Source organism: Arvicanthis niloticus, chromosome 8 (assembly GCF_011762505.2).
Source record: "Arvicanthis niloticus isolate mArvNil1 chromosome 8, mArvNil1.pat.X, whole genome shotgun sequence".
Classification (NCBI taxonomy): Eukaryota; Metazoa; Chordata; class Mammalia; order Rodentia; family Muridae; genus Arvicanthis; species Arvicanthis niloticus.
In genome coordinates this window covers 62,013,291-62,157,469 of record NC_047665.1, presented here as the reverse complement: position 1 = coordinate 62,157,469, position 144,179 = coordinate 62,013,291, and the positions used below count along the sequence as shown (strand labels likewise).

The window sequence follows — 144,179 nt, the reverse complement described above, 5'->3', positions numbered from 1 at the left end:
AGCACTGTCATCTTACCTCCACATATGTGTCCTGACACATGTGCCCACACTGGCATCATGCACTCACACAATAATGTTAAATATGTCAGGGAGAGGGGGCGTTATATGTACATTTTCCCTGCATGTAGGTCTGGTGCCCAAAGAGGCCAGAAGAGGGCACTGGATCCCTGAAACTGGAGTTCCAGGCAGTTGGGAGCCACCACCATGTGTGTGCTGGGAATCCAACTCCAGGCCTCTTGAAAAGCGGCCACTGCTCTAAAGCTGTAGCTCCTGCTTTTGTTGTTGTTGTTTGAAGTAAGAATACTATCATGGGGAAAAAAAGTCTGACCACATAAGATTTTTAAGTCAAATCATTTCATTTCAGAAAGTTATACAAGTCCAGTGTAAATTTTTCTTTCTAACTACAAAATAAACAGAACCTTACCTCTTGCCTAGAAAGAGTCATAGGAAGCTTTTCCTCTGCTAGTTCAAGTTCCAGCACTGGATTTGACGATGTTAGTGGTTTCTGGTCATCTTCTTTTGGCTGTATCTATATTAATAGGCCAAAGAAATAAAATTCAAACTTACCAACATATATTTCTATTCACCATCTAGTCACCTTAGCCAGCGCATACAAGAGTGTTCCAGCTGAAACATAAGCACCTGTCCCCTGAGCAAAGGCTACAGAGTAACTGTGCATGCTTCCAAGAGCTGAGCAAACATCCATTCAGGAGCAAGACACACGAAGAGCATGCACACGGCAGGGCGAATTCTTGCTATAAAGAGTCGCATAACTACAATGTTTCCAAAATAAAGAAACTCCATAGTGCTTAAAGATGAAGTTAACTTCTTCCCAGACACTAAAACAGCCCACTTTCTCTCTTAAGACAATCAATTTGCCTCTGTGAGAAAACTGTCTTCAAGGACTACCCAACAGCTGCTCACCTCTACAGACTAAAGAACTGCTTCCCGTTTTGCTTCTTCAGACACAGTATTCCAGCCTTGGATAAACCACTATGAGGCATGTAGAAGAATGCTCAGAGCTGTGCACAACTGGACTACAAAATAAGCTACGGACCTTGAAGAGTGGGAATGAAGGCTGACTGCCCCCGGGGAGTGTGGACTCTCACTCATGACCCTGCACGGGAAAATACCTTCAGCTCTTTCTTCAGATCTGGGCAGAATCTGTCACAGACTGAGAACTCTGAGTGCAGCACTTTAAAGCCTCACTGTGTAGTCTGGAAATATACTGATGTATATTTCCATCCACCCACAAGGTAAGCTTAAAGTTCAGAAGTAGAAATAAATTCAAAGAAACAGAAAGAACTGCTTTAAGAAACTACTGTCCCATTAAGAAAATTTGCACAATAAAAATTATGCAATTCATGATTCCATAGTTTCTGGTTAAAGGTAAAATAAAATAGAGATAAAAACCTAGTGTTTTGAATACTTATACAGGTAAACCCAGCACCAAGCTTTAAAACTGGGGGCTAGCTCCAACAAAGGAGTAAAAGCAACTGTATTATACAGTCACTACTCCAAGGAGGGAAGGTTGTTAAAGAGCAACAGAAGACAGGTATTTCTTCCATCTAAGTTCTGATGTACTTTTACATCATATATGCGAATACATACATAGACAGCTGACAGCTCTGGGACAAAGATCTAAGCCATTCTGTCAGTTGATTTGAAGATTGTGGCACTATCTCCATAGAGTCAGCACTGCTCACATCAACAAAAGGATCCACATAAAGCAAAAGGCACACACATTTGATTACTTTCCTACCTTCTCAAAGGGTAGCAAAGGTTCACACTTAAAAAGACCGAGTCAGCAGAGAGAGTACATGATAAAGGATTCTGACTCCAGGTCAAGCCTGGCCATGATGCTGGGCAAGCAAGGCATGAGAACTCTTCTGTCTACATAGCTACTCAATGGTTATTTATATAATAAAATGTCTTTTAGTTTTCTAAACTAGAAGTAAATGAAGTTGGTATCTTTACAGAAACCTATTAAAATATAATGATAAACTTTAAAGCATCTATCTTTAAAATATTCCTTCCATACTTGCCTTTTCAAACAGTAAAAGAATAAAGTCAAATGCACACACATGAGCACTTACATTCTTAATGCTTTCCTCTAGAAATGCTATACCATACAAATTAACTTCCAGAACTTTCTCCAGTCCATGCACAGGAGTATTATCAAATGTATGATCCAGCATGTTTTGGTGGAACCTGTGTTGAGCTGAGTAGTAAACTATGTCTGCTTTGAAAACAACTGAAACAGCTTCTCCACCTTCTAAGCTTCAACCCCTCCCAAGCATCACCAACAAGACAATGTGAAAGGTCATCTGAGTCATGCAGCTAAAGCACACAAGTGAGGCCTTTCAGGAAGTTCATGGACTTAACAATTCTTCTAACCAGACTATACAAATGCTGCCCCATGATTAAAGCAAGCAAAGGCAGACAGGCTATGTCTCTATTTCAAGCAGGAGTACTAGGCCCAAAAGAAATTATGAGCAATATTAACATAAAACTAACTTCTTAAAGTAGGCAGAAGGAAGCAGAGACAATACCACTTGCTGCTGAAACAATCAAGGCTGAATGAATAAAGTGTTTTGAGCTCTTTCAAAACACACTTTTATTGAGAGAGATAGGAGAGAGAATAGTGGGAGAGATGAAGATAAGAAATATCAGAACGGGGACTTAATTTAAAAAAAAAATTCAAGCTTTGATCTCAAGCCAGTTCATGCTGTCCACAGAAAGCCAAACCATTCCAAGCAAAAGTCATGCATGTATTTTCCTGAATTCAAGATCTGTTGTTGTTGTTTTTTTTTTTTTTTTAAAGCCAAATCAAAACCAAAAACTCCTACCTCTCCAGAAGGCTTCTCACTTATAGGCTAATGTATAACATTGATAAATTGAACAGAGATCAATAATTTTGTTATTTAACAACAGCTGTAAAAAAATTTAAACTCAGAAATATCTGACAACATAAAAGCTAGAACTTTCCTACCTTGTAGCCACATCTTTCAAAATATGCTTCCTCTTCTTTTTTGGCAAGTTCACTCCGCTTGAAGTACTTTTTATTTTCCTAGCAAAGACAAAACAGTGCATTACTAACATGCCCTTGGCAGAAGTTCATGCCTAATAGCTATCAAGCAGGCCTAGAAACCTTTCAAATAAAAACACTTCTCAGTTTTTCAAGAATTTAGTATTTTCAGTCCTGAAGATAATCCCTCCAAGTCCCCGTATGGTGGTCCCCTCCTCCAGAGAAGACCTGTGTTCTGATATGTGATAAACTCAAGTATTTTACTTGACTGAAGTAGGAGTTCTCACAGCAAAGAGAATATACCAACAGCATTTTCAAAATGTTTTTTTATTCAGTTTCCTAACTTACAGACATTGACTCTGAACCACAGAGAGAGATTCTTTTGTTATTTTCTCCAAATCAAAACAGAAATTGTGGCATACAGAGCCAGTTCTGGAGATCTCACCAACAGGAACACTCCAGAGGAATGTGTGAGGTCTCATCATCTGGAATCTTAGCCATCTTAGCATACCAATTCTGAGTTTTGTTACTTTATAACTCCTCCTTTGCATCAAATGAAAATCTGATTCAAAATGTTCTTAAAATGACCAGTATTTCATAAACATCTGTAAACTTGTAGAAAAGATAGCCGCCTATATAATTTACTCAAATGTATCCAACAGTAAGAATGGCGGGCTCACAGGCCAAATGTCCACTTAATTTTAAGAAACTGCCCAACTATTTTCCAACTGGATACACTGTCTTAATCTCCCAAAGAGACACAGAAAAAAAAAAATGATACCATTAAAAACTCCCCATACTGAAGCTAGATACACCACTGTAGTCCTAGCTTTTGGGAGGCTGAAGCAGCAATTCAAGCCAACCTGGATGATACAGCAAGACTATATAGAAGAACTGAAAGAAAGGGAAAGGGTGGAAGCAGGGTGAGGAAAAAAACAAACTGTGCTCTATCAAAATAAAAAGCCAGTGGTGGCCAGGCAGTGGTGGCACATGCCTTTAATCCCAGCACTTGGGAGGCAGAGGAGGCAGGCGGATTTCTGAGTTCGAGGCCAGCCTGGTCTACCGAGTGAGTTCCAGGACAGCCAGGGCTACACAGAGAAACCCTGTCTCGAAAGAAAAAAAAAAAAAAAAGGAAATAGCCTAATCTGGAAGAAAATATGCAGAAAACATATACTTATCAAAAAAAAAAAAAAAAGTGGTGGGATACATAGAGTCGTCTTGGGAATTCATAACTAACCTAATTTAAAGTCCAGAGAATTAAAGACTAACCTAATTTAAATTTGAAAGCAGTTTTCACACTTCGAAAATACGTATCTTAAAAGAAAACAAAAAAAAAATCACACAAAAAGTACTTATAAATTATCAAGAAGATGAAAATTAGAATCATACAGATCCCTCTCCACCGAAAAGGCAGACAACGTAAACAGCGGGCACGAGTGCAGACTAGCCAGCCTCTGACACTGCTCACGGATGTGTAACATGGTAGAGCTATGTTTAAAAAGACCCAGTGGCATTTTCTACGACTCAAGCATACGTGTACTCTGTAACCCAGGGAGCTATGACAACAAAGCTTCTCGAGGACTCAGAATCTGCTCAACCAATTCTGAGAAACAGCTCAAATAAATCAAGTGGACGTTGCTATTTTAATCTCCTCGTGGAGACTGGTGTTTGCATTTGTCAAAAAAAAAAAAAAAAAAAAATCACTGAATAGTTAACAAGACCCAAGCAGTCCTTCGCACATAAATTTTTACACACTCGCACACAAAGAGGAACAAACACTGAACTCTAGGACGTGTTGCCAGATCGCTTAGGGGCAAAGCTTACTAACTCCTCGCAACATGATTTGGGATACAGAATGACTAGTAAGTTGTTTTAGCACTCGGCCTGCAGCTGATACAGGTTAGGACAGCAAGCGCCGCCGAAGTAAGCCAGACTAGGGTTCAAATCAACACTCTAGCCCTTACCTCCTCTGCCAGCAACTTGCCTAGCACCGTGGCTGATCTGTCAGCCCCGTGGCTGCCCCAAACCCTCTCAGTGCCGACACCGCACAGTAACAACATCCTCAAGCCCAAACTTCACCGCCACAGGACTCACCACCAGCAGGTTCCTGTCCTCCACCAGCTGCCGCTTCCGCAGAATCTCTGACTTCAGGATGTCCATCTCGCTCCCAGTGTCTAAGCTCCACTTTGACTCTCCAGCTCCTCCGCGGTAACCCCACCGGCCGAAGGAGGGGAAAGAAGACGAACCACCACACGACGAGAGCCCAATTATCAGAAAACAACAACTGCCGGAGCCGCTTCCGGCGGAAGTCAGGATGAACGAAAGGAAGGTAGGGAGCGCCCCTCGATGCTAACGCTGGCAAAGCCGCTGAGTATTGTTGCCCCCTAGCGGTACCCTCCAGCTGCACACTTGTGATTTTAGTAGACAGGTAGAAAAGAACAAAAGGCAGGCGTCCATGTGGGTGGGTTTGTCTCTTTAAATCGTTATTCTGCCCGTTTGAACCAGCTTGTTTGCTCCTAAATCCTCCTTGTAGGGCATCTCAATTGTATTAAAGCAAGAGCTTTACTGGTTTGCTTCATAGTCCCTCAATTTACTTGCTTGCCAAGAGGGCTAACATACTAGAGAATGAGAAATAAATGAATAAATCAAGTTTAAAGTGGCAGTATTTAATAATTGCCTGTTCAATGCCCCGTAAATTTATTGTGTTTCCTGGTTATGCATTCAGCAATGAAGATTTTCAATGATGATTGGAGATTATAGTCATTCTTTCTTATAACCTAGTCCAAGAAAAAATGTTGAAATTTTATTTTTATTTGTTTTTATTGTCATGCAGGGACTCACTGTGTTGCCTGGGCAGGTCTCAAACTCTTGATATCAGAGTAATCCTCCTGCTCCAACCTCAGAGTGTACCACCATACTTGGTAGAATTTTGGTTTTGATTATTTTTTTCTGATCTTAGAGCCTCTTGGTTCCATGTCATGAAAGCATTTTTATTTTTAGTTGTCATAATTCAACGATATTTTATATTACTTTTTTCTATTCTAAAAAAAATGAAATAGCATTCAGTTCAAACTCAACTATAGGTAAGATGGTTTATCAAAATAAAAACTGAAAGGGTTACTCATTAGAAAGTTTTATACTGTGTGAGTGTGTGTGTCTATGTGTGTAATAGGATATTTCACCTAAAGGATATCTGGGGACCAGAAAGATGGCCAAATAGCTAAAAGCAGTTGCTGATGACCTGAGTTCAATCCCTGGGAACCCACAAGGTGGAAGGAAAGAGCAGATTCTCAAAGTTGTCCTCTAACCACGACCATACCACAACATACACACACATATACACACACATTCACGAATGCAAGTGAATAATAAGTGACTAAATGTAATAACTTTTTTTAAAAGTAAAAGATGTATGTGTAACTTCTGTTCTTAGATGAAACATGCTGACATTCTTTTTTTTTTTTTTTTTTTTTTTTTTTTTTTTTTTTTTTTTTTTTTTTTTTTTTCCAAGACAGGGTTTCTCTGTGTAGTCCTGGCTGTCCTGGGACTCACTCTGTAGACCAGGCTGGCCTTGAACTCAGAAATCCGCCTGCCTCTGCCTCCGAAGTGCTGGGATTAAAGGTGTGCGCCACCACCACCGGCCACATGCTGACATTCTTAAATGAATATCTGTTGCCAAGGTGAAACTATATACCAGCATCCTTCTGATTTAGGAACTAGAGATTGTGACCCCCAAACCTGAAGTGTTGGCATGGCTCCTAATAACAGTGTGAGGGTTCACAGACAACAAAGGCTTCACTGCCAGATGGGACACTCTCAGTGTAAACTCAGAAGGGGCTAGCTCTTCTTCAATTCCCAACTTTGATTTCTATGTTTATGCAAATGTACATTAAATCATGATGAGCATCTCAAATCAAAGACCCTCACCCTAGCTGCCTGGAAGTCAGTATTCTGCTAGCAGCCTTCAAATAAAGATGTAGAACTCTCAGCTCCTCCTGCACCATGCCTGCCTGGATGCTGCCATGCTCCTGCCTTGATGATAATGGACTGAACCTCTGAACCTGTAAGCCAGCCCTAATTAAATGTTGTCCTTTATAAGACTTGCCTTGGTCATGGTGTCTGTTCACGGCAGTAAAAACCTTAACTAAGACAACAAGAAATCGAGGGGTTAAGGGAAGTACTATTTCAAAGTACTCATGATCATTCAGTGTCTGACACAACCTCTTCATTCCTTTAAATGCTATAGCCCAAACCAAGCCCCAAAGCACAGTTCCTACCCATGAAGAAGGAATCAGTGAGCTTGGGAAGAACAGGAATTGGGCCCCGAGAGCTTAAATAGTATTAGATTATATGATGATTTGCTGGTGTATATGGGCCACAGTATTCACAGAAGTTAAAAACGGCCATCTTTGGAAAGATGAAGTAATATAAATCAATACACAGTTGATGAGATTATCCCGGTGGAGGAGCAATGCATCCTAAAAACTTATCTGTCAGATTTGGAGACTGGAGGGTAATACGAAATGTTATCAAGATAACCTAAATTTATCTTGTTGTAATCCTAATGGATAAAATAGAACTTTTAAAAAAGAAAGAGAAATAATCGTAATAGTGGGTCTCAATCTTTAGCCTCAGAAGAGCCTGTTCGTTGTTTTTTAATGACAAAGCTGCTGGTTCCCACATCCTAGAGTTTCCGAGTGAGGCAGCTGCTGCTGCTCCATCGAGCACTTTGAGAATTGATGGTATATTATTGCAGAATCTCACTGTAGAAAGGGGGTACGTCAGAAACAGTCTGAGAGACAGAGGACAAGAGGAGGTCCGTGTCTATGTGTCTATGTATTTGCAACATTCTCATAGGTGTCATGTTATGGTGCCTATCTCTTCTCTAATGAGATTTCTGAGGTCTGATGGGTCCAGCCACATTTACATGAATGTTTTGTTAAATGTAACTCTGGGCACATACAAAATCCAATCCAGGTCAGAGACCTTCCTCCCTTCGTTGGGAAACAGGAACTGGAATTGTATGTCTCCACGAGACTCAGGAAATAAACATCTGAATTTGAGAATGGTAGGTAGCCATTTCACTGGCAGGTTAAAACCAGACTGGTGGACTCCAACCCACAGGAGATTGTTAAAGGATTTTGTGAATCAGTGGCTTACTTATGGTTTTACTCTTTGTGCTGTTGGGTTTGTGACATCTGCATCTTTGAGGTGAGATGTCACTCAATAGCATGGAACATCTCTGACCAACTCCTCACTTGTCCATTATGTTACTAGTTTGAAATCAATGATAATGACTGTGCCTCCAGAAGAACAGAACCACCAGGATTTGTGTAGAAGATATATTAATTTTCTTCTGATTATAAGAAGATTGTATCCCAATAAACCCCCTGTGTTTGATGTTTTTCTTGTTTCTATAACCATCAATCTGACAAGAAGCAATTTATGGAAGATAGATTTTATTTTGCCTCACACTTTGAAGAGATACATCCCACCATGGTGTGGAGAGCATACCAGTAAAAGCATGGTGACACGGTATCTGCAGTTAAAAAGTAAAGTTAGTGCCCTGCAGAGAATGGCTCTGATGCTAAAGTTCTGTTCCACAATCGATTTTTGATCTATCAATGTGGGGAGCTGACAGAAGGCGGCTATCACCCTTGCAGCCATCTTGAGCCATATACCCTGAGAAGAGACTTGATTACAATAGCCTAAAACAGCTGAGCACACTCTAATACCATCTTGTTTTAGATACCCAGGATTTTCCCTTGGGTGTGTGAGACTTAAAGGTGTGATTTAGAGCCCAGACTTAAGGGTGTGACTTAAGGTGTGATTTAGAGATAAGACCTAAGGGCGTGACTTAAGGGTGTGACTTAGAAGCGTGGCTTAGAAGTGAGACATATAAAAGGTGAGAGGCAGACAGAAGAAATCAGTAGGAATTAGGCATTGAGGAAGAAGACACTTGGACTAGAGAACTCGGAAGAAGGATTATTAGGTATTAGGCACTTGGCAGTTGGAGGAAGAACTTGGAATTAGACATTAGGCACTTAGCACTTGGAAGAAGTAACTTGGAACTTGGAGGCACTAGGGACTAGGAACTTGGGACTTGGACTAGGAAGAGAGACTGTAGAATAAACGGGATTGAATCACCTCTGTCTGGTCTCCATTCTTCGAGTCTGTCCTCTCCCTCTTTCTGAACCCCAACTCGCAGACCAGAGCTGCTTGGGACAGTGCGGGCTCTAACAGTTTAGCCCCCAAAGCTTTTGGCAGTGTGGGTTCCAACATTGATAGAGCGGTCCCCAACATTTTTGGCCCCCAAGTGTGGGGCAGCTCCGGCAGCAACATACCAATAAAGATGCTAGCGACTAATGAGCTGGGAGAAATAGGTGGGATTTCCGAGTCCCTGCAGGCAAGCTAGAATACTCAGTGGAGAGAGAAAAGGAGTGTTCGCCATGCTTCAGAGGGAGAAAAGCAAACCAGCCGTGAGATCTCAGGCAGAGCGGCCACAGGATACTTCTCCAGGAAGGAGTTTGGTGTTAGAGCTGGGACTGGAGGTGGTTGAGCAATGGGCATTGAGGGCAGGTTGAGAGGTGCTGAGCTAAGAGTATTGGGAAGAACAAGCTAGCCATGTGAGATTGGAGATGCCCAGCAGTTGAGCCAATAAGGCTGGTTGAAAACTAATTAAGTGTTTGTGTGTGTGTGTGTGTGTTTCATCCTCAGATCCAAGGGAATCTGGGTAAGCTGGTAGTGTGGCTGTTCCAGAGCTTAGGGGAGGTAGCAAGAGCTACATGCCACAGTGCCCAGCTCATTTTCTCCTTACCTTCAGTACCCCAGCCACATCTTATGCCTGTTCATTTAACCCTTTGTGGATGCACCCGGAGATGTGTTTCCATGGTGATTTTGAATCCAATAAAGTAGACAATGAAGACTAAGAATCACAGTCATCAAGTGTGGAGAGCCAACAGAAGGCAGCTATCATCCTTGCAGCCATATACCTTGACAAGAGACTTGTTTTCAACAGCCTACAACAGCTGAGCACACTCTGATAACAATCTTGTTTTATATACCCAGGATTTTCCCTTGGGTGTGTGACTTAAAGGTGTGACTTAAGAAGTGGGATTTATAAAAGGCAAGAGGCAGATAGAAGAAGGGCTGGAAACTTGGAACTTGGAGGCACTAGGGACTAGGAACTCGAGACTTAGGAACAAGAAACTTGGACTAGGAAAAGAGACTTGAGAATAAACGGGACTGAATCACACTCTGTCTGGTCTCCATTCTTCATGTCTGCCCTCACACTCTCTCTTTTGCTGAACCCTGACCTAAGGACCAGAGCAGCAGTATGAGCCAGAACAATTTAGCCCCCAAAGCTTGGGGCAGTGCGGGCTCTAACAATTTTGGACCCCAAGCTTTTGGCAGTGCGGGTTCCAACATTTGGTAGAGCGGTCTCCAACAATCAAGAATATCATAATTTGAAAATATATTTACTACACCTAACCTCACAAACACCTGCCTAGACACACACACACACACACACACACACACACACACACACACAAAGTACACTGTAGAAAACTGACTGCTACCCAAAAGCTCAAGATAATATCTTACCAGGTATCACCAACCTGGGGAGAAGACCAAAATCCCAAGTATGACTTCTACTGTGTGTGTATTGCTTTAACATTACTATCCAAAATGACTACGTGTAACCACAGATGCTACAAGAGGAGATTCATGTGCAAATTGATTTATAATTATGGCAGCCTGAAAGTCTCACTTGCATCTGCAAGCTGAAAACTAGGGAAGCTAGTGTTGGAACTCAGTCTGGATTTTTGATAATTTGGGTGGAGCAATAAGATGGTGTGCTGGTTAAGCCCTGAAGTCTCAAAACGGAAGAGCCAGGAACTCTGGTGTCCAAGGGTGTAAGATGTTCATGAAGAACCCACAGACATCGCTACAAATAATCTTTTACAGGCTTTTTGGTCATCTCATAGGTCAGACACGATGCAAGTACACTCAATCTAACATTTTGTTGTTGGTATTATATAAACTATGGATATGTCTCAAAAAATAAGGTGGAGAGTGAGAGAAAAATACCTGACATTGACCTCTAGTCTCTAAACACAGGATGCCCTCTGACACCATGTATGCAAAAATACAGTTATAGTATTAATAATACAGGTTAGGATTCCTCGACCTTGGGCAACTTTAAAAAGTAAAGTGTTAGTGCCCTGTAGGGGATGGGCCTGATGTTAAAGTTCTGTTCCCCAACTGGTTCTCGATCTAACAGTAAAGATGATAGTGGCTAACGAGCTGGGAGGAATAGGAAGGACTTCTAGGTTCCCGCAGGCAAGCTAGCAGATGAAGGGGAAAGAGAAAAGGAAGGGTCTTTACTCAGCAGATCAGTAGCAACCCCTTTTCTATTTGTGACAAACAGGAATGTCCTGGTCATGGCTAACCATTGCCTAGGGAGCCAATCTTTCTGTAGTGGAGAACTATCAATACAAAATAAGTTAAAACCCACAAAGTCTGTAGCCATCACTTATAAATGGGACAAAATCCTTAAAGAAACATTCTTCAGGACATTTTAAGACCTCTGTCTGTTGCAATGGCCTCTCACATCATTGACAAATAAGTGTAGCTCTGACATACATCTTCATTGTTTTGTTTCTGTCTCATTCATTAATCTAAACAAAAATATCGCCCAGCATTTGTGTGAGAGATGGCCTTGTTCATCAACTACAATCATATGTCAGCTTGGGACACAGGAGTTCTGTGAAAAATCAATGGAAACATTGAGAATCAGTTGGATGTATGGAATTTACAATAAAGAGTACCGTGTGCTTTATGGCTATTTATAAATTGTGTCCTCTACACACTTTGCTTTAGTAAACATGTATGCACACATGTGCACACTTCTGCACACACATGTGCATAAAGAACAGGTACTAAGCATTTACCAGCACAGCACTGGCTACTACCCTCTTCTCCTAAGGGTGTAGTTACTGGAAAACTGTAAACAGTTTGTTAAGGCAAAGTCAGAATGCCAAGGAGAAGATGGATTTGCAAGAAGAAATTTGAATGGCAGGCAGTGAAAAGCAAGCCCCAGGCCTCCAGACTGCTAATTTTCTATTCTGGACTTTCTAGACTGTGGCTTGCTCTGGTTTTCTAAAACCACAAATACGTCTTCATGCTGCAGTGTTTCTGATACCAGGGTGCATCCTATAACTGATGTGGTTGCCATAAGTCTTGTGGTATTTTGCTCAAATTCTCTCTTCAGATCAAAGCATCCCTTGTCCATCTACTGGGAATAGGTAGCACAAGGCAGCAACCCTCCCAGGGTGTGGCCCTGGCCCTCAGACACCCACTTCATCACACAGCCCATCCTAGCCAATATTTCATGTGGAAATTTAGAGGTCTCATTTCACTGCCTCAACCTCAGGATCACAAGTCTCATTACAACCTCGTTCCTCTGCCAAATCCTGCAGATTTGGAAATTCTTCATCTCCTTACTGAGGTACTCCAAGAGCACTTCCAAAGAAAGGACAGCGATTTACAAGCAACGTGTAGAAACACTTTGACCCAGAGATGCAGGAAATTAATAAACAGACATTCTAGTTTTTAGATCAGTCATGTCTGTAAGGGTTGTTAGAATGAGTCTAGAGCCTGATCCAAGGTTGGTAACAGAATTAAATTTACGATTGTTTAAGATTGCTGGAAGTTGAGAAGCAAATCTTGGCCAAGAGGGGCTGGAAAAATCTACAAATATCAGTCTTCCTTTGGAAACCCACACTGAGACACCTGTTAAGAACCCAACTGCCATGTTTTTCTTGACTTTCAAAAGATCAGATGAGAGGCCATCCATAGGTCACTCAGCATCCTTTCCTTCCTTGACAGTTCTTGTCCACTACTGTCTCCTATAGTCTTTACCCAAAGCTTTTACAATGTTTTCTAGCAGCATGTCTGCAATTAAGTAGGAAGTTCCAGAGAGAAAAATTCAAGGTCAAGAAGAAGAAAGAAGCAATAGCCAGAACTTGGAACAGACTGGAAGGAATCTCCTGAAGCCTACTGACCATGAACTTGAAAATCTCAAAGAGGTGGGTGATTTGCTGTGAAAAATTTATGAAAGTGACCAAACAACTCCAACATAAGAGTGATGGAGGGGACCCCATTTACAAAGGTATCATGTTCGAATCTCTCACTATTGAGAATGACATGATCTTCAAAAGGTCACCTTAACTTTATGTAAGCCATAATTCATTTATAAAATACCATGACAAACATATTACATGTCATGGTTTGAATATGCTTGGCCCAAGGAGTGGAACGATTTGGAGGTTCGGCCTTGGTGGAATAGGTATCTCACTGTGAGCATGGGCTTTAAGACCCTCATTCTAGCTGCCTAGAAGTCACTATTCTGCTAGCAGCCTGCAGATGAAGGTGTAGAACTCTCAGCTCCTCCTGCACCAAGCCTGCCTGGATGCTGCCATGTTCCCACCTTGATGATAGTGGACTGAACCTCTGAACCTGTAAGCCAGTCACAATTAAATGTTGTCCTTATAAGAGTTTCCTTGGTCATGGTGTCTGTTCACAGCAGTAAAACCCTAACTAAGATACTACATAGTATAAATGTGCTTTTTAAGAAATAACATTTTCAAAGACTCAAATGAACATAGTGGCATTATTTTATATTGTTTAAAATTTGTTTAACATCTAATACAAAAATATTTTTCATGTCTATTTCTGCATTCAGTTGAATGCAATATCTTATTTTGGCTAAGTAGCTCAAGAAAATCCAACCTCATAGAAATATGTAGTTGGAAAAAGGGAAGAGTATCTCTAGTAGGTCCTTGTGATCTCTCTCTCTCTCTCTCTCTCTCTCTCTCTCTCTCTCTCTCTCTCTCTGGCTGTGGAGATAGTTCAGTCTTTAAAGTGCTTGGCATGCAAGAAAGAGGACCTGAATTCAAACCCTTGAGCACCATCCCTGCCCTTTTTAAAGCTGGGCATGGTGGTACACGTTGTACTCTCAGTGTTGGGGAGGCAGAGACAGGCAGATCCCTGTGTAGGCTTAGATTTTTCAAAACCTACTTTTTGATACGAGTTCTCAAAAGCTTCAACCTCCCCGCTTCTAGCTTACCATCCAAAGATAGGGGAGGGAAAAAATGGTAAATAGGACAAGGGGCTATAGACCTGTTTAGAAGTAATTCTTTGAGGGTGATTCCAATCTCTGTCAGGATACCAGCAGCCCAGTTCAGGATAGCAAACACAAATCAGCAGCTGTAGCACAATCCAACAGAAACATCCACTGAATCTGGGCTGAATCTGCACGAGTTAACAGGAACAACCAGAACCAGCAGGGATACCAAGAGTTCTCTGCCATGCCTCTCTCAAGGGAGTGAAGATCAGTGAAGACATGAGACCAGCAAAACATTGCAAAGCTAGTTATGCAAGCATGCCTGTCACTGTCTGTTGACTCCTGGTTATTCTCTCTCCAAACATAACGTGTCCTCCCTTGGGTGTTGCCTCATCAAAACACCATATGAGCCTGCATCACATGACCCAGCCAGAAACTTCCACTTCATCCCTGAAGTTCACAGGCCAGCCAACTGAGTTTCTCTGGAGACTTCCATGTCAATCAGAGACCCTATCTTAAAAGGAAAGGTGGATGGCACCTAAAGAACATCACTCAGTGTTGCCTGCTGGCCTCCCCCCCCCCACACACACCCTTCTACTCAGTCGCAGTATGGAATCTGAAACTATACTGATGAACTGTTCATTCTCTTACATTAAAAGCCCGATGGTTCATCTTGAGCTTGGAATAAAATTTTTTCTTCTCATTCATAATTTTGTGACATCATACATTAGTCATTTGGAAAATATTGGTTCGTTGATATATGTAGATCTCACAAATTTTGTCACTTTTATTAAGCAATATTTTAAAACCCCACTCATATCACCATTTCTCATCAGTGAATCCAGCCACCCCACACACACACCCCCCCACACCCCGCCCCAGACGCGGTCCGATGTGGCTGGCTATGAACTCATTGAGTACCTAAGGCTGAGCTGGAGCTCCTGAGCTTTCTATTTCCACCTCCCGAGAGCTGGGATTGCACAGTCGTGCCAAGTTTCACACATTGCAGGACATGGAACCCAACTCTGCCAACTGAGCCACACCCCCAACCCCAGGAAAGCCCTTTGATGACTAGGAAGAGATCAAGCTTGTGAGGACAGATAGAATTTTCACCGCTGGCTCACATTCCAATACGAGTCACAAACACTGGCAGATGCATAAGGATCAAGCTGATTCGTTCTTTACAAGAAGACATTTGCCAACTATCCAAGCCTGGGAGCTAGAGTTCTCTACTGGTCCTTTCAGCATGCACCTCAATCTCGCGATGCGTTCGTTCCCTAAGGGCTCCCATCATGTTCTGTGTAGACACTTCACGTTTCATCACACAGAATATTGAAAACCATATCTACTCGAGTGTCAAGATTTGATAAAATGAATAAATCTTGCTGCTTTCCTACAGCGTCTTAAGTGCAGCTAGATTTTATCTTCCTTTCACACTCGTCAGTGAAGAGTGAGAGGATTGGAGAATCCTATGATGGGGTGATTGCCTTCCATGTGGACGGCAACAGAAAGGGTACACGGTGTTCCATTATTGTAAAAATAGCGCTGACTTCAGCTGTCCTCTAAGTTGGTCACACTTTGAAAATCACTGGTCTGAGAAATCTCCACAGACTATAAGAAAAAAATTTTTTTGGCAAGTTCTCTATTGCACTTTATGAAACAATTATAAACTTATCACTGAAACTTGATATGTGACCAAGAAGAATGATGCACTTATAAATGTAGCGTAGAAAGTAGCTTCTGAAATATTAGCATAGAAAATTTAGCAGTATATAAAAGCACACCAAGTAGAATTTATTATAGAATATCTAGCTAAAAAATGAATCACATGAACAAATTAAAAGAGAAATAACAAGTAATTAAATATATTTAAAGCCCTGAGAAGGTACCTAATACAATTCAGTGGCTGTTGTTAATAAAAACTCGGAGTGAAATAAATAGAAGGGAGATCATGTAAGCACGATAAAGATTTAACATCAGACATAATTGTAGGTGTGAAATATTCAGATGGCAAGGCACACATCATCACTGTCATAATTCAACAGTTTTGCTGCTGTATGAAAGAAATAAAACAAATGACTGGTGTTGTGGCGTCAGCTTCTATACCTAAGGCTCAAGGAACATTACTGAAATGGGGCAGGGAGGTTGTAGAAGCAGAAGACCAGGATATCTGCTATGAGATAGTCTATATATGACAAGGAGCTGCATGCATGAAATAGTAACAGCATGGCCACCTAAACAAGACCTGCACAGTGATGCAGTTGATATTCCAAAGTGGATGGGGACAATCTCACAAAGCACCACCCATGGATCAAAGGCTATAGGCAACTAATTGTTCATGTGAGGGATAGAACTGGTCTTTTCTAGGGATGAGCCCCATGAAAAGCTATCCAATCCAAGAGGTCAGGTCCTAAACAGATAAGCAACACTAAAACTAAATGAAAAAAAAAAATATATATATATATAATATATAAATATATATATCCATCCCGTGGGTGTGGGTGTGTCTGTGTGCCTGTGTGTCTCTCTCTGTGTGTACATATATATGGAGTGGGTATATAACAATGTTAATTAAAGGGCTGTGATGAAGTTGAGATGCAGGGGGCACAGGGACAGTTGGAAGAGAAAAGTATGGAGTACAGGTTACATAAATGTAGTACTCATGTATGAAATTCTCAAAAAATAAAATAAATGTATGTCGGAAAAGAAGGGATCAAGTTATTACCTTCTTTACATAACTATTTTCCTAGAAAACCCTAAACTCATTGGCTTTCAACACAGGAGAAGTAACAAAAAAAAACAGTAGTAATGGGCTGTAGAGATGGCTCAGTGGTTAAGAGCACTGACTGCTCTTCCAGAGGTCCTGAATTCAATTCCCAGCAACCACATGGTGGCTCCCGACCATCTGTAATGAGATCTGATGCTTTCTTCTAGTATGAACAAAGACAGCTACAGTGTACTCCTATACATAAAATAAATAAATAAATCTTAAACAAATTTTGGTAAGATAGGCATTCTCATGGCAAGGTTAAAATTAATGTTTTCATATACAAAAAGATAGGATAAAGATGGAGGTGGGAAAATGCTTCATTCAAAGGTACAAACATCTTAGAAGTAACTTAAATAAAAATATCCAGAAAGTATGAGTAAAGACTTACTAGAGGTTGATGAAGACTAGAGAATAAGACCCAGAAAAGAAAATAGCACAAGGCATTCTCAGTGAAGAGAGCAAAGTGACATGAAGTCAGTTTCAGAGACAGTAATTGTCTTAGTTAGGCTTTTACTGCCATGAACAGACACCATGACTCTTTAAAACTCATACATAAATATAAATTCTTGAATAATATTTCAAAAGATTATGAGAAAGCATGACTCTTTTTCTTAATACTGGGACTTGAACCCAGGGGCTCGGATGTGCTAGACAAGAGCCCCATCACTGAACTGTGCCTCCAGCCCTTCTCTTATAGTTTATTTTGAGACAGGGTCTCACTGAGTTGTCTAAGTTGGCCTCAAATTTTTAATCTTCCTGCCTCATCCTCCCATGTAGCTGGGCCACTGGGCATGGCAACATAGTGGATTTTTAATACACGGTGTACTACCAACTACAAGAACCCACCATAAATAAAAGTATGAGAGGAATGAGAGAAAGGCAGGTGGGTGGATGGACATAACATAAAAAGACATGAAACAAGTATTTCCACACTCTGTGACAAGCAGCAAGGCTAGAGATCCCTAAGAGAAGCGCTATGGTGGGATGAGGCCTCGCCCCGGATTACCACCAAGGTGATTGGCAGAATCCAATACATGTAGAGGAAACTGAGTCCAGTTGTGATTAATCTTAAGGGGGCTGCATTTTGAGGAAAAGAGAGGGTGAGATCTCCGAATTATTTAAACAATTGGCCGAGTTTTTGTCTGTATATTTGGGTATAGCCCCTACCCCCACCCCACCATACAGCAGTAATGCAAACAAAACCCAGAACTTACACATGGCGGATAAGCACCAGGAAAGAGTCCTCAAGAGGAAATTACCCAAGCAGCGGGGCTAAATTATCCTGACACTATGGGTTGTTCTTGCTCACCCTACTCAAGCTTAAAAGCAAGCTTCAAATAGTCAAACTGACTGTACGTGACTTGACCACCTGTTAATGAAGAGCCAGTGTTTTACTATTATTTTTTATTTGTATGAGATTTTTGAGGACATGTATGTTTGTACACTGCATGCATGGCTGGTGCCCATGGAGGCCAGAGGAGGACATCAGATCCCAGAGCAGGACTTACTGATAATTGCTATAAGCCAACCATGTGGGTTCTGGAAATCAAACCTGGGTCCTCTGGACAAGGAGCCAGTATTCCTAACTGCTGAGCTATCTCTCCTGCCCCAAAGGCCAGTGTTTTTAAGTGGATACAACACAAACCACTATTTAACGATGTAAAAAAAAATCTGTGATGTCCGGAGATACAAACAAAATTATCAGGCGGGCAAGAAAATATAGACTATAAAGAGAAATGAAAAAAAATCAAATAATAGAAACAAACTTGGAAATGACAAAGATGGTAAACGGGCTGCCTCTGAAGTGGCCGGTACACGCGTGTTTCCGGTGTTCGAGATGTAGAGAATGCAGTCTAGCTAATGAATGCGAAACATAAGTACCAGGAAAGAGACCCTGAAAACAGGTCCAATTATTGTATGGTAATTAAAAATTTTTAAATATTAAAAAGAATCTTCAAAACCATGATGCATAGAAAAATGGAAGAAAAACCAATATAACACAGATTTACAAAATCATCTAAGAGGTAAAAATGACCTTGGGTATGCTAGTAACAACACATAAAACGTAGAAGAGAGAAATACTAATGAATTTAAAGACAGGGTGGTTGTTTCAAATGATCGTAAACAAGAGTAGAGGGGGAAAGGCTGCAACCAGTAAATCCGAGGGCATCGTTGACAGTTGGACAGGATCAAGTGTCTGGCTTATCTGTTATAGGAGCTCCTTAGGGACATAGGTGGCTTATCTGTAATGGGAGCCCCCTTAGGGACTTAGGCACTGGGAGGTTTTAAGAAATATGGACATTTTTTTCCCAAAAAGTGATGAAAAGAAACACGAATCTACAAAACTTATGAACCCCAGTAGGAAAAGCATTAAGGCACATCATAATTAACTTTCTGAGAAGCCGTGGATAAAGAGAGAGGTTCAGCGGTGCCTTCTAGAAGTTATCATATGAGCATGAACAAAGAACAGCTGTGGACTTCCTCTCAGTATGCAAGACACAAGACAAAGGAGTGACATTGTGAAGGTGTTAAAGAAAAAGACCCTGTCATCCTACAATTCTATTCTCAGCAAAATATCTATCAAAAGGAAGGTGAACCAAAGAGTTCTTCCCTCAGACAACAGTTAAAGGTACTCATTACCATCAAAGCTGCACTGTAAGAAATGTTAAAAATGGTTCTCTGAACAGAAGAGAAATCATGAAAAAGCAAGAGTACCAAAAAAAAAAATGCTAAAGATACAGATAAACAAAAATTAAGCTTTATGGTGTTTTGATTTCTCGAACAGCTAATTAGCTACTTTCATCAATAAGTATGTTGAATGAACATTCCCAGCAGGTGCTATGGTGGATTCTTATAACCCCTGCACACAGAAGCGGGAAGGATCTTGAGTTCAACCTAGTATATAAATAGATAGATAGATAGATAGATAGATAGATAGATAGATAGATAGATCTGCTCAAAAATGCAAAATGCCTAAATAGAGCATCAAAGTGAGTCTATGACAGGAGAGCTATCCAACAGTCTACAAGAACACCATCTAGAATATAAAGAAACATATTGTGAATTAAAGGTAAATTAGATCAAAGTCTAAGACTTCCTCGTGAAGCCACTAATGCAGATTTAGAATGATTATATTAATTTGAACAAAGTGGCAAATGCCACTGTCCCCTGGAAGAGTGTGCTGTCAGCCATGGTTAACCTAACCATTTTCTTTAAAAGCACTATTGATCAGCCCTTGAGCTGTGTCTCCTTTGAACTGTTTGCAGACAAATGTACAAACACTGCAGAAAACTTCCATGCTATGTATGGTGGTTTGAATAGGTTGAGCCCCCAGAGACTCATGTGTTTGGATCTTGGCCCACAGGAAGTGGCACTATTAGGAGGTGTGGCCTTGTTGGGGGTAGGTGTGGCCTTTTTGAAGGAAGTATATCTCTGCGTAGTTGAGCTTTGAGGTCTCCTATGCCTAAGCTCTGCCCAGTGTGGAATCAGAGCCTCCTCCTGGTTACCTGCAGAAGACAGTCTACTCCTTGCTGCTGATCAAGATGTAGAATTCTTGGTTCCTCCAGCACCATGTTTGTCTGAATGCTGCCATGCTTCCTGCCATGATGATAATGGACTGGACCTCTGAAATTGTAAGCTGGCCCCAATTAAATGTTTTCCTTTATAAGAGTTGCCTTGGTCATAGAGTCTCTTCATGGCAATAAAACCCTAACTAAAATACCATGAGTACCAGACTGGGCAAGAGGATTTTGTTACAAGGATTTCTGTTTTCATACACTCATTCACAATAATTTTCACAATAATTATATTGTGATAAATATTCACATCACAGGATTCATATGCAAGGGTAGTGACTTCACACACCATAAACAGCACTAGCAGGAAGTCCATCTCTGGGGGAAATCTGAGGATGAGAACTTTTTTTTTTTTTTTTTTTTTTTTTGTTTTTCAAGACAGGGTTTCTCTGTGTAGCCCTGGCTGTCCCGGAACTCACTCGGTAGACCAGGCTGGCCTCGAACTCAGAAACCCACCTGCCTCTGCCTCCCAAGTGCTGGGATTAAAGGCATGCACCACCACGCAAAAACTTCATGTTGAAGTTCTTGCCAGGCAGTGGTTCTATGACAAATACAGGACAAAACAGAAATTGTTCCCAGTCTTTCAGCTTACTGATTTCATCTCACTGAGCAGTTCAAGGACAAGCCTGTGTTCTCTGGGAGGGTAAAGGATGGTGCTAGCATTCTGGAAGCCAGGAAGAACTTTGGGTCCAAGAAGTGCAAGGCCAGCAAGACCATCACTATTGTCAATGATGGACAGCTCAGATACTTTTGACTTGTATACGTCTTCACCACCAGACCATCCCATCCGTAGCTCAGGAGCATGCACTAAGGCATGTTTTAGGGGGAATATTAAAAATATTAATAATGGAAGGAGAGACGGATCACCCATTAAAGGCTAGGCTCACACCAAAAATACAAAAATACTAATAAATCTAAACAAATTAAAATTATTCAATGTATGTTGTCTAACAATAAGAAATTAATATACAAGTCACAGTAAAACATTTGTAAAAGTATGCAAATATTTGAAAATTTAAGCAATAGCCTTCTTAAAATCCCAGAGAGAGAAGAAATCACAACAGGGTTCACTTATACACATGCAGTCCCAGCACTTGGAGGTAGGCTGAGGCAGGAGGATCTCAAGTTCAAGGCTACATCTGAGTTGCACAGCCTGTGGTCCTAAGTAGACAAACTGGAAAGAAGAGAGGGAGGGCAAAAGAGCGGGAGAAGGGACGGGGAAAGGGATTGATGGTTTCAAATGGGAAAAAAATCAGGAAACAAACTCTGTAGGATGGAAGCAGAAATTTCCAGGCCCCAAGAAATGACCCAGCGTTCACAGTATTGACGCTGATTCTGTAGTTTCTTCCAGGAAGCTGAAGAGAGGGACACTCCCCAGCTCATTGTTTGAAGCAAGTATCCCCCTGATACATAACAGACAAGGGCAGTATAGAAAAAAGAAATCTGCGATCAACATCTCCTGCACTTATCCATAAACTCTCAACTGCACACTGTGTAGAGAGCACACAGGAGCTGCTTTGGTTTGCAACGGTCAGTCAGTGGAGACGAGTCAAGGCTAAATCCAAAATCCTCAAATCCATGCTCCAGGTCAGAGTCTCAATGTTATGATTGAAATGATGAGGCAGGAGCCACCTGATACCTTTAGATGAGTCTGAGGAAGCGCAGAAGTTATAAACAGAAGAGTTAGAAAAGTGGTTAGATCAGGTCCCACCACCAGCAGGTGGCACCAAAATCAGAGACTGCAACCAGGTGGCCTTGCCCTTGGCTGGCACAGGAAGTGTGGCTGACTCATTAAGGGCTTGAAATTAGGTGACCGGCCACGACGATGTTATGAAATCCCGGACTGCTGCAGTATCGCCATCAGGCAGGCCCAGCACTGAAATGACTGTCTTTCAGTTCCTTCATCTGTAGAACGGGGAACCCTAGTACCCGTGGGATGGAATTAGTGTGCTGATTTAAGAAACTGCCGGGTAGTGGTGGCGCACGCCTTTAATCCCAGCACTTGGGAGGCGGAGGCAGGCCGATTTCTGAGTTCGAGGCCAGTGTGAGTTCCAGGATAGCCAGGGCTACACAGAGAAACCCTGTCTCAAAAAAAAAACCTAAAAAAAAAAAAGAAAGAAAGAAAAGAAAAGAAACTGCCAGGTATAAAGAGAAATATAGAGAGAAATCATGCTTTAATCTCAGCGCCTCGGAGGCAGAGGCAGGCTGATCTCTATGAATGTCAGGCCAGCCAGAGCGAGCTCCAGGCTAGCTAGAGTGAGACCCTGTCTTGTAAAACAAAACAAAAACAACACAAATAAATTCTGCATATAAATGAATAAAACAGGGCCAGTTTTACATGTCAGGACAGCTCTTTTCCTGTTTCTAATTCAACCATTCATTCTTCTTCCAACAAACATTTCTTTAGCAGTTCTGCCAGCAGCTGAGTTGACAGCGTATTGTTATTATTACCTTTATCTTTTTAATTCCCTTGGAAATGCCCGGTGCCAACCCCCCAATCACTCTTACTTGTCCCTTTCTTCTGTTTTATTTTTATTCCATAAGCATTCCAGTCAACCAATGAGTTCAAAGTAGGGCCAGAGACTTACCACTTACATCAAAGAAATGACACTGACCTGTCATGTAATTTACCAAACTTTGGCCTGCCAACAGTGATCTAGAAAAATACAGAAGACTAGATAAAAGAGAAATGCGAGATGGCATTTTCACTTATGAAGGCACAAGTCCCGAAATTTGTAAAAGACGTATTTAAGGTAGCAATTTTGAAAGAAACTTATGAGACAGAAATGTGTCAAAATGCATAAATGGGTTCTAAACTGTAAATCACAGCATGGTATCAAAAATAACGTGCTTCTTCCTTGGATTACTGAAGATTTTCATGATTAAATATATTTGCAGGGCTGGGGAGATGGCTCGGCGGATAAAGATGCTGGCTGCACATGCTGACAACATGGCTTGAATCCTTGGTACCCACAAAAAGTCACATATGTGGTAAGTTGTGTCTACAATCCCACCTTTCTACAGTGAGATGGGAGGCAGAAACAGGAGAACCGACAAGAAGCTGGAAGGCCAGCCAGCCTAAACTTCAGAATGTCAGAAACAATAAGATTCCTGACTCAGTATGGTAGAAGGACTCCAGAAGTTGTCCTCTGACCTCCATATGTGTGTCTCAGCAACACACATGGGTAGGAATACACTCACATGAACACCACACAAATGAGAAATAAAGTAATTTTGTACATTTTTACATAAAAAACTTCTTACTTATGAACCCCTAAATTTTAGTCTCAAGACTTTTGAACGTTCTGAAGGGCAGAAATTATGTATTGTTTCAAGTCTAAATTCCATTTTTAATTCCACTGGATTGGAGAATTATCTAAGATTTATTAATAGGTATAGCAGTTGGTAGGCTTAGACTTGCATTTTTCTCTTTGATTTCTAAGCCCCTTCATCTTTCACAGGGGAAAACATTCATAAAGACCAGAGGTTCTCAGGCCTAGCTGTTCACTAATGTTAACTGGGAATGTCTGAAAACTGATCATTCCTAGGCCTAACCTTCAGCCTCTGGAGGAAGAGGCCAGGCATCAATAGCTTGAAAGGCTTCCAGAAGATTCAGGGATACATTCAGGTGTTGCGAATCACTTGTAGAAAATGAAAGGCTGGCCATGTTGAGCGTCACACAGGTACTCTGTGTACTGTGTATGCTCAACCTCCGTCCTGCCGGGCCTGAGTGCCTGCTCCGTGGAACACCCAGTACTAAATGTCAAGTGTCATGCTGCCCCTCGAGAGCACCACTCTGATCAAGCATGTAGCTTGTTTTAGAGCTATTTCTGTTTGTTTGGGTTTTTCATTTTTGAGATTTGGACTTGCTAGTATAGTTAGTTTCAGCCTTGAAATCCTCTTCTCTCCCCCTAAGTCCGGGAATTACAGGCTTGTGACACTGTTGTAGTAATTATTTGATCTCAATGGGGAGTGTGTGTGTGTGTGTGTGTGTTCCTACCCCACCTCTTATAGTTCAGTTTCCAGATAAAAGACACAAAACCTTTATATTTATAATAAGTCTCTAAAGCACTAGAGTTGGACAGATATCTACCCTCTATGTTTTTAAAATCTACTTCCCCATCGATAACCCCGAGTTATGACTTGCCATGTTTCCTCTGGGCTGCTCTTAACTCCAACTGGTCAGCCCTGGTGGCCGTGTTTTCATGACTCACCTGCCCCTCGTGTCTTCTCTTGTATCTTCTCCTCTCTCTACCTTCTTCTCGCCTTAATGGTCTCTCCTCAGACCCCAAGCTGGGAACTGAAATCCACCTACCTCTCTTCCACCCAGCTATAAGCTGTAGGCATCTTTACTCAACCAAAGTCTTAAATTAAGGAGCAAGGTTAAATAGTATCTCTTTCTCATCCCTGGGGGCAACCAGACCTTACCGCCAGTATTTAGCATTATAATACATAGCTACCTTTCTTGGGGCTGGAGAGAAGGCTCAGCAGTGAAAAGCACTTGCTACTCAATTATAAGGGCCAGAGTTCAGACCCCAGGCCCACAATCAGACTGCCCACAAATGCTCCAGCTCCAAGAGACTGGATATCCTTGTCTAGCCTCTGTGGGAAATACATGTGCCCATATATGCACACAGACACATAAACATGCATAAATAAATACTTTTTAAGTCATTTTTTTCTTGAATGCAAAAGAAACATCTACTTGGGCAATCTCCAATGGCACTCATTTGCTGCCTCTTTAATAGCCTCCTGGAGCGGCAATTTTGGAATTTTGGTTTCTTTAAAATATTACAAGAACGTGCTTTCACTTTAACCCCAGGTGTGGATCTGGTGCTGCTTCAGACTGATCATGGCAGCTGACTACGATGTACCTTCTGTCTAGCAGAGGCTTGGTTTTGCCAGCTGCAGACAGTTTCTTCGATTGTGTGACATTTGGAATTCTGGGAACTTTTCTGAGGGTGTATAAATGTGAGAGCCCCAGGAGTCGGGGTTGGTGGTTGGTGATGGGTCAGGGGTTAGTCAAGGTTTGTTAGTAGCCGTGCTCAAAGAAGAAAAGAAAGGAAAGAAATTAGATTTGGGAACCTCTCTCTCTTTCTCTCTGTCTCCCCCACACACACACTACCCCCATTCTTCTTTCTCAATTATCTAGTGATTCGGGGGTGAAACTGGGGAGATAAAGGGTGGGAAAAGGAATGCACAAACAGGCAAAGACCAGCTCCAGCCTCCCTCACAATTCTGCCTTGGTATGACCCTGTATCTCGCTGCCATGCCTGCTGAACAATTGTCTATCACATCCATTCTTTCTCCTTCTCCTCATCCCTCACACAAACACTTTCTTTTCTTTGTGGAACTCCATTTACCAACTATGCTCATTTCCAGGGTTCTGTTCCCCCACTCGTTACTTGAACAACTTTCATCCCTGAATTTTCACCCTGTCCACGTTCACCTCCTCACCCTTCATCGTACTGCCTTTCCGGAGAAGGGAATGGCTTTCTTGAAAAGACTCCATTGCCCATTGTTCAAGACTGTTGTTGCTGTTATAAAACACCAAGGCCGAAAGTGACTTGTGGAGAACAGAGGTTATTTTAGCTCACAGTTCCAGAAAGGAGAGGACACGATACAAGGGAGACGTGGCAGCAGACAGCTGGATCAGAAACCGGAAGATCACATCTTCAACTACAAACAGAAAGCAGAAAGCACGAACTGGAAGCAGAGTGAGGCTAGTATCCTCAAAAATCCTGCACCCAGTGATGTACTACCTCCAGCAAGGGTGTACCCCACCTCTCCAAACAGAACCACCAACTGGGGACCGAGTGTTCAATACTTGACCCAATGGGGGACATTTCTTACCCAAACCATCACAGCCACGAAAACAGCTAAGCTATTGCATGTAGTTTTCCCTACCTCTGGGAGGTACCGCACTCAGCCCCCACGAGACTTCCCTTTAATCTGTGGATAAAAAAACACACACAGTTTGTTCCTTTTCAACTTGCCTTAGGACACAATTGCTGGGCATTACTATCTCCCGCCTGGAAAACGTGCCCTTAATAGTATATTTATCTCTGCTCCTCCCTACCCTAAACTTCTGTGGCTAATCCCACCTAGGCCCTGCCAAACATCCACAACTGTCCACCTGTAGCAGTGGCCACAGGCCCCAGCTCCTCCTGAGACCTCAATGGCTGCTCTCTTCTTCTGCCTCCAAAGCATGGCAAAAATCCAGGCAAGTGGAAAAGGAACAAACGTGTGTGTGTGTGTGTGTGTGTGTGTGTGTGTGTGTGTGTCTTTTATCCTTGGATTAAAGAGAAGCCCAGTGGAGGCTGGCAGCTCGGACACCTCCCAGAATAAAGGCAGCAGCAGAAAACAACACACACTAGGCCATTAAGGAGCACAGTTTCCAACCAGTGTCAGGTAAAGTGGTTGAGAGAGACATGGGTCATTTGTGGGAAGAAGACTTAATTGTTCCGAAATTGCAAGCAGGGTGACAGATTAATATACTAAAGACAGTAAGAGCCACTGTCCAAATACCAAGGAGAAGAGTTAGGTCAAGAATATCCATAAGTTCCTGAATCCATCAAGAAGAAAAAGCTTAGAGTCAAGGACAGACAAATACAAACACAGAAAACACAATGCAGAGATCAGGTCCATGAGTGACATAGACATGCATATTATTCACAGCTAGCTGGCTTTATCAGCACACCACACCGCTTTTTTTGTTTTGTTTTTATTTTGTTTGGGTTTTTGTTGTTGTTGTTATTGCTTTGTTTTTGTTTTTTCTAATTGGGGGGGGTGGTGTTTGTTTAAATTTGTTTTTTTTTTCTTTTCTCAAGATAAGAGTTTCTTTGTGTAGCCCTGGACATCCTGGAACTCTGTAGATCAGGCTGGCCTCAAACTCAAGAGGTCCATCTGCCTCTGCCTTCCCAGTACAGGGATTAAAGGCATTCACCACCACCACCACCGCCTGGCTCAAGAGACCTCTTTCATGATGTCACTGGATCACAGCTTTTTGAGGCAGAAGAGGTAAACTTGCTATGTTGCTACTATCCTGATAGTACTGTGGACTTACAATTTTTTTTTAATATGTGATGCTGATTAACATGGCCAGAGTGAAAGTTCATGCCATAGAAGGTAATGCCAAATTTCACAATGGATGGGATGTACCCGAAAGAAATATTGACTCAGAAAGCTGGAACAAGAGGTAACCTGAAAATCACATCAAGATGCTATGAACAGACATCAGAATCTGTCCCTAAAGGACAGCAATTGGAAGGATGAAGTAAGCACAGAGCCACAGAAAAGAGGTCAATAGGTCAAAAGGTCAATAGAGGTCAAAAGAGGCCAAAGTAAATAGGACCAGAAATCTTTCATGAGACAAAGTGAAATCATAAAGTAAACATTTGATATTGTAGGCTGCACACTAAACATCAGAGGAAGAGTCTATTTACAATGACCCTTGAGTGTATGTTCTAGGAGTAAATGGCCAGTTTAGAGATAGAGGGTCAGATAATCTTCCATACATCCCTTCTGTCAGACAGGATAAGTCCAGGGTCCCATCTGGATTTTCTTATAAAAAAGACAGTTACTCTCCAAGGAGTAGGCCAGTTACGCTAAGACAGATGTTCTCAACCTGTGGGTGTCAATCCCTTTGGGGGCATCAAAGGACTACTTACTTCATAGGAGTCACATATTAGATATCCTGCATATCAGATATTTATATTACGATTCACTAACAGTAGCAAAGCTACAGTTATGAAGTAGCAACAAAATAATTTTATGGTTGGGGTCACCACAACATGAGGAACTGTTAAAGGGTTGCAGCATGAGGAAGGTTGAGAACCACTACCCTAAGAGCATCCTTCAGTCTATGCTTGTCCTGCCAGGCTGCACTAGATCTTGTGGTTGTGAGCAACTTCGACTTGTTTACATGAAGACACACTTGAGATTGCTGGAGTGACAGAGGACAGGTGCTAAAATTTGGGGGTGGAATAACATATACAGAAGATGACTCTGAGAAACAATGAGAACTGTGAACTTTGTAGATTACTCTCTGGCACAGACAGCTACAAAACAGGAGAGAGGGCATCAGATGAGATCCCTCTCACCTTCCTGGGGGGCTCTTACTGACCAAGACCTTTTATTAAAGTTTCTTTTATGTGGCCAGAGGGCGTCCTGCATGTGATCCCGGGAAAGCTGGTCTCCTCCACATTTTTTTTTGTTTTGTTTAATGCAACATACAAACTTTATTTAACACAAGTAACAGGTAAAATAAAACAAGCATTTGTATTAGGAAAAAAACTGCAAGAAAACTTATCTTTAACAACTTAAAATAACCTACTTGCAGTTGCATTTAACTGAGCTCTGATGCTGTGAAGAACACAGCTCAGACACGGGTATGGATGAAAAGTTTGTACATTTTTTTCAAGTATTTACTGAATACTGCCTTATACACACATATACATTAAATTTGAAAAAGATTAGATGATCCCAGCTGTACTTCAATTTTCTTATTCTTTTGGAGTAGGTCGTCTAAAGAGAAGAATATGCAGTTCTGGCTCATGCATCCTGTAACAAACCCATCCTAGACTCTTTGAACAGCAAGTCTTCTCCACTCCTCTTCGAACATCAGATGAGTTTTAGGGACTTGTTTAGAGAGTTCTCTGGGTAACATGACATGCTGGTACTTGGAGTGCTTGCTTGTGGAATTACTTGTCCGAGTAGTAGATTTGCTTGTGAACCATCTTGCTGTTACGCAGCGGTGAAAAAACGGGAGCAGGAAACCCAGTGCAAGGGCTCCACATCCGCCTAGGGCTGGCGCAAAGACTCGAATCTCCTTCACGTTCTTATAGCTGGGTTCACAGAAGTTCTGGATAACATCAGGAAGATGGGATAGAAACGTCACCAATACCACAAAATGGAATAGTCAGGAGAAATGGATTCAGAGAGCTAGTCTGTGTGGATACAGTGCTCAGTGCAGTGTTACCCTATTGCTTTTGTGCCAGAGCATCTTCAGAAATTGTTCTGCCTTCAAATTCTGTTGCAGAATATTTACATTCTGGGTGACAGTAACTTCCAAAATGTTACAGAAAAGCCAGCCACTAAGACAGGCTGAGTAGCAAGAAAATAAATACTTTAACATAACCTTGCTCTGGTCTTGCTGAGTAAGGCATACAGAATCTACTCAGGCCAGCATCCTTCTACTAGTGTAGCAGGAGGTATTAGAGAAGAGGCGTCCAGGGGGCTCCCGGCTTAGCCGCCATGTTCCTGCACTAATGCTAGCACCAGCTGTGGTCTCAGTAGCACAGGCGGGGCCAGAAATGTTGGTGTGGCTGCTGCCTCTGCCCGCCACCCATGGCCTCCACCGCTCTAGGCCTGGCCCCTAGGCCAACCCTGCCGCCTCCAGGGCGCTAGGCTAGCCCCATGAATAACCGCCATCCTTGAGGTTAGATGTCAAAATACCCATTAACCTGGTAAATCAAACTCTTAATGCTTTTAGTTAACCAATAGATTTTTATATATCAATAAAATCTCAATACACAAGATGCCCTCACAATTTAAACAATTATTCTAACCTTTAGATTTCATATCTACCTATGCTACTGAAAGCCACATGGATCCACTTCCGATGCCATTTTCCCCGCTGCCTTTCTCACCCCTTGTCTCCCTCCACGTCTCCACCTCTGCCATCTTTAGCTCTGCCTCCCTTTTCCCTGTCCAATCACAAACTGCAAATAGATTGGACATGGAAATTTCTGCCACAACCAGTAGCTGTTTAAATTCAAGGGACACAAGCAGTCTATCGGCACGGCATCCTTGGCCTTGATAGAACCAGCTGCTAATACTACATAGTAAGTAACTTCAACCGCGAGCGAGCAGAGACAGGGTAACCAAACAACCTGCCCAGTCACACAGATGTGGGTAGACGACCCAGAATTCGAACTCTGATCAATCTTTTTCCATAGCTATGATTTTATTAACTGAGTTAATACCACTTCAAAGCACAGATAAAGAACAGTGTTGGGAGGGCAAAAATTGTCATGTCCACTGGACAATAGTTGAGGCTTACTGACTTAACATTAATTCCCGTCACAGCCAACTCGAAAAGAGAAGATGAATTCAAATTAGGAGCACATGGTGGACTGGAAGGGTCAGGGACCCAGCTCTGCTTAAAAACTCAGTATAGCCCAGCAGTGGTGGCGCACGCCTTTAATCCCAGCACTTGGGAGGCAGAGGCAGGCCGATTTCTGAGTTCGAGGCCAGCCTGGTCTACAGAGTGAGTTCCAGGACAGCCAGGGCTACACAGAGGAAACACTGTCTCGAAAAACCAAAAAAAAAAAAAAAAAAAAAAAAAAAAAAAAAAAGAAAGAAAGAAAAACCAAACAAACACAACCCCCCCAACAACAACAACAACAAAACCCTCAGAATAAAGCCATGGTACATTTTGAGTATTCAGATGTCCTGTAGGATGTGTGGTGGTTTGAATGAGAAATGTCCCCCATAGGCTCAAGAATTTGAACATTTTGTTCCCAGTAGATTGTGTACTGTTTCTAATTTCCTTTCTCTACTTCCTAGTTGTGGTTCAGATGTGAGCTCTTGACTTCCAGCTCCTGATGCCACGCCTCCTGTCACGACGGACTCCTCCCCTCTGGAACTGTAAAACCCAATACTTTCTTCCATAGGTCACTTTGGTCGTGCTGCCCTATTACAGCAACAGACACGTGACTAACATGGATGCCTTAAAAAGCAATGCTCTATCTTTTTTTCCAAGGACCAAACCTGCTTTGGGGCAATTAAATGATGATTTTCTCCAAATGCTTAAGTTTAAACTCTCATCCCAGGAGAGGGAGCTATCAGTGCTCCAGCAGATTTATCAAAATGATTATTTAAATCAGAGGTAAATGGGAAGAGTTACAGAATCCTTAAAGCAAGATATAGCCATTTATGGTTTGAATCTGAAATGTCCTGATGGGGTCATCTACTGGAGGCTTGGTTCCTAATGTTAGTGGCTCTAATTCAGGAAGTTACAGAAACTTTAGGAACAGTGGCCTAGCTGGACGAAGGTTGTCACTGGTTCATGAGGATACATTGTCACTGGCTCCGGTTCTCCATAAGGTTCTGCCCTGGCACATGAGGTCAAGAGAACATGGAATGAGCTCTTTGAAACTGTGAGGTAAAATAAGTTGTTCTTCCTCTTAGTTGTTCCCTCAGGAATTTTGATTATAACTATGTAATGCAAACTACTACAACCAAATTTGATTCCAGTTGTTGCCACAGTTTGGGAAGACTTGGGGGGGGGGTGGCCTTGATGAAGGAAGTACATCACTTGGGGGTGGGATTTGAGATTATACAACCTCACCTTATTTCCAGTTCTCTTGTCCAGCTTCATGTTTGTGGTGAAAAGTAAGCTTTCTCAGCTTCCTGGTCCAGCTGCCTGCTGCCATGTTGTTTCTGCCATGTGTATGCTAATTCTCTGGACCATAAGCCAAAATAAACTCTTTTATTATCCTATATGTTGTCTCGATCATGGTTATCAGAGCAACAGAAAAGTAACTAATAAATTTACATATGTAAAATGTATTAAGTGTACAAATGAGTTTTGGTGAATATATGTGTATGTTCACTAACTTACTATACAAATTCATATTACTTATGTAGTCAAGACATGTAGTCTACTGCCTGGTCCTCATAGCATTTATTTTTATATTTCTTCTTAGTTAAAATTTTAGTTTAAAAGTCTACATTTAGAGCAACTTTGGGTTCTATGTATCCCTTTCACCCTTTCTCCATCTTCCCTTTAACTTACATCTCTCATTGATGTAGTTAATTTGTTATTAGTGATAACTTGATATACATACATTGTAACTATGCTGATGGTTTCCATTGAATGTTACTTAGTGGATTTTGGCAAATGTATCACACATACCCAAAGCTACATACAAAATAGTTCCACTGCCTGACCATTCTCCAACCCTCACCTATTCATCCCTTTTTCCTTCTCCCCTGATCTTACTGTGCTCAGATTTTGCCTTTTGTGGTATGTTGCATAATTAGAATCACACAGTATGTGGCCTTTACAGATTGAACTTGTCAATACACAGTTAAGGTGATTGCATGTGGGTTTCTTTCTCTTTTTTTGTGGCTTGAAATCACATTTCTTTCGATTACTAAAAATCCTGTTGTGTGGCTACACCACAGTGAGAGTGTATACATTCATCTATTGAAGGACATCTTGTTACTTCCAAGTTGCAACAATTATGAAGAAAGCTACCAAAAACATTGTTTGTGGGTTTTCTGTCTTTTTCCCCCTTGATATTTTTGCAGTACTGAGGATTGAACTGTGGGTCTCTTGAATGTTAGGCAAGTAAGTATCTACCACTGAATCACATCTCCAGGGACAAGTGCAAGCTTCTGCATGGACATAAGTTTTCAACTATGTTTAGTTTTGTAAGGAACAATCCAACTGTCTTTTAAGTCAGCTTGTTATTCTGTATTCTAAGGATCAATGGATGGGCATTCCCATTTCTCCACATCCTCATTAGCATTTGTTCATTAGCATTAACATTACTTGTCTGTGCTTTGGATTTTAGTCATTCAAACAGACAGTGAGAAATAACTTAGTGTTGTCTTAACCCATAATTCATCAATGGTATGCTTTAAGCATCTCTTCATATGCTTATATGCCATTTTTGTTTGCTTTGGCAAAGTGTGTTCGCTCAATCCTTCCCTTCTTTTACTTGGGCTGTTTTCTTGTTAGGTTTTCACATTTTACATACCAGACTTTTCATAAGATTTCATAAGATTTCATAAAGATTTTTCTCTGGGTATTTATTTACACTACTGTTTTATCTTAGAAAATTGTGTTTTTCATAGAGCACAAAGCACCCATCAACTTGGCAGAATTTGCTTTGGTGATATATCTGAAAAGTTATCACCAAACCTGGAGTCTTCTCAATTTTCTCGTATGTTGTCTTCTGGAAATCATACAGTGGGGCATTTTCTATTTAAGCCTAAGGTTTGAGTAGACCAGTATGAAATGTATTTAGAATGACATTTTTATATTAATGTCTAGCTGTTCCAATACCATCTGCAGAAAAAGCTATTTTTTTCTGTCTGTCTTTGTTCTTTTGACAAAGATCAATATAGCTATCATGTGTGAATTCCATTCTGCACTTTTTGTATTCTTTGGAAATGCACTGAGTCTATAGAGTAAGACAGAAAGAAATAGATATTTGACCGTAGTAGGTCTTCCTATTTATGTGCACAGAAATTTCACTTTAGGATACTAACGTAGGTTCTCTGTATTTGACAAATCTCACTTGTTTGGCGACTAATTATGTCATCTGTACAAGGGCACAGTTACACTACTTTTCCTATCTGCCTTCATTTCACTGTCATACAGATTGTGAGAGACTTCATATTGAATAGGAAGGAATAAAAGTCAGATATTTCTGTCCTCTTGATTTCTGTGGGGAAACATTAGGTATTTAAGAACTATAGATGTCTTTTATCAAATGGAAGAAACACTTTTGTTTTCCTACTTTGGTGAAATTTAAAAAAAAATAATGTCTTGTATGTGTTTGAGTGTTTTGCCAAGGGCAGTGTTGGCTCACACCTTTAATCCCAGCCCTCAAGAGGCAGTGGCAGGTCTATATCTCTGTGAGTTTAAGGCTATCCTGGTCTACATCAAGTTCTAGGGTTAACTCTGTCTGAAAAAAACAATAAATAGACCCCCACACCACTCACACCCAGAGACAGCTTGACCCCCAGTAGTTCTGACACCCCCAGGCTCACAGGAAAGTTCCCCACCCCAGCTCCAATACCTGGCCTAACTGGGACTACCACTACCCCTGGGGCCCAGAGGATTCAGGACCTTCTGCTCTGCCAGAGACACGCATTCCTTCCAGTTCTTATCTATGTCTAGGAGCAGATTCTGTGCTCCAGCCTCCATCCCCACCCTGTCCACCCTGACCCTGTCCCAGAGTCAGCTTGACCTCAAGGAGTTCTGATACAGCCAGCCTGGCAAATCATGCTCTCCAGACCCCCTCCCATACTCAGAGGCAGCCTGACCAAGGAGGCCCAACATAACTAGGCTCACAGGAGAAACAGGCTCCAGTCAGAGACAACAATGCCAGTTAATGCCAGAGATAACCAGATGGTGAGAGGCAAGCACAAGAACATAAGCAACAGAAACCAATGCTACTTGGCATCATCAGAACCCAGTTCTCCCACCACAGTGAGCCCTGGATACCCCAACAAACCAGAAAAGCAATATTCAGATCTAAAATCCCATCTCATGAAGATGATAGAGGACTTTAAGGAGGTCATAAGTAACTCCCTTAAAGAAATACAGGAGCACACACATAAACAGATAGAAGCCCTTAAAGAGGAAACATATAAATTCCTTAAAGAAATACAGGAAAACAAAATCAAACAGGTGAAGGAATGGAACAAAACCGTCTATGATTTAAAAATGGAAATAGAAACAATAAAAAAAATCCCAAAGGGAAACTACCCTAGAGATGAAAAACATAGGAAAAAGATCAGGAGTTATAAATGCAAACATCACCAACAGAATATAAGAGATATAAGAGAGAAACTCAGGCATAGAAGATACCATAGAAGACATTGACACAATAGCCCTGAGAGAGGCTCTGCCAGCACCTGGCTAAGACAGATGCAGATACTCACAGTCAACCATTAGACTGAGCCTGGGGACCCCAATGGAGAAGTTAGGGGGAGGACTGAAGGAGCTGAAAGAGATTGAAACACCATAGGAAGAGCAACAATATCAACCAACCAGATCCCCCCCTCCCCCCAGAGCTCCCAGGGACTAAACCACCAACTAACAAGTACACATGGAAGGACCCATGGCTCCAGCTGCATATGTAGCTGAGGATTGCCTTATCTGGCATCCATGGGAGGGGAAGCCCTTAGTCCTGTGGAGACTCCATGCCCCAGTGTACAGGGATGCTAGAGTGGTGAGGTGGGGGTGGACAGGTGGAGAAACACCCTCATAGAGGTAGGGGGAGAGAGAATAGGGTGGGAGATTTGCAGAGGGGAGACCAGGAGTGGGACAACAATTGAAATGGAATAAAATAAAATAACCAATAAAAAATAAAATTAAAATAAGCCAAAAAAGGAGAAAAAAACAATCAATCAATAAATCAAACAAACAAAAATAAATAAAAAGACTGAGGGATTTGCCGGCATATATGTATGCACCACACGCGTCTGGTGCCCATGGCAGTCAGAACAGGACATCAAATCCAGTCACACTGGAGTTATGGATGGCTGCGAACCACTCACTATGTGGGTGCTGGGACTGAACCTGGGTCGTCTGCAAAAACCTTAAGCCATAGCTTCAGATTCTATTAAGACTTTTTTAATCCTGAAACTTTCTCAAGATTATATCTTTTGATATGATCATGTTTTTCAAATTAATATGCTTACATTGATTTTACAGTTGCATTTCTAGGCAACACCTCATGTGTCATGATCCACACTACACTTAATGTTTGATAATAATTTTCATGCTTATTTTATGACAGCAATTTTTGTTATACTTGCTTTGGTATTGGTATTAGAATTATACTGGTCCCATAAAACAAATGTTTCTTTCTAATATCTGAAAGATTTCCGTGTATACTTGGTATCACTCCTTCCTTAAATATTTGCTAAGGAATTCACTATTGAGATTTTCTGGATTCAAATTTTTCCTTCTAGAAAGATCATTTATTTTTTTACTTTACATCCTGATCACAACCTCCCCTCTCCTGTCCTCCCAATCCCAACCTCACCCCCTCCCCGGCCCCCATCCTTTGGTCTCTCTACATGCAGACATCCTGTTAGACCAGCACCATTTGTTGAAGATGCTTTATTTTTTTCCATTGTATGGTTTCATTTTTTTTGTCAAAAATCAAATGTCCATAGGTGTGTGGGTTTATTTCTGGGTCTTCAATTGTATTCCATTGATCAATCTGTCTGTTTTTACACCAATACGATGGAGTTTTTATTACTATTGCTCTGTAGTACAGCTTGAGATCAAAGAGGATGCTTGATCTAAGAAGTTCTTTTACTGTACAGGATTGTTTTGGCTATCCTGGTTTTTTTTTTTTTTTCCATATAAAGTTGAGACTTGCTCTTTCAAGGTCTGTAAAGAATTGTGTTGTAATTTTGGTGGGAATTACATTGCATCTGTAGATTGCTTTTGGTAAGTTGGCCATTTTTACTATGTAAATCCTACTGATCCACGAGCACGGGAGACCTTTTCATCTTCCATAATTTCTTTCTTCAGAGACTTGAAGTTCTTGTCATGCAGATATTTTACTTGCTTGATTAGAGCTACACCAACATATTATATATTATTTGTGGCTATTGTGAAGTATATTGTTTCCTTAATATTTTTCTCAGCCTGTTTATTATATGTATAAAAGAGGGATGCTAATTTTGTTATTTTGGGTTTTTTTTGTTTTGTTTTTTTGTCTTTGGTTTTTTTGTTTGTTTGTTTGTTTTTTGTTTTGAATCCAGCCACTTTACTGAGGGTGGTTATCAGCTGAAGGAGTTCTCTGGTAGAATTTTTGGGGTCACTGTGTTTACCATCATATCATCTGTGGATGGCAATACTTTGACTTCTTCCTTCCCAAACTGTATCGCCTTTAGTTGTCTTACTGCTGTAACTAGAACTTTAAGTACTATATTGATTAGGTACGAAGAGTGTGGGCAGCCTTGTCTTGTCTCTGCTTTTAGTGGAATTGCTTTAAGTTTTTCTCCAATTATTTGATGTTGGCTAATTGGCTTGCTGTGTATTGCCTTTACTGTGTTTAGGTATACATTGTATATCCCTGATCTCTCCAGAAATTTTAACTAGAAGGGGTGTTGGATTTTTGTCAAAGGCTTTTTCAGTATCTAATAAGATGATCATGGTTTTTTTCTTTCAGTTTGTTTATATGGTTTATTTATTTGATTACATTAATGGATTTTCATATATTGAGTCATCCCTGCATCCCTGGGATGAAGCCTACTTGATCATGGTAGATGATGTTTTTGATGTGTTTTTTGATTCGGTTTACAAGTATTGTATTTTTGCATCAATGTTCATAAGATAATTGATCTAAAATTCTCTTTCATTGTTGAGTTCTTATGTGGTTTAGGTATCATGTGATGGTGGTCTCAGAGAATAAGGTTGGCAATGTTCCTTGTGTTTCTTTTTTGTGGAATGTTTTGAGGAGTATTGGTATTAGCTCTTCTTTAAATGTCTAGTAGAATTCTGCACTAAAGCCATCTGGACCTGGGCTTTTTTGCCTTGGGAGACTTTTAATAACTGCTTCTATTTCTTAAAGGGCTACTAAAATCGTTTACTTTGGTAAACATTTGGTAAATAATATTTATCAAGAAACCATCCATTTCATTTAGATTTTCCAATTTTGTGGAGTACAGGCTTTTGAAGTAAGACCTAATGATTCTTTGAATTTCCTCAGTTTCTGTTGTTACATTTTTCTTTTCATTTCTGATTTTGTTAATTTGGATACTGTCCCTCTGCCTTTTAGTTAGTTTGGCTAAGGGTTTGTCTGTCTTGTGGATTTTCTCAAAGATCCAGCTCTTGGTTTCATTGATTCTTTGAACTGTTCTCTTTATTTCTAACTGACTGATTTCAACCCTGAGTTTGATTATTTCCTGCCATCTACTCGTCCTGGGTGTGTTTGCTTTCTTTGTTCTATAGCTTTCAGATGTATGTTAAGGTGCTAGTATGAGATCTCTGCAATCCCTTATGAAGGACCTTAGTGCTGTGAACTTTCCTCTTAGCTTTTATTGTGTCCCATGAGTGTGCATATGTTGTTCCTTCATTTTCATTGAATTCTAGAAAATCTTTAATTTCTTTCTTTATTTCTTCCCTGACGTAGTGGTAATTGAGTAGAGAGCTGTTCTGTCTCCATGAGTGTGCAGGCTTCCTGGTCTCCCTGTTGTTGTAGTCCAGCTTTAATCCACAGTGGTCTGATAAGTGGTTATTTCAATTTGCTTGTATCTGTTGAGGCTTGCTTTGTGATCAATATGGTCAATTTTTGAGAAGGTTCTGTGAGGTGTTGAGAAGAAGGTATATTCTTTTGTGTTTAGATGAAATATTGTGTAGATATCTGTTAGGTCCGTTTGATTCAAATGTCTGCTTGTTTCATTATTTCTCCTTTTTAGTTTCTGTCTTGATGACCTGTCCATTGGTGAGAGTGGGATGTCAGCTGTATTAGGATATCCAGGATATGTGGTAGAATAGCTGGGCTCGGATGATGCCCTGCCTCTTTCTTGTTGACTGTGTTCTTAAGTTGGCCTTTAGCCATCTGTTTGTCCCTAGTGTTGGATGGATGTTTCTGATGCAGGCAGAACTCCCTGGAGAGTCAGGCAGAACTGTACATCTGACAATGGAGCCCAGGGAACAGCATGCTGTTCAATTCTGCTGGCTGTGCTCCAGGAGGACCTGAATGTTCCTGAGCCCCTGCAGGCCTCCTCAGGGAAGGCAGGCACAGCCATAGGCCCGAGGATGGATCTCAGGGGACAGCATTCAGCTCACCTTTGCTCCTAGAAAGATTTTAAATAGCAAATTCATCTTGTTTAATATAGCATTGTTTAGTAACTTTTCTTATTTTTTTTTCCAATTTTGGAAAATTTTGTTTTTTAAAGAACTTATATAGTCTACCCCCACATAATCAATATATTGGTTTAAAATAGTTCCTTTAAAATTATTTATTAGATTTATACACTTTGTGTGTTTTCCATGAATGTCTGTATGTGTACCACATGAACGCTTGGTGCCCTAAGAGGTTAGCAGAGGGCATCAGATCCCCTGTAGCTGGAGTTAGGATGATTGTAAACACCTTGTGGGTGCTAGAAATCAATCCTGCAAGAGTAACTAGTGTTCTGAACCTCTGAGCCATCTTTCTAGCCCTAAAGTAGTTCTTAACATTCTTTTGTTTGATGCCTGTAAGATTTACAGTAGTAACTCTTCTCTCACCCCCTGATATTGGTAATTATTATATTTTCTCCCCTTTGATCAAATAGTTCTAGACTTCAAACTACCTTTGTCTTTGTTGCAACATTCTCTTCTGCTGCTTGTCTTTTTTTTCTTTTTTCTCTTTTCTTTTTTCATTTCTCTCTTTTTTTAAGACAGAAGCTCACCATGTAGCCCAGGCTAGACTACACCTCTTAATTGCTAGGATTATAGGGATATGCCACCACATCCTACTTAATATCCTCCACTTTTATCATTTTCTTAATTGTTCTGAGTTTGTCTTTTGTAGCTTAATATAATAAATTAGACTTTTAGATAACTTATTTTAAGCTTTACTTCTTCCCTAAAATAAATATCTTGATATAAATTTCCATTAAGATTGTTATATTTTTCTAACTTCCTTCTTCATGCTTTTTTTTTTTTTTTTTGCTTCATGTGTCATTTTGTCTTGATTGATTCCAAATACATAGGATTTTTTCTACTTGTCCGCGAAAGATTGAAATTTCCAGTTATTAAAGTGTTCCAAAAATACTATTTAGGTTAATTTTATTAATGATATCTTTAAGAATTTACTCAGCTCTGATTCTACTAGTTACCAGGAGACATGTTAAAATCCCCAGTGATTCTGAATTTTCTCTGGCTTGCTCTCTGACAGCATTCCTGCTTACAGTCTGAAGCTTCTAGGCAGCACACAGTCCCTTTTCACTCTGTGTCATCACAACATGTCTCTTCTGCTGATGAGTCTTCTCTTCAGCTCAGTTCTGTTAAGCAGTTACTGTCCATTCTGTATGCTTTTGTTCTTCATGGTGTATTTTTTTCCACGTCCTACTTTCAATTATTGGTGCATTTGAACTAATATTGTGAAAATGTGATTCTTGTGGAAAGCACGTAATTAAGACATGCTTTGTAATCCCGCTTGACAATTTTCCCCCTTTAACTGGAGTTTTTAGTTAATGTTCATGTAATATAATTATTTCTTAGGTTGGTTTGGTTATACGTTTTGCTATTTGTTTTGGCTCATCCAGCTCACTTGTTCTTCCCTTTTTGCCACCTTTTGGATTTCTAAGAACTATTTTTGTAAATATGTTTAATTCTGTAATGGCTTTTTAGCTATCTGTCCCGGTGGTATTTTGATTGTGTTGTGTTGGCATGTGTGGTGTCTGTATATGTATGCAAATGTGGGCGTGAACACACCTGAGTCAATATCAGGTGCCTTCCTTCCTCGATCTCTCTGTCTTTTCTTTTTTTCGTTTTCTTTTTCTTTTTTTCTTTTTTTGAGACGGAGTCTCTCATTGAACTAGGCTAGGTGCTCACTGATTGCTTAGACTGTCTGGCCAGCAAGCCCCAGAGGCTCTCTGTCCTACAAGTGCTAGGATTACAAACATATTTACATGGGTGCTAGGGACTGAAACTTAGAACTTTGCTTACTGAACCATTTCCCCAGTCATCTTATCTTATTTTTTTTAGTAGTTGCTTTAAGGATCTCAATATGCATCATATGACTATCTATGAATTTATCTTGTATTAGCTCACATAAAACACAGGAATCTTATTTATTATCTCCTTTATATTTTATAAAATTTCTATTATATTTACAACTATTTGCTATAACTGCACAATAAAGAGTTATAAGTTACATTATATAATGCTATCATTTTTCAAGACATTAAGCAAAAAGCAAAAGTATATAGTCTTACATTTATCCAATATTTATTACTTTCTTTGTTCTGTGTCCTTCTATTGGATCCCCATGATCATATAGTACGAGTTTCCTTCAACTTCTAGAATTCCATTTGGCTATTCATAGAGCGCAAATCTGCTGGTGACTCGTGCTCTCAGCTTTTTTTTTTTTTTTTATCTGAAAATACCTATTTTCTTTTCTTTTCTGAGAGACAATTTTGCTGCACATAGAATTCTGCCCTTCGTGTTGTATCAGATCAGGCTTTCCGAGTACCCGCTGGTCACAGGCTGCAGTTAACCTCACGAAGGTGTACGACTGGAATGAGGTAGCTCTCCACAGCTGAGGTCATCTCTGAAGAGACTGATCACTGAAGCTCTTCGCTAACAGCACCTCCCACTGCTGGGACAGTTCTTCCTGGAGGGCTTTACCTGGGTGTACAGCACAGTACTGTTGATGAGAATTCTACCATTATTTACATAGCTCTCTGTGTGGCGTGTATAGTGTTTAATATACTATCCCCCACCTGGCATGACTTCTTAGCTTTGCTGTAGACATCACCATGCACTTACGTGTACATTTCTTAGCATTTGTTCTGTGTTGTTCATTAGTCTGTGATCTCCTGAGTTTGCTTGGGAGAGTCTGATGCTATTACTCAAATGTTTTTCTTTCCCCATTCATTTCTCTCCTTCTGGATAATCCAATTACATGCTTGGTGTTTTGTAATAAATATTACCATTTTCTGAGAATTTCTTCATATTTATTTTTTCCTCTTTTCTTGAATATAAATAGTCCCCCATATATTTTTATATTATGTTCATGTGTTCTATAATTCAATATTAAAATTAAGTTTATCAGTAGAATTTACATTTTGATTAGAGTATTTTTCATCTAAAATCTTGCTCTTTTTATTTCACTGCAACTGATTTCCACATATTATATTTTCCAATTTAAAAAAAAAAAAAACAGAACTCTAATGACTAGAGTCTCTGTTGCTCAGAATTACCTAAGGTTTGGTGTCCATTATTTTTGTTGTTGTTGTCCCATGAGTTTATTTTACTATTTGTATAATTGACCATTTTCTTATTGTAGACTTTATAAATGCTTATTATAGAGAGTTTGGATCTGCCATATTGCTTAGCTTTTACATGGTTAAACTCAACTCCTGAGGAGGTCCTCCTCCCCATTTTTGAACAATAGCTGAAATCTCTGATTAATTCGTTCAATTTCTTAGGTTTTCTGATGATGCTTATTCCAAATGCAGATAATGTGAGTGTTTAAGTGTGTAATTTAGAACTCTTTACCCCTATGCTGTCCCTGCTTTCAGGACTCCTATCTCCCCAGCTGCTCTTCAGTCCTCAATACTGTACTCCCACACCGCAATTTACTGTGGTAAATGGGACGATGTCCCAGGCATCCGTGGTCAAAGAATGAAGCCTTGTAGTCACACTGATAGAGCACTAGCCTTTTAAAAGTATACTTCTGTCTAGGCTTTGCTTACTTATGGTTTCTTTCTGGTGTCTTCAAATTGTCTATGTTTTATATTTTGAGATGTTATAATTGTTACCTGTAGAACCAGTTAATTTATCCCACATATACCAGAAGCCAGATTTCCTAAGGTTACTGTTGTGCCACTAGAAGCACACCTCTAGCCTAAGATGTCTCTGTTAGTTAATAGTAAATGCGTTCTCTTGCTACATCTGAATGCTAATTAGTCTGTGAGCTATAACTCATTATCATACATCAAAGATGTGAGTAGGAAGAGCCATATATCAGGAAAACAGAAATTATTCTGTGTAGTCTAAATATAAAGGGTATGGATATGAAGACGTGATCACCACCCCCATAGAGGAAAAACAGACATACAAAGCATGTCAGAAAATCTACCACCGACCCCCAACCCAAAGCACTCAACCAGATGGTTCTCAAAACCCATCTAGAAGATTCCAGGAGCCTCACAACCATTTATATTCTGACTCCAGCCGACTGAAGAATGAGTCCTCTATTACAGATGGGCTCAGAGGTTCCTTTTGTGGGCAGACTATATAGCACTGGTACAAGGTGACAAGAGAGACCACAGTAAGTAGTCACAGATTTTCCTCTTCAGAGCAGAGGAGAACTGGGAGGAGGTTTGTGGTTACGTTGGGTAGACAAGAGGTGATCCAGCACAAATGTCCCAAAGTAACCAAAGGGTAATGAAGAGAAGGAAGCTAGAGAGCTTCAAGGTTAGCCAAAAAAACCATCAAAAAAGACTCAGGAACGGTCACTTTCCATGCTTATTTTCATATGACTCTCGAAACTGAAGTATAACCTTGTGAGCACGAGAGAAGCTGCCAAACCCAGTGTCTGTCCAAGCTGTAGCTCTGCCACGAGAATATCAATTCCTTTTCAATGAGCTTTTCTCTCACCTATTTCACATTAAATGAATTAGTTTTGTTACAGAAATATTGGTGTTATATCAGGGAGTGAGTCTTTACTGACGGCATATGATGTGAAGACCATACCCTTATGATTCCTTTTCCAAAAACTCTGTGGTAGTCTTCAGCCCATATATTCTTCCAGAATTTTCACATCTCATCAACTAGTGAGATTTCTTCCCTCTCCTTCTTAAATCTAAGAGTGACTTTTAGTGACTGCCTTGATGAATAAAAAAACAGAAGTGGCAGTATCTGACTTCCAAGACTAAGTTGTTAAAGGTCCCATAGACTCTGCCTATTTCCTTTTAAGCTGCTTACCTTAGCAACCTAGCCATCGTAAGGAATCCCAGACTCTATTAACATCATGTAGAGATGTTCAAATCTACAGGTCCTGCTAAGGTCTCAACTATTGTCTAGCATCAACCGTCTGACACATCAGAGAGTAATCCTCAGGGGATCCTCCTCTTGGCCTTTGAGTATCCCATATGTTGGCCCAGTGGAGTAGCTGGTAGGGTCCAAGGATCGCTAAAATACAAATTAACAAGAAAATGTTTGGGTTTTAAAGCCACGACTACATTTGGGGATAAGTGTTACATAGCTCTAGTAACTAGAATACCATCCTATTACCTTGCTTAGATGTGAAAGTTCCAAATTCCAAAACCCAACCAAGGTTTCAGATATAATGTAGGTGCAATAATCTTGTGTTTTATTTAATACATAGTTTTTAGGGCTGGAGAAATGGCTCAGTGGTTTAGAGTACCGACTGCTCTTCCGGAGGTCCTGATTTCAATTCCCACCAACCACATGGTGGCTCACAACCATCTGTAATGGGATCTGATGCCCTCTTCTGGTGTGTCTGAAGATAGCTACAGTGTACTCATACATATAAATAAATACATGGTTTTGGTGAAATAAGAGATCTTTTGTGGGCAAGAAGTAAGTCTTTCTGTGCTGACACTCTTAGGAACAGCATCTAAGATTTGTTAGGTCCTAAAGACATGCTGTTAATGTTAGGTGAATGGAAAGACCAATATGGTTCTACGCAAATTCTTATTTAGAAAGTTTTTAGAAGTAGTTGACTATGCTTTTACTCAACAAAATTTGCTGCCTAGAAATAATTTTGATGTCTTGTTATAGTTGTTTTCAGTTTATGAGCTACAAAACTCATTAATTTTTCTCTCTTGCTCTTATAAAAAAGTGTCACAATTACATGCATTACCTATCAAACTATGCCCCGAATCATCCTTGACTGATTCCAAAACTCAATGTATCTTTAAGGATGAACGGTTTTTTTTTTTTTCCATTACTGAGAATAACTGAATTAACAAGATAATTTCAAAACAAGAGATTCCCGTGTTTTTAAACAATACAGTCTTCAAAGGCAACGGAATGAAATGATGCAGACACTTTTAGCATCCATGGTAACATCTCTGAACAAGGAAAATTCTTACCAAATTTGGAGTCTATGCTCTATTTGTAGGAAAAAAAATGTAAGTTTATTTTTTCTCATGGCCATACCTCATGTCACACATATATTTAAATATATGAAGAAAAGAGAAATCCATAATGTCATGAAGGCATGAGCAAATAATACCTATTTATTTATTTATTTAAGTGTTCCTACTGGAAATAAGGATTTTCATTCTTCCCAGGGAATGCTATGAAGATGGGATGGATGAGACCGCTCGCTTTCCGGCTTTACTGCCGGACATGTGTTTGGTCAGAATTTAATAGGTCCTTCCTGCCTTGTCCTCCTCCAGCCTCATTTCATGTCAACTCCATAGAGGTGAATTGTGTATAGAAGAATCTCAGTATAAGTCAAGCTCAGAGGAAACATCAGTGTGACAGCAAAGTCCTTGCAACAAATATAAATACTGATACAGCCAACAAATTCAAGTGGGGACAACTCTGACAGCCCATAGCAAAACTTTACTTCTCTTCCTATATATGTCAGAGAGCCCAGTGGGAGCACTGCCTGAGATCCCTTCCTTTCTGCTCTCCATAACTATCATCACCTGTATCCTACACACACACCACCAAGTTCTGCTTTCTACCTCAGTTCATATACAGAATCTGTTCTTTCCTCATGGGTGTTCTCTTGCCACCTCTTCTTGATCAACTAGACTGGCCCGGGACCAATTTTGTCTATTTCCTTCTTTCTTTAACTTGGTTCTATAATGGAATTCTCCCTCTCAAGGCAAGGAGGGAAAAGAAGCTATGAGTCACAAGTGTTGTCATACCAACATCCTCCACGAGGAACTTTGGGTTTGCTCAAGTGGTAGTAGAATATAGGTATCCTCTCATAGAAGCAGGAGGAGGGGGGGATGGGATAAGGGGTTGCTGGGTGGTTGGGGGAATGGGGTAAGGGGATAAAATCTGAAATGTAAATATAATATCCAATAAAAAAAAGAAAGTACTGACACTAGTTGTAATAGCTGAACAACAACAACAAAAAAGAATATAGGTATCCTAATTATACATGTATACAGTTGGAACATCGAAGTATACAAGACCTGGCTACAGATTCAGGTGAAGAAGCCAGAGGATACATTTACACTAATATATAATTTCAGCTCTGCTGTGGTCTGAATAAATTTTATTTATGATTTAAATGTGTGAGTAGTCTGAGGTAGAGCTACCTCACTCCTGAGGCCACCCCATTTTTACCTGATATCTAAACATCACATTTTTAGACCAAAGTGGGAGTTTAGAGCCTTAGAAACTGCCAAGGGCCTGGCAGTCAGGCAGGGTCAAGTACCCTCTCATATTTGTTCATCTTGCTCCACCTCTGCACTTGGAGTGTGTTTATTGGGTTTTCTCCTCAGATATCTGATAGCCCTAATAAGAGGTTTATCAAGAAAGGCAAGTAAATTAAGAATGGAAATTCTTAACTACAGACTGCATCTAGACACACACATACACACACACACACAGAGAGAGAGAGAGAGAGAGAGAGAGAGAGAGAGAGAGAGAGAGACAAAGACAGAAACAGAGAGAGGACACACATACATGTGGGAAAACATCAAGTTTTTTTTTTTTTTAAATCTGTGGCAATAGCAGGGTCGGACAAGGCAGTCTAGAGCATGAAGAAGCTTAAGTGACTGAAAATGTTTTATTGGTACAGAACAGACAGGAACGGAATCAATGTGTCTAAGAGTACACGAAGTTGTAGCCATGTAAAAATTTACTTGCCAACAAACAGATACAAATAAGCTCAATTCCAAAGTCCTTGTAAGAATGTCTGAAAATCGGAGGAAACTCGACACTGCCAAACTGAGAAAACAAGTAGATTAAAGTAACAATAAAATGCTCACTAGCCAGGAAAACAAAGTGGGAGGGAGGGGCTCCAGAGGGGAGGGGAACGCTCTTTCTAAGTTGAACAACACTAGTAGAGGTTGACTAGAAGAGTGAGTGTCAGAAGTGACAAGTAGGGCCCAACTGCTCTCGAGTCCCAATTCTCAATCTGGACGGTTTTCATGAGAAAAGGAAAAGGTTTCTCATCCCAATCCTCTGCAGAGGTGACCACCATGACAGAGTCACTTCGGGATCCTTAGTCATCACTTAAATGCCAACACGAAACATATTTCTATTTCACTTGCTCTAAAATTATAAATGGAAATTAAACAGGTGAAATTACAAGAGCTATATATCCATGTATATAATAGCTTTCAGAACATCGAATGATGAAGTCAGAAAAATCACCCGGGCCCCTGCCACATGTCCTATTTTTGTCACTTCCCTGTTTTTCAAAACTAAATTAACCACACAAGATTTAGCTCTCATGAAGTGTTTCTGAGCAGCTTCAACTGTAAATGGTTCTGTAGATAAAAGAATCATCTCTGGTCCCTGCAGCCAGGACGTCAAAGGATAGCTTCCACAGCAGACCAGTGGCTCTCTATCCTCAGCTACAGCCCCAGTGAGGACTGAGTTTATTCTGTGCCTCCAGGAGACTTTTCTAGAACTTTGGTCCATTTCTAATAGACTTTCTCTGGGCATTCTAAATTCCTTCCTGGGGTGCTTTCTCCAGTAAGGCACGTCTTGGATATCTGATAGTTTTCTGGAAACTCTGGCCTATTTGTCACATTCAAATCTTGCCCCATTTTTTCCAGCCCACTGCACTGGGGTGCATAAGGATGTGGTAAGATCTGTGTGCGCAAAGGCAGAGCTTCCCTTGGGACAGAGCAGGGAGTGGGAGAGGCTCTCAAGGAAGGCAATGGAAAAGACAGGGGTTCCCGTGGGTCTTGAACAAAGCTCAAGTGGGAGATGAGGTTGCTTTACTGCTGCTCCGAAGAACTCCAGAAATTGGTTCACAGCTTCAGTTCTCCCTTCCGAAGGGATGCTCTTTTGCTTACCTAAAGTGCAGAATAAATCAAACCCACAAAGCACGAGAGAGGAAATTAGCCTCTGCTTACCCGATCTCTTCTCCCTGGCGATTCCCTCTGCTACTCTCTGTGCACCCTCAATCACTGACCTGAATGAACGGTCTCTTCATTGAGGAAAAGAACAAAATGAAATCATATTGACAAACTATGACCCCGTTTTCTAGAGGACTGTTTACTTGCTCTTCGTGTGAAACCTTTGTTGACATGGTTAACTGACCAAGCCCGCTCAGTCAGTCAACAGGCTCTCCAGCACAGGAGTGAGGATTAAAAGAGTCGATCAGACAGAGTTGCCGCATGACCCCAGCCAGTTCTGAGGCTGAAGGCAGGTTTGTTTATTCCAACTTTCTTTTTAAACCCTTTTAATTACGTGCAAGTATTTAGGTCAGTTGTAGGTTGAGGAACCAACAATACAATAGATACAAACAGTCAAGGAACAAACAAGGCAATATACAAAGATTTGTGCCTGAACTTACTTCCTTGTCATGGCCCAATGTCAGATTCCTGCCAAGCAGCCCCAAAAGCTCTCCACAATTAACCAAAGGCTGAAAAGTGAAGACATAAAACATGAAAGGCTATTCGATTGTTTGGCCCACTTGTATATCTATACATTCCCAATAGGTCTTTTTCCTAAATACAGTGGAAACTTCTAAAAGTTTCTCTGGAAAGTCAGTTATGTCAAATGACGCTGGCCGAGGCACACAGGTGAAAGGATGTTTTGATATAGCAAACATGTGAAAGGACCCATGATGGAGGAGTATAAATATGACCCCCACAGACAGTAAGGGATAAGCACTGAGCATTGGTTTGGTTTGTTCCACCTCACTATTCTTCGCTAATGACACACATGTATTGGTTTGCCTTACACAGCATTGTTGATCTCCACTAGTGGTGACACCAGAGAAACTCACCAAAGAACTGCTCATGAGGTTCTGAGCTGCTTGTGAGGTTCCTGAGGCACCTTGCAGTATCTTTGGGATTGAATTACAGCTGCTGTTTCATGCCTGGAGTCTGCCTGCCAAAAGGACTGGACTGTAACTGCTGGTTCGTGCCTGGTGTCTGCCTGCCAAAAGGACTGGTCTACAGCTGCTGAATCATATTTGGTGTTTGCTACGAGACTGAACTGTGTTGGGAGCCGACTTTAGTAGAAAGCGGCTAGATCAACTTTGCAGCCATCTGGAACCATATACCCTGATGAAAGACTTGGTTGTCAAAAGCCTATAACAGCTGAAGCACACTCTGATAAATATCTTGTTTATCCCACATAGCTTGTTTTGCTGTTTAGTGACCCCAGCTGTATGGTGCACGTGGTAAAGTGTTTTCACCTGTGTTCTCCTGCTTGTGTATATAAATACCTCAGCATTCCCTTCAAAAAAAAAAAAAGAGACTTGATCACACCCTGTCTTGTCTCTATTCTTCGAGTCTCCTGCCCCTGCAGCCCCACTCTCTCTCTTGACCAGAGCACTTAGCCCCAAAGCGTTGAGGCAAAGCGTTGAAGAAGAGTAAAGTTACCAACACTGCTGGGTGGTGGGCTAGGAGAGAGGTTGAACCCTTATTAAATTGTGGCCTTTGGGGAGGAGCTTATTATAGTTGGTCATTTCTCATGTACTTAATAGTCTTTCTGAAACTTTGATTCCAACTTGTTTTATTTAAAATTTGCTTCTTTATGTTGTCAGACCCTCTTCCCAGACCACCTCATAGATGGTTTTCGTATTTCCTTTTGGGAATATTTAACCACATTTCTCACACGGTAACTGGTGTAGAGAGTATCTGGTATAAACTACAGAAAACTACGATGTGTGAAGACATTCTGTAGTGAATAAATTAAAGCAATAATTTCATATGTATCAAACTAACACTTTTTATATTTGTGGTTCCCCTAGTTTTTGAGGCCTGGATCTGAAGTCTTTGGTACGGGGAAATTAAATGGAAGAGATTAGACTGTGTTTGACAGGCTGGAATCAGCCAGCCACTCCTAGGAATATTTGAAAGTAGAAGAACCTTTAGAAGCAAGTTTAACATGAAGGCCCTGCTAAGATTTAGGGATATGTTGGTATCCAACAGGTGAAAAAGACCGAGTTTAGCACCCGTCAGATACAATCAGCACTGCTCTAGTAGTTAAGGGAGAATGAAGGTCCCAACTGAGAGAGGATGTTAGCACCCTCTATGTGTGCAAATAGAATCACTGGATCAGAAGGAACTGAGGAACCCAAAATATACTTATAATATGAAGGGAAAGGCAAATTTAATGAAAATGTCTATGTTCAAAGGGAATAGTTTCTATGACTGATGCACAGAGTCAGTGAATAAGCATGAAACTGCCTCCCAGTGTAAACACACACACACCACAAAAAAACACACAGCCACACATGCACACACGATACAGACACATATCATACATATACACACATTCACATTATATACATACACATATGCATGCACACACACATACATAGAGAGGCCTGTTTGAGACAAAGTCTCTGGAGACCAGGCTAGTTTTGAATTTACAGTTACTCTCCTGCCTCAATCTCTTGTGTTGGGATTAACTGGTGAGATTTAGAATCAAGTTTTAAGTCTTTGTTACCAATTTCATTTTTCCAAAATATTTTTTTAGTTTTTTTTTCTTCTCAGTACTTATCACTGAACCTACATGTCACACTGTTTTGTTTACTTATCCACGATTTCCTTCAGCTTATGGTCTAAAAGTTCTTTGAGGATGGAAAGTTTGTTTAATTTTCTAATTCACTTTTGGATACTCAGGCTTTAGAACATTGTCCCACCCAAAGTAGGTGTGCTGGTTAGTTTTATGTCAACTAGACACAAACTGGAGTCATTTTGGGATAGGGAACTTCAAATGAGAAAATATTGTCATCAAATTGGCCTGTGGGCAAGCCTGTGCCAATTATTGTTGTTGTTATTATTATTATTAGCGATTGATGTAGGAGGACCCAGCTCACTGTGGGCAGTACTACTGATGGTCCAGGGTGCTGTAAGAAAGCAGGCTGATTAAGCCATGACTAATAATAATATTCATATTATTCATTATTAGTAGGAATAATCTCTGTTCACTGTGTAAAAGCAGTACCTATCAATAAAAATCTGATGGCCAATAAACTGTGGCAGGATTAGAAGGTGGGACATCTGGCAGAGAGAGAAGGGATCTCTGGGAAATAGGCAGGAAATTCCCCACTGAGATGCTGGGGGGAGTCAGACATATGAAACTGAGGAGAGGTAACCAGTCACAAGGCAGACATAGAGATAGTTGGAGAGCAAGCCGAAGCTAAGGCCATAAGCATCTATAAATAAATAAATAAATAAATAAATAAATAAATAAGCCTTCATGTCATTGTTCAAGAACCATAGTGGACCTAGAAAAGCCCAAACAGTTACACAAGAGAGCAACCAGTCAGCAGCATGCCTCAATGGCTTCTGCATCAGTTCAAGCCTCTAGGTACCTGTTTTGAGTTCCTGCCCTAACTTCCCTTCATGATAAAGTAGAAGATAGAAGGAGAAATAAAACCAAGTTGCTTTGGCCATGGTGTTTTATCACAGCAATAGAAACTAGAACTAAAATAGTAGTGAACCAATAAATATTTTTAAAGGCACAAATTCACTTATTTGACACTTATTTCCCTATAAGAAATCAAGCTTAAAGATATTAACATACATTTTCTGCCAAAATAGGTAGAGAATAAAAACGTATGATTCATTACTACAGGAAGAAGTTCCTTAAACTCAGGCTTTGAGATGGTATGAATCCTTAAAATATACACTGGGAAGCACATAAGTAACCCTGTCTTATTAACGGTACTAAAGATGAGGTCCACAAGCACAGGAGCCAAGCGGAATCACTTTTCCTTTTATATAAACTTGTAACATCAGCCTGGATAAGGTACTAAGAGCCAAATGGAAGAGCACACAGAGACAAGGCAGCCAGTAAGCTAACGTAACATTTATTAACTTACGTATTCTTCACACTGATTCTATGTGGGAACTACAATTATTGTCCCCAGACTTCAAGTTATGAAAGTATGGAAGAAGAGCATGTGTTACTTACTACCAGTGCTCACAAATGGTCTTCCAGTTCTTTGCTCTGTGGTCCTGGAGCTGCAGAACGCTTAGCTGCCAACAGAGAGCAGTAGAGAGATGCCCATAAGGCTATCTCTCCAGGAAGACCCTTAAACCAGCAGTCACCCACTGCTGTACTACTCCACCTGGGAGCCCAGTGGCCATCTTGGAAGGTTTCAAACACAAGCTCAGAATCTCAAACTTGGAGTAGAATTGGGCACCATTTCTTCTCCTTTGTTCCATTATTGTCTCCTTTTCTTTGGCCAAAAAGCAATGGGTATTTTTTCTTTTTCTTTTCTTCTTCTTTTTTTTTTTAAAATCTGCTATTGGTACCACTTAGATAGCACTATATTTACCCAGTTTTATTTTTAAATCTTTTCAGGCAGGGTCTCACTAATAAGCCAGGCTGACTTTGAACTTAGGGTCTCTGTGCTCCACCTCCCAGCCACCCCATGCCTGTTTTGGTGAGGGTGGGGGTTGTTTTTGGCTGTTCTTTTGGTTATATCTGGCTTAGAAACTAAGTGCCATCTATGAGTTGTCAATTTACATTCTCTCTTTATATTTGCAATATACAAAATTTACATTAATTTTCCCTAGATGTAGTATTGTTAGGGTACTAGGTCATATCGGACCCTTATCTGCCAATATTGTGACACCACTGTGAAGCAATAAATAAATCTGAGTTTCAAATCCAGGTAGTCTGATAACAGGAAATACTCTTCAGCGGGCAGAGGTGGCACACACCTTTAATCCCAGCACTTGGGAGGCAAAGGCAGGTGGATTTCTGAGTTTGAGACCAGCCTGGTCTACAGAGTGAGTTCCAGGACAGCCAGGGTTACACAGAGAAACCTTGTGGGGGAATGGGGGAGGGAGGAAATACTCTTCAAATGACTATTCATGCTGCTAGGCCTCTAGCATGTAAAATAACATCCACATTAACATTCATTACAGTCTGAGCACCTCGAATGTGGTAGGATCCAGGGCTTTTGATCTATGGCTAAACTGAGAACTGTAATTAAGGGGGTAAATAAGTTACTTCATCTCATCTTCTCATATATGCTATAAACAAACACTGTCCAATCTTCAATTTTCATTTTTTTCTGATTACTTTCACATGCAGATTTCATCTCAAAGAAGTCTGTAGCATTGGTGTGGTATAAGTAATTGTTTTTACAGCAATATCGGGACCAGGAACAGCAAAACATTCCATATATCCGTTGTATGCAGGTCACACAAGTCCTGTTGAGAACTCTGGGAAGGCCCTCATTCCTTTGCCTCAAGTTTGTTTGTTCCAGAGACAAAGGTACTTGAGAAGATGGAAACGCAGATCACGGACAGATCTTCCCACGCAATCCAACCAGGGATGTTGTAAAGGGGAGATTACTGAGTTGTGACCTCGATGTGATTCTTTTTTTTTTTTTTGTGAGACAGGGTTTCTTTGTATAACCCGGGTTGTCCTGGAACTCACTCGGTAGACCAGGCTAGCCTCGAACTCAGATATCCGCCTGTCTCTGCCTCCCAAGTGCTGGGATTAAAGGCGTGCGCCACCACTGCCTGGCTCCAAGGTGACTCTTATAAAAGACAATATTTGTCTTTTATTTTAAAAAAGAAAGTACTGCAAAGCACAAACTGAACCTGGTGGGTTTTTAGAAAGAGAGCATTAGGGAGAACGTAAGAGGAGAGGGGTGGGTGGATCCAGGAGGTGCTGGGGTAAACATGATCAAAATAAATGGTATACATGTGCAAAGTTTTACATTTGTAAACAAAACTAAACTAAAAAAGAAAACAATAACTGTACTTTACAAGTTTAACAGATGGAAACTTTTAATGGAGCTCACTAAAAGCCTTGATTCCAACCTAGTGGTACTGAGTTTAGATTGTTGGCCTCTAGAAATGTGTAAGAAGAGAACAGTTTTGAGATGCCAAGTTACAGTGGTATGTTACAAGAGCTGAAGGAAACCAATATACTGAGAAATTTAAGTTTAAATGAAAAATTTATGTGGTAGAGGATAATATCTTAATATGCCATAAGACTTAAAAACTCGATTTCATTAAAGGTAAGACCAGTCAGAATAAGAATATAATATACATATTTGGTGAGGCCATTTGTAACATAGGCATTCTATAAGATTCCTAGCCAAAGTATAGAAAACCCCTAGATGCTTGCATGACCAGTAAACATATGGAAATGTGTTCAACATTACTTGCTTATTATTGAGGAATGTAAATGAACATACAAAGAAGACAATATCCCACTAGTTCCGCATATCTATAATAAAGAGTTCCAATAGTACTAAGCATTGACAAAGATACAGGATAACTAGAACTCTCATACATTGTTGATGAAAGTGTAAGCTGAGAAAACTCAGAAAAACTGTAATCTTCTAAATTTAAAAACATGCATATACTATAGTTCATCTACTCATATATACACTAGATACCCTACATATACTACTCATATAATCTCTATACACTATATACTCATATATGAGTATATATACTCATGTATACACTTGATACCCTATATACCCTATATACTCATATCCTCTATACACTATATACTCATATATGAGTATATATAGTCATGTATACACTAGATACCCTATATACTCATATATCTTATACACTATATACTCATATGAGTATATATACTCATGTATATACTAGATGCACCAAAAAATGGAGCAAAAATAGGGCAATAGCCATCAATAGTAGAATGTTTTTTTTTTTTTTAAGTGCTATAGTCCTTTAATGCAACAATGTACAACAAAGCAAAAAAAAAAAAAAAAAAAAAAAAATGAACTACCTATCCCAGGCGAAGAGAAAAGTAAATCTCTGGAACATGTTAAGCAAAAGCAACAAGATGCAAAACAGTATAAAATACATGATTCCACTAACGTTTAGTTCACCAATAGGCACAAGCAAGCCATGGTGACAAAGGCTAGAGCTGTATTTTTCTAGGGTGGGGTGAATGTACTAGGGAGGTTGGAGGGGAACTTGCTCTCCCCCCCCCCTTTTTTTTTCTTTTTTCGAGACAGGGTTTCTCTGTATAGCCCTGGCTGTCCTGGAACTCACTCTGTAGACCAGGCTGGCCTCGAACTCAGAAATCCGACTGCCTCTGCCTCCCAAGTGCTGGGATTAAAGGTGTGCACCACCCCTGCCTGGTTGGAACTTGCTCTTATGTTTAGAAAATTCCACATTTTCAATAGTGTGGTGGGTGCGTGGACATTTAAATTAGTAAAATAAAATGAAGTGTCCACATAAGATTTGTATTTTTTACTGTATTTAATTTAGAGCTAAAGAAAAAAAAGAAAGAAAAGAATAGAGAACTTTAAAGAAATGGACAGTGACAGGCTATCACTTGTTAAGAGTTTAGAAACTGGACTGTCATCCTAATATCACTGAGAAAAACAACAATCATATGAAAACAATCATTAATATACACTAAACTTGGACAGTGATTAAGAGAATTACATCCTATATAAATATTAATATAAATAAATATAAATAAATATGTATATATTCCTAAAGGAATATAAACATAAGGAAACACTTTTAAATAAAATCCCATTTCACTGATATAATAATCTCTTTAAATACTTTCCTCATTATTTTAAACTACTATCACTAAAAGTAAACCAGAATGGGAACCTATATGAGGTTGAAGGATAAACTAAGAGATAAGGACCACTGTTTAGTTATCTATACTGTCTGCTCGAGCTTTAGGACGGATGACTGTCATAAAGCTGAAAGCTAAGGTGAATACTAGGGATGCCCTGAATCTATTTAGGGACTGACTACATGTTCAGTTCCAGAGAATCCAGAGGTATGAATAGCTTAAGATTGATGATGTTGTTTTGACTTCTTTCTTTCTGTCTGAGGGTTAATGGAATGGTTGAAAGGTAACATGCTATAGTCACAATTATATACACACTGGTTCAAATCTTGAAGTTTCTCTAATTATAAGCTGTCCAGTATGGTAGCCATGAATGACCTGAGCTATTAAGCACCTGGAATTTAGGTAGTTTGAATGGATTTGTTCTCCAACTGTAAAATATACCTCACATACCAGTTTCAAAACTTTGTACAAAAGGAATATAAAACATCTCAAGAACATTCTGTTACATGTCCAAATGGTAAGAGTTAATGGTTTCAGTTAAATAAAATTTATTAATGAAATGAATTTAATTGAATTGCTCTTTAATGTTAATACAAAATTCCAAATTATACATATGGCTCATGTCATATTTCTTTTGGGAAATGGGAGCTCTAAATAAAGATGGGAATTTTTGTAATACTATTTATTTTCTCTTACGACAGAGTTTCCAGAGAATTTTAAGATTTATGTTACAGGTATTTAATGTTTTCTGGCCAAATTACCTGTCTTTGTCAAAGATTAAAAGCTATGCTTAATCTTGATAATCAACCTGGTTTTGGATGGTCGTGTAATAAGATGTTTGGCCTGCATGATGTCATGGAATATTTGCCTAGTCTTACCCCAAGCTCCAGGAATGTGTAAACCTGTGGTTCTGAAGTTTCTGGGAACTTGTAAGTACCAAGCAGAGCTTGATCTAAAGAGTTTGCCAGGACACCTCAACCCAGACACTATATCCAAACACACCAACACTGCTGACCCTCAAAATCTCTATGCTGAAGCCCTGACCTCTAATACGACTGGATATGGAGATGGGGTCTTTAATTGACAATAATTAAGGTTATAAGAAGTCAGAAGGGCAGGCTCTTGTTTGTACATTTTGTAGCCTTATAAGAGAAATTGGAGGTCAGGGGTGCTGGGGAACTGGCTCAGCAAGTGAGAGCACTTGTTGCTTTTGCAGAGGACCCAAGTTTGGTTCCCAGCACTCACAGCCATCTGTATGTCCAGTTCTGGGTGATCTAATGCCCTCTTCTGACCTCTGTGGGTACCAGGCACAGACATGGTGCTCACACACACATTTGGGCGAAACACATAAACACAAACTAATAAGATAACAAATCTAAAACATTTTTAAATAAAGGAGAGACGTGTATACCAATTGTGAACACTCACCAAGAAGGCAGCAGTTTACAAGCAAGGAAAAGAGCCTCCTCAGAAACAGACTGTATCAGACCCTGATCTTGGACTCCTTGCAGTGACTTGAAAGCAAATTTCTTAAGTCAGGCAGTCTGCGGTATTTTGTTAAGTTAATCTACACAGACTATTACAGATACATAGCCAGTCAAGGCAATCCCAGCTTGATATTACTTAATACTAACTGTAGATCTAGACACTTGTTGGATAAAGCCACAGTGGTGTGCACCAAGTAGAAAGTAAAGAAAACTAGTTGATTTCTCCTAGAATGTAATAGGACAGGCTGTTTCAAATTCTTTACACACCAACCCACTCATGGACTATCTTTGGAGAGTTCAGTCAAAAGGGCAAAGAAATAGTCACTATTATTTTTAGATAGTCCCTTAAAATATCCCCTTAACTATATAAAGAATATTCTCTTCAGAAGGTAGAATTTATATTCCGACTTGAACTTAAAGTGATAACTTGTTAATATCTTTCTTAGGGATTTGCTTTTGGGGATGATGCCTATTTCATCAGAGTTTAAGCACGATAACATCTTAATTTATGCTCCAAGGTGTGAATACTCTGTATTATTCAATCAGCATAGTATTCAGCCTGTGACTATTGGAATAAAACTTGACAAGGGAACACACACACACACACAGCCCTAGAACAGAGTGCTGAATGTTTTCTTATTTTAGAAACATCCCAGATCTTCAGTTTTTTTAAAATTCTGGTTTTAAGGGGAGGTGGGAGAAGAACCAAGTGAGATTATTGCCCAAGCATTATCATTCTGACTTCTTCATTGCCTCTTATAACTCTAAAGACATCTAAGAACTTCACCAAACACAATCTCATCTCTTCCATAAACTTTTCTGGGAAAAGGACCCAGCCTCTAACCTCAAAGGAAGAAAATAAAAATCCTCTCTTGAGGGGATTTGCTTTATTGAGCTGAATGAAAGGTCTTGGTCTCCCTGAGGCCAGCCAGGTGTAACCACATTTTTCATGTTTGCTCCACACCTGTGTCTATCCTGTTGCCTCCAGTTGGCTTGATGCTCACCGGTTCTCTGGCTTTATTTCTCAGGTATGTTTGTGCTGGTTGCTTCTAACATTGCCCTTTCCTTGGCAGTTACCCTACTCTTGATGTCACGGTTATATCAGAGTGGCTTTTGAATGGCTGTCCCATTGGAGTGCAACTAACCTCAATCATTCATCAAGACAGCCCACTCCCAGTCCCCTCCCACCTTTTTTCTCCATTCTTTGGAGCAACCTGACCTAACCAAGGTGCCAGAGCAGCAGCCCATCCCTTCTTCCCCTTTGTACTTTGGTCTAGAAACCGTAGATTTGGAGGCAGTACTTTTAAGCGTGTCAGATCATGTTCCCACACTACCATTCCCAGGTGATGTAAAAAAAAAAAAAAAAATATTTTCTATTCCCGCTTAAAGCATGTGGTAAGAAATGGCGCCTACAGTAAGTGCACACTTGGCTCCCCAGAGAAAAATATTACATAAAACTCCCAATGGCCATTTGTGGATGTCAATTATTTTGATATTTCTGCGTCAAGTGGCAGAGTCTATGCACCTGCTATGACCACTGTTTCCCTAAGAGCCTGCACCCCCTTGCATTCCTCATCTCTTGTGCTCCTCTCCCCAAAACACCATTCCAGGCACCCCGTTTGCATATAACTTTCCCCTACAGCCCCCAGGATGGGGGTAAAGAATTGAAGTTCGCTCCATCCCATAGTCTTCTCAGCAGTACATTCTCCCCGTTTGCTCGCAGAGCGCGGATGGGTAAGTTCTTCACCCCCTGCTAAAAGTTGCCTAAAATCCGCGTCTGGCCCTGGCACCGCCCGGCTCTCAGACAGAGAGAGGGGCTGGCCTCCGAGGAGCCGCGATCCCTGGCTTATTTCTAAAGGCAGGCTCGCCTCCCGGAGCGGCGGAGGGAGGCCCCGCAGAGCGCGGCGTCCGGCCGGGGGCAGCTCCGCCGGCTCGGGCAACCACGGGCGCTGAGCCGCGGCCTCCGGGCCACGCCGGGTCGCCGCGCGGCCGAGTCCAGCAGTGGTGACGGCCCCCGGGGGATGGCGGCGGCCCGGCTCCGCCAGCAGGTGGCCCCGGGGTCCCGGCGGCGCCGCCCCCTCCGCCGGCGCGGCCCCTCCTCCCGCGGGGGCGGTCAGCGCCCCGGCCGCCGCTCCGCACCCGCCGCCGCCGCCCTCCCTCGGCTCGCCGCGTCCCCCGGGCCGCGTCCGCAGGCTGAGCCCAGGCGGGCCGCGGCGAGCACCCCGCAGCTCCGCGCCCCCGCCCGGCCCCGCTCCCAACGGAAAGTTGGGCTGCGGCGGGCCGCGTTCGGGAAAGAGCGAGGCGGCATGAGGGGGCACCGAGGGGTCGCCTAAGACACCGGGAAGGCGGCGCGGCGCGCGGGGACAACTTCGCCCCGGGCGCGCAGCCCCCGGCCGGGCTCGCGGTGGTTCCTCCCGTCCCTCGGCCTCCCCCGCCGATAGCGACGCGGACCTTGGTCCCGGCGGCTCCGCGGCGGTGACACGAGCCCGCCTCAGCCGCCGCCTCAGTCTCCTGCCGCGCCGCCACCTTGCCCGCACCATGGAGTTCTCGGAGAGGAAAAGAAGCAGGAAATCCCAGAGCTTCAAACTGGTGAGCCGAGGTAAGCTGCCGGCCCGGGGACAGCGGCGGGAAGCCGGCGCCGCGCTCCGCGCACTCGGCCCCGCGCGCCCCGGCCGCCCGCGGGCTCCACGCCGGGGGCGCGCCCGCCCCGACCCCCTCGTCCCCGCCCGAACCCAGGGCCCCCGCGGGCCGTACACGCCCCGCCGCGGGGAAAGTTGTGCCTGAGGGGGAACCCACCGGGTGTTATTGAAGGTAAACAAGTCGGAGGGCACGTCAGGAAATTAGCAAACAATGACACCGGGGAGCCGAGCCCGCTCCGGGGTGCCGCCGCCACGGCAGCCGCCGCTGGGCTGGGGTGGCTGAGGGTTTGCCTGGCCGGCAGGCCGAGAATAGACTGAGATTTTTGTTTTCGGTTTTTTTTTTTTTTCCCCCACGCAAAGAGAAGGAGGGGAGAAAAAGATGATCATTGTTCTTTTTAAGAAGAATCAGCTCATTAGGGAATCGAAGCTCAAGGCAGAAATTGTTGACATACAGCATCTTTTCCAGTTGAGTGATTTGGGTGGAAAGGTAGTTTTAAGACTAGCTCATATACCAGTCAGACAAGTGTCAACACAAGAAAGAAAGAAAGAAAAATCCAGCTAGATCTTGCCGACTAACAGGTGTACAGCACACTCTTTTATAGGCATTTATTTTGTCCAGGGAGGAGAAAGTTGAATAGTGTTTATTCTGGCTTCTGTTTCTTGTTCGAGTCCATCTTCCTGATTTGAGTCTTTTAAAAAAAATGATGCCAATTCTAGACAAGGAACACACCTGTCACAATGTCGAGTATCATCACCTTAATAAAGGAGAAGAGTGATACCTCCTCTCCCACACCCCACCCCACACATCCTAATATGAGCCCACCCTCTTTAAATATCTTTGAATCAACTTGGGTCAAAGCCAAATCAGAGAAGCTGTCCACTTTCCCTGGGTGATTTTTATCTAGCATCTGAGGAAAGAGCCACATGATTGTTCCAAGGGCCCTCGGCAAAAGTCACGTGTAAACAGGTGACTCTTGGAGGGTGATTGCAAAGGGATGGAGTTTTTCCGAACTCAGCTAAGCTGAAATGAGGATTTCATAAAGCTCACTTTTGGGTAGTCTGGAAATGGTTTAATTATAGGCATTTTTGCGAATCTGCTCATCTGTGTTTCCCCTAATTTAGTTTTGTACTGTTTAACGATAGAGGCCTGAAATAGTGTAGTGCATGCATTCAAAATATTTGGCTACTCTTGGTATCCACCTCCCCAACAAGGCTGTTGCCTGAGTTTTGTACTTTGGAAGTCTCACCATGTGATGACCCTGTTGATATAATGTGCTCCATTCAGGATGGAGGCTGCTTTCTTACTTATGATCCCAGGGAACTTACTACTCTTATCTTAAAAGAGAGGATAGTTTTCTCATATTTTCCTGTGACAGCTACGGCAAACAACAAACAAGCCCACCAAAACCTTGGATAGTTGTTGAGAAGGGACCTCTATATTCATACCTGGGTGGTCTTGCTTTGTAGAGAGCTACATTACCAAAATGCTGTAGCTTCCACAGGAGATTGTAAGATGTTGTATTTGAACATTTGATTAACATATCAAGTTTTTCCTTTTCTTCTTTTTTATGGTGAGTGATTCTGCTGTGCAGGTGCTTTTCAATTTGGGGGGGGGGGGATAAACTATTGCATATTCAGTAAGGCCTTAGTTGAATGCAAAAGATTCACTTATGTGAAAGGTAAAAGTCTTGCTTCTTTTCCAAGTATACGTTTTAAAAAGATATATATATATATATATATATATATATATATATATATATATATTTAAAATATGTGCTTACTTTTAAGCTGAGATTTTTCTGGGTAAACTGAGTAAAGAGACAGTTCAGAAGCATACTATTGACATCCTCACAAAAGTGAGTTGTGGAAATAAATTTGGAAAACTCCTTTGGCCTGTGATTTGGCAAGATTTTTCTTTTTTCTTTTTTTTTCTTTCTTTTCTTCTTTAAAACAAATATACTTGCTGTGTTAAAGAACAGAAACCTGATGAATTGGTATCTGAGGGCAAAATTTACTACGAACACTGTAGTTAAGCATAGCTGTTCTATAAAGACAAAGTAGCATTTCAAGTTCCAGTACTTCACAGTAAGCAAAGTTTTGGTGATTACTGTTGACTACAAATTCTGTGAGAGTTCTTGAAAATATACCTGTAAATTATACATATGGAGTAGAAGTCTTTAATTGCTTATTCCTATTTGTTGAAGTCATTAAAACTCTAATATTCAGTTATTTTCTCATGCTAGATTATCACCATGAGGTGTATAAAATCTCAGAATTCAGCAACGATGTTAATGGGGAGACCAAAGAGACACAACCCATTTTCCTAGGTAGGTTCTTATGTCAATTAATTTCTCAGCAAAACAGCATGGTGTGGCCATTTGCAATTTCAGGGGCAGGGTGGTGGGGGGAGAGACGTGTGGTGGAAGAACGGGAAATGTCTGCCATTGCTTAATGCATGACATTCTTTTCAAGACCTTTTATTTTACAGATTGCCAATATATCCCTTATTAACATTGCTAAAAGTTGTAATTTCAGACATAAATGTTTATTAGTGTCTACACACAGTGCTAATTATCACTCAGTCACGGAGCCAGATGCTGACTGCGCAGTTTCGCCACTCATCGCTCACCCCATTTACATTGCATATTCGCTGGCATGCTTCACTGGCAATAGTTTGTGTAATTGGGGTATTACATCTTTGACATCTGGATAACAGAAATTCAATTTCCAGGAAGCTGCTATTTGTTTGGTTTTGCTTCTGCCTTGGGTGGGATACAGGATGGATGTGCTGTCTTATTATGTCCTTTCACCTCTATGGCCTGGTTGCTAATCCTGCCATGACACAATTAAATTAAATCTATAGTCCAAACAGTGTAAGGAGAATAAAAGTGTGATTGCCTGCCTTGCCACCTCTTGGTGGTGTCTCTTACTACTCAACAGCTTTGCACTTCCTGGCTGTGTCTTTCTCACTAACATTTGTGGTCAGAGAGAAAAGATGACTTTCTCCTGTCAGCACCCTTCCTGGGGACAAAGGGAGCAAAGGCAGCATCCTATAAACCTTCTGACAAGTGCCCACAGATATGTAGGTAGCCCAAAGTGTACCCTATTTGCCTGTGTATGTATAGCTTGGGCACGAGGCATGTACACAAAGCATCTTACTTATACAGTTTGTTATCTGCAGCCTTTGAGCCAAAAATCAAACTGTCCAGGATGCTTCCTCTAAAAGTGTATATTAAAGCAAAGTGCAAGGTATATGGTGACATTTACCTTCAACTTTGCCCATCCTGAACTCTCTACAACCTCAGGTGGTAGGATGAGGGCGAGGTACTGCAGAACCAGGAAGGAGAGCCTGTGGGAAGTCAGGGTAAGTGCTTAAGAGCAAGGGCCAGAACTACTCAGTGACTGTGGGTATCTATGCTTGGATTGCTGCTTAGATCCAGATTGGTACTTTTGTTTTGGTTTGGCTTGTTTCAGATTGAAACATTGTAATGACTGTATTTTTGCCCCAAGATCTCTTTCTCTGTTTTAGTTTAAGGAAGAAAAGGGGTGCAGAGCTTGCAAAGGGCCAGGTAGAAGTCACACTTACAAATGTGAAATAAAGAGACATGAGCTGTTCCTACCAGATGATCATCACAGGCGCTTGGGTCTTTCCAGTAAGGCAGGGAACGGTCCCTAGACCAGCACCACTCCCAGCACCTACTGACTATTAGGAACACTGAACACCAAAATCAAGTGAGATGCTATGGCCCAGAAAGAGACTCATCTCAGATTAGACTCCTATGCTCCTGGATGGGATGAGTTCAGTAAGTACCACTTGAAGCCATCTGAGAAAATGAATTTACCTTCTGGTAGAAAATTTACATTTCTCATGCAAGTGGAACATCATGTCCTGGATTTAGTTCTTGTCCAGCAAAGGTCTCCTGGCAGCTCCTTCCTATTAGTTGCTTAGAAAATAGTGGCGATGTTAGTAACAAATTGTGAGGCTGAAAGAAAGGATGAAGATCAGGATGATGCCAGTACTTGGAATTCAGTAAATGCAAGCTCTTGGACCTGGCGAATGTTCTTTTTTCCTTCTTTGAATTGAAGATACAGGAAAATAATTAAGGAACCAGGCATTGAGTCCATCTTGACAATGGTTTGTAGAAAAGCCTTTGACAAACAGTTCAGAGGTTGAGGAAGTACCTGTTCTGGGGAAGATCAGATCTGGTTCCCAAAGATCCTCTAGGCCAATTAAAAAGATGTGCAGATGATTTGGAAACAGAATTTCATAAAGCAGGAAATAGTTACAGATGATATACAAAATTAAGAACTTTGTTGTTGACAGTTTGTATTACTCTTCTTAAAACATAGATTTATATCAGGCTTATTTTGTAAATTGCTGAAGGCCTATTCATTCCTAGGATATGGATCTAGAAGATTTTGGTATTTAGATACTTGAAAGTTGATTTTACATAGAATGTTCTGTGTTCAGGATGTGTGTTCTCTGCAACATTCTACACCTAGAAGATTCAAGTATGTGTCTGGGAATAGAGAATACCTTAGAATTCGGCAGAACTTCCCACATCAGATCTCTGTCTTTGGAATATTTTTAGGCTGCTAACTAATGTAACATATCTGGAGAAGTAAAGTAGCTCCCTAGAATGGCAGCTTGTGTAAGTGCTTTGGAAGTTGCTCACATGTTTTTGATTTGATTAAGGGTTAGAAGAGGTAACTTTACCCTGTGGGCTTTGACTTTCTCACGCCAGTTCTTTGAAACTACAGTAAAGATTTGAGCATTGTTTGAAGGGAGACAGTCTGTTTAGTCAACTCCACAAGTGTCTCTGTGAAGAAATACTGTGTGTGAGCTGAGCCCCTTTCTGGAATGTGAATGGGATCAGAAATGGATAGGACTAAAGTCCTTTGTGGGGAGGGGGCGGCCGGTGTAGATAAGACAGTTCTGGAAGAAAGGTGCCATATGCAGCAATCACAACTGCAGAAGTGTGAGAAGTGTGAGGGAGGCCTGCAAGGTTCGTTATGTGAATGTTCAGATTTACTTCCCAGAGCACATCCGTGCCAGCCTTGTCATCCTCATTATAGATAAGGCTTAGAGATGTTGAGGAAGATACCAAAGGTCACTCACTTAGGACTTAACCTAAAAGGAATCATAGGGCAAGTTCTGCCTGAGCTTTAAACACACCACTGTGTTGTCTTCTGCCTGAACAGTAATTAAACGGTTGTTGGAAAGGAACAGGGAAAGGCTCAAGAGCTAGTTGCAAAGGTAGGGTGGGGAGCTAGACCTTGAACTACTGAGATTTGCATAGGCAGAAGATTCCTGGTGGGAAGGGAGGTACTGGCTAACCCAGCCTGATAAGCAGATGGGCTTGTCTGCAGTTAGATCATAAGTGAGGGTTGCACTTTAGAGAGTATTCTGCTATCTGGGAGTCCTTCTATGATTGGTCAGTTGTTATTACTCCCAAAATAATGAGAGCTGAAGCTTAGAGTGAAAAGATGTACTTCTAGTAACAGAGCCTAACTCCGAACTTCTCTACGCAGCCAACCAAGGATGATTGAGGCTTTAGCTGGAAGACACTTTTTAATGAGGCAGTGTGTTCTTTGTAATGGTGATACAAATATTAAATGAAGTCCCTTTTTGTACTTTAGCTTTTAGTTCAGCTTTACTTTTGTAGGATATAAATCTGACGCATATTTCTTTGTCAGGTGTACAAGTCTCATTAATTTATTCATTTAGCAAATATTTATCGAGCTCTAGTTGCATGTGTGCCAACCCCTGTGTGTGTTGGTCTTTTTCATATTTAGTTCAGTAAGCAGCACAGCTTTTAGCAGATGGAGTATGTGATTCAGTGGTGATGCCATTTGATTGGGGTCCAAGATCTCCAAATCTTGTAATCTCTTTCTTGATAAGAACTACCCCTACCAAGGGCTCTAGAATCTCCCTCAAGAGAACACACATCCCTGACCACAATGCTGGGCTCCTCTTTGGAGAGCTGGGGTGGCCACTCTTCACCTAGGGATTAAACATCTGGGTTCCACCTCAGTTCTTAGGTGGAAGGAAACCTTCCTTCCTGATGATTCATCATTTATCATGGCAGGAGTGGTATGCAACCTCAGGGTCATGGGGAAGGGAAAAGGGCAGAACCCTTACATCCCAGCCTCTGGGATCCAAACTGCTCTCCTTCCCCTTAGCAGAAGCTTCATGCACAGCACCATGCCCACTTAATGTACCTGCCCTTTCTGTGCCAGTGCAGCTTTTCCTTGATGGCACAGTGAGGAGACAACTCTGTACTAATAATACTGCAAACATAGGTATCGTTGATCAAAAGTCAGGTGCAGTGCAACACTAAGAACTCTGTATGTTATTCCATTCATTGCCCTAATAAAAAGCACTGTTGTTTCTGTTCTGTAGGGGAATTTGGGAGTCTTCCCACAAATCCTACCCTTGACCACAGGCTATGCTTAATTCTGATGTATTCCCCTACATGGCCCCTGTCATGAACTACTGATAAAAGGAGAGCAAAGCTGCCCCCAGAAGGGTAAAAGAGACTCAGAGAACCCCATAGTATGCCCTGTATAGTCCTGTGAACTTCTAGCTTATTAGAGTCCTACAGTCATTGTTTGGTAAACATCGAACTCCATGATTTCTAAGATTGCAGTCAGCACCAAAATGTGTGATTGTACTCAAGCTCCCAACCCCCAAAGACTTCAGAAATGTTGCAGTCTGCTTCACTGTTAGAAAGTCTCCTGAGTACATTAGATACATTGTCACTTTGGATATAAAGTTGGTCATTCTTAAGCTGCTACTGTCTACTATGCAGAGGCAGGGGGCAATTGTAGCTAGCCTTATCCCACCCCTTTCATTAGTCACATAGTTACTGTCACTGCTAAACTAGGAAATAGACCTTGGTCTTCCTCCTACTTTACAAATGTGAGACTTATCTCGGAGATAGAAGTGTCTTGCATAAGCCCACACAGTACTTAGCAGTTGACCACACTTAAATTCAGGTGTGTTGACACCCTGCTCTGAGATCTGTTTGCCATGGCAGGACTGTCTTTAATCCTTTCCTCACATGCTGCTCACGTGAGCTGATCTGACTGAGTGACTTCTCTGCAGAGACTATAGGATCAAGTTTGTTTCTCTTAACTGAGAATTCAGCATCCATAGTTTGTCCAATCCTGCCAGCAGCTCCCTGCTTCCAAATGCCTGCTCCCCAGCAAATGGCACTTCTCTAGATGGAGATGGGAAGCCCAGGTAGGAGGTAGTTTATAGTTTAGGCCTGGAGAAACTCAGGAACCTCTGAGGAAGAGAGGGTTATTCATGGTCTCGTTAACTCACCACGCTTCTGAGAAGGCATTTTCATCTGTAGGTGAGAGAAGTGGGTCTATAGAAGTGTTCACTTGCCCTGAGTTGTGGAACCAGTAACAAGAGCTGCATTTGAATGTGGTCTGGCCAGATTCTTTCTGCTTCTGCTTCATATAGAAAGTGTGACCCATCCCCCTCATCTTCCCGCTCATTGTCTTCCAGCTTTTCTCTCCATTCTTCTTCTCTATTTTATTTTCACTAGAAAAAAAATGTTCTGTGCCAAAGTGGCCTCTTCTCATTGCCCCCCAGGACCTCCTTGCTTTCTTGTCTCTTACTAAGGCTGCTTCTGCCATATGCACTCTCCTACCATGTCTGTCCCAGTTCCAGACTCCTAGCAAAATCCAGTCTGTTCTTACAGTGTTCAAAGTTCAATTCCAGTATTTCTTAGGCCACATTTAAAGTTTAATTCCAATATTTCCCAGGCCACAAGCTTTTCAGTTAATAGCCCAGTAGAGAAGAAGCAGACTTAAGTTCAGAAAACTTCAGTTTGGTCTCAGGTTAACAGTTAATAACACCTCGAGGGGCTGCAGAGATTGCTCAGTGAGGAGCACTGGCTGCTCTTGCAGGGGTACCAGGTTTGTCTCCTAGTGCCCAAATAGCACTCACCACCATCTATAACTCTAATTCTTGGGGAGCTGACTCCTTGTTCTGTCTTCCACAGACCCTGCATACATGTGGTACACAGATACACACTTAGGCAAAACACACACACAATTTTTTTAAAATAAAAATATGATGACACCTTGAACAAAACTCTTGAGAAAATTTCTTTATCTTCTGTGATAGAGTAGCACTGCCTGCCAGATGACGTCATCAGATTCCTCCTGAACATATACCAAGTTCTAAATAGCATCTTTTCAAACTGGAAAGCTTGCTGCTCTTAATTTATATGATTCCCTATCTCCATCTCCTTCCAAATTCAGTGCTTTTCTTCTGAGTGTTTTACTGCTGAAGACTAACAACATTCTTTTCTGGTACTTAGCATGCACTGCCTCATCTTTAGTTCTCTTTGTGCCTGGCCTTATTGTGGTCTAGGTAACGGTGCAGATGCTTCCTCAGACGTGGTTAAATAGTTGTCACATGGGACTGCTTGTTTATTTTCACCATCTCTCCTGATCTGTCCTGATAGGGATTATCTAAACCTAGAGGCTAGTGTGGCCTGGATTCCTCTTCAGATCCCCAGAAGCAGGTAGTTTAGTGTTTCTAATGGTGCTCACCTAGTAAGTCTTTGGATACTTGTTTAAATACATGAACAAATCAGACCCTGATGCATCAAACCGAAGACCCATCTTAGAACGCAATACTCTATTGAAACTTTAGCAACAGCTGATAAACCAAACTTCAGTGTTTCATAGAACCTCTTTGAGGAAGTTCTTGTAATCTACCATGCTGAGTCACTGTTCTTTTCCTGTAATAAAACACCATGACTAAGGCAAAATAAATTATAAAGGAAAGTATTTAATTTAAGGCTTGCTTACAGTTTCAGAAGGTTCATCCATAATTGTCATGGTGGGAAACATGGTGGCAGGCAAGCAGTCATGGTGCCAGAGCAAGTTGCTGAATGCTTACATCCTGATCTTCAGTCAGAAGACAGACACACATAGAGTGCGCTTGGTTTCAAACTTCCAAAGCCCACCCCAGTGACACACCTTCTTCAGCAATGCCACACCTCTTAATCCTTCCCAAACACTCCATCACTTGGGAACCAAATGTTCAAATATAGAAGCCTGTGGGCACCATTATCATTGAAACCACTATCCACATTAAAGCTAAAATTTGGGGTTTCTGATATTGGTCTGTGAGATACAATTTGAAAATTTTATTTTACAAATCCAGAAAGGTTCAAAAAGGAGATAAGCTTGCATGTAAAAGCCAGTAGCATATCGAAGATCAAAATTAAAAGGCCACATGTTCTGCTAGTGTTGAACCTTGCTATGACATTGGAATCTTCATAGAGGCAAAGTGCCTGGAGTAAAATTGACCCATTGAAAAATGGAGCTTACTCTATCTAGTTCTCAGAGTCCACAAAAAGCAGGGTTTTTTTTTTTTCCTTAAAGAAAATGAAGCCATGTATCATACAATTCCAGCAACAAACCTAGCAGCCATCACCACTTTCCTGGGGCAAGACATCCCATGTGCACAAGCTGCTCAAGTCACACCTTCCCAGGGATGCCTTACAAAGGACAAGAGAGACTGACATCACCTGCACTGACTCTTGAGGACCCACACAGAGCATTATCTGTCTTGAGAAAGGTTGCCTTTCTTGGGAAGGCTCTGTGTGGTCCAACAACTGCTCTGTAAGTGAGAACTGTAGATGTCATGTTTTACTTCTACGCTGATTGTGATTAGGTCATCAAAAATGTTCTTAAAGGGCAGAATATGAGGCATATTGATAATTTCTCCTTCCTGGTTCCCCTGATAATATGCATATATATATATATATATATATATATATATATATATATATATATATATATGAATGACAGTGTATTTTGCACCTCAAGCCTAGGACACTGATAGAAGAAATGTGTGTGTGTGTCTGTCTGCATGTCTGTGTGTGTCTGTGTGTGTCTGTGTGTATGTGTATTGTACATTATTGGAGAGAAAACAACGTAGAAAAGGATGTACTAGGGGCAGGGGAGTCAGTCTGCACATGCCAGCAGCCCAAACACACAGTAGTTGGTTCAGGGAACACTGTTAGCTTTCCTTCCAGTATCACACACACCTTGGCTTGCTCCCTGCCTGACATACCCCATCATTTAATGCTTTCTGGTTAAAGCCCATACTCCTTAGCATGATAAGGCCCCCAACACAAACTGTCTCTTTCCCATTTATTTCTGCCGCCTCTCTTCTCAGCCCCTATGCCCAGCTACACCAGCCACTTTGCACTTGGTTTTGGGTTTTGTTTTGCTTTTTTTTTTTTTTTTTTTTTTTTTTTTTTTTTGGTTTTTGGAGACAGGGTTTCTCTGTGTAGTCCTGGCTGTCCTGGAACTCACTTTGTAGACCAGGCTGGCCTCGAACTCAGAAATCAGCCTGCCTCTGCCTCCCAAGTGCTGGGATTAAAGGCATGCGCCACCACCGCCCGGCCTACCACTTTGCACTTGTACACTTGCACTTGACAGTTTGCTTCCTCAAACTGTCAGCCATACACCTTGCCACCTGTCTTCCTTCTTCACTGGTTCTGTGTCATTCCTGAAGCATCCTTTAGGGAGTCAGCGTGCACCACCCCCTGCGTCTTCTCTGCAGCATGCATGGGACCCCTATTAAAGTAGAAATGTAAAAAGTTTAATTATGGTCCTCTCCTGCTACATTGTAACTAAGGGTTAGCTCTGTCCAGCACTGCTGTTCTCAGAAGGAATATGGACAGCTGCTTGATGAATAAAGAAAGAAGAATCTGATTTTAAACTCAGGTTTAAGTGAAACCATCCCATTTGAAACTTTGTTTCTCAACTTTTCTACCTCTTAAGAGTTCTTACCCTGGTAGAAATTGACACATATTTAGTAACTAACTGGACTCTCCTTTCGGAAGTAAAATCTGTCAACTGTAACACTGAGATGTTTAGTTTTGATTGTGTATGTTTCCTATTCAGTTAGGTTAGTAACAACTCCCTACCCCCAACCTGTCCTCTGAAGTAAGAAGCTGTTCTGGGGACCCTGTGTATTCAACATCTTCCACCTCTATGGCTGTAATTATTACATCACTTGTGATGATGCCCCCGAAATACTGCAGTGCATCCTGGGCATGTCCACTGCTGGTCTCAATCTAGAGTGACCTCTTCTACCTCCTGTGTGGTCCTCCATTACTTATCATTCCAGGCTCAGCAGAAGTCTCTTTTATAAGGACAAGACTTCTGATTTTAAACGCTTACAGTTTTCCCAGTGCAAAACTTGGCACAGGACAGGTTCTTAATAACTATTTTTGAGTGGATGAGTGAGTACCATGTTGAAACATGCTAACTATAATTTCCTACCAATTGTCAGCTAATCTGAGTGAGATACTATTGAGTAGAGACAGTTTTCGTGCATTGGAGTGTCCCATGCAGCAGTGCAGTAAGGTCTTCTTTCTGTCCTTAACATGTTGGCAGCATAAATATACATAAATGTCAGTAGGTTATAACAATCAAACATGCTCCCCACACATGTGACCTCCAGCATAGTCCTTAGCAGGCCATAGTATGGCATAGTCTCTTGTGGGCAATTTAGCTTTGAACAGAAAAAGCTACAGTGTGCAGCACCAGGCAAGTCTGCCACTGTGCGGCTATCAATGAACATACTTGCAAAGCTCAGATGCTACACTACCACCATTTGCTCCAGTCTTGTTGCTCATGGTTGCACATGTGGTTTCTTGGTGGAAACCTTGTTATGTGACACAGCACTGTCCCATCACCTTCAGCTGCTGAGAATTCTTCCCTTGGTTATTTGGTTGTTGTCTCATCCTTCTTTGTCTGTCTCTCTCTCTCAGATGAGAGGCTTTGATGAAGGGATTCAGCCTCAAACAGGAGAGATGGAGGGCACATTCCATTCATGGTCAGGTTACTGTGCCTCCTCTCTGCACAAAGGACAGCTTATTACATGTATACTTGACAATGTATTTAAAATCATTGCAAAGTCAAGACAGATTTTTCTTCCCTATTCCAGACAATCACTATCCTTGTAAATAAGAACCCATAAAATTGTTCTCTGAGTATTACATTTTTTTTCAAGCATGTACAAATATACTGTGTTATTTGAGTTCCAAGGGTTTTACAATGTTTTTTACTTGGAAATCAAATTTTATATCTGAAAGGTTAATGGAGAAAACTAATTATGCTATCTGGTAACCAAATGTGTGATGAGACATTTGTCTCTGTAATTAACATCAAGGAACTTTTATAGTTGCATAAAATCGAGTGCTATACAGAGTATGCTGTGAGCATTTGTTTGGACGAGGTGTCCAAAACAGAGATGTTTATGGATGATATAAAGCTGAACTGAAATGGAAGGCAGGTGTCTGAGCGTCCCTCAGCATTTCTCATTGTTGAAGTGGAAGCCAGAAGATTAATAACTTTACTTTGTCATGATGAAATAAGTGATCTGTTCTTGGAACAGTGGTGCGGTACATAAGTTACTCAGTAATTCCAAGAATTTATTCTGTTCCAGGAATAATATCCTTAACAATTTATTTTTACAGAAAAAGTTGAAGCAACATAATAGACTATGAAGTTGCATATGTGGTTAATGGAATTATATCTCAAACCTGACTTTACGCCTACAGATAAAATGCACAGAGTCCCACAAAACCGCACGGTTAAGATACAACTAGAAAGCACAAAGTCAGGGGAGGCAGAAGTTAAAGTTCCTCCATTAACACTAACTCATTCTCATCGCACATATATAATTTTTTCGATTACAGCAAGACTTTAATGAGCACCTTAATATGCACTGCATGAACCATGGCTGAGAGCTGCCGCTGCCGTGGAAGTGTTAGCTTTCAGTTCTCCACAAGTTCAGTGTCCTTCCTTTGAATGCTGCCCAGGAGGGGAGCCTGGTGCTGGGCACAGTGGAGATGTGTGGCCCCTACCTGACCCGACTCCCTCCGGGTTACTCTGGCAATTCTTAATTTGTCAAGGAGAGGGAACTAGTTCTAACATCTTTCACCTTGGATAGCGGGATCAAATAGATACTTTTCTTGTGAAAAGCTTTCCTAAAACAAGACTGGAAAGAGGCACACAGTGACCCCGTTTGCCATCCCGTGCTTGCTTGATGGAAAGGAGAAGGTTTTTCAAAGATGCCACAGTTGTCAGTTTACTTCTTATAGATTAATTTTTAAAGTTTTCCTTAACTGAATCTTCCCATCATATCTCTTAATATAATTTACTTTATATTCATTTTACAGCTGTCTATTGAACAGACACTAATGCCAGACTAAAGAGATGTTAAATCCACTGGCTTGAGATAAGGGAAGTAAGCATTCCAAAGGAACTTAGAATACCAGGGCCTCTGGGGGATTCGGGAACATAGCCCTCTATAAAATGGCCTTTCTTCCAGTTTAGTGTTTTTATGGGATCCCTGGGTGTGTGAGTAGGTCTCTGAACCCATGTCTGTTTCTTGTGTTTTCTTGAGCTCTTGTCCATCTGTGTATTCATTTTGTCCTATTCTGATGAGTTCATTTTGGTTTGTCTTACTGTATTTATTTTATTATTATCCCTTGGAAGCCTGTTTGTTTTCTAGTGAGGGACAGAAATGAGGTGGATCAGAATGGGAAGGGAGGTGGGAGGAACTGGGAGAAGCAGACAGAAGGGAAACTGGAATTGGGATAAATTATGTGAGGAAAAAAATCTATTTTCAATCAAAGGAAAAAATAAAAAAAAGAGAGAAAATGCCCTGTTAGCTGAGACCTAAACATGTATCGTGAAGTTGAGGCTTAGCATTCAGATTGTTGATGGCACAAGTAAAGAGACAAGGAGGAGCTTTGGGACCTCTGGGACCGATGGGACCGCTGGGACCTCTGGGACCGCTGGAAGGCCTTCATGTACTTAAAGCAGTGGCTCTGCTGGCTCAACATGACAGTCCCTAACTAATTAGATCTATTGAATTGTTCTGAAGGGAGGTTAGACATTACCTATGTGATTGTAAATGTGCACCCAGACCTGATTGCCACTTCCATGGACATGGGGGGAGGGAGGTGGAGGGTAAGCAGCAGAAACCAAGACTCCAGAAATGAGCAAGGAGGCCAGATGGGGAGGCCAGCGAGCAATGTTGGGGAGCTGAGACTTCATCCTAAAGGTTTTGGCATTTCACAGTAGGACATGGTATGATTAGATTTGCACAGTTGGAAAATCCCACTAAGGTCAAGGTGGAATAGACTGGAGAAGAATGACAGCGAGGCTCTTGGGCAGAAGCCTCATCCAGTGATGATGGGAGTGAAGTTGTAGTGATGGGGAAGATGACGTCATGATGAGAAACAGAACTTAATGATTCAGTCCCTGGAGGAGGGGGGATAGGAAGAGAGGGAAAGGGACAGGAGTGGGGAGAGAAAGGGAAGGAGAGGAGAAGAGGGATGGGGGGGAGAGGAGTGGGAGGGGGAGGAAAAGGAAGGGGAGGAGAGCGAAGGTGAGAAGAGAGGAGAGGGGAGGGGAGGGGATGGGAGGAGGGGGAAGGAAAGGAAGGGGAGGACAATTGAGAAGAGGAGGGAGAGGAAAGAGAGGGGAGGAGGGGGAGAGAAGAGAGGGGAGGGAGAGGAAAGGGGAGAGGAGAGAGGAATAGTACCCAGGTATCTGACTTGTCAGCTGAGCTGGTGCCATTTACTAAGGCTTGGAGTTAGGTAGTCACAGCAAAATAAAGCTGTATTGTGGAAATTTTGAATCCCAAAGGAAGAAGTTGGAGGAGGAAGGAGAAAACACCATGGGTTAAGAGTCAAGAAAGCATGGCCCTAAGGGCTGTCCAATTGGAGTTAAGAGCAGTCCAGGTAAAACATAGTAAGTATCGATAGGAAAGTAGATTCTACTAGCATAAGAGGTAGATTGTGAGATGTGTAAGAGAGGCTAGTAGACAATTGCATATGTGGTCTGGGATCCCGAAGTGAGATCTGCACTGGACTTCTGTATAGAGATGGTCAGTGGAACCGAGAGAATCATTAACTCCAGAAAGAATGTGGAGGGCAGGAAGACGCCTGAGCAGACGTCCTGAGAAACGAAGGCGTCAAAGGCAATGCTCTGCAGACCAGTGGTCTGACGTGGAAATGGGTGGTGACGCCAACTTAGTGGATCATCACCAGCACTGAGAACAAGTTAACAGCAGCAGCTCACCAGTAGTAATAATACATAAATAAAAATAAATAGAGGTGTCAAAGTTCACGCATGCAAGCCTAATGAATTAATGAAATTCATGAAGCTGTCATCACATTTGTGTGCAGGGTATCCGTGTTCTGGGTTGTCATGGAAATGTGTTTCTTACTTGAACCGTGGTCAGGAAGTTTGGGAGCTACCCATTTATGTTACCATTGCTTAACTCTAGAGATTTCCCACTAGTCTGGCTCATGGAAGGCTGCCGTCCTCCAGGTAACTTTGGCTGTGAGGTTACCTGACTCTTCCTGTGATCTTTAAAGAAAAAGGCTGCAGATGAGACCCATTTCATCATCATCAATATAATTTATATTGAAAACAAAACCGTGTCATGGCATATGCATTTAACTTGCAGTATTTAAGGTTTTTAATTACTGAAGAAATGTAACACAGTGAGTACTCAGTCATGTTCACATTTAACTGATGGATGACACAGATATGAAAATTAGCATCTTGGGAAGCCGAGCCTTACACTTGTGTATTAGAGCTCTGTCAGAAGATTTCTGTACAGTAGATTAGAGGATCAGCATTTCAAATTATATTGAAAAGGCTGTGTCTTTCCAAACAGTAGGTTATGAATATTTCATCTCTTCCTGAATGATGGCAAGGATTTTATTTACATTACTGTTGGAACTCAGAAGCGTCTTGATTTTGTTGTTGCTTCTCTGTGTGTGTTTGCTGTTGTTTTTGGTTTGGTTTGTTGAGTTGGCATTGCTGTTCTCTCTCTTTTTTTTTTTTTTTCTTTCTTCTTGCTTTCTTTCTCTTTTCCCCCATTGGGTTACTTTGCCCCTGGCAGTGCTGGGATTTGGAGACACGTCCTATCCATGATCTTGATAGTTTTGCCCTGTGTGGATTGTCAGCTTTTTGCTGTGTGTGTCATAGAATCACTAACATAAATACATTCAGAGTCTACTTCTCTGAATAAAACATTTGTTTTCTCATAAAACGAACAGAATTTATATGAATCAAGTTTCTAATTTAAAAGGAAATATATGAGCCTTGTTCTTCGACTGAATTATTAGCACAGCTAAGTCGGAACCCACAAAGATAGTCCCGTTAGGACTTCGTGTGTGGCTACCACCATGTATGGTGACATAACTAAGTAAATAAGGTGCTCATCAGGGTCCAGATGATGTGACAGCAACTCCCTGGACACCACACATTGTGAACACTGCAGGAGCCTCTGGCTGCAGTGTCTACTTGAGTGAGCTGGCACATGGTGAAGCACATGAACCTAGAACCCAGCTGCATCCAGTTGAGTTCTAGCCTGTGCTGCAGTTTCTCCTGAGGACAGTGCATATACCAATGTTAGAAGTTCTCAGCTAATTAATTCTCAGATCAAGCAGGTATGTCTGATGCTTCTATCTCAGGATACCACGAATGCCATTCAGCTCATCTGTAGTGATAACATGTAATGCCAAAAGACACTCCTGAATAGAATACTTTCTGGAAAGCCTAGGACAGTGGCTCTCAACCTTCCTAAAGCTATGAGCCTTTAATATAGTTCCTCATGTTGTGGTGACCCCCAACCATAAAAATCATTTCATTGCTACTTCATAACTGTAGTTATGCTTCTGTTATGAATTTATGTTGTGATTATGCTTCTGTATGAATAAGGAAATATTGTCCATTGTCCCCAATATTTGCTTAAGGAAATGATGCTACAGTGACTACCGTGTCACAGATGGTTGTTGAACTGTTTCTGTGGAATTAATTCCGACAAGGGGTCTTGCCAAATTTCATTCCAAAAAGGTATTTTGTTTTATTTTTACCAAGTTATATAACTACCAGGAATATATGGCAGTGCATGGATCCCTACTCAAAAATAGACTCTTATGAGTCTGTGTTATTTGTTTGCCAAATTAAAGGATAATGAGTTTCACCTTAATTTTCATTACATTAATCATCAGAGACATGAGAAATGTAAATATTTATCAAATCCTTTATTCCTGTTGTGAATTATTCTTGTGTCTTTGTCTAGTTTTTAGTTTTTCAGAGCCCTCAAACAAGCAACAACATATTTACAGTCTCGGTGCCCTTATCTAGTGTCTAACTCACCATTCAGTCGTCTGTGGCCACTTTTTGCCTCTTTCCTGTTCGGTGGCATTCAGACTATGCTGTGTGGAGCCCTTGGAGCTCTTGAATGTCCTCCAAGGCCTTACAGGAAGCTGGGACCTGGCAAGGCCTCTTCAGCAGAGCTTGCTGTTTCTTATTTATTGGGGCTTCACTGAAGACTACAGTTTGACGGGGGGGGGGGGGGGTTCACATAGAAAACTGTTGCTTCCTCCTGTCAACTGTTTCTTCTCAGACCATGTTTTGCTGAGTTGGAACTCCAGTCTTGCATGTCCCTGGTAAGCACATCTCCCCTCCCTCTCCTCCTCCCTTCACTTTTACCCCTCCCCCACCCCCACCAAAGGATGCCTGTTGGGAACCTTGATAATATTTGCATGTTAATCTGAGTCTGGAATGAGGTGCTAATCTCAAGTCCTCTCAAAGTGGAGTCTACTTCAGATTCCTTTTCCTCAGTACATTGCAGAGGTTTTGTAGGGAGGAAAACTGTAGCACAGACATGAAGAACCTGCCCTATGCCCTTTTCTCCCTCACGGCTAGCAATTGACAGCTTAAAGCCTAGTCTTCACTAAGACATGGTTCCACATCAGCTTATACAAGTGTTTGAAGGGACATATTTGAGACCACTAGCGTAATCCTGGTCAGCATACCACTTCCCATGGATAAGCTCTGCTTTCTTTGTATTTACTTTAGCATGCCATTACCTGAAAAAAATGCAAGGAGTCTTGACCATATGTGTAAAAAGGACTCTCCTGGTATTGTGCAACCCTTGCCACTGTCTGGTTCCAGAACATTCTCATCATCCCCAGCAGAACAGCGTTCTCATTGCTCCCTCTGTACAGAGGCTTCTGCACTCCGGCGCTGGCACTTATGAACTGGAAAAGCCAGCTCTTTAAGACTGCTGTCTACCCTCCAGCCTGGAAGCTGTTTCTTCAATCTGCTTTTTTCCTTATTGATAAAGAACAGTGTCCTATTCAGTCACCAGTTCAGTCGTCTGCAGCCTCTTTCCTGCTCAGTGGCATTGGGACAGTGCTGTGTGGAGCCTGGAAGCTCCACCTCTGGTATAGTTGGAGATAATTAAGCCACTCGGTAATTACTTATTTTGTAAGTGAAACAACCTGACTCCTTTAACCTCCTCGATTCCTTTAATCATTCTTGTTGGGTTTTTCATTAGCTCAAGTTTTTCCACAACCTCTTTAAAACAAAACTGGACATGACAGTGTAATACAAACCTAACCAACACTGAGCATCGTAAGATTGTAACCAGCTTCCTGTGATTTGGGCCCTGCTAAGGCAAGTGGGTGATTCCTGTGATTAAGGCAGGTGGGTGGTAGGTTGCACACTGGGACTGGGAGACTGAGGAGTGGAATTGTTAATTGCCTCAGGGATTGGGAATTCAGGAGTAGGTCTCACCTTGTAGGTTAGAAACAAATGTAGCCATACTGCCATTAATGTTTCAATGAGTGTTTTGAACTGTCTCTGTGCCATTATACATTAAGAGAAGATCTCCGAGTCCATGTAAGCTGTTCAACAATCTTTGGAATTGTCAGTGGTCCTCAGAAGTCCTCTGTCCAGAGAGGAACTAGTACTGACGTTCTGCCTCCTTGGTCAGCTTTACATGGCTACATTTTAAGGGCCTGCTTAATTTCTGGCTTTATCTGAGCAAGGTTCTTGAGGTTATGTCATAGCTCAGTGATGGCGCAGATACTAAGGCTGTAGCTTCAAGCCCAGCACCGCAAATAAGTAAGCAAGCTCAGTGTATTCTCACGTCTGTGTAACCTTCTTTTTGTTATTCTCTGGCTGCTGTTACTATCCATTCAGGTCCACAGGCTAGAAACCCTGGTGTTATCTGTCATTGATTTTTCTTTGACATTCTTCCTAGGAGTTAATCATCAAGCCCTTTGGACTAAAGTTCTTTAATGTCTTCTTTCCTCTTCCCACTCCTAAAAAAGTCAAAAAAAGCATCTCTATGCAATCTTTAACAGCACTTACCTGGACTTCCCTCCACACATGACTTTCTCCATCATTTTCCCAAATTATTTTTTCTAAAGGACTTATCTGTTCATCTCTTATCTTTCTATTAGAAGATAGTGAATTTAACTTACCTAGTACAGTAACTCATTGTCTCCAGAGCCTGGCATGTGAGGCCGCGGGTGAGGTGATAGCCTGGCTGCCATGTCTTTTGGAATATGAAACTACTGCAACGCCAAGCAGCTACTCAAGAACAGTAGCTGGTGGTATGTCTCTGTCTAGAAGCACCAGCATTAGGAGCTAGTGGAAATCCAGGTTCATAGTCCCCACCCAGTGAGGAGGAGAGAAAGAATAACTGATCCAGGAGCTACATAAAGAGCGGCATCTTCAAGGGAGAACCATGTTCTGGCTTCAGGGAGGAAACTCAAAATGTCTCTGCAAATAGGCAGGCAATTTGGTGACTAGAGTTCTAGGACACAGAAGAGAAGTGGTTATGGGGTCTGGGAGAATTGGGAACATTTTTCAGAGCAACAAATCAATACAAAAAGATTTGGGTAGAGATATTATGAAATTTGGAGGAGAATGTTTTTCAGCTTGTACCTGGTGATAGTTGCATCTCTGAGACGCTGATAAATGTCTGTTGAATAATTTATTTGATTACCTTTTCACATTGACCTGTTAATATATTACTTGTTTACTGCTTCTGTGTTGGCATCTGTTTTCACTAGGCCTCTTTCTGTTTTATAAGCCAGTTCTTAAAGTTTCTTTTTTTTTTTTTAAGATGTATTTTATTTTTTTTTTTTATGTATGAGTGCTCCATCTGCATGTATACCTGCATGCCAGAAGAGGGCATCAGATCCCATTACAGATGGTTGTGAGCCACCATGTGGTTGCTGGGAATTAAACTCAGGACCTCTGGAAGACCAGATCTTAACCGCTGAGCCATCTCTCCAGCCCCCTCTTTCAGTTTCTTAAGCAAGGACCTAGGGAACATTTACTATGCACTAGCATCTAGTGATCTGTAGTACACATGCTTGGTGACTTCACAAGAGAGTAAGACACATGAAGGTGGCATATTATCTTTTCCTTGTGGCACCCAGACTGAATGTCCTGTCAGGTATAAGCTGATTCTGTGTGGGGCTGTTCTGTTGTCCTCTGGCTTCTTCATGTGAAGGGAAGTGATGTAATAGTGTAGGCATTGAATGAAGGGTAGCCAGAGCTCTGCTTGTAGTGTTTGCTGGACCTTGTCTCCTTCAGTTACTCTCTACCTTATCTTGTCCAGTCTTACCGAAGCTGGAACCTACAGACTTGGCTGCATTGGCTCACTATGATAGTAAGTGGGTCAGTTATTATAGGTGGCCACTCAGATAGTAAGTGACTCCAGGGACCCACCTATCTCCCTCCCCACCCCCAGCTCCAGCGCTGGAGTTACAGGGGTACACTGCGATGCTCAGCTTCTGCATGGGTGCTAGGGATCGAAACTCACGTCCACATACTTGTACAGAAAGCACTTTGCTGACTGAGCCGTCTCCGGAGCTCCAGTTACTTCAGTCTTGAAAGGAATTAAATTATGGTTGTTTCACCAGTAAGACAGCCACATGGCATAGCTGATCTAGAATATGATTTCTTTTGTTTGTCTTTCCTAAGTAGATTAGTCTCTTGGAGTCAAGTGTAAGTGAAGATGTATGTGGGTTTGGAAAGACATCGGGAATTCACAGGTTTCCGTATGGAATCTTATTTCTCCCAATAGTACCTCACTCCTGAGATACTGTTTCCCGGATACCTGTGCACAGAAAAGACACTGATGCATTAGACCCAGCAAGATGAGAAGTCATCCAGTACCTTAATCTTAACAGAAAGAACCAAAGCACTTGGAATCTACTGTGATAGATTAGGCCCCTAATCTATCTGAATAGATTATCTGAAGACACAGGTTGCTGTCTTCAGAGGTGTTGGGTGTTTAATTAACCAGCACCTTGGAAACTATGAATAGCCAGAACCCTTTCTGGACTGCTTCTGCATACCCCTTAGGTTATTTTAGGTTACCTGAATCCTTTCTGGACTCCTTCTGCATACCTCTTAGGTTATCTTAAGTTACCGGAGCGCAGTTCTGAGGCAAACCTTCATAATTAAAGAAACTAATTTGTCTAATAGCCCGTGGCAAGTCAGTGCAGTTGAGAAGTGAATCCAGATCTTGGGAAAATCATCCTAATCTAGCTGTTCCACCAACTACTCCCTATGTCTGGGCGTGTGTGTCAGCCCGTGTGCCTGCCCCTGTTCTGTAGACTGACTCAGCTTTTTTGTAGTCCCTCAGTAGTCACCAGGTCTCGTTCTGACCTTCTGCCCCATTTGTCCTGAATGTGCAAGCAAAGCACTTTCCCTCTGTCTGCTGCCTGTCCAGGAGTCCCAGGGTTCGTTTACCCCCGGAGTACCAGCAAAGGCAGTGGCCTCAACTTCTCCCCACTTTTCTGGATGCAGTGAGTATCCAAGCACCTGTTCCTGGGGACTAGGTTACCCATTAAGGAGCCAGCCCATCCTGCTGCTTCTAAGAAGACTTCCCAGCCCGTTCTTTTCCAACCTTCTTTCCTCTGGTCCCGCCACTGGTTCCAGAGAGTTCTGCAGTTACATGCAGTTTTCTATTTTCTGTTCTTTAAAATGCTGCCCTCGGCCCACCTCGAGTCCCATTCCTTCGCAGCCTCACTGCTTTCTTCCTGCCCTTCCCCTTCCGGGTTTCACTCTGCTCAACTCTGCTCTTCCCTTAGATGTTTGACCTTTGCAGGCACCGCTTACTCCCAGGTTCTTCCTATACGTGTGCCACCTTCTTTCTTTCTTGACTCCAGGCTGCTCAGCATGCTGGGCATCAGCACAACCAAAAAAATGGAAACAAACAAACAAACAAAAAAACCTCCACTTGTATTTTTAGTCTTAATCCTCATAGGCCCAAGCTCTAGAACCGCAAAGCTAAACCATGACAAAGCATCTTTGCCCTTAGAATGTTCCAGAATCCTCATGACTTTTCTTTTTTCTTTTTTCTTTTTTCTAATGGTAGCACTTTATCATAGAATGCTATCTTCCAAATACAGGTGAACTTTGGTCAAGAAGCATCTCTCTTCCTGTTATGTATAAGGTCAATGCAGAGAGGTGCCCTGGCACTGGGCCAAGAACCTGTTAGCCTGGCTGAGAGCAGCTCTTTCCAAGGAGCCACAGGTGGCTAGAAAGGTAGCACCTAGCCTGTGCCATGAAGACCAGCCTGTGTGCACAGCCTTGGCTACTTTATGGCCAGTCTGGCAAAAGGGTCAAGGGTGGGGACACAAAGGAAAGATGCTTTGTCCTGCCGAGCACGTGCTGTTAACTGGTGGGGAAAGCCAGTGTCTGACAAGAGCCTACTTTCAGAAGACTCACCCTGTGCTATAGACAGAGTAAGAGCGGTATAAATTTTATTAACTCTGCCTGGTGGTGGTGGCGCACGCCTTTAATCCCAGCACTTGGGAGGCAGAGGCAGGCGGATTTCTGAGTTCAAGGCCAGCCTGGTCTACAGAGTGAGTTCCAGGACAGCCTGGGCTATACAGAGAAACCCTGTCTCGAAAAAAAAAAATTTTTTTATTAACTCTGCATTATTTAAATTATGCTTGGTCATTCATTCTCATAAAAGATAGAATGTGATTTTCTGGTTTTGGATTATAACTTTGCTTGTGTTTGAAATAGAAAAAACAATTCTCTACCAATTAAGGTATTTCTCTTCTCAATAATGTGTTAATTTAGGAATGTGGTTTTCCCTGCAATCTATTCAACATGAAAGGCAGAATTAATATTTTTATTACCATTTTTAAAACTGAAGGCATTGCTCAGTAGTAGAGCACATGCTTAGCCTGAGTTGGTCCCCAGACTCCATCCCTCAAATTTTGAGGTTACTTATTTCAAAATAGCTTATAAAATTTCCTTACACAAGAGTTGGTAAGAAAATACATTAATAAACTGAATATCTAACTAGATACCTCAGCACATAGGTTTTTGTGCAACTACCAGGTTCTGCATGGAAAGTCTGGCTCATACGATGCTAAGTGTATTAGAATATCATTACATATTTATTTGTGATGCTGCATTTTTTTTTCAAGACAGGGTTTCTCTGTGTAGCCCTGGCTGTCCTGGCACTCACTGTGTAGACCAGGCTGGCCTTGAACTCAGAAATCTGCCTGCCTCTGCCTCCCAAGTGCTGGGATTTAAGGCGTGCGCCACCACTGCCCAGCGCTACATTTTCTTCTAATAGTCTCTTATGTCTTTTCTCCTCACATTTTAAATTTTAAGCATTTATTAGGATGACTTCATGACGTACTATGAAATAAGATTTTCACTGTTTCTTCAGTTAGAGGAAAGTACACTTCCTCTCTAAGATGATACTGTTACTATAGAGTTTAAGGTAACATGGGGCTGGCTGGGGGGTAGCATGATGGCATAGCACATATCCAGTATGGAGCAGGCCCTGGGCTTAACCTCAAGAGAGAAGAAAAGGCAGGGTGTTTGTAATGGCTTGCAATATCTCTGCAATTGTATAGTTATCTTTAGTAGTATTTATTAAATTAAGTATAACATAGAGATACCTTAACTTTTTGTTTTGTTTTGTTTGTGATGGGATGCGGGGGCAGGGTCTCATGTAACTCTGACTGGCCTGGAACTGGCTATGTAAACCAGGATGGCCTCCAGTTCACAGAAATCTGCCTCCCTCAGAGTGCTGGGATTAAAGGCATGCACCACCACGCCCAGTCTAAAAAAAAAAAAATTAAAACATGCCCCGAGGGAAAAAGAATCTTTTTTTTTTAATATGCTTTTTCTCACTTCCCTTCTCCCACTCACTCTAGCCCCACTTGCTCCAACCCAAAGGTTATTTATTTATTATATGTAAGTACATTGTAGCTGCCAGACACCCAATAATAGGGCATTAGATCTCATTACAGATGGTTGTAAGCCACCATGTAGTTTCTGGGATTTGAACTCATGACCTCAGGAGAACAGTCAGTGCTCTTAACCGCTGAGCCATCTCACCAGCCCAGGAAAAAAAGAATCTTAATAAAGAAGTTGAAAATTTAAAAACAAATGAGCCAACAAACAAAAAACAGATCTGGAGACTGGCTGCACAGTGTAGTAAATATATGTTACTAAACTGTAATTGAAAGTAGTTAATGATGGTGAATTTAGAACATACCCATTTTTTTCATTGTCAGAAAAGAGTCAACAGCCTCTCTCTCCCTCTCTTTCTCTCCATCTCCCTTTATCCCTCCCCCTCCCTCTCCCTCTCTTTCTCCCTCCCTGTCCTCCTCTCTCCCCCTCCCTCTGCCTCTCCTCATCATCTCTCTCCACATGTTCCCAGACAGCCTCTTCTCTTCTTTCTCTCCTTTCTCTTTCTGTCTTTCCTGGTCCCCATTCTTTCTCTGCCTCTACTCCCTTTCCCAAACCCCCTTCCCATGTCCCCCCAAACTTCATTTTATACTAGAAAAAAAGAAAAAGGAAGAAGTCAACCTAAGTGACATGAAGTTTAGAAACAGTTGTGACCTTTGCCCAAAGTACAGAGTTGGTATGGCAGGGACCGTGTGATGGGTTTGGATTGCAGGGGTCCTCCATGGGAGTATGGTTTCCAGAAGAGGACAGTGGAGAGGCTGCACCTCCCTTCTCCTGCAGATACAGCCGGTGTCTAAAGTGAGCAGGGGTCCATGAGACAGCCTCATCGGAAGACCAGAAGACGAAGACCTTGTTGTGCAGTCCCGGAGAGCACCTGCCTCAAGGAGCTTCACTTCCAAGCTTCTTTGCTTTGGCATCTGCTCTGTGAGGCTGACAGCCGAGGGGGCAGAGTGGTTCCCAGGCACCTGCCTGCCATCCCCTGCAGCTACACATGGGCTGCGGCTGAGCAGATGACTGCCTGCTGGCCCCATCCTGGTCTTCCCTCACTGCTTTTGTTCTTATGAACCCTCGCTCATCAAATACTTAGAAAGAGGAAGCTGAAAGTTGGTTTGATCTGTCTTAGTTAGGGTTTTACTGCTGTGAGCAGACATCATGACCAAGGCAACTCTTGTAAGGACAACATATATTTGGGGCTGGCTTACAGGTTCAGAGTTTCAGTCAGTTATTATCAAGGTGGCATCCAGGCAGGCATGGTGCAGGAGGAACTGAAAGTTCTACATCTTCATCTGAAGGCTGCTAGTGGAAGACTGACTTCCAGGAAGCTAGGATGAGGGTCTTAAACCCATGTCCACAGTGACACAGCTACTCAAACAAGGCCACACCTACTCCAACAGGGCCACACCTCCTAATAGTGCCACTTCCTGGGTCAAGCCATCACATTATCCTACACTAAAGAAAGCTTTTTCTTAGAGAGGACCTGACCAGGAAATTATTTAAATGAGATATGTCAGGGCTATAATCTTTAGGGCAGTTTTCCTTTCTTTAAGCTTCGTGAATGATTTCAGGGTATGGAATTAGTATCCTTTCCCATTCCCAAATGGCTGTCTGCTCTGGAGGTTATGGTAGGGGATTATTCATGTTTTCTTTCTTTCTTTCTTTCTTCCTTCCTTCCTTCCTTCCTTTCTCTCTCTCTTTCTTTCTTTTCTTTTCTTTTTTTCTTTCTGTTTTGTTAAGTTATAGTGCTAACTTGGACCCTGTTTCCATTAGGAGATGAAAACATGGAAATTAAAAAACAAATTACAGGGATGAGAAGATTACTGAATGACAGCGCTGGAAGGATATATCAACGTGTCGGCAAAGAAGGGGAAAAATTAAAAGAAGAGCCACAGGATGTGGATTTAGTGTGGCCTCAGCGGTTGAACTCCTCCACCGAGGCCCCACAGGGGCCTTCTTCACGTGGGACGTGGAATGAACCACCAACCCAAAGCGGGCAGTTCTCAGGGCAGTCTGGTCCACGTTCTAGACCCTTCCAGAGTCAGCCCCGCATCTCTGCAAGTTCCAATGGTACGACTGTCCTACAGTATTTAGAATATCCTGGTGGGTTTGTTTCATTCCTAAATACCAAGTTCGTCCCTTGAGATCAGTCTATGACACTCTCCACTGGTCACCGTCCTCGCTGGGTTCTTTGTAATTTTCTTATGTAGAACTGAGGGTAGAACGCAGGATCTCACACATGCTAGGCCACTGCTGACTACTCAGCACCAGCTCCTGCACTGTGTTATTTTAAAAAAGGCCAAAGGGGAGGATGGAAAGAAGAAATCTTAAGTGTATAAAAACTCTGGAATGGAGAGTGAGGAAGGCCAGTGGGTCTGTGTTTAAAAAAAAAAAACAAACCAGCAGGTTTCTAGTAGAGTTTTAATGGAATCAGAATTTTCACCCACCAGTACACAGAAGATGCTGTCACCAGAGACTGGGCATTAATGCAGAAGCAGCTCCCTTTAGCACTGACAGAAGCTTCCCGGCTGTATTGTGTTACTAACTCGTGCTCTTGCTTATCCCTCGCTCCGCTTCCTCATCAGAGAGTCTTAGTTAGTGATGCTTCACACCTTCACCTTTTGTACAGCCCTGTTCTTTCCTCCTGCTCCAGTGCCAAATTGCTGAAACTGGAGCAGAGGTCACCTTTAAAGCAGCAGTTCTCAACCTGTGGGGCGTGACCCCTTGGGAGTCAACTGACTCTTTCACAAGGGTTTCCTAAGACCATCATAAAACACAGATACTTATGATACGATTCATAACAGTAGCAAATTATTGTTATAAACTAGCAACGAAAATAATTTTATGGCTGGGGATCACCACTACAGAGGCAACTGTATTAAAGTTGTCACAGTAATAGGAAGGTTGAGAATCACTGGTTTAAAGTAAAATTTCTTTAAAATCGCTGACTGGTAAGTTGGGAAGAGGGGTTCCAAAGTTTTTTTTTCAAAGCTTAGGGATAAGAATTGCTTTCCTTGATAATATTAATTTCCCATCCAGTGACGCTGGATGTTGTTTAGTTTATAAATTACATATGGATATGCAGGTTGTAGTTCTCATAAAGAATAAAGGAGAAATATGGCATTTCAGATTCCTTGAAAAGTTTAAGAATTTTCTTCCTTGTATTTTCATTTTATGAGATCCTCTGGTTTAAAAAAAAAAAAAAAAAAAAAAAAAAAGGTTTGATTTTCTTTTTTCCTTACACACAATTCACAATAACCAGTTCAGGGGACTGAGAAGTTGTCCTGAGACACTGATGAGACAATAAGGGACCCTAGCGATGTATGGAATCTCTCGTCCTCCCAGTATTATTACATAGGCAAGTATCAAGTTCACATGCTGGCAGGCTTCCAGGTTAGAGGGACGTTGCTCTTTAAAGGCTCCTCCATAAAAATAAAAAGTCAGTTCTCTTTAAAAGTGGAAAATGATTTATAATGAGCTGAGAAGGGCTAGTTTTGTCCTCTAAAAAAATCATAAAGACAGTACTTAGATTAGTGCCAGTGACATTCTGCAAAACCCTCTTAACTCCACTCCAGTAAGAGGAAAAAGCAGGGCACGTGGGTATATAGAAAGTGTGATTCTCCCACATCAATAATTTTAGGGTAACATATTCTACTCAACGATTCTACTACACAAGAGTGATAGATTTACCTTAGAAACGGATACTAATATTAAAAGTTTACAAAGATCCCTCCAAATCAGTCAGAACAGGTCTTTCCTTTTTATTGCGTGCATCATTTCAGTACAAATACAGTACACAAGGGGCAGAACACAGAGTTCAGCAGTTACACTGTCAGTCCCATAGCATGGAGGCCTGAGTTTAAAATCCAGGTACGGCTTCTGTAACCCCAGCACTAGCAGCATGAAGTCAGAACAAACATGCTGGCCAGTCAGTCTAACCAGGTCAGCAGGCTCCAAGTTCACTGAGAGATCCCGTTCTTCAAGGAAGACACCTGACATCGACCTTTGCCCTCCACACTCACATGCACACCCATGTGATCATATAAAACCACCATGCACACACAGACACACAAAATACACTGTACAGTTGATCCTTGAGTACCGTATGCTGGAACTAGATTCTGTAGAGATTTGCAACATTGGGCAAACCCTCAGATGGACATCACAGTTTAGAAACAGTGAAAAAATATGTGGAAGTTAGACATGTCATCAATGCATAAAATATGTCTATACTATCAGTTATTTTTTATCTACTACCAAAATACATACACTTATTTTTTTAAATTAATTTATTAGAACTTAGGCACACAAACACTGTATAGACTGTCATGTTGTCACTTACAGTTAAGAGAAATTTTTAAAATGTAAATTTTTTAACTGCCCACTGTTACCACTGTGGGGAGTTAGAAATCAAAGTAGGGTCTTTGACTTCACCTGGGACTGTGCCTCGCCCACCTCCCACAGTCCCTCAGGAATCACTTGGCTACAGCTGTGACTGCCCTGTGTTACTTGGGGAGGGTGGGTCACCTCACTTTGCTTCCATTGGACTATTGCTGCTTGTGCTTCTCCAGAAGTTACCTTTAATTCTTCTGTGGGTTTGCTGTGGTAAACATCAGTATCCACAAATCATGAGTATTACAGGAGTAATATCTGGTGGATGATGAAACAGGTAATTGGGACAAAACCTATTACTTGACCTCACCTGCCTGCCAGAAACTTAAGAAGCAGCTGCCCCTGAGACTACCTCGATGCATGGTAGCCAACCTGGGGCTGGGGAAGTCCAGCTGCCGAAGCTTTTTGCCCAGTGTTCTGTTTTAGTTCACAGACAATGGGGAAATATATGTTCATATATGGGAGAAACGGAAGAGAACAACTTTGTTAAGGAGCGTACAGTAAACGGTGAGAAAGAGACAGCGAGGGCCTCATAAGAAGCTGGGTGGAGAAAAGAGGGATGGTCCTTCATGTAGAAGAACAACTACAGACACCTCCAGGCAAGAAAACGCTGGCCTCCCCACCCTGCCTCCTGCTTCTCCCCACCCCAGGCAGAGAGTTCTAGAAGTTTCTGCATATCTACAGTTCTTCATTGCTACTAGTTTTTGTTAGGGTGTCTTAAGTTTTACTATGAACTGTAGCATGCAGACCAGCAGTGGTTCTTTAAGACTACTACAGAGCTGGACTTTGTGTTTTTGCTTTTGCTGTTTGAGAAAATAGCATGAGTGTTTTATCATGACTTGTCAGAGCCTTGTGGTAGACAGGCCTGCCTTGGTAGTGCATTGTGTGCCCAAGTTTACACAGACCCTGTGACAGCATCGTTCACATAGACCCTGCAACAGCACAGCATGCACCTTACAAATTGAAGCCTGGATAAATAGATAAACCCCCACGTTTAGGTGGTGAAAATCACTAGGTATGTTTTCTTCTGAGACAGTTTGATGATAATTGTGTATACTTCAAAATCATGTCAAGATAATATTTTTTTCCTTTTCTTTATAATTAATTTTTGCATGCTTTGGGGGTATATCATTCTTTTCTTTCATGCTTAGGAGAACTTCCAGGGGTGAATTCGACAGTTGGATCCAACTGCTGTACTTGTAACTGCCAGTCAACCTTGCAGGCCATTCTCCAAGAACTCAAGACCATGAGGAAATTAATGCAGTTTCAAGCAGGTACAAAGATCGGCCCTCCACACACATCCTCTGCTGGTGATGTACAGCTGACGTCTTCGCTTGTATGCACTGTCCTTTTGTCCCACACTCCTCCCACCTTGCCGTCTGTCTTGCTGTGTCTTTTCAAGTATTTATTTTCTCTACTCTTTCAACAACCTGTGATTTTGTCTTTTTTTTTTGCAAATCAAACAAATTTTGTTATTGCCCCTAATACTGCTGTTGGGCACATCCTCGTGAACACAGCACACTTCATCTCTTGATCTCCTGGTACTTCACAAATGCTAGTTAATTAAATTTTGGAATATCTTATGTGAAAGAGCCCTTCAGGAAATACATGCTTCCCTGTTGAAGATGCTCAAGGACATGAGCAAATGAAAAGCAGTGAGCCCCAGGCTCTGCCTGCCTGTGCCGTTCTGCTTGCACTAGGACAAAGATGGTTAGGCACACCTCGTGTCTGGTCTGTCCGCTTCCTTCACTTGACTCTTTGTTCTCTGTCATTGTGTAGGGAATAACCTAGCAGGGCATGTGTGACTGGGGATTGAACCACCAGTTTCTCACCTAGCTGGATGACGTCTATGCTTCCTGTTCTCATCTGTGAGCGAGTATTAATGTCCGATTCACAGGGTTGTTTTTTATTTTATTTATTTATTTATTTTTATTTTATATTTTATTTACATTTCAGATGCCATCCCCTTTCCCCATTTCCCCTCCCTAGAAAACCCCTATCCCATGCCCCATTTTTCTTTTTGCTTTTATACAATTTTTTTAAAATGTTAATCAAAGGCTTTATAAGTTTGGTAATGCTCAATCAGAAGTGTAACCCAATACCCAACCTAGATATAAAAACTATCTTTGACTGGTGGAGACACGTGAACATCTGCCTCCATATCCCCCTTCTCTTTCTTTCTCTTTCTCTCTCTCATCACCTAGCTTCTCCTCTCCTTCATCTTCTCCTCTCCTTACTCCATCTCTTCCTCTCAGTACTCCTTCCCCCTTAGCTCCTCCTACATATCACTCTTCCTGTTAAAATAAAACTTTTCTCTCAAAATACAATTAAAGCATAATTATTCCTAGTTGTACCAGTGAGGTACAAGATAGTCCTAATACCCAGTCCATCATTTTGTTGACTAACCAAAACCTCTGTCATCTTTTCTAATTAAATCACTTAGTTTTGAACCTGCCTTTTTTCTTGGCTTTAGAATGAATGTCAGCTGAAAACCATCCACTCAGATCTTTTCTCTCAAAGTAAATAGCCAGGGTTGGCTATGAGACTATAGGTCCTCAACCCCGTCAGAAATTCAGAATGACTGAGTTAACTGAAATTATGGGAAGCACTAAGCATAGCTTCTAAAACTTAGCCAATTTATAGAGACTGCTGAACACCTGGAAAGCCAGGGTTGTTTTTTAAATGTGACTGAGGTAGCAGCAGTAAATGAGTCTTGTAAGGCAGACTGCACGCCTCTGTTCTTTTAAGGGTCCCACAGCACCCGGTAGAAATTTGGAAGTCAAGGTCTTTGTCTAGTAGAACATTTTCTAATCGTCACAATTGGTAAGGAAAACAGAATTTTTATTTTGTTGCGTATGCAAAAATAACAAGACCCTCTGGACAACAGAAACTTCTTGGTGCTGTTCATGTGGAATAGCAGGACAGCAGCCCAGGCCTATGGTGATGGGTCTGCTGACCCTTAACACAGTAGTGTTCACAGTCATCTCTCAGAAAGTGCACTCTGTGCCAGCATCCCAGTAAGACCCTCACATTCGGTGATGTGGTTCTGATATAGGAAGCTTAGTACTTAGACACATCAGTCACCCACAGTCCCAGGTTTAAAGAAAGCAAAAGGATTTATTTCTGGGAAATATCTCTTTAAGGACTGAACTTGGTCTCATCCCAATGCACAAGTGAGCATTTGGTGGATGAGTCGGTAAGCTCTTGGCTCGCCTCGGCCCACCATGATAACCAGTGCTCTCGATGACCTGGCAAAGGTTGAGTCTCCTACACAACGGCCCCAGAGAGAAAGGTTACCTTATTCTGATCTGGGCTGCTCACAGAGGGAGAATTTCTTAGTACTTAAGAAAATATGCATATGAAATAGTAATGATTTATTTTGTTACTTAAGCTCCTTATGCTGAAATGGCAAACTATGGATTGCGCCCATGTAGATCCTTGACTGGAGTCTTTTTAGAATCTATTAAGTAAATGCTACCTTGTCACCATGTTTTCTCTTCTGAACCTTTGCAGATTAGTGAGACACGTGGTTCTGGAGCTATGAGGAATTAAAAAAGGATAAACCGAATAAATGACTCTCCTTTAATTTTTTTAAACTTAAAAAGGAAAATCATGTTGTGTGGGCAGATTTACTTAATGGTTACCACCCGTGAGATTTAGATTTAAATTCTCTTTTGAAAGCTTTACCTTTATTTTACAGGAGGACGTAGACCAAGCAGTGAGAGCTGAGTGCAGGAAAACAGGGCTCTTTCAAGACTTGCAGGAGAAGCAAGACTTGATAGCCTTCTGTCTGGACACCAAAAGCTCTGGAAAAAGCGAGCTTAGAAAGAGCTTGAGCCTGGGGGCTGCAGCTTAGCTGCTTCTGATCATGGTTTCTAAAGTCCATTGACCCTGGGGACTAGACAGGCTATCCTGGAATCAAAATGCATCTGACTGTATGCTGGAATCTCTGGAGAAACCTTGTAACAATATTGATGTCCTAGCCCTGCCCCTGGGCGTTCTGACCTACCAAGTCCAGGACAGATTATTAAAGATTGGCGTACTTTTCAAAATGCCCCACTGATTCTGAAGTGTCACTAATCACCACATGCATAGTCAAAAAGGCCACTATCCAGGTAGCTGCTTCTAGAACTTAGACACTGCCTTCTAGTATAGAGATAAAAACATATTTGAATCAGTAGAAAATAAGAGGAAGCAGTCTGTGTTGATGTGCAATTAAGGACTTAATTTTCATGTGGCCTGTGTTTATAGGTTTGTTTCTGTTTAGAAAAAAAAAGGCAGAAATTTCTAGTGCTCTTATTTAGGAAGCCATGTTGATAGACAAGGAGTTGATACAAATTGAAACCGTATTCTCCTCTGTCCCATTCCATCAGAGTAGTTGATAAATGCTCCTTCTCGGAGCGTGTCTGTAAAAGGCCAACTTGCCATCTCGGATTCTTAAGTGCATTTTCAGTGTGAGTACCTGGTCATTGTACTATTTGTAGATTTGCTAATTCACTCGACTGGTTCAGAACTGGTGCTCCCACTTCTCATTATGTAAGAGTGAGGGAGAGAAGCAGGCAGCCTGACTTGACACTGGAGGAATACAGTGTGCAGAGATGGTTGATGTGCGAGAACATTTGATGAGGAAGGATGACAAATGAGGCTTTTCCGTGTGCTCACCCACCCAGCTTTATTCTAGATAGAATCCTTCTAAACTGTTTCCTTCAGCCTTGCCCAGATGATCATGATTCTGGCCCTTGTAGGATGTCACTGATCAGCTGACCTCCCAGTGTCGTTAGGGCTTTTGCTAGGATGGGCTTACCAGACAGCATGGGCGTCTTATCTAGATTTAAGTTCTGGAGTTTCTGGTGCAGACCTTCCACACAATAACGAAACCATGCTTTTTCATAGCTCTTAGCCCTTTCCTTCCATTGAAGCCAGGATGCTGTACTGATCCAATGAGCCAGGGTTTTCAGAGCTATTTCTCCTGGTGACACTCTAGTGTTAGGACTTTAAGGTGCCAAGTGAGATGTATCTACCTGTTCTTCTTCCCGAGGGAGCCTTACCTCAGAATCAGTTTGTAAATCACAGAGACAGGCCAGGGTAGGTTTTCCTCAGACACAAGTGCCTGTACCATATTTGTGTTTATTGTCCACAGTTGGAACTCAAAACAGACAACAACCCCCAATTTCCCTTATATGCTCCCAGCGAACCGCCGTCTCTCGCAAGAGAAATAAAAAGAAAAAAGTGCTCCCGAAGACTGTGGAACCGGTGACGACTGTGAAACCAAAGCCCAGTCCCTTGGAAATTGAGAAGAAACCAGCAGCCGTGGCCACAAGGCCACCTTGTCTCCAAGCTGCAGAGCGCACTTCCACCGAGGAGAACCACGTCTTGGGATTTGGCATTGTTCTGGAATCGCCGTCCTCAGATGTAAGTTGATATTTTCTGGCTGCCAACCTGGTTGATAGAAGTTTCAGGAACCTTATAGTATTAAGACACTTTCCACCGAACCAGTTCTGCCCCAAACAAGTAGGTAGGTATGCATGTGAGAAAGAGGAGACTAGTAAGAACCTGAAAAATGTGTGTCTTCCCTGTCCAAAGATATTCCGCTCCGTATCTCTGAAAGAAGAGGGGTGCGTTGTAAATAATCTGCTCACTAATTTCTCTACGATTTTTAATTTCCAAGTGGCAGTTTTCAATTTCCTCAATGTAGAAAACTAAGGGAACATAATTAAATCCTTTGTAGATGGGCATAAACGAACAGAAGCCTACAGATAAGGTCATACCTTTGTGGAAACACAAACTAAGAATAAGAAAGGAGCAGCAGAGCTAATTCTCTTTTATAGATGCAAGCCACACTGCTAATTAGGTGGCAGTGCCATGCCATTTACTCCTCATAATGATAGGTTAACGCTCTGCAAAGGTTTGCTATTTTAATATCGCGGCTAGAACGTTGTTGCAGACTGGGATGGTAGATTGCATCTGAGATATCCATCTGACATGCTGTTTTATATTCATGGGCCCATAAACGAATTTCTGTCATAATGTGCTGAATTTGCAGCTGCATACTCTATTTACGATATATCTTTATCTGGAGTACATTTAGGTTGTGAACCCCAACTTGTTGTCAGAGTTCTTAAAATAAACAAGAAAAAGTGATCTTTTGTTACCAGATTGCATAGGATGAGGCTCCTGCTGAGAGCTCCCACAGACTCCTATAGGACTGAAGTTTTACCCTGCCTCCTAAACTTTAAATAAGAAACAAATTGCTGATTCCCTTAAGTAGTCCCTTGTGAGTTAGAGGAAGACACTTTGCTAGCTTATAGCTACATCTGGGCCCTTATTGGAAAGAATCACCTCACTATGTTTTCAATCTAGAAAATTCTTTGCACTTTACTAGAGGCATTTGTTTCTTGGTATGGGACCAGCTCGCTTGTTTGATTGTATTGTGTCATCACAATAGCTAAGGCCTGGTGCAGTTAGGCTGTTTTTGATAAACTGTCATATTTTCCTTAAATTTCTTAAAATTCTTTTCTGCTAGGCATTGGTATATTAGAAACAGTAGTTGAGACTGTAGATTATGTGCTGTGTAGGCATGTCTAGTGCCATTAATAACTGAATTTCCCCTTTTTATTGTTAAATTCCAAGTGTATTTTAGCGACAAATTGGAGGTCTGGTAAAGACCCTGTGTACATTGACAAAATAGAATTTTTATTACTTTTACCAACATCAGTAGTTATTTATGTAATACATATAAACAGTTTGCATTTTATTCATGGCTGGTTCTGGTACTTGTTACTAAAAACCGATATCTTTAATCGATAGCATGATTGTAAAGAAAAGGTAGGCAAGCTGTGTGTGTGTCGTCTTTACAATACTGTCCGACAGCACTATTGAATTCATGTCTTCAGTGCATAAGTGAGCCGAGAGCCTCACCTAGAGAACTTAACACCGAGTCCCAGTACGCACTGCAAAAATGCTGTCCATGGACAGTGCTCGTTGATGCCCATCTGGCTGGCCCGAGAAGCTCCTGGGACAAGGAATGCACTTGATTCCAGAAAAAATGGACTCTCTGTGCTCAAGTACCCAGCTTTAGGTCCCTTTCTAATCTTTTAGTATTTCTTAGCTATGAGGCTATAAAATGTTTAATGGAAGTATAGAGGGAATAATTCTTCTAATTTTTATAGCAATTATCCTATAAAACAAGTTGGAGAGAACACAGGAGATAGGAGTCTTGCCTTAGAAAATGAGCTCTGAGATCGTCAGTGTCAGAGGCCGTCAGTCGTGGTAATGGGCATTTTGTCCACTGTGTCTCGAATAGCTGAGTGGCTTTGGAAAAAAGCAGGATGCTTCCAGGAGAGAAAACCTTGATGCTGTACATGAGGTACCGTCCATCTTCATCTGGGGGACACAAAGGAGCCACCAGTAAAGGTTTCATGTAGAGGAACAATCTGCCTGTGGGAGAGTAGTGACTGGAGTCTATTATGAATGACAGACAGATGAAGAAGGGAGAAGAGGGAGCAGTGGATTTCAACCTGAGAGTCACAACCCCTTTGAGAGTCGACTGTGCCTTTCACAGGAGTCGCATAGAAGATATCCTGCACATCAGATATTCATATTATGATTCTAACAGTAGCAAAATTACAGTTATGAGGTAGCAACCAAAAATAATTTTATGGTTGGGGGGCACCACAGCAATCAGGAGCTGTATTATAGGGTCACAGCCTTAGGAGGGTTGAGGACCACTGAACTACCATTTAGGCAAAAAGAAAAGAGATCCCTATGGCTAATCAGGCAAGAGTGGTAAGCCTGAATGTGAAGGGAGGGCCCTTGAGGACAGACTGCTTGCTGAAGGCAAAACAAATGCCGGGCTTGGTTTTGGGAAGGAGGTGGGTGGCTGGCTCTTACTAGCAGCTTTACTCAGGGTAGGACCACTCAGCAGTCTGGCTCCCTACTCTAGACAGGAAGGGAAAGTGAGTTCAGTTCCTCAACGTTCTTCAGACCCAGCTGGCAGAGGAGAAAGAGTAGTGTCAAGCACCACACCTCTGCTAATTGCTCTTCTAAATTAAAAGCAAACAAACAAACAAACAACAAACCTGTGAATTGTCCTTAAAGAGTCACAATGTATTAACTCTTACATTAACTTGTCATGTCACACAAATGCAATTGTGTGTATTCACAGCACAAACCCAAATGTAACAAACAGCCCGTGTGGTTCTGGAGATCACTGTAGGCAACACGTCTTCTGAGTGAGGATTATTCCTCCCTCAACACAGGAATGCACAGAGCTCTAACCAAGCCCACTGAAATATCAATCCGTTAAATGATACGCCATATATGGGAAAATCCTACTGCAATGCTTTATGTATAAAAGGTCCTTAATATATGCAGTTTCCTTAATCCACAAATGACAAAATATCTACTCTTGCATGAAGTACCTTGTACAAAATAACCTTAAAAATATTGGGTCCAGATTTGGCTTCAGCTATAGCCCATTCCTCAGTGTATCTGGCATTTGCTTGCTCTGTCCCTCCTCTCTGCCCATACACCGTCAGGGCTCTAATCTAACTGGAGCAGTTTTCCTTTACAGAAATTTCTGTGGTTTTCACTGAGTTACTTCCATAATTGTGTATCCTTCTACCCCGGCTGCTCAAGAGCAGAGTCCTACAGTATGAGAGTGATAATACTCACGTGCATCCTGGGTGAAATAACTCATCTCATTTAATTCTTACTGGTATCTTCTTAAAGAGCGCCTGCATAAGTTGACAGGGTCAGATGAGACAACTGATTATCCACTCCAAGCCTATCATCTGCCCTTGTTCACTGTGGGAAACACCCTGGATGCCCAATCGAATACATGTACTTTTTTTTTTTTTTTTACATTTTTATTGTTTTATATGTGTAGGTATTTTGTCTTCATGCATGTGTGTGTGCCATGTGTATGTCTGGTGCCCATGGTGGCCAGAAGAAAATGTTGGGCCCCTTGGAGTTACAGACGGTTTTGAAGCACCCATGGGTGCTGTGAGTTGAACCCCAGTCTTCTAGAAAAGCACCCAATGCTCTTCTTAACTACAGAGCCATCACTCCAGCCCCCAAGCACGTTTCTTAGTCATGATAAGCACTCAGTAACTCTTTATGACTGATCATTACTTGAAAGGAAACCAGGTGGTTAGACTCTGACTCTTTAATTCTGTTTACTTGGCACTTTCTTAGGGCAACAGCGAGTGGTTAAAAGAACAAGCCACTAGCTTAGGACCTCAGCTGTGTGACCCTGAGCAAGTGAACCCTGTTCCTCACTCAGCTTCCTTCCTATAAATAGGAATAATAATGCTTTCCTCACAGAGTTGGCCTCCTGGAAGAATTGATGAAGCCTTCTATGGAAAGCACTTAGAACAGTGCCTGGCAAATTTTAAGCACTTGATAAATATTGGTTCTTTTTTTTTTTTTTTTTTTAAACCTTACCATTCCTACCTAAGTACCTTCAGAGGAACAAATGTAAATATGGTTAAGTGAATTTAGCTGTCTGTGTGAGTGATCGGGTGCACGTGAACAAATAGCACTTTAGGGAAGGAAATGGCTAAGGGTGTGGGGGTTCACACTTGGAACATGATTCTTTGACCCTTTTAAAGTTAACACTTCGATAGAGACCTAAATTACACAGAAGTGAAAGCAGAAACCCAAAGACAATTCTGAAATGCAAATATGTGATTTAATTCTTTTTTCATGAATTCACAACACAATGTTCTATGAGACCAAACAGTTGCTCACTCCGTACACTCACAGCCATTCAGTGCTGGATCTGTTGATCACTGTTTCTTAGGGAGATGTTACACCTGAACTACGGTAGCTTTCCGTTTGTCAGTGGTTGACTTCCATGTTGTTTGCTTTGCTTTGCTTTGCTTTATTGAACCACTCAGATAAGCTTTAAAAACCTATTCCATAATTTTTAATCATAGAAAATGTTTTTATTTGATGGAGTTATTATAAATACTCTCCAGTAATTCCAGATTGCAAAAATTAGAAGTTAACAGAAGACAAATGATGAATATTCATCAGTTTAAGATAATTTTGTTAATCCTGATTCTGTATGCTTAATTTTAAACGAATTGGTGCCTTCAACAAAAATAGCTTCTTAATTCAGAGTGCTTTTCTGATAACATCTTATCTCAATAGATAAAATGTTCTGCTAGGATCAGTTAAGGTAAACCATGGAGAACATTTTCCATGTACTCATTGACATTAAGGTGTATGTGCATGAGAGCCTCAGTTTCTATGGTGGGCTACTTGGGTTCAAATCCTTGCCTGGCTGTGTTAGTTGGCTGACCTTTTAACAAGTTACTCAACCTCCCTGGTCTTGGTTTTGCATGTGAAACTTTGGAATAATGATGGTAGCCACTTCATGTAATGAAAAAAATTGATGTATTCTGTGTTTCCCTAGAGCATAGACTATAATAAGTAACAAATAAATATCGATTATATCACTATTTTCCAAGGTGCTCTAAAGAGAATGTAATAGTCTTTGTTCTTTAAGGAATACATGGGAGGAGTTTGCAAACAGTACTTGCAGTATCGTAGGATACAAGCCCTAGAACAGACAGTAAAAATGTCTCTAGAATCTGGGAAGAATGGAACTTCTCTACTTGGAAGGTCAGAGACAAGAGTCTCACCACAGGCATCTTCTCAAAGGAGCAATTTCCGTGGAGTTAGGGAAGAAGAAGCGAGACTGGTCTTAAAATCTTACATATTGTCCATTTAGCTCAATAGTCTTTAACATAAATCAGGCCTTAATGTTCAGAATTATGATTTATTACCTGAGAAGGAAAAGGCTAACCACATCTCTGAAAGGCTAGACTCTCTCATTATGCAAATGCATGAAGAAACTTTTAAGAGACAAAATTGTACTGTCTTTTCTAAAATCTTAATTCTACCAAATTTTATCAAACAAAAGAATTAGAACTTTAATGATTTTTTTATCCTAGTCAATATTAAATATATGCTGTGATCATTACACTTGCTTTTTCATAGAAATTTTCTTAAGCATTTTTAATATCAGGCTTGATGAAGTGCAGCCAGCAGCATCTGTTCTGTCAACGTTGGGAATCCTCAGTCCAGCCACACCCTTAGGCTACACCTGTGCTGAGCTGACTAACAGTGCCAGAGGCCGATCCAGCCAGAGTCAGCCAGAGTACACTCCAGTCTCAGCAGGTCAAGTGCCACGAGGTACCATTTAAAAAATGGTGATAGTAAATCTACTGGGAGCAGATTTGATTTGTAGAACACAATGTTAATTTTTCTTATAAAAAAGATAACACTTGTGAGCAAAACAAAATCTGTTATGGGTTTTGTGTGTTTAAAACTTTTTTCTTTTGGGCAGTGGTGGTACATGCCCTTAGTCTCCCAGCACTTGAGAGGCAGAGGCAGGTAGATCTCTCTTTGAGGTCAGTTTGAGACCAGCCTGGTCTACAGATCGAGTTTCAGGACAGCCAAGACTACACACACACAAAACCTGTCTTGAAAACCTAATAATAATAATAATATATTTTTTCTTTCATAAGCTGAAACTTACTTTTCTAGAAATAGATCAAATACACTGCTAAATAAATAGGACAAAGACTCATTTTATATTGTAGTATTGCAAACAGGCAGTCTAACATCTTTTTTTTGGTGGGGGGGGAGGGTCAAGACAGGGTTTCTCTGTGTAGCCCTGGCTGTCCTGGAACTCACTCTGTAGACCAAGCTGGCCTCAAACTCAGAAATCTGCCTGCCTCTGCCTCCCAAGTGCTGGGATTAACAGCGTGCACCACCACCGCCCAGCTAACATCTTTTAAATATCAGTCCTATGTTACATTTTGCAAGGGCAGAAAATCCATCTTCCTCAGCCTAACCCACTTATTCAGCTAGTTTTCTTTAAGGCTCCATCCTGAGTCTTTCTGAGACCTGACCAGCTTCCCAACTCCCTGGTCCCCACCTCATATCACCTTGGGAAGACAACCTTGTGCATGTGCCCATGAATGTGAGTCTTGCACAACAGAGCTGAGAGAATCCTTGTGTATCATTTATTAATTTAACAGTTGAAAATCTGGGGCTAATGCCCAATAAAAGCATCTATGCACTTCTTTCCTCCTAACCAGTGACTGTATATGTAGCTTGTTAAGTGTCTTACTGTAATTTTGTACTATTATTATCCTATATAAAATAGCCTGTATCAGATGTGTTCCCCGAGTGACTCATATATGTGATCTCTTTAAGTGTTTTATGATATGTTCATAGGAACTTGTGGATTGCAGGGGACAGGGAGGTATCTTTTCATTTATCTTGTAAAGTCTATTACCTAAACTACTTCTAAGGGAAAGGAACACCACACCAGAAATGCAAAGAAACAGCATAGTCAGTGTAGCTGTCCTTGGTCCAGGGACATTTTCAAGAGCCTAGGACTCAGCAGTTTTTGCTCCCAGAACATCACCAGTATAAGATGAAATCACACTGCTTAAGGCATCTCCAGTACTGATCTGTTGCACTCAGTGGCTAGGGCACCTAAAGTGAGCGGGATGGCTGCACAGTGGGAATTCATAGTGAACCCTAAAAGTAATGACTGTAAACATTGTTAAGTTGTGCCCATAATTTGGATGTCATCATTTAAACATCTTTCAGTAACAGCAGACACTGCAAATTAGTTTATTCTCAGTCTTGGCTCCAGCATCAAATAACGAATCTGTCAAGGAAAGCCTAGAGTATTTTTTTTACATTGCTTATTTAGAAAAATGTTTGTTTTTATAACTGTTATCAGTAAGCAGATCTCATTTAAACCTCAGCCAATAAGCAAAAAATAATAATAATAATGATTCTACAACTAGGGAAAGTGTTTTAACCTGATTTTTAAATAATGCATGCAGAGTTGTGGTTCATTATATGGTAATAATGTACTATCATTATGCTTATAAAGTAGAAGAGATGGCAAGATTTCATAGTGAAAACAAGATAATTAGCATCATGTTTTTTTCATGTTTTAGAGCATAAAGTTAGCCCTCCCCCTCTTCCTTTTTCTTAAAAGAAGAAAAGGTACTTTGTGGCACCTTTAAACATGCCTTAGTGCCCTGTTGTTACCTGCTAAGAAGTCAGAACAGGAGTCAGGGAAAAAGATGGAGGGGGAAGGGCTGTGACTCAGCCACCTTTGCAATTATGTTGCTGTCTGTTGCAGCTAATCAGTCTGTGTGTTCCTCTGTAAGGTGCTTGCGAGTGAGTGAAGTGGAAAGATCAGCTTAAAATAATACTATTGGCCCAGCAATGGAAGATAGAACTAACCCAACAGCTTCAGCCCCGATGGCCCCTCTGCAGTCACAGGCCATATGCTTACAAGGCCATAAGAGGTCTTGGTGCCACAAAAACCTCCAGGTTTACTACTTTTAGGCATCATAGCAGGTGCCACAAATAATAACTATACTATGGTCTCCTAAATCTTCTCTTCAGGGTCCTGTTAAAGTGTCGTCCCATCTTTTCCCCTTCCTTTTCTCAGCCTGCCTTTTCTCGCTCCCTTTCCTCTACTCCCAGGCAGCCAGTCCTGCCTGACGTCAGCACTAACAGCCCCTGCTCAGATCCTCTCAGGTAGTGTTGCTCCCACCCTGCAGTGTATGCGTGGCGGACTGAGATCAATCTATCGTAGCTGCAGAGCCAACCTTGAATCCCTCCCATAGAAGGCATTTGGTAAGTTAGGTACTGAATCAGGTACTCATTCCTCCTGGAGCCAGCAAATCATCATTCTAAGATACTGGTTTGTGCCTAACCACAGCATGAGACTTGCAGACCACTTCCTCTGTAGAGGGGAAGGAAAACTTGGGCCTGGACACTGAATTCCTTCCTACGAAGCACTTTGTTTATTCTGGTACATATCTGCTGGATGCTGCCTGGATTCTTGGCATGCTAGATATAAAAACTATGCATCCCAGCTAGATAAATGCAGGGCAAAAAGTGCTGTAAACACATTTCATAGAAAGTACTCTGCAGACATTGAGAAGGGAGTGGCTAGTTCTGCCTGGTGTTCTATTCAGGCTGGTGTTTCTGAAGCTAGGGTGCTTCAGGGAAGTCCTCCAGGGAAAATTTTTGGAGTCTCAAAAGTCAGATGTCTGTGTTTTAAGTGCCCAGAGTTACAGAAATGCAATAAATTGTAGTTCTTTCCCTGTCTTCTCTTGTGATGTAAGAACTCCTGTTTCACCCTAGGAGGTCAAATAGCATAGGATACACTTGTCAGAGGGGTTCAACAATTCTACATGATACAGGAACTCCTGTCAAAAACCTGAGATCAGTTCATTTAGAATCAGAGTTCACAGGATATACAAATTATAAAACCTTATGTCAGATTATGATGGTAAAATTCTCTCCACTCTAACAATTCCACACTGGGTTCCTTGACAAGGGTTCCCCCAGTGCTTGCTGTGTGCACATCCATTTGCAGGAGTTAGATATTCAGCCTCTGGCTCCTGTCAAGCTCCTCTAGACCTTTGACCAGCAAGCAGCAAGATGCAAAAGTCAGGGGCAAATCTGACAGCACTGTGTTTGCAGTGATATTTACCAGGCATTCAGAAGCCGAACATTAAATGGCCAAGTGGAACTGAAGAATGGGGTGACTTTCTGGATAATCCAGAACAAAATTCCATTTTCAAGGGGCAGGGTCCAAACACCTTCTTTACCTGTCTAAACGGTGTAGGCTGTGTTCTGAATGCGCTTCACTCTATAGTGTGCTGAGCACACAGTAGGACAAACAAAAAGAGTGAGTTCTATTAACCAGGAGAGACTCCGACCCCAACTCTCACATCTAAAGGGCTGCTTTTCAGAGTTGCACATATGACATCTGGAGACAAGTTATGATTGACAGTGTGTACCACTTGTGTAAGGAGGACAGTCCTTTCACTGTGACTAAGTCCCATCCCCTGACATTTTTATTCATTTGCATTATCACCGTTTGTAGGTTTCATAGCTGACAGGAGGGTCAGGGACATGTGGGTATAGTCCTGCATTTGTCACCTTAAATGAAAGCAATTATTTGACATTTGAATTATTTTGAAGTCATTTTTTGAAACAAGCTTTTTAGGCCTTAGTTTCACCATTTACAAAATCAGAGTGTTGCATAGAGGTGATTCATGTCTTTTTTCCTATAGGATTGTATTACTGTGTAGTTACTCTGCCTTCTCTAAAGTATTTGTGTGACCAGAAACATGTAAGACTTACTGTTGGAATTATAGCATCTCTTTTTATGAATTTTAAGTGGTCATTGATTTTATAAATTGCAAAATCTGGTACATAGAGCTGAGACTATATCATTTAACCACTGATTTTTCTTTTCTTTCTTTTTTCTTTTCTTTTTTTTTTTTTTTCACTTATGCCCAAAGTAAAATGCTTCACATCTTGCTCTTAATGAAATATTTCTCTTTTTATTTTTTTGGTAGCCAGAAGTGCAACTTGCTGAAGGCTTCGATGTGTTTATGCCCAAATCTCAGCTGGACTCTATACTGTCAAACTACACTCGCTCAGGAAGCCTTCTGTTTAGAAAACTGGTGTGTGCGTTTTTTGATGACAAGACTTTGGCTAACTCCTTACCCAATGGGAAGAGGAAAAGAGGGCTCAATGACAACCGGAAAGGACTAGACCAAAACATTGTCGGTGCAATAAAAGGTTGGTCTGCATCGTTTCATTTTATGGATTCTTTGTTGAGTTTTGCCTTCATTCTATCAAGGTAAATGTCAAAAAAAAAAAAAAAATACTAACTAGACACTAATTTAATTTGTTGTTAGCAACCTCCCCATGGGTGTGACTCCTGTGTGTAAGCTCTGTAAGCCCTCACCTTAGATACTCTAGGATACTACTCAATGTGATGATAATTCCTGAACATATAGCTTCAGAACCAGTTTTATCTGCTGCACAACCAAAAATATTTGGTAAATGGAAATATATTTTTTTCCAAGAACTTCATCAAAATATTATTTTGGCAAAATTTAAAGCTTAAAATTTTAAGTGTAAATAAGAATAAAACTGTAGTATAAGTTTTATAAAGAAGTACATCTCTTGGGAGGCTTTGAAACTGTACTCTCAGAACATTGCATCTGAAGATCTTTTAAATTATAAGTGAGGCCACTTATTGTCTCTCCCCACATATTCCCAGCCAATGTGGTCCCTTTTGTAGTATGGCATGCAGTTCTACTTGTCACTCGGAGGGACAGTTTTGGTTCTTGCCCTTCACCTCCTTTGAACATGTGTCTGTTCCACCATGGTTTGGCGGGTACATGGATATGTGTCTTCATCCCTAACCCCTTCCATATCTTATAGCTAGCTCTTCCCTGTTCAATATCTGTTCCAGACTGTGGTGACTTTAGGAAAAGAAGGATTTAAATGTTATTATCAAAAAGAATATGCTCCAAGTCTCATTAAACACACCTGCCATGAAAATGAATTGGAACTTAACCTCAAATCTGAATGTTCTTCCCTGGCTCGGTCTCTACCTTGTTGTGACTGTCAGTGAAGCTGACTCGGGGCTTGCCCTGCCTCCTCCTGCTGGCCTTTATCTTGCAGAATGAGTAAATGAATTCAATAATGCTTAAAGGATACTTGGAAATTCACAATTAACTTTACAGAATAATCTAATTTTTAAATGGAGTTAGCAAGTACCAGACACCCTTTGCTCGTGGCCAGAAGGACATAGCCTTCATTAACAGGACATTTCTCATAGTCTGTCAGAATTTTTTTTCACTTAGAGTGACAGTTGAGTTCTATTAAATAAGAAGCACCACAGCCTTTGCCATTTATGAAAAGGATGATTCAGCCTGTGGTGGCACTAAAAACAAGATTATAGATTTTGAAAACCAGTCAGTAATGTAACTAGGACTCTCTGAAGTGAAGGGGGAGCTGTTTCCATCTCCACAGACTGGGCCTTCTCAGACAAGAAGGCCAAGGCTGCTGATATAGTTCCTCGGTACACACGGGCATTGGTTTGATTTTCTTTCTTTCCCAGAAGAGTCTATTAACGTCATAAGGGCACTTTGAAATTGGGAAACTATAAATGACCACATTTCATCTGTGTGACATTAGTAGAGCTTATATAATAGATGGTAATGAAATACATCATTACAAGTAGACTGGTGCATCAGGCAAGGGTTTAAAAATCTGTTACAAATAGTAAGAGACGAGACATTAGACAAGAGTTTAAAAATATACTGCACATGTTAAAAGAAGATATACGTTAATTTTTTCCAAGCTTTTAATAAATATGGTAACAAGGTCCCTCTTCCTAATATAAGCTAAAGCAAGTTAATCTAATGAAAGAACTCAACATTTCCAGTCTGCCCACAACCTTATTTAAAACTCTGTTCTATTTTTTATTCTGTTGCTTTCACAAAACACATATTTTGTTATAGACATATTCTGGTTTTTTTCTCTAATTTCAAAAATTTTATCCTGATAAAAATCTAATTCATAAACTGAAAGTATTCCCACCCACTTCAGAAGAGTACCCTGTGCCTTCCTGCCATCTTGATTCAGCTATGGAAACAGCACCTGCCTGCTCTGTAAGACACTTTACTTACTTATTTTACAGGATTTCTTATAAGCTCCTTGAAAACACACTTTGTCTGAAATGTTCTTATTACATGTGCCACTTGTAGGAAGTCAGGAGACGCCACTGCCAAACTTGTTGATCTATGATGACGTCTAAGGGAGGGTGGGAAGCTGCACATGCTGGCAGAGGCTTTGTTGGAGCTTCCCTCCTGCACCCTGAGACAGGGCCCCTGAGAGGAGTCCATTGTCATCATGTCCCTGTAACTCCCTCATCATTTTATGTCAGATCACAAGAGAGGACTAAAAAGTGACATCACACACAGACTGTTACAAGCTAGCACTTATTCTTTGAGCTCACTGAGCTTGCCCCCAAATTCTTTTCTCTCCCCTAAGAGGAAGAATTCAAAGCACTGGCTGGGGTATTCACTCTTCTTTCTGTGGCTACTTGTCTTCATACCCTGCCTGCTGTTAGCTTATTTCCTACGCAGTCACCACACTTTCATGGGATAAAGAGAAACTTTCCCTTCCTCTACTGCTTCTGTAAATGCATGTTGACTGAACGAGTAGGCAGAGCTTTTTTCTTTTCATCCTGATGTATGTCTTCACCGATATAATGGGTTTAGTGCCAAATAGTTTCATACTTCATATAACCAGTTTGGAATGACAGATGTCAAAATAACCCTTATAAATGTCTAATAAGTGTAGTCAATAAGTTGCCAGTGAAAGTAAAAAAGTGGAAACCAAAATTTAATATAAATCTCTTAAGACCACACCTCTCAGTACATCTTTCCTTGTCATGGTTTTCTTTCAATGGTTTTTAGCGTACGTTTTACAAATGAATTTTGGAAGTAGGTATTAGTGAAAGTCCTATAGAATTACCATTTCTAGTTTTTCTTACTATCAGTAGAGATAAGAGAGAAATGTATTCTCCTGAGTTATCCGGAGACATACTAAAATGACTTCTTTCTATCTCCCAGTCCCAAGGCTGCCTGGATTCTTGTTGCCATGGCCGCATATTTGAGAAAGGTTGTGTGTGCATGTGTGTGCACATGTTAGTGTCCATTCTTCCCTACTCTGTCTCATGAGGGAGCGAACCCACTGCGTATTGTTTTGAAAAGTCCTATAAACTAGGAACAGAAAAATGGTTAATTTTATGAACTCTCACATGTAAAAAATAGCAGTGAAGGAACAAAAGGAATTAGATTAATTAAAACACCAGTTATAAAATGATGCAGTCTGTAAAACGCCTGTAAGTGGGAACAGATATGCCATGGGGATTTCATGTATTGATTTATGTATATGTTGAGTCATCCTTACATTTCTGGAATGAAACCAACTTAACCGCAGCAGGTGGTTATTTTATGTGTTCTTAGATTCAGTTTGAAGTGTTTTTAAAAGTTAAATTTATTTTAGTTTATGTCTGAGTGTTTTGCCAGCACATGTGTATATGTACCACATGTATGCAGTGCTTGTAAGAGTCAGGAGAGGGCGCCCAGGCCCAGAACTGGAGTTTCAGAGCGCTCAGTAAGAGCAGGTAGTGCTCTTAACTGCTGAGCTCTTTCTCCAGCTCCAGTTTGCAAGTATCTTACTGAGATTTTTTTCATCTATATTCATCATTGAGATTGGTTTATAGTTTTGTTTTTTATTGTGTCTCTATCTGGTTTCATAGTTGGTATTATGCAGCCTTCATAAAAGATGTCCAGACTCAGAGAGGAATTATGCAAGGTGATATTTATTGTCTTGAAGAAGCTTTGACTGTCAATCACTTTTAAAAATGCACCAGGGAAAAAAGTTTATTAGGGGATGATTAACAGAGCTTTTTGTGTGATAATTCTTCCCATGACAATATCTCAAAAGCAAAACATAAGCCTCTTTGCAGAGATGATACTTTTCACATCATTTTATGCATTAGTAGTGACTTATACTTAATGATGATCTATTAAGAGATTAATGGATAAGTATGAACTAAGGTATTGCTAATGAAAGGACCCTTAATTGGAAAACTCACCTGAGGCTTGGGAATATGGTCCCGTAGTAGAGCACTTGCCTAGCATATGTGAATCCCTGCGTTTGATCCCCAGAGTGGTAAGAACAAAACAAATGAAGATATAAAAACCCTCACCTTAATATTTTGAGCAGGAGGAAACAACTTCTTTCTTTCTTTCTTTCTTTCTTTCTTTCTTTCTTTCTTTCTTTCTTTCTTTGGTTTGTTTGTTTGTTTGGTTGGTTGGTTGGTTGTTTTTTGGGGGTATTTTTATTATTATTTTTGTTTTGTTTTGTTTTGTTTTTTGTTTTTTGAGACAGGGTTTCTCTTTGTAGCCCTGACTGTCATGGAACTCGCTCTGTAGACCAGGCTGGCCTCAAACTCAGAAATCCACCTGCCTCTGCCTCCCAAGTGCTGGGATTAAAAGTGTGCACCACCACTGCCCGGCACAACTTATTTCTTTAACTAGAGACTTAGAAGCAGTGCTGGGCAAAGCTTAGCTGGGACTCATAGGCAAAACCTAAGGCATTGGTGAGTACTGCATTCCCCTTGTCTCCCAGCACGCTGTCCCTGTAAAGGCTGCCATTGTCTCACCATTGCTTTCTCTGCTTTTTCTCACTGGACCATGCAATTTGACTTAAGAGTTACCTATATGTGATCTTGACTGCCTGAATGTCCTTCAAAAATAGTTACAACAAAGCATGACCATAATTATGATTTTTAATTTGGCTTTATAGCAATTAAGTAAGAAATTTTTTGCTATGTAACTAGGCCAGAGTTTTGACCCTCCTTGCATTCAACTGATATCACTGATGTCTGTCAAATGGAAGAGATGATTGGTTGTTGGGTATCACTCTACCTCCTTCAACACAGTTAGGAGAGATTGGTGTTGTCTGTCTAGAGAGCCCTGAGGACTTGGAACTATGGGAGGGACAGTTGCATACAGTAGTATTCCAAACAGTTCAAAGTTGAATGCCCAAAATCTTTCATTTACACTGTCACGTGCTTTACAGAAAGGATCATCAAAAGCTCTCACTTTATTTCATGACTCTACACACTTGAGGTCCATATCTGTTGTTTGATAGGACCTCTATGATTTGACAGTTACTGCAAATAATTCACTTTATGGTGAATTGATTTTTTTTTTAAAGTAGGAAATACCTGTTTGGAATATAGCTTAAATATAATCCTCTAGCTAAAAATACCACTTTGAAAGCTTATTATTTATTATTATTATTATTTGACTACAAATATTTGAATTTATATAGAAGTGGAATTTGCATCTGGTTTATTCTTATTTTTTATGGTAATTTTTCTGTGTCTCAGAACTCCGTGATAGATTGTCTACAATTTATATATCTGTATGGTGATGATTTTATTTTTTTGTACAAAGGACAGAGGCTGTAAGACATTTGAGTAAATTTACTTAGCTTAAACCTCCCCAAAGTGGTAGCATTAGAGTGGCCTCTCTGACTCCAAAGTCATTTTCTAGTATGTGGTTTTTATAGAGATGTTTAAAATTAAACATTTCTCTCTTAAAATTTAGCATTTTGGATTCTTTGTAAAATCTGCTTGAAAGTTGGCTCTGCTTATGGTCTGAGACCAGTTATTATTGATGCAAAGCATATTCAAAGTGAATTTCTAGTTAGGCATAGCTCTGCTTCAGTTTATTTTCTAGATTCAAGGGTAGATCTTTTCCTGAAGCTATTGAAAACTAATTCTATGATGCTGGGGAAGAAAATCAAAGACTGCTCCCTTCTCTAATGAAAGAAACACTTTTCTCATTCATAGAACTGAATTTTACAAAAGCTTGAAAGCAAATACTACATAGGACTTATCTCCTCCAAGTTATATGTAAATTAAGTTCTTGATTAAATGTTAGGCAACAAGAGGCAGCTAGTGAATGCTTTGCTTTTGGAAGATGAATGATCAGCTCCCAATCATGTTTTTCTAGGGCTCCATCCTCAGATTAATTCTATAAGTGTGGGACAGTCCTTTGAGCAGGTGGTACTGATTCTGGTTGTTTTCAGTATCCCCAGCTCCCTTGGAGAAGCTGCACCTATTCTCAGGGTCCTGACAGTCACTTTAGATGTCAGCAGCACACAGCTGTCCACCTGGGAGACTCGGTGTCCTTCAGCAGGGGCCAGGTTTCTGAAGGCTGTTTTCTTTCTCATCCGGAGGAAATGATAACATACCATTATCTCAACAGAGTCCTTCTTCTTCCTTTCTTGAACTCAAAGATTCACTTATTTTTGTTGTTTGAGAAAGGGTTTCACTGTATAGCCCTGACTGGCCTGGAACTACCTATGTAGACCAGGCTGGCCTCCAGTTTACAGAGATCTGGATGCCTCTGTTTGCCTAGTGTTTAGATTAAAGGCATATGCCACCAGCTGGCTCAAAGGGATTTTTTGTTTAAATCCTGTGTTGTATTATACAAGGTTCCTGCTTTCAGTATCCTTGAAGTAACCCTGTAAGACTAGACTGAACAACATCTTCATCTAATTCACTCATATCACCAAGAAGGAAGAAAAGCACTTCCAAATCTAGACTTAGGAATCAGTAAACACATCCCAGTAGTATTCTTCCTGGTCTTGACCTTACAGTCTCCATCCTTGGCAGTCTCTTGACCTGGGTTCCCTCAATTCCATGGAAAGTGCTTATTCTGCCAGCTTCTTCACCTGCCAGAGTGGTGGGTTATCCATGCTCACAGTCTGTAGAAGTTATAAGAACAGACTCTCATAAACCTATAAGCTTAGACATCATCAGCATGCATGAGAATGCCTTCAAAACACAAGCATTCGGGTTACATAGATATGAGTAAAATCCCAGCCCCTGCCCATGAGGAACATTCCATTTGCTAGAGCTAAGGATGTGTCAGCAATAACCAAAAGCACAGCCCCATCCTCCAAGCCAGAATAAAATGTATGCACATGCCCACTGCCTGAAGGGAAGGAAGCACAGAGGAAATAAACCTCACCAGAAGAGTTCACCAAATAGGTGATTCTAAAGTGGACCTTGAATGATGAGCAATCTGTCAAATGCAAAGGGACTGGGCAAAGTCAGTTATGGAATGTTTAGTAAAGCTTAAATTTGCTTAAAATGAAAGCCTTCTGCCTCCACAACTATTAACACTAGTTGTTAATAGTTGGTGGACCTTGAGTCGTCTGCAACCTGTGCTGTAAATAATTTAACTTCAGAAACATAATAACCAATGAAATGAACTCAGACATAGTTTACCCACAAAACTTTTCATTGTGTGGTGCTTTTTAAATTTCCTTCTTAATGTTACATAGGTGCCATCTCATACCTAGTAAATAGGAATCCTTGAGATTGGGTGGGGCCACAGTGGGTTTGAATGTGTGCCCCGCTTCATACCTGCTCTTCCAAAAGTTCAAAAGAAGACTCCCATCTTCTTTAGAACTGATGGTCCATCTGCTTCCTATATAAGGAGCAATTGCAGACATGGGCAAACTCAGTAAATTGGTAGCTTTTCTTGGTTTTTTTCTTCAGCCTTTCACATATGACTTGACACTAGTGTTAGAGTCACAGAGACAGCCTCCTGTAGAGAGAAGCTTCTGTCCCTTGAGGCATGGCTGCATTGCATAGTATGATAGACACCATTGCTCTGGTTGACATTGCCAGTCTGTATATTTATTATGAAAAGTTCCCAGCAGATGAGAACAAGGTCTTGAAGCAATGTGTTTCCCACACAGGCAACCTTCTTTCTTTTCAGCTTCCTGAATTATCTGCGTATCAGAGATATTTGCTGGCAGAATTGTATAGTAAGTCCTGAATCATTGAGTCACATTCCTGGTAGCTTCTTCTGGGACCTACAATTGATGCCAGTAACATTTTCAGTTCAGTTCCATAAGCCAATGGGTCATACAATATATGCATCAAAAACATGAGAGACTCGGACAATTGGTATTTGCTAGTGTTTCTGCCCTAAAAGTCTGAATACAAATGATCATGGAACATTTGTCATCTTTATAGTTTTATAGACTAATAATAAATCCACAGAAAAACTGTATATATAAAAAAATAAATAAAATTAAAACCTTTTAAATTCAAAGTCATTTAAAATGAAACCCAAAACTGTCATTGACTTGGAGGCTGCCCCTAAAACATATCTTTGTGTAAGAGAAAGCATGGCTGTATCCATCTTGCTGAGAGCCCCATAGAGGAGAGGGCTGCTGCCTTTTGTAATGACTCTGGGCTTCTCACCGCTGCTCCCTACAGGTTTCGGCTTCCTACACTTGGACTTAGGAGCTTCTTATTTGCCCCGTCCTTTGATCAGTGCAAATCCAGTATTTAAGTGCTCACTCCCCTGTGATTTTGTAGCCCAGTGTTCTAGAGTCGAAGTAGCTTAGTGGGGTACAACTAAATAGCACATCCTCATTAGACCTGTGGATGCAAGCTAGAAGCAGACGAGCCAGATGGCAGTTCAGCATGAGACACACAGGGCGCTGGGACTTAATCAGATTGTTTAGGGCCTGCCTTAACCTCCGGCATAGCCATCTTCTTGAAGGTAGCCTGAATCTTCTAGTCCAAGCACCCATGTTAGCCACGGTATCTTTAACAACAGCACTGACCGTGTACTCCTCAGGGTTGAAAACAAAGGAGCACGTTTGGTTGGTTTGGTGCCTTCGTTTCTTTGCGACCCATCCTGCCTCCTGACCCAGCCCTGCCCGCTCTGTTTTTCCAACTTCGTGTACTCATTTTCTTTTTAGTTTCTCTGACCCCATTAATCTGCGCATCGCTTTGTTCTCAAAAGATTCCCTGAAAGTTTCAGCAAACCCTTGTATTTCTTTTATACTGCCCACTGTATAGGCCAAGTAACACTTGTAAAACCAAATGTTGTGATGTCATTTCCCATATTTAGCTTCTGTTTACTAAGTGAAGTCCAGCCCAGTCTCCATGTTTTTCCAGTTTGCCCACAGCATGACTTCTCCCCTTGTAGAGGTGTTTCCAAGTACTTCCTGCTGGGCAAGCCAGGTGAGCCTGGGTACCATTCCTCAGACACTACACGTTCTTGGGTTTTAGCTTTGGATTTTATAGTCTATCTAAGACTTTCTCTTTCCAAGACATTTTTTCTGGACAGGCCCAAGTATCATCATTATGGGATTTTCTAAAGATGCCCAACTATAATGGTTGCATTTCTCCAAATGCCCACAGTACTTGTTGCATCTCTATAGTGTAGCAGTAAGTCTTAACCATTTGCTTTGCTAGTAATGGTTTGTGTAGAAGGGGGCCTAAATTGAAGCAGTTTAGGAACAAAAACTGTGCTGTTATAATCTCATTGGCAAAACAGATAAATGAGGATCTATGGTCATCCTTTTGGTGTTTGACTGTGTTGTCTTCCCAATAAGACTGTAAGTTCCTATGAGCAGAGAGTACTTTTTTTTTTTTTTTTTTTTTACTTCCAGCTTCCAGCTGGAAGTAAAATTTAAATTCTTTGATACATGAAAGTATGCCACTCATATAACAAATAACCAGTAAACCAAGGAAAAAAGGAAAGAACCAGTCAGTTTATCTTCACTCAAAAGAGTAGTTTCTTAAATACAGGCTAGAGGGATGGCTCAGTGGCTGAAGCCTTTGATCTGCAAGAATGAGGACTGGAACTTGGACATGCTGTACCCATGTAAAAGCTTGGTACAATGTGTAACTGTAACCCTATCCCTGAGAGGTAAAGACTAGTGAATCCCAGGGTCTCACTGCCTAGTCAGTTGAGTCAAACAGTGAGTTTCAGATTCAGTTAAAAAAAAAAAAAAAAAAACTGAGCAATTGAGGAACATGCACCTAGACACACATACACAATCCAAACACAACTCCACATTGTATGTGTATAGAGGTTAGTGTGGTTGACATATAGCTTCCCCATACCCAGCTGGAAAGGGTGGCTGGAATGCTGGAAGCTGGAATGTAAGTGAAAAGAGTGAAGTAACAGCAGATCAAATTGATACATCTTGAGCAAGGATGAATAAATCTTGTTGATAAAATATCAAGGTAATCCAATTATTAAACCAAATCTGTATCCCAAGAGGGCTCTGAAAACACGTTATTGTCTGAGAGTGAAAACAAGCTCTATTGTATGCAAGAGAGTCTGTTCTCATCATCTTAGGAAGGTAAAATACTATACATTTACTGTAGGGTTTGGCTTTGAGTCAGACCAGTAATGGAATCCAGAGTCAGGCTTCGTTTATTACTTCCTGACTTGTCTATCTCAAGATGTCTTAGCACATCATTATGCATACGGAGCTACATGTGTCACTTAGCACTTATCTTCAGAGCACATCAGTGGCTCGGAGACAGAAACGAAAAAGTGTGGGAACTTGATTGTAAGCCTCAAAATACGAACCCAAAATTTTCTTAAAACTGATCTCAATTAGAAAAAAAAAAAAGAAATAAGAAAAAAGAAGAAGCCTACCTATAAGACCTGGTGCCTTTGCCCTAACATCCACTGTGCAGAGACATGGTGCACACATGCTGTGAGCCGCTGATCTGTCCTGGGGGTGGGGTCTTCTCAGTGGTTTGTTCTTCCAGCGTCCGTCACCTCTGTAGTTAGGATTTTTTTATATGTATGTTTTGTTGGCGTGTATGTATGTACATCATGTGTGTGCCTGGTGCTCATGGAGATCAGAAGAGGTCATTGGATCCACTAGAAGTGGAGTTACAATTATGAGCTGCCGTGTAGGTGATGGTAGGTGATGAGCCACTAAGCGAGGTCCTCTGCAAGAGCAGCAAGCGCTCTTAATCACTGAGTCTCCCTCCAGCCCAGTTTTGCATTTGGATGCCTGCAGAGATCAAGTAGTACTCTTAATTTCCCACTGAGTCATACTTACACTGGTATGGGCAGGTGCTTTCTCCAGACTTGCTAGCTGTGGCATGAGTTCTGTAACCCATAGACTAGCTTTTTAAGTTCATTTACCCAGAATCCCTAGCTTTAAAAACAGAGAAAAACTTATTACATTCTCAATCAAACATTCGTCTCAAGAGCAGACAAGCATAGGTGAGCTCCACGGTGTGGGACTCATGCAGAAAGGACGGTACGATACAGCCCACTGTATGCCGCTTGCCTGCTTTTTTGATGATTCTCAGTCTTTAAGTTTTTGTTTTACTTGATATGTAACTTGCTGGCCTAGAGAGTAAATGAGCCATACCAAAGATTTCCAAGGTAATTTTCAAGTACCATTCCTATAAATCTGTCATTTTCAAACATTTTTCTTTGCTGAAAAATGGATTAAACAGTAAATTACCATTACATCAAAGCTTGACATTATTCCAGGTATTAACACTGTGCAGAGATGATTCCCGTGAACTATACCAGATGCATTAAACAAAGGTATGCCGTCCCACAGCTTGCCAACGGAAAGTGTTAATCATATTTCCCAATCACTGTGTTATAAATGAGCTCTGCCGTGGGCTTTCATAACTGGATATAAATTTAAATTAGCTTTGTTTAATTTGAGGACTCACTATAGACGCTCCTCAGACCTTCCTTCCTGACAGGGATGCCATTGTAGCAAAACACAGTGAAGGCAGGTGGAGGATGCGGTCTGTTCCTCCAGGCTCCGCTCGGCTCAGATCTCTGAGAATCACCGTGATTAAACAAAATTGTCTAAACCTCACATTTCCCACAGGGTTGGAGATAATGAGAGCAGCATTGGAAGTGTGCAGGCTTGCTCCTGAGCACTGTCTAAGCTTTGGAAACATTACCTTTTCTATGGCTGAGTGTGCCCTGACTGGTCTTCAAAGTCTCCAAGTCAGTAATTCTAGGGTTTAGAAGTTTTGCTCCAATTCTCAGGAATAAGCCTACAGAATTACCTAAATACAGCTGGGAGCCACTGTTTTATATGTCTAAGGCCCTTTTCATATTGGCACCAACTTAAATAATAGCCCCACTCAGTAGCAGTCAGCTGAGTGGTAAGTGGTTTTCATACTTGCCTGCTGACCTGTATAGTGGACAGCCTGACTGGTTCCAACAGCATCTCACATATCTAATGCAGAGAACATTCTTTCTATCATTAAGTTCACGACTGCCTAAACTACTAAGTATCCTTAAAACCTTGACTTCAGGGTGCATTAGTTTGTGAACTATACTAAATTATTGCTACTAATTCAAATCTGAAATGAGCTTCTGGACACTGTATATTTTGAGACCTGTAGCATTTAGTAAAGAAATCCTTCCTTGGGGCTAGGAAGATGGCTTAGTGGCTTAGCAGGTAGGAGCACTTGCTGTTCCATCATGAGAGCTTTGAGTTCTGATCCCAGCATCCACATAAAAAACGGAGCATGGCTGTGTGTGCCTGTAACCCTAGCACAATGGGAGGCAGAGGCAAGTGAGTGGTTAGAGCTGCTGACCACAAGCCTAGCAACAGGATCAACTCCCTCATTTAAATAAGGGATATGAGCCTGGAGGGTGGCTCAGTGGTAAGAGTACTGTCTGACTTTCCAGAGGTTCTGAGTTCAATCCCTTGCAACCACATGGTGGCTCTCAACCATCTGTAGTATGATCTACTGCCCTCTTCTTGCATGCAGGTGTATATGCAGATAGAGCACTCATATACATAAATAAATTAAATGTTAAATAAATAAATAAGGGATAAGGCTGGGAGCAGAGAGCAGGACACCTGATGTCTGCCACTCGCCTCTACATGTGTGCACACAGTTGGGTACATACACCAAACACATACAGGTATAAAAATAAAAATTAAGACAAAGAAACCCTTCCTTTACTTTCAGGATAAGAGTACACCAGAGCCAAAAGGTTTCCGTATGTGTTCTTTCATGAACAATATGTCCATGTTTGCCTCCTATGTGTCAACAGTGAATGAGAGTCATGAGTTCTGCCCTTGCTAAGTTCCAAGTCTAGATAAACAAGAGACATTGTTATTAGGGGAAGAGGCCACCCTCTGGCAGAGGAGCTCTGGGAGGCCTTACCTGAGGATGTTGGAGCCCTGAAGGTACGATAGACACTGTGTATCTGCTGGTATTCACTTCAGAGAAAAGAGGGAGCCTTCTCCTATCTCGCTCTCAAAACTAGCTTTTGGTGCTTCTCCAGACCAGTATCTATAAGGTGTTTGGCTGAGGTCTGGTCAAAATTAACTGGTCAAAATTAACTTTTTAGTGGTAAAATCCTAGGAGAAATATTGACTGTCTCATTGACTGTTTGAAGTATGACATTTGTCCCCATTAGCACAGTATTAAGTCTCAGAAGTGGAACCAATAGTCTCCATCTTGAAGGTAGAGAAGATATTTGCCAAAGTTTGTTTCTCATTCTGCCTCACCCCTCAGGTTTGGAACTGATATTTACCGCAGATGCTTTCTTTACTTCTTAAAAATCAGAATGCCCCTGTCTCTCTTCTCTCTCTTTACCATCTCAAAGGAACTTGAAATTCATGAGTATCTTTTCCATCACTGTTTTTCATTTCACTATGTAACTATGTGTCCACACGTGGCATTCACTGTTGTTCTATATACTCCCTACAGACTTTTGCCACTAGGTTTTACTTCCAAAAGTCCTGTTTTGTTTTTGTTTTTTTAAGATAGGAGTCCACAGTGTTACTCTGGATTGCTCATGTTTAACTTCCAGCCACAGCACAATAGAACCTTTCCTCTCTATAGACTTTCTTTAAGACAATACGATTGAGTCTCCCTCCTGCCCATCTAACATCAAAGGTCATCTTTTGTCCCCTGGAATTTATACCTGAGTTTTCCTAAAGGGTTCACTGGGAATGGCTCACAGGGAACAGAGATGACAGCCTCACTGGGCATGATCAAGTGGCTCTCACAAGCAGTGTACAATCCTACTTCTCCTTATTTTTACCAGTAAGTATCTCAGACTTTGGTCTTCACCTGCCATCTGAAGCGCACTGATGCCGAGTGGATGAGTCCCTGATTAGAAGTGAGTTGAGCTGCAGTTGGCTGCTGCTGCTGCTTTCTGTCGTGTGAGTTTCTGTGTTTCTTATGTTTCTCTCAGGTCTTGGTTCTCTCACCCTCTTATCTGGGTCCTTTGCAAGTCACATGTGTTGCACAAACACCACTCATCTCCCAGCTTGTGAGAACACAGTGCACGCTGCCTTTTGTTATGCCACACTTGGGATATGACGGTGACCAGGTTTCTATTCCTTAATGCTTCGTGTTTCAGTTTTGAAAAATCCCTTCTGCTCATACAATCTAATAGTATTCTCTTATCCTCCCGCCCCCACCCCAAAACTTTGAAGGATATTTTTAGATGTGTCTCTATGTATGTGGTATGTGTGTATGTTCACATGTATCTCGGTTGGTACGGTGCTTGCCTAGCATGTACAAAGGCCTAGGTTTGATCCTCAGTGCCAAACAAAACTGCATGTAGAGGAACATGCCTGGAACCCCAGCACTCAGGAGGTAGAGAGTGAGTTCATGGTCATCCTTGACCACATGGTGGATTTGAGGCCATCTTAGGATATATGATGTCTCTTTGCACAGGAGTCTACATGAACTGTTCTTCTGTCTCTGTTCTGAGAATCTCTAGATTTCATCATGACAGTCAAACAGTGTTGTACTTAGCTCTTTCTTTTAGATGAAGAATGGCTTTTCTCAGAGCAACTGCAGGGTATTCCAGACTCTTCAGGTTCAGCGGCCAGGAGTCTGCTTTCAGCCTGGGGCTTTTTGTAGACAGTCTCTGTCCATTCCAGTTGCTTTGGAGATGTCTCTGCTGTTGACGTTCTGTAGCTTCCATAGGTCAGGTCTAGGTGTCTATTTGTGTTTATTTTTAATTTGGTAGTCATGCAGAACTTATGATTTATCAAATCTGGACATCTTAATTTATTTTTCCGTTGTTGTCTGGTTTCTCTCCCTCTGAAACATCTCTGTTTATTGAACCCTTTCTGTGATTTTTTTGTATCTTAGTTGTATCTTTTGTTTTGTGTCTTACTTTGTTTTTGTGTGTTACAATGTATTTGTCTATTATTTCCCTGTCTTGATGATATTGATTCTTTGATTAATTTATCCTTTGAATTTTTCAGTTTACTTTTATGTATTTTATTTATTTTGTGTGAGGCGGGGTGGAGACTGAGTGTGTGCCATGGACTATGTGACAGTCAGAGGACAATTTGTAAAGTTGATGATCTGCATGGGTTGGCAAGATCAAGCCCAGGTCATCAGGCTTGTACAGCAAGCCCCTTAACCGGCTCATCCATCTTGCCTGCCCTCCAGCCAAAGCATGGTAAGATGCCCCCTTCTCTGTGATCTTGTATAGGTTTTGTTGTATTAGCTTGATCTCTGCTAACTGTGTTATTTTTGTTTTGTTTAATACAAAGTCCTGCTGTGTAATTCAGCCCTGCTTTGAACTGGCAATCCCTCTGCCTAACTCTTTTTTAAATTATTTTATTTATGTTCCAAATGTTGCCTCCCAGTCTCTCACAGTCTCTTCTCCCGGAGTTCTTCACCCCATATCCTCTCCCCTTTTCCTCTGAGAGGGTGCTTCCCCCAACCCACACCCCATCCCAAACATCCCACCCTGCCCCACCCCCACCTCCACTCCACCACCACAATCCCCTGGGCATCCCCCTTCTCTGGGGCATCAAGGCTCTACAGGATTAGGCACATCCTCTCCCACTGAGGCCAGACAAGGCAGTCCTCAACTACATATATGCTGGGGGCATGGACCAGCTATGCTCTTTGGTTGGTGGCTTAGTCTCTGGGAGCTCCAGAGGTCCAGGTTAGATGATACTGTTGGTCTTCCTATGGTATTGCCATCCCCTTCAGCTCCTTCAATCCTTCCCCTAACTCTTCCATAGGGGTCCCCAACCGCAGTCCAATGGCTGGCTGTAAGTATCTGCATCTGTCTCAGTCAGCTGCTGGCAGAGCCTCTCAGAGGACAGCCATGTTCCTGTCTGCAAGCACAACATAACATCAGTAATAGTGCCAGGGTTTGGTGCCTGTGCATGGGATGGATCCCAAGTTGGGCTGGTCACTGAATGGCCTTTCCTTTAGTCTCTGCTCCATTTTTGTCCCTGCATTTCTTTCAGACAAGAACAGTTCTGAGTCACAAAGTTTGAAGGTGAGTTGGTGACCCCATCCCTCCATTGGAGGCCCTGCCTAGTTCTCAAAAGTGCTAGATTTACAGGCTTGCACTGACATACCCAGCCTTCTACCATTCTTGATTTCATATTTGCCTTTATCTTCCTCTTCACCACAGATTCAAGAGGCTATTTACTCATTAGCATCTAGTAAATCCTGGTACATTGTTGGTGCTGGATAATTATTTCTTGAATGAGCACATATTATTTCTCTAATATTCCCACATAGTGTCAAGGTTCAAGATAAGAAGAAGCATCACCCTGTTTATGTACAGGGTCAGACAACATCATCCACTTTAACAGCCTGTAACAATCAACAGAAATGGGCGAGAGAAACTGTATGCTGAAGCAGTCACATCTCAAAAGACCTTTTGTAACTTTGTGTTCCACAGCGTACTTCTAAGATTTGTGATTGCACGGAGGCCAGTGATAGGAAAGAGAGTTGGGGCATTTAGAGGCCGGGTGGTCTAATGTAATTGATGGTACATGAAGACCTGGGCTCTCCTTCATCCTATATCAAACAGTCTTCATGGAGGCACTTTGGTTTCCAGAAGTGGCTATTACTCAGGTACCCATGGGGACAAGCTGTCTTGTGAGTCTGTGTGCCAACATGGTGCACACAACATGGGCTGCCCTAGGACATGCATCTGCATCTTGTGGAGCCCCATTTCCTGGACCTCCGTGGCTTTGCTTCTGCTTGTGTCTCCTCATCTCTATCAGCTGGGCTGTATCTTCCTCTTGCTCTCCTCCCCCCTGCCCCCAGCTCTGGTTTTATAGCTGATGTAGCAGGGCTCCTCACACCATGACTCTTCAGCTCTGCATGCCACACCACGCTTTCACTGTAGTTGCTCACTGTGCTGGGGGAGGCAGAGCCTGGTCCTGCTCCCCTCTGCTATAATGCTGGACTTCGGCTTCACCGCACATCTCCGCACACCATGAGCTCAGCTTCCATGTATAGCTTATCCTCATCTACTCCACTGGTCTCCATGGTCAGTGGCTTAGCATCCAAAGGGCAGGAGATCTGCTAGATTCATCCAGTTTTCTCTCCCCAGATGTCGCCACACTTCTCTTGTGTGTGGTTGAAAATAACATCAACATTCTCATCTTTGTCTTGGAAATAATTACTTAATCATCGCTTTGCTTCTGTTGAGGATCTGACTCTTTTTCTCTTACAATACCTATACGCTCATCTACAAAATCAGAGATTAAAAACCCAGTAATTTCTATGGAAAACAATCTTTTCTGGCTGTGCAATCTCAAATCAGTTACTTAACTTGCACATACTTGGATCTTGTCATCTGTAATTAAGATCACAATACCCGCCCTACTGGTGATTGTGAAGATTAAATGAGCTATATAAACTGCTTAGCACGTGGAAAGCCTAAAATAATAGCCTGACGAGAGCAGAGGAGTCTGTGAAGATGGGTATGAGTGTCTTTAATCCCAGTGCCCAGATTCACTCTGCTTTTGTACACCCCTGGCTACAAGTGATCCCCAGTTGGGACTCTGTTACAAATACTATTGTCCCTAGTCTCTCAAGGCTTCAGGGATTTGGCATCTAATAGAGACCCACTTTTCACGTCTTCTGTATACAAACCTTAGTTCCCATTTGGCTGCTTCAGTTATGACTGAGTCATTGTAGCTGAAAGTGTGCTGTCACTGCTGGCCAGAATTCTTAAACCACAGAGAGATTGAGTCTCTACAAATCTCCTACTCCTCAGTGTGTGCATGGCACAGAGATGTCCTTTAGAAGACCATGGCCTACTCTGTGTTTCCAGTACAGAAAAACACAAATAAGCAGTCCCTTGAACTTGGTCTTGGGGACCATGGCCAGTCTGCTGTGTTTGCATTGTCAGCCACACTCCCCAGCACCAAGCCCATTGATGATTATATTAAAAGCTGCATTCCAGGGAAGGATCTGCTCAGCCACCACACGCCTATTCATTATTTATAAACAATTAAAGGGCATGGTCCAAATGAATGCAAACATCTGGGAAAGTCATTATTCATGTACGAATCTACTCAAGCATTTGTCATCTCCCTGGTGACTTAACATACTCTCTGTGCCTTGGGACCTCAAATTATATTAAGCAAAGTAGATGCTTAAACTCTTTTATTTAGTTTAATCGCTGGTCTCATTTCACTTGTTCAGATTATTTGGGCTCATTTAAAATTAGCCCTCCTGTCTCCTTGATGCATTAAAATAGAAAGGAGGGAAATTTCTTTTTAGAACCTACTGCATTCTGAGGATGAATGCAAATTATCCTACTATGATTCTTAATGACCCACTATTAACATAGTAGGAAACCCAGTGCATTAATGCAATGCTACTTTTCACATCATTACTCCTAATGGAAGTGTTACCAGGATAATAGCTTGACCTTTAGCTATAGATTCTGATAGCAGAATATATTCTGCTTACTCCATACCTCTATTCACATGGCGTATCCTCTGCTTCCACTTCAGCGCCATGACAATCCTTTGGCCTTGTTCTGAGGTCTCATCTGCGATTGTAATGGAGAGAATAGAATTTCATCTTCAATAGGTAAATTCTAGTTAAAAGTCCCTTTGAAGTTTGGATGTAATCCATGAGCCAGAATGTCAATAATGTGCCTAGTGGAAGTATTTGTTTGTGTAGGCTTTTTTTTTTTTTTTTTTTTTTTTTGAGAAGCCTGTGCTGTGCCTTCAAAGGTCTTAGTCATGGGCCCAGGGGATGGTGATTTTCTAGCATTTTTCTATTGAAAGCAGAAAACTTTTAACTGAACGAAGAAAAAATAAGCAGAAACTGTTGCCTTTTTAAGTGAATGATGAGTAACCGAGCCCAAGGTTAGACTGAACCTCTCTGAGCTGCAGCCCCTCGTGGAATGAGAGAGATTTTCCACAGCCTTCCCTTTGGTTCTTCTGAACTGGCTGTTGGTGCACATGGAGCCATTGGGCATTGGCTGAGGTCTCCTTTGTTATTTTGGAAGCACAACTTGCTAATGTGTGATAATTTGGGCACAAGCATTTTGCAAGCTTAAGAAAGGAAGTTGCTATGGAAATTAATTGTGTACATAGCATTCTAAGTGGAAAGATGTTTACCTCAGAAGGCAGTCTACTCAGTCATTTTTGTAGTATGCTTTCTCATTTAAATAAATAGAATGCTTGATACAAATGCATTGTGTTTTTTTTTTAATTTTATTTATTAAATCAGAACTTCAAGCACCTGTTGGCAGTTCCTCAATTAGTAAATGTTATTGTGGGCATTTGATTATAATGAAGCCTTTTCTCTTTAAATATGTTTTGTTAATTAAGACTTCCTGCTCATCCAGAGAGATCATTTTCCAATTAATCTACATTATTTTGAGCTCCTCTTCTTCGCTAACATTAGCCACGAGACTGGGACTCTGTTGATTTTCTCGCCTGTTTCCTGAGCTTCCTTCCTACACTGGGTGCTTTGAGGGAGACAAAGAAATGAGCATGGTAGGGGAAGCTAAAGAGCAAGTCTGTGCCCTGGGAATATGGTGCATTTCCTCTGCTGTTTGCTCTCCTTTGCCCTGCGTACCCCACTGTGGCTCACCTCATTCACATAACCCTACTCCTGATCCTGCTTCCATCTCTCCTGCCCTGCTCACCTGAGCCCGTGACAGACCTCTCCATGAAGGCTCTCGGGAGATCTGCACACCTCCCTCCATCCACACGTCATCCGGCGTGAGTCACTCCCCTGCATACATGAATATCCATCAGATCCCTGGCCACATGGTGTCAGGACCTCAGTAGTCAACGACTTCCACTCCTGCTTGGTACCCACTCAGCCAGCACAGCTCAGCATCCTTCCACACGGCTCTTCCACCTTTGCTGATTTCACTCCAGCATTCCACCAGACTATTCTAGATGTTCCTTACTGCCGTCTAACCCTCGCCTGCCAACCCACTGGTATCTCCATTTACTGATCCATGCAGCATCTCAGATTCTGTCTGTGAGCCCCTCTCTGTTCTCGTTTTCCTGACATCCTCACATACTTTAAGTCTCCATTCTGCTGCTGAGCTGGTTTAGCTAATCCTAGCACCAGTCCATCCCTTCCACCCAGACCTCTCATAGACTGCTTCATCCCACCCAGCAACCCCCAAGTAGACTGCTGCACCCTGTTCACTGTTTCAAGCCTTACTGCTTGTCCTCAGTCTGCTACTTGCCCGTTGTCAACAATCCCAAACCTTCCCACACTCTTGTCTCCATGGTGCCTCACCACTGACCTCACTGAGTCTCCGGAGCCTGGAGCCTCAAGCTAAAGCCACTTCTTGTCAATATCCTCATTCTCTGGCATCCTCTGTACTTCCATTCTGTACCCCATCACTCCTAGTTCCTCCAAGATGGTTGCTTGACTCATTCTCTCCTTTCTCATCTGTCCTGGATTCAGCTGCTGTGTTGCCTGCTCCCACCACCTACAAACCATCCTTCTTCCTCCCTTTCCTCCTCCCTCACCTCTGAGCCCAGGTCTTTCTAGAGGGATGTTGGTGGCTCTTCCCCCAATGGCTCTCAGCAGACCCTTGCTAAGCCCCTTTTTCACTAATGCTCTGGAGCCAAACGTCACCCTTGAGAAGACTTTCTACCTGAATCCCCTGGTTTTGCAGTCATCCTGGTCTTCTTAGTGGGCTTCTCTGCCTTCATATTTATTCCTGGTGTTCTCCACAATCTATGCTGTCAGGTACCCTTCATTCTGTATGTTCTCTCTTCTTCACAGTTTTTCTGTTTATTGTTTTAACTACCTCGTATACAACAGGCTCTTCACGATTGGTGAGTTTAGCGTCCACAGATTTAATCAAGCAGGGATTGAAAATAGTCAAGGAAAAAAATAAAACAGAAAACCTTTGATGCTGGCACCATAGTTTAATGGTAAAGTACACATTTTAAATGTGTAGACTTCAGGTGGTGCACACCTTTAATCCCATCTCTTGGAAGGCAGAGGCAGATGGCTCTCTTAGTTCAAGGCCAGCCTGGTCTACAGAGCAAGTTTCAGGACAGCCAGGACTACACAGAGAAACGCTGTCTCAAAACAACAACAATAATAAAGCATGTAGACTTTTTCCTTGTGATAATTCCATAAATATATGATGATAGCATGCATAGGTAATGTATTAGCTATATGACTATCTTCTAGGGTCATGGATGGTCCCCACAGACCCAGACCTAACGGCGTCATTAGCCTAGCTTCTTTTGTTGTACCTCTCCGTCTAACCTTCCGCTGGCCACGTCACATGGATGCTCCATAAACAGCCTACTCCAGGTTTTTGCCTTTTACTTCACACACCTGACCACAGAATGTCACTCACCTGCCCTAGCTGCTTGACTACCTGGGACAAGTATTTACTTCCAAAAGGGATCTCCGTGTCCCCTCGGGCCTACAGAGCCATCCTCTCTATACCTGGTTTTTTTTTTTTCCTACACAACTGGACTGCTTGCGTCTGAGTTTACACATCTTCTTTCTTCTATTTCCCTAGGACACGATTTTAAAAGTAATATTGCTGATCAGGAGTGGAACCATTTTATGGGTCTCATTATATTTTATTCTTATTTCCCAATAAAAAATTCCCAGTCTTATGCTGCTAGTATAGTAGTAATACTTGCCACAATTTTGCTACTATCAAGCCCTTTTGACATTGTTTTTCTAACTTAGGATAAGTGTACCAAGTGTGCTTTGCACTTCTTTGATTTACATATTAGTTGAGCCTTTTCCCTAGCATTTTATACTTCAAATACACTATTGATCTACAGGACTATTGAACTCACTCTTTTATATGAGTTCACTCTTTAAAGATCTCGAACATTCTGCAGCATATATAACGTGGCCAGGTTTCGTAGCTCTCTTTTAAGATGCTTGCTTTTCATTGAATGGGAATTTCAATTTCTGTATAGTTGTATCTGTCAATATTTCCCTTTGTCATTTATTTTTGAACGAGACCTTTTAACACATTGAAATTACCAACATTTTAAATACCACGAAGGCAGTGGGACATGGCTGCTTACTGACCCACAGGCAGCAAGGTAAAAGGGCGGGTTGGGAGTGCTCAGGAGCAGAAATGTCAACTGCACACTTCACGTGCGGTCACACACTGTGTGGCTTTCCTGGGGTCATTGTCCTGCCTCTCTTTTGTCCTGCCCTGTAACTCTCCATGGCTTAATAGGGTAGGTCTTTCCTCATATCTAATGCAGTGTGCAGGGTATTGAGTCCTGCCTGGACTGAGTCTTAGAATTTCAGTAAGATGGACAGCAGTATTAGTTGAGTACCAAGTCCATAGGGATCATTGTGAGAACATCTCTGTGTAATGTTGCACTTGATTTAACAACTTAATTAACAACACAGGGGAAGTCAATTAACACAGATTCTCAACTCTGTCATGAATGGACCTGACAGAGCCATATGAAACATTTTCTTTTCCCACCAGACACATGTACACAAAAGAAGAGCAGTTTCCACACAAACTGCTTAGTGTCTCCAACCAGTTCCATGTGGAAGCATAAGCCATCGTCGTAGCCAGGGCTCAGCTGCTGGCCATCTTTACCAAGAAGACACAGCACTGCTGTGGAGCATTGTCCTAGGTAGGGTTTTGCTGCCGAGAAGAGACACCAAGGCCATGACAACTCTTAGAAAGGACAACATTCAACTGGGGCTGGCTTACAGTTTCAGAAGTTCAGTCCATTATGGCAGAAAGCATGGCAGCATCCAGGCAGGCACGGTGCTGAAGAAGCTGAGAGTTCTGCACCTTGATCTGTAGGTGGCAGGAGGAGACTGACACACTAGGCATAGCTTGAACATAGGTGACGTCAAAGCTCACTCCCACAGCGACATACTTTCTCCAACAAGACCACACCTACTCCAACAAGGCTACACTTCCTGTTAGTGCCACTCCCTATGGGCCGAGCATTCAAACACATGAGTCTGTGGGCGCCATTCCTATTCCACCACGAGAGTGGTCCCTACAGATCTGACATCCTTAGGAATTCACTTGAGGGCTGAGGAAGTAGCTTGTTATAGAGCACATGCCTGGCGTGTGTGTGTGTGTGTGTGTGTGTGTGTGTGTGTGTGTGTGTGTGTGTGTGTGTTTAGGTTAAATTCCCAGCCACAGAAAGAAACAACAAAAGACATAGACTTGCTTTCTCCTTGGGAAGATCTTCCTGTTTTGCTCTGCACCCCTTGTTGTGAAAGTGTTTAGTAGCATTTCATGGTTTTTTTTTTTTTTTTCAGTCTTTACAGAAAATTACTGTACTGCGAATCATGTGGATAAACTTCCTGGCCCAAGAGACTGGGTACAGATTCTACAGGATCAGATTAAACTGGCCAGAAGAAGATTGAAAAGAGGCTCAGGTATGAATAAGCTATAGAAGAAAACATTGCCTCACTGAACCTTTCTGAAGCGTGGTGCTTTCTCGATGGGCCATCGTGGCATCTTTTGTCTCCGGAAGGAGATGTTCTGTGTGATGTGAATTTTTGAAGTTGTCTTAAGATTGAATAATAAAAATGATGTAGGCCATTTGCTTGTAATAGCACAAGAGGAAAAGGGTACAGATGTCATCTGTGGTCTAACGCGCGTCACGTGTAGAATTTAGTCTTCCGAGGTTTGCTTTTATCTGACTATTGATTTTTGGTTGTTTATATCTACATGAGTTTTTAAAAAGGCCTAATTCCTCAAAGTTTAAAAATGAAAAAGAAGGAAAAAAGGCGGTGGGAAGGTACACACGTTCCCTGCCCGAACGGGAGATAGAAAATGAAGGCTGTCTGTGAATTTGAGGCCAACCTGGTCTACATAGGACATGTTTCAAAAAATTAAAAAAAGCAAAATTTATCCTGTCAGAAATACTACATCAAGTTGGAGGGGATTTAAGGTGTGTGTGTGTGTGTGTGTGTGTGTGTGTGTGTGTGTGTGTGTGTGTTTTTAAAACGTGAACATTGGCAGTTTGGCAGCTATTTTCCTAGCAGGGTGAACAGCAGTTGGATTGTGACTACCTGGAGATTTGGTCATGGAGTCTCAGCCTCTGGAGTCTGACAGTGTACCACCTTTCTAGCTAGACATCTCCTTGGATTGATTTCCTCCTTTCGTCCAGGAAAGGTTTCTCTACTAGATCACAAGTCTCTTAAGACTTATTTTTAAATTTCATTTAAATTAGTATATATGTTATCCAAACCAATATGGCGATTCCTCAAAAACAATAAAAATAAGGCCTCGGGGGACAGCTCAGCTGGCAACATGCTTACCTTGCAACACTAGAAGTTCCTAGAACACAAGAATATACATAAGTAAATAATAAATAAGTAGCATGCCCTTGTAATCTCAGCATTGGACTCTTAGGGTGGGCTGGCCAGCCATCTTAGCCTACTTCATGAATTCCAAGCCACTAAGAATAACACAATACCTGATATTGTGCTCTGCCCCCCCCCCCCCCCACACACACACACACACACGAGACCTACTAAACCCATTTCTGGTATATCCCCAAACAAACCCAGTATGTTAAAGAGGCATCTGCATTCCTGCATTCACTAAAGTACTTTTTCCTAACAGCTTCTAAAACATACAATCACCATAAGCATCCACTTGACTAGATCGAGTAATAATAAAAATGTGCTGTACATACATAACTAAATGCTTTTGAAACTTTATAAAGAAGGAATTCTCTTGTTTGCGTCAACATTGGAGAGCCTTATACTAAATAGAGTAAACCAGGCCAGAAGTACAAGTGCCATGGAGTCTCAACCAAGGAATCTGATGAGGGCTCACAGAAGCAGAGTGTAAAATGTCCGTCACCACAAGCCCGGGGGCTGGAAAGGTGCTAGCAAAGGAACAAAATTTCAGTCTGGCACAGAGAGTAAGAGTGATCATATGACATGACTAATAATGTTATTATAATATACTCAAAAATAATTGAGTTCACATCACATATTTTCACAAAGTATATGATACATGGATTAATTTGTACATTTAGCCATTCTGCATGTGTACAATTTCAAAATACCATGTTGTGTATCATAAATATGTATTTCTTTAATTAAAAGAGGATTTATTAACTTTGCTTTCAACTTCTGTTGGTCAGAGTAATCCAACAACGGAGAGTCTCGGAACCCAATAGTGGCCCATCTATGGAGCTAGACCCTTGCAGTCCTAGTCTCAGTGAAAGCCTGGGGACTCCTGGAGAGCACAGACTCAGCCCACATTGGAATGTGAAAGAAGCTGCTTCTGATGTCAGCAAAGGAGTCAGCACCAGCAGCCACAAAGTAGAGGAATTCACTAGTGAGAACAAAGGCCAAAAGATGGGAAAAGGTTTAGTCCTGTGTTTTTTATCTGGGCAGCACTAGGAAGTGGATCTTTCCCCATAAATAAGGCAGACTCCCACAGGCCACTTGATCTGAACAGTGCCTTGAGGGTCTTCCAAAGCGCAACTTGCTGTGTCACGTTGACAATTAGAGCTAACACCACATGTACTAGTGTTTGCCTCCTGCAGAAAGAAACTACCTTTTATTGTTACTATTATTAAATTTATGCATGATTTTTGTTAGTCAAATGAAAATAAACCCTAGATTGAGCTGACAGTGGGCTTTGGGGATCTGGGAGGCTGGAGCAGAGACAGTTTGGGCTTTGATAACTGAGCTGCTCCTCACTTCAGACGGTATGGAGGTGTGGGCGAGCACTGCTGCTGAAGGTATCTCCGGGTGTTCAGTGCCACGGTAGCAGAACAGCTCAGTCTGATTCGCTTTAATGGACAGAACTTGATTGGCTCACAGTTCTGGAGGCTGGAAATCCAAGACTGAGGGCTTTCTTGCTGCATCAGCCCATGGCAGAAAGACACAGAGACATAGAGAAAGTGAGAGAGTGAGATGGAGGAAAAGTTGTGTGTGTGTGTGCACATGCATGTGTTTGCATGTGTGTGCATGTGTATATACGTATATGTGTATGCATGTATATATGGGTGTGTGGGTGTGTATGTATGAGTGTGTATGTGTGTGCATGTGTATATACGTATATGTGTATGCATGTATATATGGGTGTGTGGGTGTGTATGTATGAGTGTGTATGTGTGTGCATGTATGCATGGGTGTGTGTATATGTATATATGTGTGTGTATGTGTATGTGTGTATATGTGTATATGTGTATATGTTTTTGTGTGTGTAAAGTCACCCTTCCTCAGTGACAACATGAACCCACTCTCAAAGGCAGGGCAAGGTTGTGGCCTGACCACCTCTCACCAGGCTTCTCCTGCCAGCTCTGCTGCCCTGGGGACTGAGCTCGGATGCAGCATCTTTGAGGGACACATTCAGACCATAGCCATGTTTAACAGGTGCTTGTCAGCTGAAGCCTTCCTAGTGCAGTCCTGTCCTCCGGCCTCAGGCTGTGCAGCCAAACTGACCTTCTCTCCACTTTCCCAAGTACTGCAGAGTCTCCCCTGTCCTGAAGTCTTCCATAGCGGCCCCAGCATGCTCGCTGTAGAATCCCTTTTCTGTTTCCTGAGAGCAGGGTGTGCTTCTATGCCATGTCTGTGTCCCAGATGACCTAGTGTGAGGCAGGGCTGACTCTCAAGACATGTTTGAATAAATCAATAAAACATCAGTAATTCCAGAAAAAAAACACAGTGCCACACAAACACCCTGGTTTTCTAGCCAAAATGTGAACTCCTGAAGAACACTGCTGTTTTCTCAGTTAAGGTTCAAAGATTTATTCCACCCCCTGTGGACCCATGGGTGGCAGTGTCCCTGAACTCTGCCCTGGGGACCCCTAGTGTCACTTTGTGGCCACCATATTAGAATCCTTCCCAGTCTCCTTCCTCTCACAGCATCTCCAGAGAGTCAGAGCCTATCGTATCTGGGGGCCTCACTTCATCAGTGTGGACAGTAGATTAACCTTCTGCTAACCTGGCTCTTCACTTGAGTACTTCAAAGCTCTGCTTCTGCCCCACTAACATCACAAACCCCCTCCACTGTATGGCTTTACACCCTCTCCCACTCCTAGAAGGGGTTAAGACAGGAATAAAAAGGAGAAAAAAAGAGAGAGAGGAAACACAACATTTGAAAGACCTGTAAGTGGCTCATTAGGTTTACCTGGTACATAACCCCTGACTGAGCCGTGACATGTTAATTCAGTTTTACAGGCAAAGCAGGGGCCAAGCCTTAGGCCTGAGTGGCAGCTCTGCCAGTAAGCGTGATGTTGGTTTGTGACTCCTAGCTTCTGCCTCAAGTGACTCAGCTGTTGGATACATAAGGACTTCCGTCTGTGCACCTACTTGTTCATTTGGAAGGGGAAATGGTTGGCCCAAAACACAGAGACACCAGATATTCAGATTTAAGAGAAATTTAAAATGGGTCATGATAAAAAGGCATAGATGTAGCGTCAGCAAGACAAAGGAGCAGTGACCCATGAGTCAGCCTCCTTCCTGCTTCTGCTCCCCTCACAAGGTGCTTCCAGACCTGCTCTGTGCTGAACTACCTCAGGCAGGCCAGCAAATATATGTGCATGTGGCTGTCTCATCCTGTTTCCTGAGACTGGTGGGAACAGACAGGAATGTGCATCAGCCCCTTGAGAGTCTGAGGAAAAGAGCTGTCTGGACTCAGACTATAGATACCCCTAGTTGTAACACTACAGTGACTGCCCAGAACAGACAGGGCTTTCACGGACCAGGCCCTGTGCCTCTGGAGGAAAGTCCTATAGGACCTGAAATTTTTAAGTTTTAAGAAAACCTTAGGAGGAGGAGTCACAGAAAGTCAGGAGGCATCGAAGAAGGATTTTCCTATGGTAGAAAAAAGATATGGTCTTACTGAACCACAAGATGAAAGTATGTTCAGTTTAAATTTCTTCTTCTGGTACCTTCACCATGTTACCTGTGTGGATTTCCCATCACCATGACAGAGTACGTGACAAAGGCAACTCAGGGGAGGTTTCATTTGGTTCATGGCTTGAAGAGATGTCGTTCATCATGATGAGGGAGGTGACTGATGGACAGGGCATGTAATTAGAACTCCTCATCTCCTGACATCTCTGCAAAACAGAAAGCAGAGGCTTGAACTGGAACTGTAAAACCAGCCAGCCCAGACTGGGACTAGTAAGCCTGCTCCCAGTTACCTACTCCTACCAGCTAGGCCTCAAAGGTTCTACAACCTCCCAGAACAGTACTACCAGCAAGGCACCAAGGATTCAAACACAGGAGCCCAGCCCAGGGCAGAGGGCTGTAGACCTTAATCCTCTTGTTGGGTGCTGAGACCAGGGTCTCTCTCACCTTTCCCTCTTCACTCCAGCACAGACATCTGCACAGAGAAGGGATGTCCCTCTGCATCTCCCATTCTTATCCCAAACTGGCCAGTGACAATTTCTTACGCATCAGAGCATCTCTGCTCCTGATTGTCACCTCAAACATTCCTACACACACACTTGGCTGCTTTCTCCAGAAAGAGACCCAAACTGTAGCATGGTCCCCAGGGCCTCCTCTCCTATGACGCCCTCCACTCATCCACTCAGGAGATTGACTCGAGACATCTGAACACCAGCAGGTTTACATGATTGCTCTACATGGATATTTATGATGTGTCTAGTAGGCTATCTTGACCACTGGGAAGGAAGCTAACTCTTAAGAGAGAACCACCCCTGACTTACGGGCTAAACCAGGTCAAAAGGATGGCACCCTGGCCATAACACACAGAGTTTGTGTCTGTGTGTAAGACACTGGTACACTTCTTCCTCAGTAGCACAGAGTGCAACTCCAGCAAACAGATGGTGAGAGCCACTTGTCCTTCCCAGAAGAGCCAGGATCTATAATGTGACAGGCTCTTGGGTTTTTCATCTTGATTATTTTCCATCAAAATGGTAATATAGACAGTGTGTTAAAGATATTCCACAACTTCCACTGTCTTACTTACCGTACTTGGCTCAGTTCCTAGAATGGAGTGCAGACTCTGACGGACCCAGCTAATCAGCTCACCGCTCAGGGAAGTGCGACGGACTACAGGGGAAAGCAGTGCCCCACAGGGTTGGAAAGGTCGTTATGCAAATCCAAACAACTTCATTTGGGGCTCTCATCACATGTAATAATTTTTTTTCTATAACTAGAATTCCAATCCTGGTGTGGATTTTTATCATTTTTATTAGATTACTTCCGCAGAGCTGAAGTCACGATTTATTGTTTGCGTTAGATCCGGGAGTAAAGCTGTCACTGCTACTAAATTTTTATTGGACTTGCTCAGTCTTTTCCAAATTTTACAACTTGATCATTGCCAGAGAAGAACGACTGTGAGCTTCTTGTTACAGACAGGTGTTTTAATTAAGTAACACACTGATGTTCCTCATCCAGGGCCCTTGGCTCTGCACGTGAGCCAGTATATAATAATTTATACATAACCATTTACATATATTTAGGTCATATATGTTCTGTTCTGACAAAAGCACATGATCATATAGGTCTGCATATGAGAAGTATGGTAGGAGCCAGAGAGATGGCTTAGCAATTAAGACCACTAGTTGCTCTTCCAGAGGACCTGGGTTCAATTCCCAGTACCCACATAGTGGCTCACAATAGGCTATAACTACCATTCTAGGCGCTCTAATGCTCTCTTCTGACCTGGCCCCAAGCAGATGTGATGGTGTATGCTTGTAACCCCAGCACTGAGATTCTGGTAGAGACAGGCTGACCCAACAGTTCTCTGACTGGCCAGAGAGCTGCAAGTTCAGTGAGAGAACTTCTCCCCAAATAATTATGTGGAGAATGATAGAGGAAGACAGCTGACCACAACCTGGATCCTCTGTGTGCACGCACACAAAGGCATGCATGTACATGCACACACATACACAGAGTCCAACGAGAATGCCTAAAGCCTTTTATCTAGAGAATTGTAGTATATCTTACCTCTTTTCTGTAAATCACCTCATCCAACTCAATCCTGCCATTTTTCTTTTGGCCATTCTATTAAATATTATATCATTTTTGGTGGTCTCTACTGCAACCAAAACTGGCTTTGACTGTTCTATCTCTTCTCCGTGGTCTTGCTGCGGTGAATCCCATGGGCCAGCAGACATTGGTGACAGATGTACCCATCTAAGGACAAGACATGTGAGACAAACTAGAGGTAGAAAGCTTGGAACATTTCTGGCTATGTCTCCCTGTTCATGCTTACTTCACCAAGAGTTAAAATGAGACTGTAGTGTTGCTTTGGCTCTCACACCATCCCCATGAAGCAATCTGCTGGCCTCAAGATCCACAAGTACAGTCAGCAGAACTTGGGATGGGGACAGGATACAGATAGAGGATGCCACGAGAATCACCCCAGCAGCCATATGCAACTGTTTCCTTCGTCCCTAGCATGTCAGGGGAGACTTACTCCCTTGAGTTACCAGGTGTATGAGCCCCTTCTCTTTGCATTTAGTAGGTGTGTGTGTGTGTGTGTGTGTGTGTGTGTGTGTGTGTAAAACCCCTAAGGAGACTGAAACCCATATCAGAAGAGGAAGGCTTATATTTTAAATCACAAAAGGGAGGCTCTTTTGAAGAAATACATATTCTCTCTCTGCGGCTTCCTTCATGACTAAATGGATCCAGGACTGACAGCTCCAAACCGGGCATCTCCAAAGAAAAGTTCTTTCTGAGAATTCTCACTGTGAGTGACCCTCAGGGTTGTACAGTTCTACAGCCAGAAGGCAGTAACTTACCTGCTTTCAGAGTGTGGTTAACAGTCCATCCTGCTGCCGGCTGTAGTCTTATGAAAATAAGAGAAAATGAACAGAACTCACCCCTGATTGACAAAATAAGGTCAGAAGAGTTCTCAGGTTTTTAAGACAGGAAGGCTGACTCCCTGCCATGACCATCCAAAGGAAATCGTGCTTAAATAATGATGCTCAAACCTGTGAAACATGAACCAAGTGAAGCGGACAGTGAGAAGGATGAAGCCATCCTGTGCACCAGAGTTGTTTTAATTGTGTTGCTGTATTCTGTAGAATGAATGTGCTCCTACAACTAATGAGATTTGTGTTTTATGTTTGTAACCAGCAGAGGTAGCTGACGGTGATGAAAGACTGGACAGCATCATCTCTCTACCCCCAACAGGTAAAACACATTTACATTTCATCACCCGCTGCAAGGGAACATTTGCATTGAAAATGCTTTGACCATTAGGGATGCAGGTGCTTGAGCAAGCCGCTTCTGTAATAGACCCAGGCCCTCACATTCAGTTTCTTGGGGGCCTACATTCAGATCTGTTTTCACACTGAATATGAAAAATAACATTTTCTCACACCCTATTTTATATTCATAAAAATCTCAGAAATTCGAATCCTACGGAGTTAGTACCACAAGACACTGCCTCCCTGAGCCTTTAGACATAAAATGACACTTTTGGCATATAACAACATTTAACTTTGAACTGGGATTGTCAACTTTGTGTGACCAAATTCAGGCCCGTTTTGTCTTGTTCCACCAGAGGCCATTGAGAGGCAGGCATCCACAGTCTTCACGTAGTAATTTCTGTGGTTTTTAAGTGTGTTTGAATAAGCCAGCCCAATCAGTGTGGATGACATACTCCTGGTATTTGAACCAGATCAGCAAATGCAACAGAGTTCTAAATCATTCGCTATGCAACTGTGTTCAGCTTGATTCCGACTGGCCACAAGATTCTGTGTGATGCCTCTGATCCTGGCCTCCTGCCTGCATATGAGTTCACACCCAAGAGTAGAATAGGTGCCTGACCAGTGAGCCTTGTTTCAAACAATTTCTACCCTCACATATCCTCCACTTAATCTCAGGACTCCCATTTGGCTGTCCTTCCAAGATTGTCCAAAGATTCCATTCATAAAATCCAGACAGGCCAAAAAGACCTTAAACTATAAAAGCTCAATTCAGTATTGGTGGTATTGGTTTTTTTGTTTGTTTGTTTTTTTTTCCCTCTAAATCTGGGGCTGTAAGACTTGAATTAAATTTAGAAAATGTGAGTGGAGTGGAGTTGCAGAGACTCTTGGCAGAGTCCCTACTGGTCACATGGTCTTGTAACCATGAACACCCAAGACCATGGGGTCTTGAGGCCCAGAAATATTAACATGTATTTTGGAGTTTACTAAAGCAAAGCTCATAGGTGAACTTAGAACTGCCAGAAGCCCCTGCCATGTAAATCACACCTTGCTTTCTCTGCCTTGAGTAGCCAAGCAACAAGTCAATGGACAGATATATGAAATGCATGTCACATGGTGCACAAAAACCTGCCTACAGCCAGTTCTTCTGTTCTATAGTAGTTCTGTAGAAGGAATCGCTCCGTGTTGTTCTGTGTTTCCATACTTGTAGGTCAGGAGAGCAAATGTGTGCTCTCCAGTGCTCCTTACCATTCTCTGAATATCAGGACAACTCATGCTGATAGTATAATTATCACCTTTGACCCATTCCCAGCAGATGCAGGAAATACTAATCATAATGATGAAATTGTGGTTCAGGGCCCTCAGGGAGCAATGTCTTACTTTTGTGCTTGTCCCCAGGGCATCTCTAGCAGCTGTCCTCTGCATCAGATGACGCAATGGGTTTTTGCTTTATTATTTGAAGACCATGTATCTTACGATTATACCTTTGCATTTAACTGTCTAAAGATGGAGGCAGAGAGGCTTCAGAGATAAATAAATAAATAAATAAATACCACCAGCCTGGGGTTGACAAGCTCCTAAGGAATTGGAAAATGAAGGGACCTTGAGAGTTGATCTGGACAAATACCTCCTTTATATCCAGCCCTTTTATTTAAGGGGGTGGGAGAGATGGAGGCCCAGAAACATGACTTTTCCAAGGTGTCGCAGCTGGTGATAGCCTGGTTGGCCCTGTCCCCTAGACTCCCAATCCTTATAGCATAGAGCTTTCGTATACCTAAGTGAAAGCCAGCTCTTCTCTGCATGTTTCCTAAAGATCCCGGGAGACTTGGATGTATGGTGCTTTTAGGATTCCATTTCAGTGACTCTGCCTCTGTATGTATGTTTGATACCATCTACCCACAGTCCACTTCAGTTTAAGCTTGTTGCTTTTATTCCTTTCCTAAATGCTTCCCAGGGAGCTAAATAGAGATACAAACCACTGAACAGCATTGTGTGTGTGTGTGTGTGTGTGTTTTAAAGTATTTGTCATTTTGAAAACATAAGAAAGAGGCCACAGATAGGTTTTTAGGTTCTCAGATTTTAATGTCAAATTAAATAATCTCGATAGCATGCTTCATGGTTGCCTTCCAAAGTAAAATCCCAAATCCAGCACACTTGTTAGGATGCAGCATTGCTGTGGATCGCCCCTCTGCGTGCGCTGACACGGCCATCGAAGGTGAACTCCACGTCCTGCACACAGAGTTCCAGTGCACTCAGCCTCACTGAACAGAACTGTGGAACCAACTGGATGTGAGGTCCACATCTCCAGCACCTCAGTTATCTGAGTTGACCAAAGCTGACCCTTCGTAAAGAGTCAGCAGTGCTTGTGTTACTTTAAGTGTCTTTTTGGTCTTTTAAATTTTGTATCAGGGAGAGAGGAAGGGAGATCCTTGTGTTGCTGTGAGCCTGTAGTAATCAGGGTAGAATTATGCGCGCTCAGGTGGTCAGATGGCTTCATTCCCAGATACTAGTTGAGTCTCAAAATGTGTCTTATATAGCCCAGGTTGGCCTCTCTGGCTTTGACTTTCCAGTTCTCTTACCCCTCCCCTCAGGTGCCGGGACAGTAGGCATAGGCCATGCTGCTAAAAATGTGTTGACCCATTCAGTGAGCCTTTGAGCAGCAGTCAGCATAGGACCCCACACAGATTCCTGCTCTCAGACTAGGGTGCGAGAAAGAAGCAGCTACTTACACACTATGGAATAGATGTGGAGGCAGTGCAGGATCGGAGACTGGCCCAGAAATCCAGGGACAAGTGACATTTGTTTAAAAAAAATGCATAGTCAATCAAAGTAATTCCTTTCCAACTTGAAGATGGGGCCTGTGGATTTAAATAGGGTAATACTTGTCTGGATTTACCAATTTACATTCTCAGTTGGCATTCTTTGTGTCTGTGTTTCAGAAAACACAAGTAAAAGAATATACTTACTATTACTACCCAAAGACAACTGTTACTGATGCCCCCTCACACAAAACAAATAGAGAATATTTGGTTTATTTATCTAATGGAGATCAAATAAATGAAATTTGTCTCCTGAGTTGCTTGGTTTTCACCTAAGACACATTTTTTTTCTCCATTCTATCCAAGTATGCACATGCATTACTAGCTATTTAATAGTGTTTTCAGGGGTAAGTCATATTTAGCTATTTTCTATTGTTGAACAATATGCCACTAATGGTAACATATATTCGTGGGCTTTCTTGTTTTAAAAAAATCTATCATAAATTCCTAATTCTTGAAATTACTCACTTGGCACAATTGAACTTGATTCTTTGTGGCTGGATGGCTGTGACTGGCTGGCATGGGCATGTGCCCTGCCCTCAAACCCTCCAGGAGACTTACCTGCTCCCCACCAGACCCTGGCCATGTGATAAAATGTGCATCTCTGCTGTAGAGGAGCAATCTCCCTCACCGTCTTGTCTCTGTTGCAGGTCATACATTTGTCACCAGGAGAGAGACTCCAGAGGACCCAGAACGTGGTTTGGTTGCCTAGACTTCTAGAACACTCTTTGTTTCCTCCAAGGTCCATGTAGCAGTTGCTGATCCTGCAGTGTGGGTGTTCTGTGGTGGCTTGTACTGTCTGAATAATTTCTTTGTAACATGTGGTATCACAAATCCAGTTCGGCATAATATTTTTTTAAAGAACCATGCTTACAGATGTTACCCTGTAAGCGTCCAGCATGTGTGACCCATCGTAAAGAAGCCATCTCCTTCCTGTTCCTGTCCATTCATAGCCTCAGTGTGAAGACACAGTCTTTCTAAACATATTGATTTTATTGTGAATTGCTTAGCTGCATGCAGAGAGGAGACCTTCTCTTCCAGGACTGACAGAGGTTACAAAGCAGTGCTAACTAGCCCCTCTTCAGCTTAGAGAAGGGAAGAGTTGCTCTGAGAGACAGGGGAGCTCCTACCTGACCAGTGAAGTTGTTTATGACATCAGTCATAGGAACCCAGAGCAGACATTCGGAACTGGAGAAGTACAAATGATGTACGAATTCTTAAGAAATAAAATTTTTCACATAATTTATAATGATGTAATGACAAAAAAATAATATCTCAAAGTAATCAGCCATATGCTTAGGAGCTCTTAAGCATTTAAATACGGTTTTAAATGAGCAGCCTTGGCTTTGACTCTGTTTTTGTGTTCATTCTGTAGTCTGGTCCCTCACACGCTTGCCTTCTACTTTATGTAAGACTAAATAAGAGGAAAAGAACCTGGGTTTATTTTAAAGAAATTATTGCTGTGGAGATATTTGTTTTACAGACATATTTACATCCAGGTTTGGTTTTTTGTTTTTGCTACTGAAATAGTGCATTGAAAATACCACCTTAGAAAACCTTGCATTTTCACCTTATTTATCATGTAAAACAAATTGCCTTGAAATTTGGGCACTGGACACAAAGGCCAAAAATTGCCATAAAATAAAATGTGACTCTCATCCACCAAACCCCAGGGATAAAAACCTGCCAGGACAAAAGCTTAGGCTTCTCCCTACTACAGTTGTGGTGATGGGTTAAAGCCAACAGTTAAGTGTGCTTCAAGACCAAGTCCCACAATGTGACTTGCCAGTGAGACGGCTGAGAAGTATGTATGAGGCTGCCTAGGACCGGGGTTCCCTCGGAGGCCAGCTGGCCGTAGAACCTGGATGTCCTTAGGACCCTGTCCAGTGTACTACATCACATCACATGGAACACTAAAGATAGGACCAGAGCAGTATTCCACTGAGACCAGCTAGTGAAGATGATAGGCCATATATATCCCTGGAATGTGACAAAACATGCTTGTAGGTGTTGCTGGTGCAGTCAGTCTCTGGAGGAGACAGCAACACCTCACAGCTGCACCTTTTACTTCTCCCCGTTTGGAAGCTATGGGGACCGCTTGGAACTGACTCCCATCCTACCTACCAGTCAGCTAATGGTTTCTGGGTTTCTGTTTCCCGCTGCCCCTAATCCCTTTGTTTTATCAAGCGCCCTGCCTGATGAGCTGCAGACAGACCAGGACTCTCATTCACTCTGCAGCAGATCCTGGAAAAAAAAAAAAATTGTCTTCTGCCTCCCAGAATGAAATACTCCCCCAGGGGACTAGAGAAGCTGAATTAGTACCCTTAACTCTATTAAATGATGGTGAGTTTGTTTTTAGTACAGGGAGAACATGGACTCACAACTGGAGGCCCATTGGGTGTGCACTATAAACCTTCAGAAAACATTTTCTTCTGAGCCTGGGTGACAACTTGGAGTTGTCAGTACTTGAGGAGGGGTGGGAGTGTTTGGCTCACAGATAAGTACAATGGGTTCACAGATTGGAAAGGCAGATCAAAACTGTAAGAGTAAAACCATGTTTTGTAAGTTTACATTGTATTTGTGTTAACTTACCGTGACTACTGTTCAGCGTTGTTTAGAAACCCTTTTTATAGGCTTTCTTAGCAAAAAAAAAAAAAAAAGTCCACATCTACAGATGATATGTCTCAATCTTCTGTACATATGTTTTATTAATATGTAAATATTCAGATTTTTTAAAATTATGATGTTCTTTTAAAAGAATTCAATGCAAAGCTAGTTGTGAAAATGGTGTGTAACACTGTGTTGTGATTTCAACTCCCAAGATGCCCTTTATGTCCATTATGGAAAAATACAATAAATCACTTTAATTGAATGCACACGAGTCTTGCTTGCTACCCAGTCTTCTGGTGTTTATGAAGTCAATGCCGTTCATTAATTAAAAGCGATTTATGTATATTCTGATGATTTTTCTCAAGGTTTATGCCTGAGTGAGAAATTATGTTTACAAATAAAGCAAGCAGGTTTCTAGCAGAAAGCCTGGTAGACGGTTACAGTCCCAGCATCATCTGGCAGTCAGATCAATGGCTACAGCGAGTCCCACAGAAACACTTGGGCATTAAGCACTGAGATGCTCGAAGCCTAATTTTAAATGAATTAGGTAGCCTTATAATCTTCACTTAAAAGGTTAAGCCCCGCTTCTATGGCAACAACACACCAGAAGGACAAATCAATCCTTCCCAACATAAAGTGGCCGCTGAGGCGCAAGCGCTGCTCTTCTCCTCCTTCACCACAGCAGGGCGCTGTGCCGTGCTCGCGCTCCGTGCTGGGCCCTTCTTGTTCCCTAGGGCATCCTCAATCCCCAGCCTAGAATCTGGCTCCATTGGGGATTTACTTCAGAATCTGTTCCAAAATGAAAAGTTTGAGCTGTTTAGAACTTGGGTGGGGGGCTCGTGGTGGCAAGGGGTAGTGGCTGCTGCTTAAGAAATCAGCTGGACGGGGGGGGGGGGGGGGGGGGGGGGAAGGAGCACCAGGATGAGCTGTTTGCGAAAGCAAATCTACACTCAGCATAAATCTTCACATTGGCCGGGCAGTGGTGGCGCACGCCTTTAATCCCAGCACTTGGGAGGCAGAGGCAGGCGGATTTCTGAGTTCGAGGCCAGCCTGGTCTACAGAGTGAGTTCCAGGACAGTCAGGGCTATACAGAGAAACCCTGTCTCGAAAAACCAAAACAAACAAACAAAAAATCTTCACATTGTTACTTTGAAGCTGTGAGCTTGCCACAAGCTATTCTGTCCTACCATATGCCCTCTCCTTTGTGGGCTCCATTGGTATCCATGAAAATGTTTGTTGAGGGATCTACGTGATGCTTTACTGGCCAGGGCCACTGGAATGTACTTACTCCTTTATGCTGGCAAGGACTGCAGTCCTAGCAGAAGGTCTCTGACAGCCTTTCCAATCTGTTGTGAGCACGGGAGTGTCCACAGTAGGAGGCTCCGCCAGAAGGGGATCACTACCCTCTTCCTTCCACATCCCAGCCTTATCAAGTGATTGGTACGGTGGCCTTATTTTCCAGCTACACCCAAGTTCAGCTCCACCATGTACCCACCACAACTAGGTCAAACCCTGTGATGGCTTCCAGACTGCCAGGTTGAGGTACAAGGAAGAGAACAAGGCAAGGGCCAAACTGGAGAGGCACCTGGCACCAAACTGCTCCAGGCGCCTTCCCTTCCAAGACATCAGGTCATCGGGTCCACTACTGGAATAGTGTCAATAAAAGGTTCTGGTTTCTGTCTTCCATTGATCCATTCGAACGAAGTAGGGATCTAGCTGCTGTGGGAAGAACTATGGAGAGAGAAAAGAGACACAGGGCAAACCCAGCCACGTGCAAGTACAAGAGGAGAAACCAAAATTCAGACTAGCATGGGTTAGAGGGAGGTTGCTAGCTGGGATGCAAAAATACAGACCAGTGTCCAGAGGATGGTGGGTGAGCCAGGCCTAGATGCTAGCAATGATTCCTTCTGTGAATGTTGACAACACCCTTGGAACTATGCTGGCATCACAACAGAAAAGAAAAAGAGGAGGAAGGGGGAGAAGAAGGAGGAGGAAGAAGATGAAGAAGAGGAAGAGGAGGAAGGAGGAGAAGAGAAGGAAGAGGAGGAGGAGGAAGATGAGGAAGAGGATGAAGAGAAAGAAGAGGAGGAAGAGGAGGAGGAAGGGAAAGAAGAAGAAAAGGAAGAGAAGGAGGAGGAAGAGGAAGAAAAGGAGGAGGGAGATGAGGAAGAAGAGGAAGAGGAGGAGGAGAATTTCTTGGGAGAGGGGACAAAAGATTGTAAGAGCAAGAGTTGAGGAGGACCAGAGCCAAGCTGTCTTTTGACATGACAAGACTTATATGCATGACCTCACAGCATCTGTGGTTATCTGTACAAGACCTGTACAAAATCAAGCCAGTCAACACTCTAGCCTGGATTGGAGAGGGGGAAATCACAAACTCCACCTATAACTGAAGAGCTATTGATTGGCAGCTGATGGTTAGGGAAGGGAGAGTCTGTTTTCTTTAAAAGGTGTGGCCCCTGGTGTGTCTACTAAGCTCTAGTGGATGGTCTCACATCCTTGAGTATACAGGAAGCACAAATGGACTCAGTGGGTTATTTAAAAAAAAAAAATACATAAGGGAGTTGGGAGCTGGTGAGAATGTAGGGGGTGAATCTGGGAGGGGTGATGAATATAGTCAAAAGACACTATGAAATTCTCAAAATAGCAAATGTTTTTTTAAGATGTCCTCATCCAGGCTGGAGAGATGGCTCAGCGGTTAAGAGCACTGACTGCTCTTCCAGGGGTCCTGAGTTCAGTTCCCAGCAACCACATGGTGGCTCACAACCATCTGTAATAGGATCCAATACCCTCTTCTGGAGTGTCTGAAGACAGCTACAGTGTACTCACATATAAAATAAAATAAGTATGTCTTTTTTTAAAAAAAGAAAGTAAATAAACAAATAAATCTCTACCTTAAAAAAAAAATGTCTTCATCCAGAATTCACTTAAACGCCCTGTTACCAAATCGGACATACAGAAGAAACCCATGGGAAATAGCTGCATTCAAGGCCTGTTTGTATTCAGAAGCAACGTTACCAGATAGGAGGGAAGTTAAACTTGCAAGCTTTGTCCCACATTAGAAGCAATTACAATCTGTGGCACCGTTCATTTCTCTCAGTTCATCTCTTAGCTAATTAATCATCGAGGTGTTCCTATGACTCTCAACTCACAAATAGGCACCAAGCTCCATCTAGTGAGAGTTTTTACCCCGGTTGCTTAATGTTTTCTGGAATCATTTGCATGCACTTGGTTGAGGCACTAGAATCTAGGCCTCAATGTCAGCTTAGCTGTGAGACCATTAAGATTGTTGGCCTTCTGAAAACATTTTTAGTCAACTTTCCTAGCAAGAGTGAATTGGCTAAAAGCCTTCCGTGCAGCCTAGTCATCCTACTCACAGCAAACTGTGGTCTCCCGGTGTGGCGGCTTGAATATACTTGGTCCATGGGAAGTGGCACTATTGGGAGGTGTGGCCTTGTTAGAGGAAATGTGTCACTGTGGGGGTGGGCTTTGAGGCTCCTATGTTCAGGGTTCACCCAGTGCAGAAGAGACCCTCCTACTGGCTGCCTGCAAAAGTGAGTCTCCTGGCTTCCTGCAGATCAAGATGTAGAACTCTCAGGCTGCCATGCTTTCTACCATGATGATAATGGACTGAACCTCTGAAACCATAAGCCAGCCCCGATTACATGTCTGCCTCTACAAGAGTTGCTTTAGTCATGGCGTCTCTTCATAGCAATAAAACCCTTACTAAGATACCTTCTGTGTTACTCATCTTCCCCCTGACTTGATAAAACAGTTGAGATAAACCAACTTAGGGGAGGAAATTTTTGTTTTGGTTCATGGTTTCAGACACT

General features: G+C 41.8%; 2 protein-coding genes and 1 pseudogene across 6 annotated transcripts in view; 1 reads left to right on the top strand and 2 right to left on the bottom strand.

The window, feature by feature from the left end:
- The window catches only part of Prpf18 (pre-mRNA processing factor 18), a 30,925-nt gene extending 25,581 nt beyond the window's left edge, over nt 1-5,344 (bottom strand). The window contains exons 1-4 of one of the 2 annotated variants that reach the window (XM_034510793.2): nt 5,123-5,344; nt 2,993-3,070; nt 2,850-2,876; nt 425-529 (exon numbers count right to left, since the gene is read on the bottom strand). In XM_034510793.2, coding sequence (XP_034366684.1) covers nt 425-529; nt 2,850-2,876; nt 2,993-3,070; nt 5,123-5,188 — 276 coding nt within the window. In that variant the 5' untranslated portion in view covers nt 5,189-5,344. The remainder of the gene's footprint in view (nt 1-424; nt 530-2,849; nt 2,877-2,992; nt 3,071-5,122) is intronic. The other variant, XM_034510792.2, reaches the window with a different exon arrangement.
- Nucleotides 5,345-28,820: 23,476 nt separating this feature from the next.
- On the bottom strand, nt 28,821-29,410 carry LOC117713341 (cyclin-dependent kinases regulatory subunit 2 pseudogene; annotated as a pseudogene).
- A 30,194-nt stretch (nt 29,411-59,604) lies between these two features.
- On the top strand, nt 59,605-140,608 carry Bend7 (BEN domain containing 7). Of its 4 annotated transcripts, none has more exons than XM_034510967.2 (9): nt 59,605-59,742; nt 62,026-62,109; nt 85,664-85,960; nt 89,434-89,556; nt 93,423-93,694; nt 103,705-103,930; nt 127,074-127,193; nt 134,847-134,900; nt 138,387-140,608. In XM_034510967.2, exons 1-9 carry the CDS (start codon nt 59,682-59,684, stop codon nt 138,446-138,448), a joined length of 1,299 nt encoding a protein of 432 aa, XP_034366858.1. In that variant the 5' UTR covers nt 59,605-59,681; the 3' UTR covers nt 138,449-140,608. The 4 variants fall into 4 exon arrangements, with proteins under 4 accessions (XP_034366858.1, XP_034366857.1, XP_076795583.1 ...); XM_034510966.2 differs by having other exon boundaries at nt 134,844-134,900; XM_076939468.1 differs by lacking the exon at nt 85,664-85,960 and having other exon boundaries at nt 134,844-134,900.
- Nucleotides 140,609-144,179: the final 3,571 nt, after the last annotated feature.

What these genes read in the sequence shown, in the direction of transcription:
- Bend7 (XM_034510966.2), top strand. Translation starts at nt 59,682, where the DNA reads ATGGAGTTCTCGGAGAGGAAAAGAAGCAGGAAATCCCAGAGCTTCAAA. An exon ending in ATTAATGCAGTTTCAAGCAG is followed by an intron (nt 89,557 to 93,422) that starts GTACAAAGATCG and finishes TATTGTCCACAG; the next exon opens with TTGGAACTCAAAACAGACAA. An exon ending in TGGAATCGCCGTCCTCAGAT is followed by an intron (nt 93,695 to 103,704) that starts GTAAGTTGATAT and finishes TTTTTTTGGTAG; the next exon opens with CCAGAAGTGCAACTTGCTGA.